We start from the raw sequence: 144,179 nt of genomic DNA on the forward strand, positions 1-144,179 counted from the left end.
GAAGTCCATCAAACCCTATACTGACTGGACTAGGAACTGCACATTTATAATAGGAGTGAGTAATTATGCACATGAGAGAGGGGGAAAAACACGCCCAGGATCACCTATCCTGGATTTTTACAATCTCTTTGTAAAATGCTTTTTACTGATTCTGCAACTTAGTTACCATTCTCAATCAGCCATTAGAAGGCTGAAGGCTACTGCATTTAATCAATAAATTATTCGCTGTAAGCATCTGAAGGCTTACTAAAAGTCTACAATTAAATATTTTCTACTCTACAGGAGGTTTCTAATTTGCTAGAATAGAATAATCCATAAGAAAACTTACTTTCAATGTATTATAAAGAGGGTCTCTAAACCTCAGAAATAGCACCCTTGGAGAAACACAGGTTGTCCTCTAATGTGTTCTAAAGAAACCATTTACTCCTCGATAAACAAATGAATACAAACAGCACAGCCTCACTTTATTCACAGAAATTTTTACCCATTAACCGAACTGAGACCTATATGGTGGTTTTACTCTCTTTAAGTACAGGCAGCCAGAAAAAAAAAGCAAGAACATGTATGTTTCATACCACATCCTGAGTGGACATGGTTTTAGTTCTCCATTTTACCCCCGTGAAGGGTCATAAAGCCTTAAAAGGATTTACCTGAGTGGCCTGACATAGTCAGCTTGTCTGTTTGCAACTGTTCCACAGGAATAACCAAGCTCATCTTCATAATTCCCATTTGGCATGGTTTTGCTTGTCATGCATGGAGGTGTAGTAAATTTTACACCAGTGTAGCTGAGAGCAGAACTGAGAAGCCAGCTGCCTTTGTACCTGTGCCAACTTAGAGGAAATCTGTTTTGTAAATAATCTTTAAGCACATATCTATCATTAGCAGCAGTTCAGTGGATAAAATGTATTAAATATAAGAATTTTTTCCTCAATCAGAATTCACACTTGCCTGTGGGATGTATTCATTTCTATCTGACTTCTGAAAAGGGCTAATTTTTTTCTCTTTAGTCATGCTGATGTAAACCTGAAATGAATCCTGAGGTCACTGGAGAGAAGGCAGAGTCCTCTTTGTTTATCAGAAATTAGCCTACAAATTATGCACAATATATGCTACTTTAGAAGCTCTGAGAATCTGCTGATGTCTGAGACTAATACTGTTGTTGCATACAAGAAAAAAAAATCTCTTAAATGCTGTTTCAATTCAAATTCAATTTTAGAACATCATTTTCTGACAAAAAACAAAAAAGAAAAAAGAAAAAAAGAAAAAAAAAGGACAAATTTCAGTGTCAAGCTTCTGGAGAGGAATATCAAACTGTTGGAAATGAGGAAGGGTAATGAAAGCCTCAAAATAGAAAACTATTCACTTGAAGGCTGTCAGAAAAATAGCCTGCTGTTTTCCTGCAGCTGTGGCACTGAGAGCTGACTTCAGTGACTGTCAGTTGGAGAGGCAAGTCACTCTTTTTCCTCTGCACTTGAGTTACACAATACGTATAAATGTTTGGTGCTGGGATACAGATCTGAACTCCAATTCTCCCATAGCACAGATGTAGAGGGGAGGTTCCAAATCAGGAGATGTTTGCAGACCTTTGAACTAGTGACAGACTGAGAGTGCCATGCTCTGCCTGTCCGTCTGGTTAGTAAGCTCCATGGCACGCATTCCATAGAGTGTTATACATACATAAACAGTTTGATGGATCCCTCGGGCCCTCATCTGTAGGCAGGACCAGTGATCTCCAGGTATGACTCCTAATTCACATTTAAGGGGGCCTGCAGCTTTTTCTGGATAGCAGCAGTAACATTATTCTTGTCTCTCTTATATTGGAAAATGAAGCTATTAAGACTGCTGCACCTGGGTCACTCTTCATTTGGGACTGTGGGATTAATCAGTTTGTTGCTGACAGCTCCATTCACATGAATGTTTGCTTTCAGACACGTACTTGAGAAAATAAGCATTTGGTCCATTGCTTAGTTGATTCTTTTCATTATGAGCAATGTGATGCTCATGCATATAATTTGTGTTATTTGGCTATTCTCTGTGGTGACTATTATCAAATGGTCTTTTTTTATCATCACATGGCAGAGAAGTCATTTGTCTGTCTTGTATTCAAACCTTCCCATATTTTCTTGATCTTTCCCTGTCCTTGAGACATGCCAGCTAGCTCTATGCAAAAACTAACAAGACAAAGAAGGCACAGTGCTTCTGAAAATATTCCCAGAGTGACAATGACAAATGCTTTGTACTGGCAGGCGCTCCTCATGAACGCTAAATGCTGACATACTCTGTATTTATGCTAGATACTGTTGATCTGTAGGGCCACCATTTGGCCTGTTACTAGCTCTTCTAACCTAAAAGAAGATGCTGTCATTAACATATTAAAAATAAAAGTATTGGTTTTTTTTTTTAAACTATATATGCAATAAAGGGCTGTTTTTAGCATCTATCATTTTACAAAGCAGTTCAAAACATACAGTTTTCTTTCAAGCATTCCTCAGACACACCAAAGTAGATTTCATTGCCACTCCATTACATATATTGGATCCTCAGTTGTAGGAAGACATCATTCTCCTGACATACTATAGCATTTCAGCATAGTATCCTGACCCTTTATGTTTACCACTCTTCACACATATCTGAACAGATGGTGGTGGGAATCTCATAACAGCTGATTGTTGAGAGCCAACAATGCAATCTGTAGTATACAGAAAGAACTGATGAATGCACAACCCAAATCACAGTGAAAGGTACTACTTGTCATGGCCAGGGACAAGAAATATTGCCCAAGGTTTGTATGGGAAGGAAGCATGGTGTTAGAACCCTGAGGGCACTGACAGATTTTAATAATCCTGACCAGCCTCACCTGATGTGCCCAACCAACTCCCTGCCCATGAGCTGAGAAGCCTGTTTCACCTAAGTTTGGGGCCTTTGGTACTAGTGTCATCTCCATTGCTCTTTGTAGGAAGGAGGCTGTACTGCTCTCTAATTTAACTATAGCTCTCTCTTTGCATGACTACAAAGTCTACCTGATTGCCTGGTTTTACTTTGGTCTTTTTTGTTGTGGATTTGTCAGTCTAACCTGTGCATTTATTTTTTAGTATAACCAGGGACCTATGCCTACTATGAACTCACCTGAGAATTTGGACTCTTAGTCAAAGCTGGCCCCAATTTCTAAATTTGTGCTTCTTCCATTGCTCAGGTAATGTGGCTGTTAATGCTCTCTGCCTCATAGGGAGCAGAAAACTCTTAGATATTTTAGAAAAACAAAACAAAAAAACCAACCTGCTCTGCCTAAGGCTTTGCTAGCCTGGGCCGGGGCTAGTATTTTTTATCTGTTAGGAAAAAGAGTGTTAGTAATGGGCTTAGGCATCCATGTTGGGGAGAGGGCCCTGCTTGATAGTTCACAGATGTTCTGAGCTGCCTGAGTTGGTATATCATCTCAATAATTAAGTAAGCTTATAGTGATCTAGATACTATTTGCTAGAATTCAATGCACCTATGTTCATTCTTAGTTTCTGCTGCTACTTATTTCACAATTAGAAATAAAAATATTGATTGGTCTGGCTTAGGATGTTACTATTCTTACATTGGAGCAATTGTATGTGTTCATTCTGGAGCCTCATCTGATACAGTAGTAGGCGCATGTATTCCTGTGGGAGAAGCCTTGTGCTGATTCACAATATATCAATCAGTGTTAATTTTAAGCTGTAAAGATTAAATGTTTGGTAAGGTAGGTCTTGCAGTACTATTTACTTGAACAGGTACAAGCTATACACGTCTTTCTTGCAATCTTAGCCAACTGATATGTTCACAGAAATATGCAGCTAAAATATCCAGTTTCAGAATTATTTGGTTCATATTTCGAGTAACAATGTCTTAATAATCTTATTTGAATATTGTTTATACTACAACCATCCCTATTCTCTGAATTTACATATTCATTCCCTCCTGATGGAGCAGTGTCTCAGTATGCCAAATGTTGCTGTACCTATGTTGCAGATCTTACGCTGAGGAGGCTGGCATGTATTGCTAGGTATGAAATGTTTCCCTCTATCATGACAATGAGTATGCTATGAGTAATATTTGTATGTTATCTTGGGCTTGTATCTTGTGTGTCTCTTAGGTATTCCATGGCATTCCCTATTTTCAGATTGCAGTAGAAATAAGCAGTAATGTGGGATGTAGGTATTTTCTATTTGGCACCCTTGGTTTTGGTTTTAATAGAAGGACAATGACTTGGAAGGGACAGGCATCCCTCTTCACATCTGGATGGGGCCCCTCATAAGCAGGTTTGAAGCATATGAATGAATGGGGTAAGAGAGAAGTCAGTAATGATAATTTTAGTGCTGAGGGCATTCTTTTTCTTTTTCCTTTTCCAGGGTAGACTTCATTAATTAGACTTTTTAAAAGTTGGCAATTCTCCTGACAACTAAATACAGCAAAGAAGTAATATAATGTGCTTAAAATTCACCTAGCTTAATGGACCAATTCTTTAGTTCTGCCTACCTGAAGGGTCAGAAATCTTCCCCAGCAAGGTGTATGGGAATTCCTCAGATACAGGGAAGCATTCAGATATGTAAAAACCAGTTTTAATGGCATACGGTCCCAATGTATCCAGCAACAGAAGGCTAAAAGCTGTCACCGAATAACTTCACTGCCTACTGCCTTGGCAAATCAAGGCCTAAAATCACATCTTGCAGAAAGAATATTTAGGAACAGGGAAACTCTTCTGCCAATGTGTAAAGGCAATTTCCTATATGTTGCACCCCCACCCTTTCCTCCCATCTCCATGTAAACAGCGCAGCAATGCGGCCACCCTGGTTGCCTAGGAAGCCAGTTGCTGCTCCTAATGGATCCGTTTAAAATTCCAATCCAGATTCTAGTCAGGTTTGTGAGACCCTGGGAATGGAGCTCTTGAACTGCTCCGTACTTTCTATTTTTTTTTCTTTTTTCTTTTTCTTTCCCCATCCCTCTCTTCAGCTCCCCTGGACCGAGAGAAGGCAGCTGTGACACTTTGCTAGACAGAGCAGCTGGACTCGGTTACCCTTAGAGCCAATTAAGTGCTGTCAGAATGGCTTGCCTTATTCCAGGGAGACAGAGGGAGCTATTTGGTATCAGAACTAACACTAGAGAGTAGTTGTGTATACATGCAGTGATTTTTAAAGGTTGTTTTTGCGGTTTTTGCTCTATCTATGCACCTGCTGCCTTTTTGTGAGGCATTTGTGTTTTCATCTGAGCCGTCTGAAATGCAAATAGAAGAACGATAGATTTTCACACAATCTGAGAGACCTGTGTTCTGGAGGACTTTTCTAAACCCTTTGTAGGCTTTCTTTTCAGAAGCTAATCTTGGTGAAAAGTTACTACATGGGGCTTTAAATAGGTGAAATAATAAGCAAGCCAAGTAGCATGGGTAGAGAGGCAAAGGTGTGTATTACCTCTACATCTGCTTCTATCTCACGGCTCTACACTGCTGGCTACTGTTTGGCAAAGCAGTGCAGTGTGATTTAAATACAAATTTCCTTCATGTCTAACCTTGGATGAAGGCTGTTCTTCATGAAGTTGTTGTGAAGTCTCATTGTATGTGCTATTCAAACTAAAGATAGGTGTTCAAAATAACTCCCAGGTAGAAATCAATTAAAAGTAAAACTCTTTATCATTGTAATCAATCCTTATTAAATGTTATTTTTATAAATCTTAGGTGGTGACAAATAAAGCAGAGTTTGATTCACTTGTTTTTTCACTCAAATGAGTTTAAGATCTTATTTAAAATTACTGTGAAATGCATTCTGAACAGGAGCTGTTTGATCTGAACTCATGTATAATGTATCATAAGATATGATGCAAAACAAACAAACAAATGCTAACACCCAAAGTCAGCTTTAGCATCCGTTTTTAGTGGCAGTGAACAAAATAGGATCCATGGTTTCTATGCTGTGTCTGGCACTTACATGCCCACACTGAAGCAGTTTGGCTACAAAGATGATAGCTGAACCTCTTCATAGTGAAAACAAGTGGATGGTTCTTGGTGAGCAATCACAATGTGTGATAAGAGTATTTTCTTAATGGACTTAGTCTATTTGTATTCATATTTGCCCAGGAGTGTGGTCCCATGCAGACTTCCTCTTTTAAAAACTTCAGCCCCAAATAGAACTTGTGGTTTTGCTACTCACAGTAATTGCTCCATAAAGAAATAACAATTCTTTTTCTTCAAAACATGACACCTTATTTCCACATTTAAGAAAATGCAATTGGGGTGTCACGTGCAATATTGCCACTCCACGATACGTATCCCCACAAACACTCAGAACTATCTTATTTAGGTGGCTGGCTGTATTGTTGTTGAAAGCCTGGATGTCTGGGCCTCTGTTATTGTAATATGCCCTGACAAACCTCTTGTGTCCACACAGGGGTCTTGCTGGGGTGAGATGCCTGTATTTTAATCCCATAACTGATACGCGTCCACCTGTGTGACATTGGGGCTTAGAAAAGAAAGGAAGTAATGGGTCAAATTAACTGTTCCATATGCATTTGCCCGGAGGTACTAATCTACTTTTGAAAATCCTGCAACTAAGTCAGCTGGACTAAGTCCAGTCAGTCATTAATGTATATGTTTATACTCCAGGACATTAGAGCCATGTGTCAACAACAGAATTTGGTTCACTCTAAAAAATAACAATAACAAATGCTTTCTTTATCATGCTATCTGGAAGAAAGGAAAATATTCACAAATACAGCTAAATAAGGAGTCTTCTGCTGTGTCTACTTAACACCACTGAGAAACAGGGTATAATCTGTAATTATTATTTGGGATTTAATCAACCAGTAATGAGTAGAAAAAAAAAAATAAGGAAATACATGATATATTCCTAGTATATACTTTCTGTATATTTTTCTATATACTTTCTATATATTTCTGACTGCTATATTAGTGCTGAAACTGATGAGACTGAGCGTGATGATGATACCAGAAAGATAAGCCCAAGAGGAAAGGATGAAAACATAATGTCTAACATGAGCATGACACAGTACAACTAGCATGTTGTAGAGAGAACTAGCTCTCTGCAGAGTAAAATTAAATGTTGTAAAATCTGTATTTGTAGATATAAGAATAAGTTAACAGGCAGCCCCCAAAGAACACAGAAGCTGCTCTAGTGCAATAGAACAGTGTATGGTAACTGTTGAGTCACAGCCTGAACCGCTGATTGAACACCTGGGAAAGGACCAGGTCAGCCCAGGGAGCACAGGTGAAGGCAATTCTGCTGTGTGACCAGAAGGGATGCAGCCTGGCTGCACCTCTCTCAGACCTCATTTAACTGCCACTGTGTAAGGATCTCTGATTGGAGATCCAGTCCTTGTGGAGTTTTCCTCGTGAACCTAGACCTTCGGAGACAGGTGAGCACCTTTTCCTTGTAACATCTTTCTATTGCACTAGTCCCTTTGTCATTACATCTCCTGTATTGCCATTCCATCACACTGATCTTTCTGTTTGTTACAAACAGTTACAGAAATGTCAGTGAGCTGCTTTAGCACCATACCCAGACCGATGATTCTGACATTACTGAAAGATTCCTAAAGATAATGATGAGACTCAGGCTGGGGAAATGTGATACTTAACACTAAATAGCATTCCAGGACGTTACAGGAATTTAATGTTAAAATATACACGAGTCATCCAGGCATTCCAAACTGTACAACCAAAGATAACTTTGTTCGGGCATTGGATAGATATGTCATGTGACACTTGGAATGGGGCAGAAACATGCACGAGCAAACAGAAAGAAATGACATCAGATTTCAGATATGTGGTGGCAAAAAGCAGGCATAAGTAACTGTTTTCAAGTGTTTTCCTTCCAGAACTGTCAGCAGTTTCTTAAAACACTTAAAGTCTTACTTAAAGGTAGAAGGAACGAGACACAAAGCATGTCAGTCTGTAACTAGCAAGCTGAAAATATGCTTGCTATTGAACAGGGTACTGTCAGATATGACCTTTTGCTAGATGGAGAGCAAGGACTCTGTAAAGTGTTCAGGAATGTAGCTGAGAAATGCAGCCACAGTCAGGATTCAGACTGCCAAAACTTTTGTGTTCGTTCCTTTTTGTAGGGCTTCGTTTTGCTTGTTGCTTTTTTTTTTTTTTTTTTTTTTTTTTTTTTTTTTTTTTTTTTTTTTTTTTTTTTTCTGTAAGTATGGAACTTCGAGCTTAGTGGAGCACAAAGTAGCACTAGGATTGAAACTTCTATTCAGATATAACTTCAGATAAAATACTCTCCTGCAGGTCAAATGTACAATAACTTAGAGGTGCTGGAAACCCTCCTTTATTAGCAAAGCTGACAGGAAGTTTGTCAAAAGAGCCAGAGCATACTTCTCTCTTCCCAATCTCTTGTGCTGATATGAGACTAAAACTTAAGCTTTAACACAATTAATGTGGTAGATATTACCAGCTGAATTTTGTTATACCAGACTTGTGAGTAAAACTCCAGAGGATGCAACATTATGGTAGAGGATGCAAGCTGGATTCCTAATACCATTTCATGAACTTTGAAAATGGTAGCATGCCAGTAATATTTAGCTTGGGAGAATGGGGGATATTTGTACTAGGGAGGAATCTCCTTCCAAGAAGAAATGTAAGCTTTGCTGTGAACTTTGTAAATAACACCCAGATAATATTAATGAATGAGTATTAACTTAATGGTGGATAGATTAATAATGCAAAGGACTGAATCAGGGAAGAAACGATAAATGGTTCGAAACTACAAACTGCAAAGCCCATAGTCCAGAGAGACTTCAAGTATTTTGCTTTGAAGCTATTGTTAGTAGAACAGACAGTGTCAGTCTGTGAAAGAGACAGTTTTTCCTCCATTTCATTCCTTTATTAGTTAGTTTACCTGGTTTCTGTATTAGAGCACTGGAGCACTGGATGTTTGCTAGCACCATCTCAGGTTTCTTGCTAATTGTCATCTAAAGGCACACACAGGCTTAAAACAAGTGGCACACAAAATGAAAGTTTAGGACGAGTACAATTACTTGAGTGATTTCTAATAGCAAGCAAACTCCTTGTTCATGATTTCAGTTGGATCAGTGTTATAAGTCTTCTTCTCATTAAACTTTGTTATTTAATTTGCAACGTTCTTTGCGTCATTCAAGGAAAGCTAAAACCCATATCTTGGATATGAGGTATATAAAAAGAATGCACGGTTATGGTGAAATTATTCGGAAATGAATACCAGTTATGTTGGCACTTTCTTCTTTAAATAGCATGAAGTTCAACATTGCACTTTAAAAATGTTACTTATTTATATACTGCTAAGAATCAAATACACTGCAGTCACTCCATATTAAAGCACTCAAATGTTCTCTATGGGGCACCGTTCCTAAGGAGAGCTAAGATGACGCTTGCAGAGGCTAGATTGCTGGCTGTGATGCAGCCATTAGCTTTTTCTTCATCTATTCTTTTGGATGCCCACTGAAAGTCAGCATTGCAGCAGAAGGTCCACCAGTGTAGGAATCCTTACTTATCTCCCCTTCTGAAGCCCTCCTTAAAATACAAAAGAGAGATTTTTCAACAGAATTAACAAGAAGCTGTTTCTTCAGGAGTTTCATCTTGGGAAGAGGCCAGTAGCACCTGTCATCAGTATAAATCTGGAGGGCTGGAAAATGTTTTCTTCTTTTTCCTGATGGTCTTAATTTTTGCATGTGTTGTTTAATTCTTTGTAAGTGATGCCTTCTTCACAATTATATTGGTATCTATGGAAAAGGAGCCCGTTTTCCTATGCCTGTTTCTAGTGCTCATATTTGGTGGTGACTGGGACAAACTAGAGCTCAAGCAGTAGAGATTACGGGAATACAGCCCATAGGCAAATACAACAGTTGGAATATACCTGATTCTGCTTTATTTTTAGGAGAATAAGAATCAGGATCTTCTAAGTAAACCATAAAATTAGTGCTACCTCGCTTGGATGATGGGGCTGTATTTAAGTCATTCTTTGAATTCAGACTCAGTTAACCTCTTAGTCAGATGGAGGACTGCTGCCATGTTCTGACCACAGGCAGTTGGGGATTGTCTCAACATCAGCTCGTGGGTGTTCTCTAGCTCAGTGTGTGCACAGCAGCAGTTTGGCCAACGCACCAACATATTTGTTAATTCACAGTTAATTTGCTGAACTGTAAGGGCACCTTAAAAAGATACTGCCAGAGAAGCAAATTCTGATGGTATGAAATAGTATGCATGCTATTTGGAGATTTATACAAGAGAAAGTAGGTCTGGATGACCAGAATACCAAGCCAAGTGATGTGGAGGCACTGCACATCGCTCCAGGTCTGCTCCAAAGATAGCAGCTGCAGTTGCTCTGTCCTCTGTGTATTCAGTTTCTCCTCTGATTTCAGCCTTGTAAAACTCAAGTGCCTGGTGTTCTGCAGAGAAATTTTCAAGATGTTAACAGCTTTGGAGTTCATCTAGTCATTTATGTGATGGGTATAAAAAATGGCCATCTCTACCAGAGCTCAATTCTTTTGTGTATCCAGACAACTCTATTTTAGACTGTAAATTGAAAGCATTCTGTGAAGGAAGTTAAATCCTTTTGTTGCAAGGAAAACAGATTAGCAATTCCCAAATTCCAAATCCTATGTGAACTGTACTTTGTTCTGATTGAGGTGGAAGCGTAATTGTACTGGCAAGCATTTGCTGCCATCATAAATCATTGTTTCCATATGGAGATGTTTTTTCAGTAAAGCATGTGTTCTGCTTTCAGTGTCGGGAAAGGCCGGAGTTCTTTGTGTGTTTGTTGGCATTTCGCAATCCTGCGATGCCCTGAAGTGGGCCAGTGAACAGCAGTCAGAAGTGTCACTGTTCTGCAGCTAGAGCCCCTCAATTTCTCTTCTATTCTTCCATAAAACATTTTATTTTTCTTTTTTCCCTCAGTTGGTTGGCATTAGTTTTCTAGAAAGAAAAAAGAAATCATGATGATAGATGAGCTCTAATCGGACGTGCTGCTGCTAGCTGGGAGGAACAGCAGCTTCTGTGTGTGCTGTGCAGCTGTTGGCTGGCAGAGGTTCCGCTGTGCTGCTCAGCAACTCTGGATGTAGTTTTTAGACAGCAGCAGTAGGGAAAGGCTCCAGGCTCGTGTCTGCTCAGCTGCAGGCAGCTTCCACATTGCTGTGCTGTCTGTCAGTCGAAACTATTCAGATTTGCACTGCTTTTCCCAGAAGGTGAAAGATGAAGAATTTTGGGGCACATACAGCTGAAATCCTATCAGCCTGGCCAGCTGTACAGCCTGCCCAGTCTCTCAGTTAGGTGCAGTGGCTCTGTGGTTGTGCAGTGTCAAAGCACACTTGGCTTCTTGCCTCCATGTGCAGGGCAGTGGCTGCTGGTCACTGTGACCCCGTGCGGCACCAGGCCGGTGTGTGACCTGTCCTTGATGCTGCCTCCCGAGCATGGCCAACACAGCAGTCAGGCTGCTGGCACTGCTGTGAGCTGCCAGGCGCTGGGTTTGCTTGTGTGTTTGGCATAGATGTGTCCAAGTGGGGCATTTTGGTGTTCCTTCAGTCTGTATTAATAGTTATAGAATCTGCTTTAGGAATAGATGAAAACTTGGGATTTGAAGCACAATCTTTATGTAGGATGAAACCAGCACCCCGGTGTTAGCTTCTGTGAAGAGAAGGAGCGATGAGCTGGGAACTGTCTTTGCAATGAATTGTGGCATACTTCTGGGGAGTTATGAAGCGGCTTCACTTGCATTAAGAGAACTGGGGTATGTACTGAAATTCATAGAATTCCCCTTAGAGAAGAGCTTGGGGCTGGCACTCCGTGTTTGGACTGAACGACCTTAAGGTCTTCTCCAACCTTGGTGATTCTGTGATACTTCTGAAAGGTGCTTGTGCGTGACACGACGGCTTCCGGCTCACACGGACCCTCACAGCAAGCGCTCGGCCCGGCTCCGTGCTGCAGCCGCAGGGCGCTCCCTGCCACCCGCTCGGATCGCGCGTGGGGAGGGAAGCTGGGGAACCGCACAGCGTGGGGAGGAGCGACGGAACGGCCTCCGGCGGTCGCCACATCCGCGTCCCGTACAGCGCGGTGACGGGGCGGGCGGGACGCGGCGGTCGGAACGGTGACCGGCGCTCGCTCCGCCTCGCGCCCAGCTGTGGGGCTCGCGGCCCGGCCACCCCGTCCGACTCAGAGCCGGCTCCGTTGCTCCGTCGCGCTGACGGTCCGCGGAACCGACGCGAGATGAGCCCGGCAGGCCTCGTGGCGCGGACAGCCCCGCCCCGTCGGGGGAGTCACGGCGAGGGCGGGGCGAGGCCGTCCCCCGGCGGGCGGCAGGGGGCGCCGGCGGGCGGGGTGGGGGCGGTGCTCCCCGAGTCGGGGCGCTGGGCGGGCTGCCAGCCGGAGCCGCGGCGTGGCGGCGGGAGCGGCTACGGTTCTTGCCCCGGGAGGAGGCGAGAGCGCGGCCGGGCAGGTACGGAGGTGCTGCGGGCGGGGTGTCCTGGGTGGCTCCGTCCCATCGCCGTTGCTGAGGTGCGGTCTGCGTCTCGCCGTCCCGACCGCGCTGGTGGGACGGCGCACGGAGCGCTGCCTGGGAGCGCTCGGGCTGCTCCCCGACGCGACCCGGCTGTGGTTGCGCCGCCGCTGGCCCTCGCCCCCTGCCCGGGATAATCGGCGGCCGCGGAGGGTGGGAGCGGGGGAGGGATGGGCGCCCGGGGGCGTTACCGGAGCCGCTGGCGGTGGCACGGCTGCCCCGCGCTCGGCCGGGCTGTCCCGGAGTGAGGGCCGGGAAGGGACCGCCCGTCCCGCCGGGCTGCCGAACGCGGGCGGTGAGCCCGGCACAGGCTGCGCTCCCCGACGCTGCCCCGGGGCGATCGGGCCGCGGCCGCTGAACTTTGCTTCCGAGCCGCGCTCCGCAGGCAGGCGCACGGGGCTCAGTGCGCGGCCGGAGCGGTATAGGCTTAAACCTGGGTGCTTAATGAGACGGAGGTGAATCCATCCGGTTTAATGACTTTACACTGTGCGTAGATGTATACATACAGGCATGCGAGCAAGCCCGTGAAATGCACTCATGAGTTCATCAGCATTCGTGCGATAACAGCCTTCATACTTAGCACTCTCCTCTAGGTAGGATACGTTGTTACAGAGCTGCTGTGCTTCTTCAATGCACTGATGTTTAATAGTGTGAGGCTGGTGTGGAGTAACTTGCATGGGTTTATCTTTTCTTTCCTTGCCTGTTGTCTTTAGCGTACTTGATAGCAGTCCTTTCCCTCTTATATACCTAAACCCCTTAGTGTATCTCTGCCCTGCAAGATTCTGGAGAGCAATCCTGAACATATTGACACAAATGGATGTAACATCCAAACTGTGTTCTGATGTGAAGATCTTCTTGGCCTTCAAGCAGAATGCTGCACTCAAATAAATAAAAATCAGTGAAAGTGGAGCTTAAAGTGGTAGAAAATAAGAGGTTAAACAATGTTTGTAAATCCCGTGACCTGAATTTCTGGTTCGATCACCGCGCATAAAGGCTGGGACAATAGAAATGGCAGGGTAGGAAGCGTGTGACCATAGGAGCCTTCTGTTTTGTCTGGCATTTGTCTGAGATGTGCATCTACTTCAGCCCTTTAATTTTCTCCTTTACAAATTTTATGGATTTACTTAGACGTGGGTGAAAAAGTGACAGAGTAAGTGGATCTATACTTGACTAACACCATAAGCTGTCATGTATAATAAGTTATTGTACCCGTATTACGATAATAATGGGATATTAAGCCAACATATTTTGGCAGTGAGTCCTTGTAATACGTATGCCCTGTTTTGACGTCTGTAGAAGGAGGATTATCTCAGGCAGACTTTGTAGTGGGAGGGTGTGAGTGGGATGAAAGCAAAAGCTGCTTAATTTTAATCTTCTCAAAAAGGTAACTAAAAGTAGTGCACATGGTTATAATACGCATACTTTTCTTACTAACGCCTTTTAATTGTAGTCTCTTGAATTTTTAACGTAAACTCAGCAGTACTGAAACATTAATTTTCATAAGATTTGGTACATGCTGAAGCAGTTCTCTATCCTACAAATAAGGAAGCCTAAAGGGGTAGCCGGCACTTGTGTAAAGATCTGACAAGAGCCAAAACAAGTCACTGTGTGTGCAGCAGTCACAATCTGCTCAGTCTTCTGGCACTCAGTTACACTGTTTCAGTGCTGTAATTGTGAACTTGCTTTTCAGAATCACATTCTTTTGTCTTCTGTGCTTTTTTAGTTCAAAAAATGGCACCTTGGAGAAAGCAACACACAACACTCAGTGTTTCAAGATGTACAGAATGACTGACTTCGGTGCAGTTTGCGTTCTCCAATGGTTTTATATTCCTACCTGCTCCTCCTTCATGACCTCCTTAGACAAAAGAAACTTTGAGCATCCTGTGAGATTTCTTATGTAGGTCTTTCCTCCTTTTTAAAATCTCATATGAGACCTTTGAAACTGGATTTTGTTTGAATCTTTCTGAGTAGTTTTCCTGCTGAAGCTGCAGGTTTTTGTTTGTTTGTTTTTACTTACTAAAAGGCTTTTCTGAATTTCTGAGAGGCTCACATCTTACCTGCCTGTTAGTGCTCAGAAGATGGATGGCAAATTCATGCAGTCCTAAGACTGGCTTTTAACTGGATTGATGTTCAGATCTAGTCACATATCTTCTTCCTATCTCCAAGGGTTTCATCCTAACAATACAAAAACATCTGGCAGTTGGTACGTAGAAAAACCCACTGTGAGATGCACATTGCTCATACACGTACATCAGGCAGACACAGGAATTAAATGTTAGTGACCACCTGCTAACATACACTTCATGATTTAGATATGGTTAGGTTCCTGGTTTAGGATGGGTGCTACAGAGGAGGTGGTGGTACCTTAGTTGTTCAAGAGTATGGGCAGCAACATGAAAACTGAACTGCACAGGCGTGCACTTGAGTGTTACCAGACTTGCCGGCAGACAACAGCCTCAACAGTGAGGAAGGATTTGTTTTAAACAAATGAGAATGTCAGCAGTTCGGATGTGGAACAGTGTGGGTTGGTCCTAAACTGCTCAGGCAGAAGGGGGGATTTGAACAGTGTTTGAATGTAGCCTTTAGTCTTGACTTGCTGTGAGAAAGAGTGGAGTCAGTAAGTAAGAGGTGTGTTGATTCATATTTAAGGCTGTATTTAAAAATATTCTAGCTTGGGTGGGAGACTGCATTTGGAAATAAAAGCTTAAATTGCGTAGGAAAATGAGGAGAAATGCTTAAGTGCCTGGGAGAAGACTGTAAGAGATTCAGAATAATTATATGGGAATTGTAATAAAATATTGTAATACAGATACGTGAGCTGTGCAATAAAATGCACTTTTTCTTTGAAATGCCTTTCAGAATGCCTTCTGAGATAAATGCAGACCAATATATGGTATAAATTGCACAGGTATAAATATAAATGAAAACAGTTGATCATAGGTTACACATTGGGTGATGATGGATGAAGGATGCAGGAACTTTCCAGAAAGATACCAGAAATATGATACAGACACTGCTTCATACTCAGTGAAAATCAAGCTGCTCTTTTTGTGAAATCAACATGGAGTTCCATTAAATAAACCTTTGGCTTTGTAAATCAGGACAAAAAGTTGGCAAATTTTAGACAGTAACACTTCCTGGTGGAAGGTGGGCGGGTGTTGTGTCTGTGCAGGAGCGTGTGGGCTTTGACCATGTAGCTTGCTTTATGGCCTTGGTTTTATTTCAGAATTCAAAAGGAACGCTCATGTTTTTCTAAGCAGAATTAGGTGGGCGCTGATGGCAGCTGGGTGAGACGTTTTCTCTTACTCAGAGAAGAAGTAGAGTGGGTAGGGGTATTGTTATCACCACTGGGTCTCTGGTTTTATTTTCTTGTTAAATGAGATGATGTCATTTTATTATGCCCAGTCAGGGCCTGAGTCATTAATGTAATGATTAATCCTAAGGAGCAAAAAAAAAAAAAAAAAGAGCATTGTTGCATTGTGTAGAGCTGTAATGAAATAGGAGTGTTTTTTAGGAAAGCTTCCATGGTGGATGATAAATGTGTGATTATCACTGAATGGTTCTGATGATTTAGAGCAAGATTGACAGGCTGCTTCATATTGTTTAAAAGGCTACAAGCTGGGCACTGAAAAGCTAGAGAGCTGACAGTTCCTGAACCATAACAGGGTTTTGGAAGCTGAAATAATTAGGCTTATTTGTCCGTGCTACTTGATAAAGACATTGATTAGAAGTACTGTTCAGATGTGGTGTTCAATAACTGTATGCCAGATGTTTCATCTGTAGTTTTATAGCACCTTTAAACTTACCATGTAACAAGTAATAAGTTTTCCCCCAGAAAATTGTCTCATGATTAGTGTCTTTCACTGTGGAGAAGAGAACAAAACACTGTAACTTTGTCTCCACATCCTCTATGATAACTTCCTCAATTCTTATGAATGGAAGAACTTATTCTGTGTTCTCTTTAGGTGATATTCTCAGATGATTAAAAAAGAGACCCTGTGAATATCCACGTATATTGTGCTGCTAAAGGTTGTTCTAAAAGGACAAGTTAATGCTGACACTATATTTTGCATTTTTCCATATATTTATTATGCTTTGTTCGCCTTCTTCACATCTCCAGCTGCTGCATTGGCTAACTGATTGCTCACGAGTTAGAAGCCTGAACACAAGGCTTGCATTTCTGTCTGTCAGGTTTTCTTGTTACCTTCATGGGGAGCTTCATACGGGCCAGTATGTTCTGGAAAAAAAGCCTTCCTGGAACTAAGCAACAAAAATGTATGTAGCGAGCCTTTCGGATGGGACATTGTGTTTAGTGCCAGCACCTTTGACCTAAACCTGTTTCCTTTCAAAGAAATAATGATCCTGCCTGCAACTTCCTAATAGTGTAGTCTCTAATTTGAAGATGTCTCCTTTCTGGAGGTTACTTTGTGCTGCTGCCATGAAGATCAGGGGAAAAATAGGTGTTGCTTTTGCAAAGTGGTGTAGCAGTGCTCCCAGTATGTTCCCTATATTATTGCTTGCTCATCTGTTCAGCAGCAGATAAACTGACAGTTGTATGAGGTGTTGTGGGGAGCAAAGGGGGAGCAGAAAATACTGACCATCCACTAATGCATTTGTCTAATCACGCTTCTGGAGTTAGATTGCAGGAAAGTTGTCAGAATTGCATAATTCAGCATGAACTGAAACATGAAACAGACCCAGGCTGTAAACAGCCCAGTGTAAGATCATCTGGAATTAAAAGAATAAGGATAGACTTGGGAGCTCAGATCCGCCTAACTTGAGTGGTAGAGCAGGTATGCAGTATGATTTTCTTCGTACTAACATCCTCAAATGCTGGGGAGGACAAATTGGACCTGGTATGGGAAAATCTGTTTCTTCCTCTTATGAGCTTCCCAGCCTAAACCTCTGACGTGGTCTGTTTGTTCAACTTGACCTCACTGACTGATTTCATTTACTGAACTGAACCCCCACAACATTTACTTTGAAACTTAAGGCTGAGAAAAGTGTTTTTCAGCAGCATACGGCTTGTGAAAATGAAGCAGAGGGATGTGAATTTGTGTCCAGAAACTTGTTCAAAGGCTAATATTGGAAGTGCCTGCAGAAGAGAGCCTTGCAGTGGGCAGGAGATTTGTTCAGACAGTTAAAGCTGTTAACTAGAAAATCTTAACAAAAAAAAAATGAAGTGTAACAACTCAAGCATGCTAACGGCGTTGCATTTGCATGCTTTTTGGAGCTGTGATGTTACCTGACCAGTCTTTGACTGTGATCTATGTGTGATTAAGATCTCTGCTTGTAGGATTACGAACATATGGTATGCAATTTTATAATTGTAAGTTTGAAATAAGTAAATTCTGGTGCTTTTTAAAGAGTTACTTAATTGAGTGTGTTCTGGAATGGTTTTTGCTGCCAATTAGGATCCAGTTCTGGCTCAGAGCCATCACAAATCATGAGGTTTCTTTCAAGTTTTATAATAATGTTGAAGTAGAATTGCTCAGTTTCCTTTTAGGAAGCACAAGCACTTCCTTTGTTTTTGTTTTTACTTTCTCTGCAGCTCAGCAAAGTGGGAGTGTGTATCCTGTCTTTGGATAAGGAAAGGATTAGGAATATGGTGATATTTATCAAGTGGATGAAGAAGACTTGGGCTTATGACAGATTTTCTTAGCTATTAAATTTTTGTTTCCACAGAGCCCTCACAGTGACAGTACTGACCAGGTAAGTTCTCATTGACTTTTATTTGCTTATTATTTCTTTTCAAAGTTCTGCAGAGTAACATGCAGATGTTAAGCTGTATAGAGCTGGCTGCATTAGCAACCAGTAAGAGCGAAGCTCTGAAAGAGAAGCTGGTCTGAATGGAAGGGTCTGCTGAAGTATAAATGGATCAAAACAACTTGAAGTGAAGAATACCTCCTCCTTGAAATACCTTCTCCTTTCATATGTTTGCTATTGAAATATGTAAGCCAAATGAAATCTAATACAAAACCAAACCAAGGAAGCTTTTAACAATTCCTGAAAGGAAAGAGAAAAAGTGGGAGAAGAGATATTAAGCTAGCACAGGAATTACTGTCATCTTTTCAACACTTATAACACACCCAAACCATACATTTGTGGTTTGTTATTTGTTTTTTGAAGGAGGAATAGTTTTTGTTCTTAAGTTGTTGAAATACTGCTTAAAGCTTTGTAATTTGACAAATTTGATGTGATTACATCGATAGCTCCTTAAACACAACAGTGCAGGTTCTCTGTTTGAAAGAAAGCAGTCTATGCTACATCATTTTCTGTTCAAAATGTGGTTTCAAATTTGCGTCTTAAGTTTGAAATCGTATCTGTTTTCATATCAGATGCTGTTTCCTGAGACATGTGGTAGATAAGTGTGTTTTTTCCTGTTGAATGAGGTGATCTCTCTGTCATCATTATAGTAATCTAAAGAAAAAATCACAGCACAAAACCAGCAATGTAACTGAAGTGTAAAAGGGGCTGTATTGAGGATGCTGTTAGGCTTTGGCACTTGATCTTGTAAACTGTGAAGCAGGAAAAACCTGGTAGAAACCTTCAGTGTCTTTTTGTCGCTTTGTTTTGATGTCTTGCTTGTTAGTGTAATGGTTTAGCAGCAAGCCCAGCAAGGTAAACTGGATGGGTCAGGTGTCACTGTAGCATCGGTCACCATTCCTTGTTTTGGATTCATTCTGTGAATGCAAACCTATGGATCCTATGCTGGATGCAAGCACCAGTAGCTTGGATCATATTTAGTGCTTGCAAACAGCACCAAAAGTAACTCTTATGGCTGTCAAAATATTTATTAGGTAATAATAATCTTGTAAGATCTGTTTCCAGCTTTGCATCTATAACTTGTTTTTTGTTTGTTTTTGAGGAATAACCAAGGAAAGAGGAATGCTGTGAGAAGTACATTACATATGCCTTTGCTATAGGGACACATTGTATATATGAACTATGGTGGGCACTGGTTTTTTGAATATACTTATGCTGACAGACTTAAGATAATCTACAGCCTACTAGGAAGTGTGAGACTTCTGGCACAAACTAGGACATGGGCTGGTTACATTAAATATTCCATAACTGTTTGTGTGCAATCCTGTTTGTCTCCTTTGTTTACTGTCAGAGCTAATTTGGACTCCTGTGAGTTCCTCCCAGCAGGGGCATGTCATCTGTTTGTCATGGATGATGGGAACAATTGATGTTATTTATAAAGAACATAGCAGAGCTGATAGGAGGAAAAGTTCCTGCCATTAATGTGTTGCTGTGGACTGGGCACGAAGGCAGCAAGCTGTCTCCTGTTGAATTGTTAAAGGGAAAAGTGTTCTGGGAAGAGGGGATGAGGAGGGACATAAGGCAAAAGACTAACTTAAAATTGATTACCCAGTCTGCTGCTTCCATCTTCCTGCCCTAACTGAAAGGAGCATAGAATTCATCCATTATGGTGAATAACTTGCTCAAATTCCCAGCTGTACAAATGGGTTTACCCTGAAACAGAAAATACTGAGTGAGGAGCTCATGAGAAACTGCTTTTCTGTGATTGCAGACAGATGAGCATTAAACTCATGTAGAACAGCCAAGTGGAGCACAGTAATTCCATCTTAAAATACTGCTTCCTTTGCCTATCGTTTCTTTTTTTGACTTAGGTTAGCTTGGGGCTTCCTGGGATGCTTTTTTATGATGATGGTGGATTGATTGCCTTTAAACTACTTAATCTTGCATCCTACCTTCTCACCTTCTTCACTCCTTATTGGTTTAAAAAAAAAAAAACACAAGAAAATCAAGAGTTACGGTTAGCAATTTTGCAGGTGCTGTTTAAAACTTTGTTGCTTTTTAGTGCATGCAAAATACAACATCAGTGGTGCAGGAATAGCATAATAATCAGTTTAAATTCCTGAAATTATAGTCAACTATAGGAATTTTGTGAGGGTTTCCTCCATGTGAAAATTACAAGCATGAAAAACTAAGTACGTTGTGCTGACCTCAGCACTGGTTGTGCTGACCTCAGCACTGGTTCTCCTGAGTTATCCTGTTTCCTCTCTTCTCTAATTCTTTCCTTCAATGTTTATAGCAGTGGTGGGTTTAATCATAACCACAATATGCTAGCCACTGTTTTTCATCCCTATTGGAGGGGTACAACAAACCCAAAATAAATAAAGAAACCCACTGCCACGTTCTTTAAAACATCAAAGAAAAGGTTTGGCTTGTGCTACAGCTTCTAGTTATAGTATGAACTTCTTCAGCTGCATGAAAATGCCTGGATGCTGGACTTCTGGCTGTTAGCAGATGGAAAATAGCCTGCCAGGTAGTCAGCTGCTGAGTGACTGGGGAGTAGCTGATGGAGCATCATTCGTTAGTGTTTTGAAAGTAAAGGCAGACGTGTGCATTATGATTGTATCAGGAGCTGTCACCTTCATTTCAGGCACATTCAAAACAGAACTTTTATTGAGAAATAAACGTGCAGAGGTAAAGGAAAAATAAAAGATGCATCAAAAAGCATTTGCAGTAAGAAATTATCAAGTTGCTTAATGTCTTCTGCATGAAAGAAGCGTCACTTTATAAGTAGGTCCCTGTGTTCTTTCATGATATATATATTTTTAAAACTACCTATGAATGTTTTTCCAAATGAATTTCATAATGTCTGTAGGCTTTCTGTTCTCCCTTGTAAGTGGTATAAGTTTGCAAGAAAATAGTGTCGTCTTTGGCATATAGTTAGTTTCAGGCTTAATGCTGTCTTTCTTTTTTGAAGCTTCAGTTTTATTTATTTATTTGTCATCTCATTGTGACTACTTTTGCTTGCTTGTATTTCAGCGGTCTGTGTCATTTTGATGGGCCACATCAGATAATACAGTGACTCTACAGTAGCAGGCTTTGACGAGTACTATTGATTATTTATGGAGACATGCTATTTTAATCAAGTAAATTCATTTAAGCTGTCGTGGTGATTCAGTGTAATAATGTGCTTATGCTTCATGCTGGGTAGTAGGTTTGCATTCCGCTTGGTTACAGATAATTAAGAGGATGTAATGGTTTCAGTAAATTGGTATAGAAGTTTGGTTGTGGTGGTTTAGTGTCATGTCAGACTTCATATGAGCTTTGAAAACATTGATCCAAATATATTTTCAAGGCCTGACTTAAAATGTTCCAAAGAAATAGCTCAGCTATTCAACCCAGCATCTCTGTGCTTTGCACTAAACAAGGAGGGTGCAAGGGCAGCAGGCTGCTCGTGGAGTGCTACGTAGGAACACTCAGGCAGTGCTGAACAAAAAGTAGGTTACTTATGGCAGCTGCTCTGCTGGGAGCTGCACGCTTAGTTCAGGCTCCTGGTGCTCTCCTGGGTGTGCTCACAGACATGCTGCGCTCCCAGCATTTAGAAATGGGAGTCATTAACTTTTTCAGTTGAAGTGGCCTAAAACAGATAACGCAGTGAGCCTAGCAGAGGTGTGGGTAATATCCTGACTCCCTGGCCTGGTCTGCAATTGCAAAACTGTTTTTATCCTTGTGTGAGTATGTAGTGTCCTACATTAGCACAGGTTTGGCATAGTCTTGTGAAAGTAGGTGAGAATTGGAGGGGGATCTAAATGCTGTGAGTTGCTCTGGTGATAAGTTTAGATGTGGAATAAATTTTAAAGAAAAGAAATTCTGTGATTAGGTACTTACACCATGTAGGGTGGCTCTGAAGTAGTCCTTTAATTATCTTTATTTAGATACAGAATGCTTTATTAACTGTAATCCTTCAGAATATCCAAACTGCTTTCACGTGTCATGCTTGTAATTAGCATTGTCTAAATAAGTTTTGGGCTCTGTAGGTTTTCTTAATCCAGTTCTGTGTTCTCTCTTGACTGAAAGTCCCATCATCAATGGTGAACGTGAATCAGTGTTTTTCTGGCACGCCTCAGAAGCAACTGCCAGAGTGCCTAGTGCTTAAAGTGATAAACACAGCCTGTTTACAGCAGTACAAAGGTGCACAGTCACCTTTGAAAGCAATTACTACTTACCTGTCTCTGAGGAAAAGAGCCAAGGCCTGTGCCTGGTGAGTAGCAATGCAGAATTGCCAGTTGGTGTGCTTTGAGTACTGAGAGCTTCCAGGTGGATGTGGTGAGACTGGGGCATGACCTGCACTCTGCCCTGTGTGCAGAGTAAATAGGTAAGGATCAATATTCTTTAAATGTCATGTTAGCAGCAGGTTTTCTGCAGCACTGCAGCCTCTGGTTGTGTGTGGTTATGTGGTAGCATATTCTGAAGATCCAGAATGTATTCTGTTCTGCTCTGTGGCTTGTTTTGTGTTCTGTCTGCACAGGAAAATAGTCTTTATGGGTGGGGGTAAGGTTGTTTCATTTTTACTCCTTCCTGAGGCTCTTATCTTAATTTTTTAGCTCCTTTCTTATGATATATGCTTCCAAATGCTCCTGTCAGTGAATGCTCACAATGCCTATTGCACTGTCTCCGCTTAGCATTTGCTAAGTGCTCCTTTTTTCTGGCAGTACCTCATATAGCAGTACTGCTGGATGGAGACTTCGGATTCAGTGTTACATACCCTCACCTGACTCTTGGCTCTGCGATACCAAGTAGCAGTTGATGAAAGGTTGTATTGACAGTTATTTAAGTCACTCAATAGCAACTTTTTCCATTCCTGATCAGTTGTAACACAGTGACTTTTAGCTTAGCAGTACAAATATATTTAAATGAAAAATATTTCTGCTTTGTTTATCATGTCTTAACGATTGCGTTTGAAATGAAATACTTGAAAATTTCTGGTCTTGCAACTAAGATTTAAAGCTAGTTACACTTCCGCTCTAAACTATTTTGGTAGCTTGAGGTGTTAACCACCTTTTCTTCTGTCTTGTCATCTTTTCTTTCTTGTGGCAGCTTTTATGTGTGCAGTGACTGTATTAGTAAGTGTAGACTGTGCAAAAAGCTTTTGTTCCTGAGAGTTTTTAATGTGCTTTACCTTCTCCTATCTGAGTCTAATTTTGCTTTTTCCTGTGGTTCCCCTTCTGTTCTTCCATCTGTTTGGTTTAACTGCTTCATTCTCTCCTAGTGTTCTGTATTCACTAATCCTTTCACCTTCCTCCCATCACAGCTCTGTATAGTTTGTTTGGCTTAAGTTCATTTTGGTTTCAGCATACCTTTCACTAAGATGTTCCAGGATGAGCTGTGATTTTGGGAAACTGGAACTGCTGAAATCATTCCTTCTCTCTCTTTTTCCTTTTAACTTTTTATTGCTGTTTGCATGTGTCATTTGTGGTGCTCCTGCTATTTTGGAAAAATATTGTAATAGATCTGGTTTCTTGCTTCTCAGAATCTCCTTTTATTTTTCCATTTGCCTCAGTTTCTAAGAGCTGTGATGGTAGCCCTCTGAGTAAAATGAGACAGAGTGACATCGGTCAAGCAAAATATAAGGGCATAATACATTTCCTTGCAGGTCTCAGTGATTTCATTTCTGAAGCATCACTCCTTATGCTCGTGGTCCCTTTGCTTAATCCTAAATGAATCACACTGGTCCAGTTCATAGATTACCACTCCTTCTTAAGACAATAGAGAAAACCAGAAATTTAGTGATTTCTAAGACATTTTTAAATGTTAATAAGAAAATTAATATGGAAAAAAGTATCAGAATTTCAAAATTGGATTCTAGTTGACTTATTAGTGATCAGAGCCTGACACGAAGGACTTGGTAGGATAATTAGTTTTTTGATAGGAATTCTGTGATGTTGTAACTAATCCATCTCTCTTTATGGAAAGGTAGATAAAAGAGAGATGTATTAATTATATGCTTTGTATATAAGTAATTTCATTTTCAAAGGCAGGAAAGAAGCAAGAGAAGTCTCTCTCCATGAGCAAATAAATGCCAGGGCAATAAGAAACACCGCTGTTATTTTCTGTCAGTGTATTTGGATGCACTGTCATAAACAGAACTTGATGCAAAGAATCAGAGAATCTCAGAAGATTCCCTGCAATGCACTGTCAGTGCTGGGAAAAGTCAGCTCTTAGACATGAAAGCAGCTTGCTTTTTTTTTTTTTTTTTTTTTTTTTTTTTTTTTTTTTTTTTCCTTAAGAAAAAGAGGAAGGGGAGAACCCCATCCTCCCATCCTCCCCCCCACTGTTCCTTATATGGATATCTGTCAAAAATCAGTTCAGCGATTTCTGTGCACTTTATTATTTGGGCATTTTCAGGAGCCTGTTGTTTTTTGTTTGTTTTTTGTTTTTTTTTTTTTTTGTCTTTTAACTTTTGCAACAAGCTGACACCGTCAAAAGGCTCTTTGAATTTTCTTAGGTGTAGCTGATAGCTGATACTTCCACCTCTGAAATGCATTTATCGATGTTTTGTTGTTTGCAGAAACCATTGACACGTGAAGATGAAACCATGAAGAGAAAGCAGAACGAATAATAATGCTTTTCCGAAACCGGTTTCTGTTCTTGCTGGCTTTGGCAGCCTTACTTGCCTTTTTGAGCCTCAGTCTACAATTCTGTAAGTGTTCTCCCTTGTGTTTTCTGAGTAAGGTGATCTGTAGATGTTCTAAGAATGCCTGTGCTGACGTGTTGCTTAAATGTTCTCTTTGTATTTAAATATTTGTAATTTTTTTTTCAATCATAGGGAAATAAGCGTAAGAATAAAAATAGTTCAGTGTGTTATATAGGAATCCATACAATCTAGAATCATTTTGAACAAGATTATTTCAGAAAAAGTCCTAGTTTTGCAATGTATTTAAGTAATTGAATATGACCTAGTCCTTCCATGAATTTAAATCAAATGCATATGAGTAAGAACTGCTGCAATTTGTATTTTACATTGCATCAGACTAGACAGGATGGAGAAAACTGCTGTGAGAGTGGTGAGTGTTGGAACTTACTTATACCTTCCCATTAGGGAAATGTAACTGCTGAATTGGCTCATTGTAAGTGGTTGATTTAAGAAAAATAAATAAAATTGTGCTTCAGATCAATTAATTATCAGTCAATCCATCCATTTTCTGATGACTAGTAGGAAGGTGGTTCCGAATGCATGCTTGTTTATGTTGGCAAATGAGCATTGTGCTTATCACTGAATTTATAAACGATACTGCTTGCAAGTTGTGTTAAATGCACAGAATACATACTAATGTAATTATTTGCTGACAGAAGGTAGGTGGGGAAGAAGACATACCTTTAGTATAGGGTAAGTGCTCTTTATTGTTCTTGCTGTCTTGAATCATGGGCTGCATCAAATTGAGCACAGCTAGTAGGTCAAAAGAGGTAATTCTCCCCCTTTACTCCACTCTCCGAGAATCCACCTGCAGTGCTGCATTTAGTTTGAGGGCCCTCAGTACAAGAAAGTCATGAGACTGAACAGAGGGTTGGAGTACCTCTCATGTGAAGACAGACTGAGGGAGCTGGGGTTGTTCAGCCTGGAGGAGAGAAGGTGGCAAGGAGACCTTGACATAACCTTGCAGTACAGGGAGATTATAGGCAGGAATGAGATGGACTTTTTACATGGGCAGATAGTGACAGGACAAGGGAGAATGGCTTTAAATGGAAAGAGGGGAAATTTAAACTGGATATTAGGAGGAGAGTTTTTATTTAAAGGATGGTGAGATGCTGGAGCAGGTTGCCCAGAGAAGTTGTGGTTGCCTATTGCTGGAGGTGTTCAAGGCCAGGCTGGATGAGACTTTAGCCAACTTGGTCTACTGCAGGGTGTTCTTGCCCTTGGCAAGGGCCTTGGAACCAGATGATCCTAAAAATCCACTCAAACTATCCAATGATTTGATTGTAATGCAAGACTTGTTTAAAGTTCTGTGATCCTTCTGCTGATATATATAGATACATAAATAGATATATCTCTCTATATAGATAGGATTTTGCATAGAGTGAGTAATTTCCTGGCTTGTGGCTAAAAAAAAAATAAAAAGATATAGAGGATTACTTTGGATTTTGTGTCTTCTGCGTATGTTGAACAGTTTCAAAAGAACAAACAGAAAAAACAGACCCAGAGCATTTGGTTTTATGGTACAATCTTTAAACTTGTTTGCATGTTGTAGATGAACCCATGGCTCCAAATTCCTTTTTCTGCTTCCTGTGAGTATGAAACCGAATTGTTCACAAAAATGAGTTTTATTTAGAAAAGGGAGAGGAGGAAGATATAGAGAAGGATGAGTCTTCATCAAAAGAGCAAGCTAATTTTCCACTTAATTAAGAAAGAACACTTGTGCAAGAGGAATTCCAGGAGATTAATAAGTTTGAGGGGTACTTTAAAAAGCACCTGACAAAAAGCTGCCATCGTGAAGGTTAGTGCCAATACCAATATGCATGTAGAAATGTTTACAAAATGAGAACTGCAATACAAGCCAGCAAGAACCAAGTAGCTTGGGATAAGCTACAAGTAGATATTCTAATATTTTAACTTCTACCAGCTTCAGCTTGTAGAGAGATTAATCTAAACTTGGAACAAATTCCATCTCCAAAGCTAAGGCAAAACTCTCTTCTATCACCATATGGAACTATTATGGATGCCACCTGGAGCTTGGAGAACTTAGAAGCCAAACTGGAGTCTTAAAGCCAGAATTACATCTTTGCTTGCACCCCAGAACAACCAGCAAAGTTGTTTTAGAGCCTCCAAGAGCTTGGTGAGCTGCTTTCAAATTAAACATAGCTGTAAATTTGTAGCCTGCTCCAAATCATTATTCCTAAGTAGTTTAACATTCAACTAAGGAAATGCTTCATTCCGAACTTGAGCTTTTAATGAAAAGGACATGCAAATAATTGCAGTACATTGTTAATGGAAGCATACATTCATTTCTGTTTTAGAGCAGAATCTTCATTCTGTCTTTATGGCTATTTCATCCCTGCTCATGGTACATGTTATGTAATGCTTTACTGTAGAAGGGTATTGAAAGGCAGAAAATTTTAGGTGTTGAGCTCCATGGGAGACAGAAAAGTGTTGGTTTTTTTTTTAATATAAAATTCCAATTCCTGTTTGTATTTTTGCTGATGAAGTTTCTTTTACTGCTGATTTAAAGGCTGTTGTATCACTACATGCTTAATAGATCTGTATTGACTTTATTTTTTTACTATTGCCAGGCCCATTCTGCAAAATGTGTTTCCTTGCACTGAATCTCTTACTCTGAGATGCTGCATAATTCAGAGTTGTGCATCCTTCACTGTTTGATATTTGCTGTTGCACAGTGTGGCAGTAATGAAGTCTTGTTTCGCACACAAAGTTTTCTTCTGAAATCAATGTTTGTTTTTCATCAGGCCATAGAACTTAGTTTCCAAGTTCTACCTTCTGAGCTGCCTGGTGCAAATTGTGGTTATGTTGCTTTATAATTTGAGACAGTTCATGGGATGAAAATGAGACTTAATACAAATGCCCCAGCCATTATGTCTTGAAGTGTTTGGTGTGGAAATGGATGCTCTATGATCTGTTAGCTAGTAGTGCACAACTTTGAGGAGGAGGGCTAGTAATCTTAAAACATACTATTACCTTTTTTTATGCAGTGAGTGTTGAAAATACCTCCTTCTCCTTGTGGTAGATTTGTATAGAAAACTGATGCATAATTGTATAAATGGTACATATCTCCATTTTCTAACCTTCTGCTGTGGGTTTGATGCTTTTCCCTTCTTGTCTGTATCTAGAACTGAAGCAATCTGAAGCCAGACCTGTGAACTGTAGGTGATTCTGAAGTGAAGCAAGCAGTAAAGGCCAATTCAGAGGGTTTTCAGTAGGTTTTGAATCACTATTACAAATGGACCACACTGGGATATCTGACAAGGTTACAGTCTACTTGAGCTGTAAGGGTTTTAGGCATTGCTTGCAGCAGTTGGCAGCCCAGTGTTTCAAGTCAGGTGAAAATCAATGTTGTTTTACTTCAGTAGACTATGTTGTGAAAGGTCTGGAACTGCTTTATAAGCAGTGATTTCTAGAGCTGTCGTGGAGTGAAGATGATGGATGTTGTATCTGTCAGCAGTCTTAATGCTTGTCTGCCCTTCCTTGTAAGGCAAAGTCTCAGGGCAATTGTTTGAGAACTAACAGTTGTCACATCTGAAGTTTAAATACAAGGAAGAGAAATAGTGGGGAAAACTGGACCTCAGAGTCTTCGGCATTGGTAGGCAGGGGCACAACCAAATTGACTGATCGCGTTGTTTCTTGTTCTGATGTTTGTTCTTGGACTCCTTCTTTTCTGAAGTGGTTTCAAAGTTCTGATCTGATTGATTCTACTTTCTAGTGTTTTCTTTTTTTCAGCCTTGTACTCTATACACGCAGAGCACACTCTCTATTAGGGCTTAACTTAGAATGTGGATTATTGAGAAAGTTCTCCTCCAAATCTGTTTTGAGAGAACTGATAGATCTGAGTGCTGAAAGTATTTCATCCCAGCTATAGTTGCAGTGACCTGACATCCACCAGTTGGCTGTTTTTACCTGAGCTTTGTGTCTGGAATGCTGTGATAGCAGAGATGCAAAAGGCAGCTCTTTGGGAGTAGTTGGTTCATGTTTATTGAACACATGCTGGATAGGCTTGCTGGATCAAATAAACTTCTGTCATATACTGTAATACTGAGCCCCTATTCACTTATTTTGAGTGCTGTGAGGTGTTCATATTTTATGAGGACTGGAGAGAGCACCATTTGCAATCGTATCAGAATGTTGTCTGTAGGAGATGGTGACTGTGTTAGTGCACAGACTCTCTTGAAAACCTGTTTGCTTTAATAACTCCATGCCCTCTGATGTGATTATTGCTGTTTGAATCCTTGCTGTGTGACCACATATATCTGTAAAAGCATAAGGTTAAGGCACGTGGAGCTCAGCATCTTTACTATCACTCCCTTCAGCTCTACTGTAAAACAAGCTGCAGTGTGGTGGATTCTCAGATTGTTCAGGGAGAGGGCTCCAGGGCAGTGTGTGTCTGTGCCAGATGCTCAGCAGAGACTTGAAGTTGTGAACAGAGATGTAGAAAACGATGGGTATGAGTACCCCTGATGAGTCTTTCCTCTTGCAAAGTGGGTTATGCTTCTTCACCTTGCGGAGCTGGGGCTGCATTTTGGCCTGGTCTCTTCTCAGAATCAGAGTGGGGATGTGAGCAGGACCAGCAGCCCCTCACCCAGAGAATGGTAATGAGACACTGGGAAGAGCTGGGTTGTGCAAAGGCTGTGACTAAGTGTATGATTTGGGTTTTTCCAACATGTAAGTTCTGAAGAAGAGATCGGGAGAATGTGCCTTACACACAAGGTGTTGACCAAGAAGCCTCTGACAGTTCCTAGATGGGATGCATATCCAGAAGTGAATTCATTACAATAAAAATATTGTAATGTAATAATGTAATCCTTCCCTTACCACTTCCTTACCAACAAACAGTAATTACTGGTGTTTCATATTTTAAGAATGCAGCTTGTCATACCCCTTTTTCTTACATTGATCTAAAAAGCTTAAACTTTGCAATCTTTTCTTGATGCTGACAACTTGTTTTTGTCTTGTGCTGCCTGCATGCTAAATTAAAAGGTGAGCAGTATCTTCTTTCCTGGGTCCTGCTTTCAAGATCATAAGCATGGTAGGTTTTCAACTACTAAGAAGTCTTTTTTCTCCGATGTACTAATTTGAACTATATTGAAGGGGGAAAAGCGACCCACAAAAAATACATTCAAGGCTGTGTACTTCTTGTGGTGAATGAAGAAAGCTAATTGTAAATGTACAGGTTTTTTAAATTATTTTTTGGTCAGAGATGGCTTTTATGTATTAGTAGGAGATTTTAATAAGATGTAGGGGATATTTGTGTGTGTGATTTTTAGAAGTGGTGGTGTGAGGCACTCTTCTGGAAGCAGAAAGCATGGTCACATGTTATAGAAATTCTCACTTGGAGGTAGAGGAGACACGATGAATACTTCAGAATGGTATTATGGGATAGTCTTACTTTCTCCCACAAAAATGGAGCAATCGTTTTAAAATATCTGCTTTAAAAATAGATGGGGTTAAGTTGCTTCAGACAGGATCTGACCAGTAGAAGTTACTTGGCAGGCTACAGAACTTCATAAATCTTCTTTAAATATGTGTTTTGGCTCCATCCATCATGGTAAGTTGAGTTATATTTAAACTGTTCAGTGCGAGCTTTCAAAACATACAGTTGGAGACTTTTTTGTAAATAAAGCCTAATGCCTCTCAAAAATGAACTACACGTCATTGGTTAGGCAAGTCCTAACTACAATAATGGGTTAAATCTAGAGGGAAAGGGGAAAGACTATAAAATCATCATCATTTCTCCCGAAACCCAACCCATCGAGTAATTCTTCTCGCACCTACAGGAAAGTTTCAAAGTATTCAAAATGTGGAATTACGTTTTTTAATGGTTATATTACTATAATTTGCAGGATTTTGGGTTTTTTTAATTAACACAGAGGGTAACCAACTTCTTAGGGACTGTCTCATAGTTACGTTCTTTAACTTAATCATTTGAATTTTGCATGAGTGGTAAAATAGCAAAGGAAAATGAACATTAGAATGGGATAAAAATGCTCTTAATTACTTTCAGTATTTAATGTTATTATTAGTCTTTACATCAATTAATGTATTGCTCTTATTTCGCTCTCTATATGGGACATGGGAGTGCTGCTGGTTGTGAAGCCATTTTTATCGAGGTACCTGTATCATTCCTGTCAAATTGGGCTCTTGCACTGATTGCACTAATTGCAATTCCACCAGCAAATGATTTGTTACCTCTACTTGTATGTTATTTAAACAAGCTTGACTTGGATCTCTTCCAAGAGCATTGATGATAACTTTATCTTTCTGCATGGAATGGAGCCCTTCTATCTAGAGATGCTTGGATTTATCACCAGATTTTGACTTTAAAATTAAATGGGGATAAAATATGACATGAGGAAGGTTATAAATTTGATTCACTGTGGCTGTGTGAAACAAATCTGTAGTTTTATTCCATGAAAGCATGAATTAGGCCTTCTTCATTTTTCCTGAAGCACTCTTCAGGCAGTGGCCCTTCCACAGTCTGTTGCTGTTTTTCAGGCACAAAATGTGGAATTATGTCTAGTCCAAGAGGCTCCCTGAGGTGTGCATTTATTCTTTAGTCAATCAGACTACTCTTTTTTTTTCCACATCAGTGCTGTGCCAATGTAACTACTGTAAGCTATATTGCCTTTCAACTCCTGTAACATATTCTAAAGCAACCAAATCCATAGCTCATTTCTGTGTACACTTTCACGCGGAGGTGTGCTAGACTCTTGGGAAAGCAGGGACAGGATAATTGCATGGAATTTTCTTGTGGTGATACACAATTTTTTTCTTCCAAACTCTTTTGATATTGTTGTTGCTCTGCAGTTCTGTGAGCTTGGTTAGTGTAGTCTGTTATGAATATGGTAGGGTGTTTGCAATCAGGTTGCATTGGACTCTAATGGCATTGTTGAACTTGCAGACAATTCGAGAGAGTGCACAGAATAAGTAGCTCAGATTTTCTATATACGGAGTGTATTTTTTGATCTTAAGCTACTTTTGTCTCTTTCTTCTATAAATCAGTCAGTCGTTGCCTTTGTAAGTGAATTGTGTCATTTTCCAGAAGAGGACAACTTCTATTTTAATTTGTATCAGTTTGATGAGGACCAGTTTCAGGTAAGATATGGAACAGCAAAGGATGTTGGACTTGCATCTTACATCATCATTGCTTAGCCATAAGCAAGTCGTACAGACATCTGCCTGCCATTGTTCTCAGTGGCAGAAGGCTCTAGCCTGCTTGTGTAACTTTTGAGCCATTTATAGCTGAACTCATCTGGACATTGCCAAGAATAATCTGATTTGACTTAGTGGTGCTTTGAGCAGGCCAGCTGACCTCCAGAGGTACATTAAAGCAAATTAATCAACCTATCTCCATAAACTAATAAAGTTTGTTTTCTTTTTTCCCATGAATTCTTCTTTTTTGTTGTTTGTAGTTCTAAGAGTGTCACCCTAATCAACTCAAGAAAAGCTCATCAGTCCCGTTCTCCCTTCTTACTTTATTATAGCTCTTGGATTCTGAGTTGGGGTGCCTTTCTGGTAACTGCAGATGTGCTTTGGGTCAGGATGACTGTCTGTCTGTCTGAAAGCCAAAGATAATCTTCTTATGCATTACTTGTATATTGACCTAAGCTGTGTTTTAACAGCTGTGACAAGTGTTTTTTTTTTGTTTTGTTTTGTTTTTAATTCTGAAAATCACCTTTTTTTTGTTAGCAAAATAGTAAGGAGGGATAGTTTTGTTTCCATTTGCAGCTGTTAGATTCTTTAAATTTGGTTTGGTGATTTTGGTTTTGTCCAAGTAGGTTAAGTCTGTTTTATGTAAACCCTTGTATCTCCTCAGAGTATAGTCCCATCTGCAGGTTTGGGAGCCAACCTCGGGCTTGGGATTTTCACAGTTACATATGTGAGTGTTGTAGGGGCCCCTGTGTGGATGCAGTCCCCACAGCTGCTGCCTGTTCCACACTGTCTGGGAGAGATGTTTTGTGCACATCTTTGGTCTCTGCTCACCTCTGGGCATACTGGGAAATACAGAAATTGCTATGCTTGATTCTGCCGCTCTCTGCTTCTCTCCCTGGTGAGCTTTTTTTGTTCTTGCTGGCTGGGCAGTGGAAAGCAATTCTCATCCCTGAAGGCATTTCCTTTTGCAGGTGCAGTTCATTCCCTTGCTGCATGCTGCCTTCCTTTGTACTTTTCTCCTCAGTGTTTAACAGGAATGATATGATCAAAACAAAACTTGAATGTCTTAAGCTAAGAAGGTAATGACAGCTTCGTCATGCCACTTTGTTTTAGTATACAAGCCCTTTGTTAATTTTTGCTGACCACTGTGATGTGAGATGGTTTTCTGAGAATTCACAATCAATTCAGAATGCATTAGCATTATCCCTTCTGCTTACTTTTATCAGAGCTTTTAGTACAGCAATGCCTATTAATTGCAGATGGATTCCTTGAGCAGTAATTGCTCGCTGCCCTTTGTTGGAGATTTTCCTTTTGCATCTTTATTAGAGGAATATTCCAACCCAAATGGTGTTTCCCTTGTTGTTTAGTGTGCAGACATGGAGCCTTAATGGAGAAAACTTAATGTCACTGGCAGTAGTGCAATCTGTTACATTCAGCCTTTCCACTTTTAGGAAAGCATGAGCAACTTTTTAAACTGCAGAATTGACAACCAGCCTATTTTACTGAGTAGTGCTTGGAACCTACCTTAATTCCCACTATGCTCCTGCAAACTGAATTAACAACTGTTTTTTAGTTATATTTTACCAGTATGCTAGTTTACATTGAATGTATCAGTTTCGGCTAAACATAATGTTTAGCCTTGTTTGTGTTTCTTCTTACTCATCTTAATTTCTATCTTGCAACTTGTCCTCTAGGTATTTTGGCTCTCTCATTTGCGCTTTTGCTAGGCTTTCATTTTTGAAATGATGCAGTGGCTTATTCGATCAAAAGCATCTCATCATTTGACTGTGAAGATTTTAGAAAGCCATGTAATCTCTGTCCTGAAGTTACTTCCCTTGCAACGTTTTAAAGCTTACTCACTGAGGGGAAAGCAGTGCTTACACATACTAAATGGCATTGTGGTTGGTTGTTAATGAGATGGAGTATTTAAAAGGCAGAGGCTTTTGTGGACTTCCTGCAGTGAAATATTAACTCCTGGAAAATGTAAGTGATCTCCCTTTATGATTTTTGAGAGCTGGTTGGATTAAAAGAGATGGAAGCCTTTGGTCTGTGGTGTTATTTGGACTTACCAAGTGTGCACGTTAATATTGGATGAAGACAAGAAATATGATTCGCTAGGTTCCTCTAAGTTCTGTAGGTTGCTTGGAAAGTAATGCCTCCTATTTATTTCCATGGAAACTACAACAACACTATTTGATAGAGCAGGCTCGTAATAGTCTTTGCTGGTGGAGGTGTCTTATGGTTGCTGTTGCCATGGCTGAAACACAACACTCACTGCCACTCTGTGCTCACCACATCCACAGTTTGGTCTCCAGAAACATTCAACAAGCATTTTTGAATGTCAATGGATGCATTTTTTTCTTCATGGAGGAAATTGATTCCACTCCTTTGTTTCATATGCACTTCCATGTCAGATGCCATTTTGTCAGACTGCTCCTGTGCTGCCTTATGTCACACAGCAACAAAATATAATGGGATATCGATAAGAAGGTTCAACCTCTACTGCAGCATCAGCCTCAACACCATGAGCCAACATAAGAAAGTAGGAGGTGTTATTTTCGGAGCAGCCCTCATAGTTTACAATAAGTGTCCTCGAGACATCTATAGTGCTGTTCCATTCCAGAGAAGCTGTTTGGAGTTCCTGACACTGTAACTATATGGTTTGGTACAAGCTTCACCAGCAGTACTGTGTTAAATATGCTTGTTGCTGGCAGGTCTGTGGCTGTTGTCTGGGCCTTTACAAGAACAAACAAGTGAGCTGGCTTGGATATGCAGTAGCATATGGTGTTGAGATCAGTTTCTTGATCAGATCAGTTTGTGGACAGAAAACAGTTGAGATTAGATGTGAAACAGAAAGGTGCTAATTTAATGCAGTGGTTAAAATATTGATTTGCATTTGTAAGGCTCTGTGCCTTTGAAGGTCTCTGATGTAGGGAAGTGCCAGATGTCCATGGATTGTGTTTGACATTAATGTATTAAACAGTTTGCATCCTCTGCAATGGCCAATGGCTGAACTCTATAGGCTTTCTGTTGTATCCTGACCCAGGTGTGAAGTGAAGGAGATAAATAATGCTGAGAACTGCCAGCCCTGTTGAGAGGTGACAAAGATGCTTTTACTTGTAAGCCTATGTACAGAACACTTCGCAGCTGCTGACTTGCTGTTATGAAACCAAGAAAGCAATGCATGCAGAGATGTAGAACGCAGGGCAAAGGCATGTCCTTTGATTTCTTAGTTCTTTTAAATCTGTTTGTTTATTTGTTTTCTGATTCAATATCTTTAATAAATATACCTTAATAAAAGTTATTTCAAGTTTCAGAAGCCATTCTGGGTATTTTGTCATTTAAGGAGGGCACTAAAGAGAAGAGGCAGCCCAAGTACATTTGAAGCTCTGGATGACAGTGCTGCTATTGCTTCAGGTCTTCCAAAGGGAGGAAATGACATTTTATCTGGGGTGATAGAAAGCAATACTGCACACTTCCTCTCCATATCCGTTACAGAAGTGAAAGCTTAGTAGCAAGAGTTAGTGAGTCCCTGAAGGAATAAACAGGGGAGTAAGTGTGTAAGAATAGCAGAGGGACCCTGTCACAGATCTAAAGCGTTACCACTGTTATTAATGCCAGGTAACAGAACAGAGCAACCACTGAACTGTCCTGAACTCTTCTGCATGGGGCTGTGTTTTTGTATTGTATTCAGCTGCTGTGATTGAAAAGAATGTTTAAGTCCTGGTTTTCAGTTTGTGTTCTTGAGGACAATACGTACTTCATTCCGCTATGCTGAGTACTTTGTGCGTTAGCTTCTCTGTTCAGTTTGCATGCAAAATCTGCTCAGTATCTTTCATTCAGTCATGATGTAGTCAGTACTGCACAGCTTCCCTCTGTAGTATTTTTGAGTTCCAGAAAATGTACAGGACAAAAAGAAATGAGTGTCTTTCACTTAAAACAAAGGTCACCGCCCACAGGCAAATTATGGCAACCGTGTTCAGTGTTTTATGTTCTGGAGCTACCTTTTCATGCTGACCTTTATTCTGAGACAATAATACGGAAATGGGAGCAGCTGACAACATTCTCTGAATCTGAATACAGCTGATAAAAGCTGCCCTGAAAATCTGTTCCAAGATAATTCAACTAGATTAGTTTGTGTACCAGATCCTGAATTCTGTAGGCAGAAGCAGGGCAGGGCTTTGAAATCCTATTGTGCTCATGAATCTTTTTAGATGAGTAACAATGGCTGGATCAGCTGTATTTATAAAATCACGCTTTCAGGCCATGAAACCTCCTTCGTCTTTGTTTACTTGAATCGGTAGTCTTCAGGACATTGATTTCATAGAGTCATCTCTCAGGCTGATGAGGCATGGCAACTGTGCAGATGTGTTGGTGGCAACAACTTCATTTGCAGCACTGTGTTTATGTAATACTTCCCTTGTGTGAATCCTAAATGAGCCTGTGGCAGGCTGGGGACACGCAGAACTCTTTAATTGTAAGCAGCAGTGGGGCTTTTTAAAAGCTTGCCACTAAGTAACCTGGAGCATGGGAAATATCTGGTCAGAGTAAAGGGCAGGAAATCTGTCTAACTTGTCTAGATGCCTGGTAGGAACCTCCTCCCAGCCTGGAGGACTGGACCAGCAATCAATGAGTTAACTAGTGAGAAGCTGTATGATCTGTGTATGTATACGTACACGCATGTGTTTAAAAAGGGATTGCAAATATAATTGATGGTGATACAAATCTTTTCCGTGTTAAAAACTTCAATGTTTCAGTGTAGTAGGAAAATAAAATATATGGAGGAATTTTTACTTTGGTAGGAGAAATGGAAAATGACTGTTGTCTCTTGAATTTGAAAAGGCTAGAGCTTGCAGTCAGCACTGCTGTTTTATTGCTGTCAGGCTGAAAATCCTGGATGCTATTTAAGCAATGCCATATGCCCTCCTGAATTGTCAATGGAAAAACAAATGGGAGGTGGGGGACCCAAAACTCTAAAGCTCTTTTCAGAACCACATCTGGATTGAATAAATGCAAGCATCCATTGTATAATTGAATGTCTGTTTGAATTTGCTCTCAAAAAGCATAATGGTAGGCCTACCATGTTGTGTTTCAAAGCAAGAATGAGTTTCTTAGCATATTTATTTTTCTTGTGTAGGTCAGATAGGGGCTCTATAGAAAAGAAACAAACCAAAAAAACAAACCAAAACACCAAAGAGACAGCAAAACGTGCCATCTAATGCAGCTGGAAATAAGAAGCTTCTCCTCAAGAATACTGGAGTGAGTTCTTTAAAGCTGTCAGAGCTGCTGTGCATGGTGGCTGTGTGTGGATTGTAGCTTTTGAACAGGAATACATGGACAAGGCAAGCTGACCTTTTGCACTGAGTCTAAAAGGGACAAGAACCTGAGTCAGTACCTGCCTCACTCTTGCTCCCTGGGCAGGAAGCTGATTTTGACAATGTTCCTAAGCTAGGAAAAAGCTTTAAGGAAACTTATAAATTTTGATCCAGGAACAGTTTGGGCTGTTGCTCAGCTGAGCAGGTCTGTGAAAAGCATCAAAGGAAAGCAGCCAATTTACTGCAGTTGTGAATTGTCCATAGGGAGATTTGGGTCTCAGTGGAAAACTTCAGGGATCTGACAACCAGACAGGCTGACAATTCATCTGAAGAATAAACTTGCAGTTACATTGCATACGTACTAATCAATATTGATTAGTGAAGTTGAAATGCACTTAAAAGTTGTAGCTTCAACAATATTATTAGTGTTACAAGGGAGAGAGAAGAGACTGCCTTGTAAAGCTCGTATGTATGTGCATATGTGTAGATGTCCATTTTGTTCAACTGAAGTTTACCTTGCCTTGCATCTGAGTTTGTGTAAGGTGGGAGATCATTGTGAAATCTGGCTGTTTTTTTTCCCCCTTAAAAATGCTTGCATTAAAACAAATCAACCAAACCACTTAACAGCTCACTCCTCCTTCAATCAGTTCTGACTTCTACCAGGCCTGCCAAGGTGCCCCTGCAGCCTTGTTAAATTTCCATTTCCTGTCAGTAAGCAAATGACATACGGGGTGCTTCTGAAAACTGATTTTTCTTCCACTTTAAGAAGAGAAAGCAGTGTTTTTACTTGGTTGCATAATGACAAGTGGTTCTGGCTTCTAGGGGGAAAATTGCTGTATAGTGCAGACAAGTTACTGCAGAACGAAACAAAAATAACCAAAGATTAAGGAACTATCTCAGTTCTTAAAATGAAGAAAAACAAGGAAAAACCCGAAGTACCTTTTTGTTAAATATCATCTTTGCAGTAGATACGTTCACCTCAGCTTTTGGCAGTTAATATTCTTGAAGTTATATAGAATGTCAGAGAAAATGCATCAGGGAAACCCAAATATATTTGTTGTATTTGTACTGTGGGCTGAAAAACAGTCAGTTCTATACCTCTTCATTGTGTATGTTGGGTTATTTGGTAATTTTTCTTCTGATTTCTTTGGCCGTCTTCAAACGTAGCTGAAACATCTTTACTTTTTAGTATTTACTGGCAGCAAATGTGTCTTTGGTTAATGCTTTCTCACAGTCTGATGATAACTTAATGTTGAAACCGAGTAATGGAGGTGCAGCAGTGTGGTAGCTCTGTCAGGCAGCGCAGAGCTGTGCAAGCTGCCATCTGGGTTTTTGCTGTTCTTGTGGTGTGGTACTTTGTGCTTTCCATGGGTCTCTACCCAAGGGGTGCTTTTGGGTAATTAAAACTTAAGATGCAACGCTTCAGTTGAAGTTGTGCGAAACACAGTCATCTCATCTACCTTAATTTGAATGTCCCTGCTCCTTTCTTAGACAAGTGCTGGTATACCAGTATGTGATGGCTGTAAAAGCTGTGTTGTGCAGCATGTGTTAGTGGCTGATCTTCTCTTCCAGGCACTGCTCAGTGCTTTGTTTGTGAATGATCACTTGAAGCAATGTTGAACTTTTCTCACTGGCTATGGAAAAACAAACAAACCATACCTTAACAAAATCTGTTTATCCTTCATATTGATTCAAATTTTCCATCAGTATTTTTTTCCAGTTAGAAGAGAATGACTCGCTTATACACACCTCTCTGCTCCCAGCCCCACTGTGTTTTGTTTTGAAGTCTGTACTCTCCAGGGAAGAGGGGCCATGGAGGGAGCTGGGATTTTCAGCTGTGGTGTTCTGGTATCAGCACATTGTAGAAGAAGGGCCATTGCAGAAGTTTGTGTTTCTGCAGTATGAAGTGCATGTATTCAAAGTTGCTGCACCAAATGTTTTTTTCAGCACTTTTGATTGGAAGCACTGACTTGAAAATAATGTTTGTTCAGTAATACCTAAATTCCTACTGTTTGGTTGCTACACTTTCAAATGTTTGTCCTGAATCTTTTTGGCAGTGTCTTCCTTTGAAGATGAAATGTAGGTTGTTGACAGTAAATAAAATGGTGCTGTAAGTCAGCAGACTCCATGAAAACTGCCAGAATTACTGTGATTTCTCTTATAGAAGGAAGAACAGCAGAATGTCAGAAGCTGACTGTATGTCAGGTAGGTGTATGTGAATGTGCACATCCCAGTCCAAAATTAACTCGGTGCCAATAGCACTGAATGCTTGTGAATTTTTGGGAACTTGCAGAGATGAATCTGTAATGTTTGTTCCCATTTGATTCTTCTGTGTATACCATGAGGTTACAAATTACTGTCTGTGTGTGTGATGAGGTTGATGAGTTTGTACTTTGGGTTATCTACTTTCAGATTTTCATAGTCTTTTTAAGCCTGTTAAAAGTGAAGTGCTTACCTCTGCTGCCCAGCTGCTGTTGCAATGAGAAAGATGTGCATATGATGCAGTGAGATCCATACTGTTGCTAGGTGGAATTACTGTGGAAAAAACACCCTCCAAGGAATCTTCAAGGGTTCTCTGCAGAAGAGCTTTTTGTTATTCCTGGGTTAGAATATTAGACTCCCCACCTCCCTGCTGTTCTTCTTTCTGCTGCCCACCTCCCCCATAGCTTCCTTCCCTTTTTTCCTTTCAGTAGCACGCAGAGCCGTTAGCAGCACTGTGGGAAGAAAGCCTTGAAGCTGAGAGCCTAAGCTGTAGTAGAAAGGGCAGTAATTGCATAGAGGGCTTTCTGCAGAGAAACATCTGTGCTTCTGGGGCCCTTTACTCCACTTGTTCCTGAACAGGCAGAAGACTGTAGACATGGAGAAAATAGAAGGATTATTGCTAAAGGAACCAGACACGTGAAGGAAGAAGTAGGTTCAGATGTGCGTGGTTAAGGGACAGGCAATGATGGGACTGTCACCTCTTCAGAGGTTCAGTGTAGTCATATATAGTATTTTATGCTTCTGAGCTGTGTGTTCACAAACTTAGGAAGCTTTTAAAAGATCTTTATGCCTGTTTTTCTTAATGATATCTGATAGTTTAAGTGCTTCGGAGGCAATAAGCCTTTTGTTTGTGTGTTCACTCAGTATTCAGGTATATGGTATATTTGTGTTTGTGCCTTGTTATATTGTGGATAACAACACTGACTGTTAGTGCAGTGTTCCATTAGAGGTGCAAATCTGTGTTTAACTGTACAGAAGAACAAAATGAGAAGGGTGGGTTGTATGGCATGGGTGTGTTCAGACTTAATTGATGTTCAAACATGTTTGTAGTCACAAGCTGTGGAAGAGACCTTAGGGGTGCACTCCTCAGGTATGAGAGCAGGACGGTGGGAGTCAGCCCTGGGGTGACAGAATATCAGAGCTCCTGCAGGGCTGCTCCCAGGCTGCTTCGTTTCTAAACTGACAGCGTGTGCCTTCAGTCTTGTGTTACAAACCCCTCGTTCAGACTGTGTGTGTTTTATCTGTTTTTCCAGCTTGGTTTTGTTGCTATACACATTTTCCTCTTTTCCCCATCTAATTTGTTCTGAAGAATTCCTGACCAATCTTTACAACGATCTTTTCATATCTTCTTTTTATTTGTTGGGAGGGGGTGGGTGGGTGCAGTGCCAACATTACATTCATAATCGGAACTCTAGAAGCTGGTGTTCACTCTACCTTACAGCCTTCTTAGTGCCCTTTTAGGAGCAAAAAGGGGATGGGGAAGAAACGTTCTAAGATGAATAAGTAACTTTTTGTGTTCACTGACACACATATTTACTTTTCCTTATCCCTTAGCATAAGGTTTACTTACTTTGGTTGTTTTTGCATTTCTGCTGTGTGGCTTCATTTTCATGTGACTGTTTGAAATAGCCTGCTTGCATAGACCTGAAAGAACCTTCTGTCTTACGACAGATGAGAACTTCAGGTTCCTGGTTAGTTGCTTACTTGAAGCTAACATGGCTACTTGTGCTGCTTCTCAGACAGGCTGGAGTTACAAAGGAAAACAGAAGTGGCGAATGATTTTATTGCCTATCTTTCTGTATTTTGGTAAATATTAGAGTGTTTTTTTCCTTCTCATAGATAAGCTACTTTTGGATGAACAGTGGTGATACCTTTTTGTTTCTTCATGGAAGAAACTAGGACTGCAGGAGGGAGAGAAGCTGGTAATGAATTTAATTTAGCGTTTCTTCTACATGAACTGCACTCTGTGTTTGGTTTTCTGCTGTACTAAATTCTGTCAAATTGAGGTCAGCTTGCTAGTCCTCGTTCATGTCAGACTGGCTTCCTGCTTGGAAGTGTGAGCAAAATAGCTGATTTGATAAACTCGTTTTTCCAGGACTGATTGCTATGTAGAAGTTATGATCATTACACTGAATTACCTTCAAGTGATTCTCTTTCTTACTTAGAGACAACTTTTCTAATTGAGCTTATTTTGGTGTATTTTCTAGCGTGCAGGAATTGCTCTGTGTGTGTGTGTGTGTGTGTGTGTGTGGAAATCAGACAGATGAGCTGCTTACTCTTTAAAGAAGTTGTGCTTACAGTTTCTGGGTTGTATTAGAGGAGACACCACTGGTTTGGTTCATAAAGACATTTCTTAGTTAAACGTTTATCTTCAGTTAAAATTGTTTACAGGTTCTGTAGGGTAAGTTGTTTGTTTTGAAATAAATTACTCAATGTATTCTTAATTAAACTGCTCATTTTTAATATATCAAGAGAGTGGAAAAAAAACAGTTTATATGAAAGCTCAATAGCTCCGCTGACTTTGTATTTGTTTCCTCTTATTTTTGACTTCGACAAAGAAAATTGTATTTGAATTTGGGGTTGTAAAAATTCCTGAAGGAGTGAGTGTACAACAGTGGTTGGCTGTTCTACCACAGGAGCAGTGTGTCTCTGCCTCTCACAGGACTGCATTTTGTCCTATCAAGTTTTATTTCTGTCTGATACCAGTCTATGTGTTTAGTTTATTGCATGTTTTGTACAGTTTTAATTTGGCACACCAGAGTTGCATTTAGGTTGCTTCTATCTTAGTGTTTCTGCAAGCCTTTTACTTTCTCTCTTAGATACAGCTTTTTCAAAGCGAATATTTCCAACTATTTTTTATGTAGGGTCATCAGGCTTCGTTAAAAATAAGATTATAAATATTGGGAAGTAAAATATATTTTCCTTTTTTTTTTTTAAAAAAAAAAAAAAAGAACAAAAAAACCCTATGTCTATAATATGTACATATGCTTTATAGCTTCAGTGTTGGTGAAGTTTCCGGATAGATGATTAAATATCTTTCAAAACAATTTCATTAATTGCTGGGGGTGTGGGAGAAGCACATAGATCAAAATCATGTGTTTAATCTGTTTTACATTACATTCCTGTTGTTGTGAAAACATGAGTTTGGTAAGGTACAGCAGTGTAGCATGATTATATTTGTGTTGTCAGACTTCTGCTTTGAGGAAGTGCATGTTGAACCAATAGAACAAGTCATATAAAATAGTTCTAAGCTATAAAAAGCCATATGAAAATAGCATAATACAATTCTGATCTTATAATGATTTACAGCTGGAAGAACAGAGCTTGGAACAAGATAATGTTCAATTCCATACGAGTGGTGTTTTTTCTTACTCTGAGCTGTGTCAGTCCGGTATTACTTGTAGATGTGTTGTTACATATGGACCAGAAACCCCTCTTGGGAGACAGAGGAGGGATTGTTGCAGCAGAGAAATACTGGGATACAGGGAGACTGTCTGATCTTCAGAGAGCTTTGAGTAGATGCTCCATGCGATGCGATTGCTACCAGAAGGCAAGCACAAACTGAGCTTCTGTTGCAACGGGAGGAGCAGTCTTTCTGGGTGGGCTCCTTGGATCACAATAGTAAAGCTGAGCAAATGAAAAGCATCTTTCCAACTGGAATTCATCTGTCTACAGTCTAGTTTTTCTGCCTTCTGAAATAATTATTTACATATGTATACAGATTTTTTGACATTACCAGTGGATTGGATAAACTGGTGTGCAGATCTTATGGTTTGTTTTTTTTTGTTTTTTTTTTTTTTGTTGTTGTTGTTGTTATTGTGGTTTAACACGGTTAAATAGAAGACCCAGGTATCTGTGTAGATGGATTTGTTGATTTCTTCTGATATGCGTTATTCCACATGTATTGAAAGTAAATACTGTATGCAATGGCTGTGCTTGTATAGGTGGTGTCTAGAACTTTTTGATCTTCTTGATTATGAAACCTATAAACAATTTGAGTCATTTAAGACAAATATCTTTAGAAATGAAGGTAATATGGTTGTGCCACAGTTAGATTCAAGTTTAGAAGCTTGAATTCCATCCCTCTCTTATGTACTTGGAAGAGGGCAAGCTGGTAGCAGTTTGGGCTGGAAACTCTTTCCCTTCTTTCTCCCTGGTGTAATCCAAGCTTATTCACTGAACTATGAGGGTAATACTTACCAGCTTTTATGAAGTAATTAATAATTGTTGTTAGCAGCAGCATTTAGGATTTAGGGCAGTTTTTATAAACTTCTTGTTAACTATGTCAGCTATTGTTATTCCTAATCTGTGATTCAGTTTCTGATCCACAAGTATTATTTTGGACCCATAACTGCTGCGGTGACTTCATAGAGTCCCTTTAGACTCAGTTAGTAGATTTTGTAATCAAAACATATTGTCATATTCTGGTAGGTGCAATTTTTGCTTGTAATTTAACTTGTAATATTTTGAGTAGCGTCTTTTCTGCAAGATTAAGTGCTTCCTGTTCTTAAATTTGTCCGGTAGTGTTAAAGTACTTAGACTAGGTAGGTGAGAAATGAGACGTTGCTATCTGTGAATCAAATATTTGATCTCATGATCGCTAGGCAGTTGATCTCGCTGGGAAGATACGCATCTGTGCCATAGTTAAGTAGCATCAATGCAAAGATGTGGTCTGTTTGGTTATTTGTGTTTGCCTCAGGTCAAAAGTTAGGTTCCTTATTCTGCTTTTGAATCTCCCAACAAAATTTTAGCACAAGAGTCCTGAGCTCTTGCTATTGGTGTATGGTTTTTCCCTGTCATCCAAAACACTCATGAGTTAAAGCTGAGTTACAATAATACCAGGAGTACTAAAGCCAGCTCTACGTTTTTGGGATAGAGAAAATTGTTAACACAAAGCTGAAAGTTCTTGCTCCTAATGTTTGACCAATATAACATAACTACTGTAATTTCCCATTTATACTCTTCAGGCCATCTACTATACTGCTGTTTATTTGCAGAGGGCAGCAGCTGCTGTAATGCTTTCTTAGGTTTGGGCTTTGTATTCCAAACACAAATTCGCTGCAAGTACCCTTTAAAACACAGTTGTCCACCTCTAACCAATACCACCAAGGCTCCGGGTTACTAATAGTTTATTTCATGAGTGGTTTGCAACATCTTCCATTAACATACAACAGTCCTGATGGGGAAGGAGCTAATTTTTTATTTTTATTTTTTATTTTTTTAGGGTAAATTAAAAAATGAATGTTGGAATTGCAGCTGAGCCCTGCAGTCTAAGTGGCAAAGTCAAAATTACAGTTTAATGTTCTCACCAAGACCAGTCCTGTGGGCAGCCATGCAAAATGTGAAACAGCTAAAAGAAAGGATTGAAGTCAGTGTGCATTGTGGATATTAGCTTTGACAACAACACTGGCAAGGCCATGAAAATGCTTGAATTCTGGTTTTGATGTGCAAGGAGAAATTACAATAAAATATTTAAAGTAGCAATTTGTAGGGTAAGAATGAAGAATGCTGTGCTGCATTAACAACTACGTGCTCTTAGAATTTGTATGTTTCACTGTTTTCTTTGCATATACATCTCTATATTGTAGAATAAATTCACCTCTAAAATTAGGTCTGAGAGTCAAGGAATTCTGATTTTCTTTCTTGTCTTTTCTTCTTCTCCCTTCCCGTTTTTCACTTCCCCACAAAGATAAATAGTTGCAAAAATACTAGCAGCTTTCCTTCTTGTTTTCACCTCTAAATCTGATCTTCTTGAAATACTAGAAAGAGCTGGGGTGGAAGTGGGGGGAAGAGCATTTGTTATTACAAACGTAGTCTTGTAAATTCACTGGTGCTTTCACATCAGAGCAACCCAAAAAGGCTTTGTCAGTAAAACTCTGGCCTGAAATTCAAATTTTATAGAGGTGTGCTTCTACATGTTTGAAGTGCACGAACTGCATTTCTTTCTAATTACCTTTTTTGTTATAATGATCTCAGTTGCATTTTACCAAATGTATTTTGTGTATATTGTCTTTAAATAAGTCAGATTATTTAAGACTGGCGAGGTAGCCAAGTAAGGGGGAAAAATTTGTAAGGGAAATGGTGAACAGTCTAGTTCCTTCAATCTCAGTCAGAGAATCTCCATTTCTTTGTTTACCAAATGGTTTGTAGTGTTACCATAACTGTGCCATCTTTTGCATGGTGTCCTTCAGCATAAGTTTTCAAGTGGAAGTGATGAGGGACAGCTGGGCCTGTAATGGATCTTTTCTTTCTGGTTCATGCTGTTAGTGCTTCTTGGGAGACTGACAGAAAAAGCCAGCTTCAGGAATGCAAAGAGCAAAGTTGTTCTTTATTGAGACAGATTTCTGTGGTGTTGGCCAACTGAAATTACTAAATTCTGGACTTGTCTTCTGGACTATGGAAAAATGTGAAAAATTCACAACAAAAATCAGCTTTCACTTTATTTATTTATTTATTTTTAAGGGCTTAGTTAAGCATGTAATTAAATTCTCCTAAAGGTTTACTGTGCACGTTTTGTGTCTTTCAGTGCATTTAATCCCAGTGAACCCCATCAAGGAAGATGGGTTGAATCCCAAGAGCCGAAAGAGAATAATGCCTGATTTGCTGACAGAACCTCCTGCAATAGATCCTGTTTACGAAGCTCATGTTTACTGCAATATTCCTACCATTGCTGAACGTAGCATGGAAGGTAAGTTTTGTGCTTGCAAATGGTGATTTAATGGCAGTGATGACTTAATGCATTGTTGGTTCTTCGTTGCTTGGAGCAAGGTACAGCATATGTCAGCCAGTTGCTGAATATTGTTAAACTGCTCAAAATGCACTGCTTTTCTCTCTTTTGCATTTTCTCTGATTTCTTGACTTTTGGAACTGGTTCTGTTATCGCTCAGTGTTCAACTGGAATTCTTTAATTAAAAGAGTGGGAGTCTTCAGAGATAACTAATATTTTATACTGTTTATTACAAGTGAACTAGAAAAAACATGTACCTTGTAGTGGCTGCAGCAGTGAGTTTGAATTAGACCCCTCATGTACGTATCCCATTAACAAATATAAAATTGCAAGCTAATGGATCAATAAACTCTCAATTAAGCTTGCTGCATGATGCTCATTGCAATAGGGGTCAGGAATAGGTGTTATGAAAGTGGAGTTACATTACTGTGTTGGCAGAGACCAGTGCTTGAACAGTATCGTGTATGGCTGTTGAATGTACTTTTCCCATCATGCTTTTTTTGTTAATATTCACTTTTTTACATTTTCTTTTTTCATTATAGGCTATGCACCCCATTATTTTAAGCTAGTGTCAGTTCAAGTGTTGATTCGACATGGAGATAGATATCCATTATATGCCATTCCCAAAACTAAAAGACCTGACATTGACTGTACGTTGCTGCCTAACAGGTAAATGTTTTTTTGCTTTTACCATTGCTTCATGCATGGTTTGCTTTATAATTATTTTGTTTCTCTCCAGGAAACAATTTATGCAGCTTGAAGTACAGTGTGGCTCCTGATGTTGTCTTATGATGCATTGAAGGAGATGGGAGAAAAAAAAAGCCTGTATGACTGTATGATCCTATGAAATGGGAGCTGTTAACTGTTACGTTTTCAGACCAGAATAAATTTGTTCTGTTTCTATTAAAAAGAAAGTAAGAAAGAAAAAGAAAAGCAAAAGCTATTTAATTATTTAGTTAACTTTCTTTAGGTAAACTTCTGGATTTGTTCAAAATGTAGGTGCAGTGTTTGAGAATCACTTCTCTTTCAGTTAGCCGTGTTTCCTGTGTGTGAGCCCAAATATGTCTCTGTCACTACTGCAGGAAAAGTGAAATGATATAATTTTTCAGAGATTCCCCTTAAATTAATGGTCTGTCTCAAACTTCTCGGGGTTGGGGGGGGGGGGGAGTGCTATACATTTAATTATTAAAATACAAGCTAAAGGAAGTACACTGTTTGCTACCTGGAAACTACATGTATAATGTAGTTACCACTTACTGTTGAAAACTGTCAGATGTTTGTGTCTGTCATTTAAATGTGTGCTGATTTCAGTGATCTGGGAGTTGCATCTGCTTTGTGTACATGTATGCATTACAAAGGGAAAGGGCTTAATAGACTTCCTGATCTACCAGTGTACGAAGTGGTGCTGATATCCCATAAATACCTTTTATATTTTTTTCCAGAATAGTGTTGCAGTCTCCTTCTGTAAAGAAATAACATTCTTGCTTTTCTGGCATAGAATTATTCAGGAGTGGCTGCACTCTGTCATACTGAAAATATAATGGCATGCTGAAAATGCATTTCTCAGTATCAGATAAACCAAACGTGTGTTTCTTGTTTTGATGGATTCATGAGCCATGTTCCTTAGAATTTTAGTAGCTTGCTGTGATCAGGAGTATTTATGGTATTTATCTTTATAAATATAAAAGAAATTGCCTTTGTGATCAATGTCCTGAAATTAGCAAGACTTGCAATGTTGTCTTCAATTGCAGCCTGTGCTGTAACGTTATTCTGGGACAAGTAATTGAAAAATATCTGTATCTTGGTCCAAACTACAGTTATGACACTGGATGACCCTATAAAACTTTGAAAGCATGAGCAGTTTTAGCCCATCAGTGCACATAGATGGAAGTATTAGCAAAATTAAGGCTTTTGAAGATCTGGGCTTGTTTTAAGAAATAAAAGAAAGTTAATAGACTTTGTTCTTAATCATATACGATATGCAAACTAACTAGTTGTCTTATGTTTGGTATGCAAAATAGACGGAAGACAAGATGGCAAACTTGAGATATCTCTGCCATAGAGTTGTGTGGCCAATTAATTTTTTCAACAAGATGAAGAAGGAATGTTTTGCTGTTAGCTGTGATAACATTTTTAATGACCACCCTCAATGAGGTGAGTCTATATTCAGAACAATATACCAAGTAAAGGAGTGTGATACAGATCCCTGCTGGAGTCCTTATGGACCTGATACTCTGAGCTTACTCGATGTATCACGTTAGAAAGTGAGAAATCTCTGTTGCAAAGATGTTAAGTGCAAGTGACAATATTGGATGAGTTGCTGTATTTCTCAGTATTACAGTGTCACGTGATACCTTGGTTTAGTATTTGTTAGAAAAACCTTTATAGCTTTTTCTACAGTTTCAGGCAAAGAACAGTGTGAAGGCTGTGAAATCAGGATATCTAAACATAAAAAGCAAGGAGGTAGTGCATCTTTTGACACTGACAACAGAGTGACCAAGTCATCTAGTTAAGAGGGCATAATGTCAGGATATGAGGCCAGTAGTGTAGATACCCCTGGCTGTTACCAATTTATGAAGCATTAGAACATCAGTTTACAAATGAAATATCCACCGTTCACCACCACATGAGTGAAGATCAACAATAATTGGTTTCTTGAGTACAAAGTTTATGGGTCTTCTGGCTGACTTTGAAAGGGCAGCAGATTAAAGGAGCTGGCTCTGTAGCATTGTGACCTGATGTGTTACAGCTGACATTTCTGAATAAAGCTAGAATTGTTAACGCTTCTATCATTGTTTTGGATGGGATATTTATTATTTTAACATCAGGAATCTATTTGGCGTATTTGGCTTTCAAGCTTATATTCCTTTATGATGTAAATTTGGTACTTGATTGCAAATGTGCCTATTTAGAGAGTATTAGAATGTCTATAATTGCTACCTTTGAACTGAAGGTTTCTTTATGCTGTGTAATTAAGTTGAGATGTCTGATTAAAAGTCTGGCTTGTTTAAGCTTTCTGGACATTAGTTTCAGATAGGTATGCTGCTCATACTCAGTCTGTTCTTTATTTGACTTGGCATTCAGCTGACAGAATTCATTAATTAAGCAGATTATGCTACAGCCCCTTGGACATCTAATAGATATGCAGAATAGCCTCGAAGTTGTGCTTTGGTTTTCTGAGTTATGGATTGTGACATCTAAGTGTGGAATAAATGTAAGCAAATGGATTAAATGCTTTGGAGATTTCTTCCATCCAAGGCTTAAAGTAATATTATTATTTTCATTGTTGTGGATGCAAATTTCCAAGGGGAACTGAATAATTCATATACTTTTGTCTCCAGTAAAATTAATTGAATGGTGTTAGTGAAAATCTGTTCATTACAGTGTTTGCTTCTTGGGAGAATAAATAAACCACCTACTTCTCTTCCCTTTGTGCCTTATACATCAAATATCAAAAGCAACATGGATGCAATGTGTAGTCTTTGAATTTTTATCTGTGGGGGAGAAGAAATGCTTTTCATAACAGCATTCTGAAATTCGTTTAAGCATTTTCTAAGCTAATAACACTTCTGGTTAATTGGCAGATGTTTCAAGGCACTCTTAGAGCTGTTGGTGTTAATCTTAAAAAACTTTGCAACAAGTATCCAAATTTAAGGTTCGATATGAAGAATTTTAGGTTTGGTTGCCAGAAAAATGAAAAAGTATGCTAGAGGCAAGTAGTACATTGGGAACTAAAGGAGGGGTGTGGATTTCCCTTGTACTGAGGTTACAGCATAAGTCAGACCACAGTTAGGTGAAGAAAGATCTGGGTCTCTTCTGGCTTCACTGAAGACTCAGAAGAGAAGTTGGCTGGGTCACTGGAGAGTTTAAGAATGTACAGACTGCAAGACTTCTATGACTAAATATACTCTCACCTAACTCTTATTTTGATGACTTGAACATCACAGAAAAATCTTGTTGGGAACAATAAATAATTTGCCTTCGTTGTGGTTAGGAAACAGTATCTGATGTGATAGGATTACAAAAAGATCTTCCTTTATCTGAAGCTTGGCATGTGCCTGGCATGGCTGCATTTGCTTAGCCAGTGATGCACTGAGGATTCTGCAGCTCCTTGCTAGGAGGTCCTCTTGGCTCCTGCAAATTCTGCATTTGCTAACAGAAGTTACATTGCATAGTTAAATGGGGTTTGGCAGGATGGGGGATCCATCTCAGTCATATTTGTGTCCAGTTCCACGGGTTCTTTGCTGAGGCATATAGATCTGCAGAACTCCAGAGTGCTCTGCTGTGAGAGGGCAGCACAGTGCATAACAGAGGTAAGAAGAATAAAAAGTTTACCTTTCCTCAGTTCTGCTAAGCATCCGTGCTTGCCAACAAGTAGTTTTCTGTTTGATTAACAATTGAGTTTTAACTTTTAAATAAACGAATGCTTATTAATTGGTCTCAAGAATTACTATTTTTTTTTTTTGTTTTCAATTTCTCTTGTAATAATAACTTTTGACCAACACACTTTGTCTCTCTGTAGCATCTCATGGTGGTGAAGCAATGTTATTTATTCTTCTCTTGGATTCTTATGAGTCTGGAAATAATTAAAAGTAAATAAACTGTAGCTGCAGATAGTCTTGTTTGTGTAGTGCCTTTCCACGTCTGTTTCTTACATACACTTCATTTTATTGAGATTAACCTTGTAATTTTCACAAATCTGTACTCTCAGATTTGTAGGTGATTTAATGGCATGTTCAGTTTCTTGAGTCAGGACAGACTGAATGCTGTGGTTTGTTGAACATCAGCTCTTAAAAACCATACCGAAAAAAAGGTACTTCATTTTGCTGTACACATGGTAGAAATAAGGCTCCAATTGGTTCAGTGCTCCAATAGCTTTGGTAGGAAAGAGTGTTAACAATCAAGTTAGTTAACAAGTGTTAACTAATCAAGGGAGGAAAAACTTTCACAAATAGACAATACAAATGAATGGCAATATTTTTCTTAGTGCCCCTGACCCAAATAGTCATGAGAAACATGGATTGATTGCTTCTTACTTGGTGAATTAACTGTCCAGTCTGGCAGGGATGATGGAATATTAGACATTTGTCTTCATGCTGTAACTTATATTTTAAAATATTAAGTAAAGGTACTGAGCTTAATAAATTACTAGAGAGCTAGTTTTCTACCAGAAGAGGCTTCCATGCACTCTGTGTGAGCTCCGCTTTATCTAGGAGTGGAAAGCCTCACCATCTCCCATTACAGTTCCTAAATAATGACACTGAAGTCTTCAATGGTGCCAGGCTGGCAAAAATGTCCTAGTAGAAAGTTTCTCTGCTGCTATATAATGAGGCTTAGCTGTGTAGTATGTGTGAACCTGATGTTGAGCTGCATGAGTTCACTTTTCATACCTCTGAGTATATATAACAGATATTTCTATTTTCATGTGTTTCTGAGACAATATTGTGTCATTATGGCAATCACCTAAAATCCCTTAGCAGACTTCGAGGTGTCAATGTGCACATGCTCACTGTGATACTCTATGGTTTAATGGTGTAGTGGTTTGCTGTAGCTACGGCAATGGGAGTGCAGTTGGACTATATGATCTTGTAGGTCCTTTCCAACCTTGTGATTCTATGATTCTATTTCTGACTTTGCTGTGCTAAGTCAGCTTCTCAGCAGAAAAAGAAATTATTTCTGCTTTGGTATCTAAACCCCAGAAGGAAAAAGAAATTTCTTATTGAGAGATGTCAGCTCTGCTGCTGGCAGAAATAAACGTAAACTGCAAATAGTTGTGCAATATGATTTTCTTTGTATGCACACTCGTAGCAGTGATGCTGGAATATGATGTCTGTTTAAAGCTTATTAATACCTTCATAGAATATTTAAATATTGAACAAGCAATTTAAATGTTGGTCCATGTTAATGCATGAAAACTGCACTATTAAATCTGGGATCTATTATTCCAGTGTTTATTTGAAAATAACAAGAAGGTACGTTGGGTGTAGTATACAAGCAAAAAGAAACATCATGTTTTTGTTACAGGTTAAAAAAAATGTATTTTGCAACAATAAAATAATTAGAAGGCAATTTAATAGTTTGGAAAAACAGAAAAGAATTGTTCAAAATTAGAAGAAAGCTATTGCTAGTGATGGTAAATAATACGCTGTTCCCTGTTGTAACCAATTTGAATTATTTATTATGTTAATACATTCCTAAATGCAATACTTCCCTGTCACGACGTCCAGCAAATTATACTAGATGTCTTTTTATTCCACTTCTATTTTCTGCTGACTTCAATGGAAATGCAATTTTAGGGATATTTTGGTCTTCTCAACTATACAAATGAGTAATTTTCTTTGCTTCCAGCTCCAGCAGTCCCAGCAGTCTTAGCTGTGTTGCCTAGATACTCCATCTCCTGCGGCATCTGTAAATTGGCCAATTCTACAGGAGGATTCATATTCTAAATAAGAGAAATCTTGGGGTGGGGAAGGGAATCGTTTGTTAGCTAGCAGCTGGAGAAGTGCTGTAAAGCAAATAACCATATAAAACCCACTAACCAACAACTTAACTTTTCGTCACAGAAAAATTTGTTTGCTTGGTTGTGTGGGGTTAATTGGGAGAACTGCTGGTATATTCACAACTGTGTTGCGTGTGTGAGAATTGCATTAGGTGCAGAGCTGTGTTGTAACTGGACACGTCTCTCCCCTTTGGGCAGAATGGCTTTTCTGTTGTCTGATCCCCTCCTCTTGAGATACATTTAACAAGTAGTGAGCTTGTATTTTATGTTCAAAATACATCTACCAGTCATGTGTTTCATTGTGTGCTTCTTCAAGGAGGTGCTTAACTTGTGCTTACTTGAAAATAAATAAATCTGAAGTAACTTTCATATACATACATAGATGAAAAGAGAAATGAATATGCCAAAAAATGCACCTAATCAAGTGAGCATTGACTGCTTCACTGGTACAGGTTTGGTTCCAATAGAATGCAGCAAAAGGAACAGAATGGTTGTGCACTTCCTTTTTTTTTTCAGCTTTGTGATACATGTGTTTGCAGGACTTGCTAATGAAGTAAATAAGATCTACAGGAAATTGTGGCTGACATTTTGTTCATGTTTAGAGCTTTTTGACGTGCAAAGTGTAGAAAATGAGTAGTTCAGCCTGCTGCATCTGTAATAAGGCTTAAAAAGCTATTTGCTAATGACTTGCTGTTAATTTTCTCAGTTTTTCCATTTAGCACTACGGGGCTGTGAAAACAGCAAAATGTGCGACAAGTTGTTTTGGAGCTCACATCTGGAGCTGGGCTCAGCTCTATACTGTGCCACCATGCAACAAAAAATCTCAAATGTTAATTGTTGAGATATTAAGATGATACCATAAAGAAGCAGTCGTGGGTTTAAAGTATAAGTTGAATGCAACTTTATAAAGTGATACAATAGTGTAATTTCTAAGACCTACTTTTATATTGGATAAAGGGCTGTTTCATATGAGATCTCCTGTACATACATGCTGTGAGCATAGCCCTGCAGTAAGTGCTTTCTCATTTAAGAGAGTTTATCTTTTGCCTCTCCTATGTAAGCGTGAAAATGTTTGTCCTGGTACATTTTGATTCCGGGTTCTTACTGATATGATAGCAGTTCTGTTGCTCCCTCTTGTGGTTTCTGTCTGTAATTAAGGAAGCTTGTTTAGATCGGAGGGTTTCGTATCAAAACAATGTATTATTCTAGCAAAGTTTGAACTCTTACAATAAATATTAAGCTCAGACTTCTGTAAGAGTTCTCTGAAGAAATGTTACTTTTTCAGTTTTGTTTTTAAATAGTTTTATTGTGAGGAGCATCCACAAAATAGACTGTGTAGGCTGAAAGTCCCATTACAGTGGCAGCCGTTTGAGGCAGAAATGGGTTGCTGAATGGTTTCTGATTTAGTTCTGCACAAAAATAAAGAGGTGACTTTTTATCTTTGATGTGTGCATAATAACACAGATATTTCATGGAGGTGAAAAATAAAATGATGTTTAAAAGGTAGCCTCGAAGTGCAGTTTACGTAGTGGTGCCTGGGGACTTAAGCCACGGGTTTTCAAATTATTTATCACATTAAGTGTTGATGTTTAAGAAGGGAAATAGTACTTACCTAAAGTTCTGTTGTGGAAGTTTGGTCAGTTTTTTGTTGCTTGCTTTAACACTTTAAATCTCTTTCAATTGCATAGTTTTGGGTCTTTTTTTAGTATATGTTATTTTCAGTACATCCATACAACAGTGAACTGAGTCTAAGCATTCACTGACTTGAATTCTGTTTCACTGAGTTAACCTCAACTTTTTTGCTTGTATCTTTTTTTCCATTTGTATTCTTTCCTTGCATCCTGGAGATATTTACAGTCAGTTGTTATTACTTACACAATGCAGTTTGCTTGACACCTCCATGGTGTCTGGCAGTGTTGGGTTCTTTCATCCTGAATAATAGCACAACACTCTTAGTGCCTTTGGCAGCATTGTTAAAGTGCAGTAGAACTGCAGAAGTTAGAGAGATTTTTTTCTTTTCTGAAAGGGTTTCATTTAAAAAATAAAAAATAAAAAATAAAAAATCACAACAGCACCATTGCATTAAAAAACAAGAAAAAAAACACAACAAAAACAAAACATGCAAACAACACGAAAACACACACCCTTGGAAACTACTTTATGAAAGCTATCATAGTTTTAACATTCCAAGACATCAGTCTCCTATTGCTCTTTGGTATTAAATAAGTAGAATTTCTTTTGCGTATCTGCAGGCATCTTGAGTAAGAACAGCTGTCAGTGGGAAGTAACGTCACCATGAGATTTTTGAGCTGATAGAATATTTGATTTTCTTGAGCTGTTTTTCTGTATACTTTGGGAAGTTTTCACATTTTGTTTGGCTTCTCTAGGAAACCTTCTCATCCTCAGCTGGAAGCTTTCATTAAGCACATGTCCAAAGGGTCTGCAGCCCAAATGGATGGTACCCTAAGCAGCCTGCCTCGTTACCCTAGTCATTCTCTTTGTGAAATGGGAGAGCTTACACAGACTGGTAAGTTTCCATAGCAGCTTTACATTTTCCTCTGCTCTGTTAACACAATCTGCTTGAAAACATATGCTCTGTTTTTCTTAATAATCACTTTTCTTTGGGGAAATCATAATATTGGTCATAGGTTGGTTTTGCTAGGATAGGAGTCAAGTATATACTCTCACAAAAAATGATATCCACAAAAAGTGGTATCAGTCCAAGAAACTGAGCATTTTTCTACAGACTGTTAGAGGTCAGTCACCCTCGGGCATCTCTTTCAACTTTAATAAGTTAAAACAGTTTTAATTGATGTTATTCCAAATCACAACATTGTTTTGTCACCCTTGTGAAAAATGACATTGTGGAAAATTATAATCCTTCAGAGGAAGGCTTGGTACCCTCTTACTGGTTATTTTGTGATGCAGAAAGTCCTCGGAACTGAAGAGCAATCAGTTAGTTGCCAGTTTTCACCTGTAAAAGAACTGCTGAGTCCACTTCAAGAAGATTCAGATGTAACAAATTTGTTTATATTATCAAAGTAGAACATCTTTGAAATATCTGATACTTTTACAGTTTTTCTAGTGAATTTGTAGCTTATATATACCAGAAGAGCAGGGGAGTTGGGAAGTAACTTAAAGTGCTCCAATCAGGAATATGAGTATATAGAAGAAAGAATTTGGAGAGTATTTAGAGTATTGTGGTGTGAGGACATTGGGGAGTATTAGAAAGATACTTGGAGAGTATACTTGGAAAGTATTAGATATTTGGAGAGGGGAGGTGGAGACAATGCAAGATTGAAGTGGTAATAAGAGGACTGTCATCTAACAGTAGGAAATGATGAGGAGAACTAAAGGTAAGGAGGAAGTTTTTCACTCACAGGGTGGTGATGCACTGAAGGCATTCAAGGCCAGGCTGGATGTGGCTCTGAGCAGCCTGGTCTGGTGGTTGGCTACCCTGCACATGGCAGGGGGTTTAAACTAGATGATCTTTGAAGTCCTTTTCAACCCAGGCCATTCTATGATTCTAGTATTCAAAAATAGGTGAGGCTCAATTTTGAAGTTCATATTTTTTAACAGAGCTTTTAAACAGTAAGACTGCTAGCTGTATTTCTTGCTTCTTTTGCCTCCAAACTAAGGAGATTATAATCATGTGTTGTACCTCCTTAAGAAATTAAAAAGCAAAAAATCTCTTTCAGGTGTTGTACAGCACTTGCGAAATGGACAACTATTGCGAGAAATTTATATAAACAAACATAAACTGCTTCTGAATGACTGGACAGCAAAACAGCTCTACTTGGAGACAACAGGAAAGAGCCGAACCCTGCAGAGTGCGCTGGCGCTGCTCTACACCTTTTTGCCTGATTTTGACTGGAAAAAAATTAACATGAGGCATCAGTGGAGCACCATTTTTTGTTCTGGAAGCTGTGACTGTCCCATGCGGAACCACTACCTAGAAGAGGAACAGCGCAGGCAGTACAGCTTACGGGTGAAGAACAGTGATTTGGAGAAAATCTATGTGGATATGGCGAAGATCGTTGGCATTCCTACCAGGCAGTTGAGAGCTTCTAACCCAATAGATTCTCTCTTGTGCTATTTTTGCCACAATGTCAGTTTCCCCTGTACCAAAACTGGCTGCATTGGTATGGAACACTTCAAAGTAATCAAAAGACATCAGTTGGAGGATGAGAGGGAAAGACAGGAAAAGAAACTATATTTCCTGTACGCACTGTTGGCTACTCACCCCCTCCTCAACCAGACTGTTAATCGGCTTCAGAGAATTGCAGAAGGCAAGAAAGAAGAAATATTTGTTCTTCACTCTGCACACGATGTCACGCTGTCACCTGTTCTTAGTGCCTTGGGCATTACAGAGGCCAGATTTCCACGATTTGCTGCCAGATTAGTTTTTGAGCTGTGGCAGGATGGGAAGAGACCCAAAGAACACTTTATCCGCATCCTGTATAATGGTGCTGATGTCACATTCCAGACCTCATTTTGCAAGGATTATTATAAGCGTTCCAGCAAGCCAATGTGCCCTCTAGAAAAATTTGTTAGCTTTGTTAAGAGGGATATGTTCTTAGTTTTTAACAGCACTAGTTATTATGATGCATGTCGTAGAAGACCACTGTAGGAAAGGGAAGTTGAAACTGTTAACTTCTTTAACTGTAGGTGAAAGTCTGTATTCTGGTTGAGGCGCATTTCAGTTCTGTTTTTTCTTGACAAATGATATTGCTTGGAACATTCTTCAGTTTCATTTTCATTCAAACTGTAGATGGTCTCCAGTAGAAGAACAGGTACTGAGGAAGTGTTTTGTCTGCGTTAACTGTCATGAATTGATAAACCACACAAGCTACTGTAATGTTAGACTTTGCTTGATAGAGTGAGAGAGCACAGATTTCATTTCCCTATATTCCAGAGCAATACTTGCACACTACGAGTTTAAAAACAAAGCATTCTTTTTTCACTGTCATCTTGTAATCATGTAAGCAGCTGTATCAGGGTATTTATAAAAAGCCAGACATCTGCTTGTAGGGTATTCTGGATGCTCCCTGCTCAGAAAGCATTTTAATATTTAGGAACAGGACTTTAAAGCAAAGTGCTTGACTATACCTGAGCATGTACAAACGAGTGTGTGCCTTTCTGACCTCACAGACCTACAGATGCTTACTTACATTGCCTGTGTCAGAGAAGGGTGTACTGGAAAATGTGTGCAAAACTGTTCTCTGACTGCACTTTTAGCACTTTGAACAATACAGACACAATCTAGGATTATGTAATGGTCTTGTTATATTAAAACAGATAACGAACACTAAATATTACCACTAAATCTGAATGGGAAATTAGGTTTATAAATCAGTTTTACAGTGAGGTGTTGGGCTTTTTCCCATTGTGAACATGCTCAAGCTGCCGTGCTATAAACAAATCAGTGTTTTTGGAATTTGATATAATGGCTGCTTGAGACAGCTTGACTAAACACTAGGAATTTTGTAGTTGATTTTAGTATTTTTATGGGCTCAGAAGCTCTTATTTTGTATGATCAGACTTGTGTAGCTACTGCACTGTGTAAATTTGTGACACAGTAGATCTTTCATACTTCAGTTTGTAAAGAGCTGTGAAAGGCTGACTTTCAGACATTTTTTTCCCTTGATCAGGGTATACAGACTTAAGAATAAACTGTCTTTTATGGGTAACTTGAGCAATGTGTGGGTATGAGAACTTGTATTCAAACTGTTTTCATCTCTTTAGGAATAGTAAATTGAGCGATAGTTTTGAATAGAAGCTGTAGAAATTCTGTACTTTTGGAGGGGTGGGTTTTTTACACGTCTAGAACTAACGTAGTCTGTGACTCGTGACTCAGTGGTGCTGGTTTATTGAAAAAACAACAACAAACACACACCAAAAAACCCTGCGTAATTGAGCATAGGTTCTCTAACTCTTGATATTCCACTCGCTGTTTTCAGTGCTGCATTCAAACAAAATTCTTTAAATAAAAATGTAGGGACTCTTTGTGAATTTGTGTGTTACATTTATTTTGACTTCCTTAGCTGTTAGCAGTAACAAGCCTAAGTGTGTTTTGTTAAGGCTTTAATAACCATTGTGTTGGCTCACTTCATGTACTCCTGTTCCAGATCTGAGAGGGAGCAGGTAATCATTCATCAGTATCAAATTAGTGTGTGTAACTGCTGGAGAAGTTTTCTTTCAGTCCAAGGGATCCACTCTGTTAGTCGTCATATGTGTCTGCGTGCTGGAGGGCAGTCAGGAAGGTGAAATGTGAAAGCTGACTTTTTATGAATTATGTGAACTAAGCCATTTGTCTAAAATAGGTGCCCAATAGTCCAAAGAGTTCTTTACTAGTTTGCAGAGTGATATCTGTTAGAGCTCTAATAATCTTCGGTGACCGTTTATAGGAGTCATGCAGAAGTGCAGAAAACATTACCGTGTACCAATGATTGGTGTGTCTGTTGCTTTTCTTTATTAATGTGTGTGGGAAGGAAGAGGAAAGCAAGCTAATTAGTCTTCTGTATATGCACAATTTATGATTATATGCTCTTATAAAGACTTGATACAGCTCTAATGCCACTGGAAGACCTAAGTGAAAGCTGCGAGGCTGAGATCATGTATGCAACTTCCTGAGTTAGTTATGGAAACAAAATGGTAAGTCAGATGCATTATCAAACTCAACTACAAGGTTTTAAGATTTGACTTAATTTATGATTAAATTGGCACCTGAGTGGGGATTTATATTTGAATTTGAGTCATAGATCTACATGGGCAATGGAGAAAAACTGAGGAATACAGTCTCTGATGGGGTGGATTGATGAATTAGACCTTCCAAATAGGAAACCTTGATCTGAGCAATTGTGGGGTTTTATCAAACAGCAGAAATAAATGCTGCTGCTTCAAGGAATGCTGTTTGAGATCCTGTTGTTGCCTTTAAATGGTTGCCTTTAGCACTGGGATGTTCTGTGCCTTGAATGTAGTATTTAGAAACTAGTGTTTAACCATGGTGAGTACTTGTAGCTGGGTTGAAATATGTCATGTTTTTCCTTCTACAATTCAGCTTACATATATCTCAGTGCAGTGCTGATGTGCAGTCTGGTAGGTATAACAGCTTTAGTTTCAAATGCTCTTTGAACATTGGGAGCGTCAAATGCTTTTGTTTGAGCTGTCTATTTCATGTTTGTATTTGGGAGTGCCCAAGAAGGCAGTTAAATGCAAAATATTTGTGTGTAAAACAGCACAGAAAGAGTCTCTTTGAAAGAAAGAAGAGCATTCTGGGAGCTAGGGAAAATGAAGGAGTAGGGTGCCCTCTGGTGGTGTTCTTCTGTTGCACAAAAATGATTTAGTGTGAATGAAAGGGGGGAAAAAAAGCATGCCTTTGCTTTGGAATTGCAGCATTGTGAAAAAGCAGCGTTAACAAGCGTGCTGCCAATGACTTCCGTCCTGCAGACTGAAAAAGAAACCACGTTTTCCACAGTGTAAGTAAATGATGGTTAATTTGTAGCAGGTGCTCAAAATCTCGTGAGGTGAAGTGGGGATAATGATAACTGTATATTTTGAAGGACTTCATGACGCTGAGCATAAGTATTCTCCAGGGCACTGCAGCTTTGCCGTCCTGTGTATCAAGTTCAGTCCTACTCTTTTTAGCAGAGCAAGTTTTGAAGCTGTATTGGTTTTAAATGTACAGATGGAAACAAAATGTACAGAAGGTATACAAGTGAATAAGTAAAGGAAAAACTCACCAATGGTGGTGCCTTGACTGAAGCAGCTGAGGCAGTCCTCCCTGGTGAGCGATCTCCAAGAGATACTGCTCCAGTGGGAGTCAGCCCTTAAATGAGGTCTCAGAGGGGATGGAGTCAAGCTCCACCCCTCCCGGGAGCACAGCTACATCACTCTCACCTGTGCTCCCACAGCTGACCCCATACTTGCCTCAGCTGATTAATCAGAGGTTCAGGCTGTGATTACCAATCTCCCATACAGAAGCTAATAAAGCTGATAGTATATGGAATTATAAAGCAGAACATTTCTCAGACAGTTTGCTGGCTCTGTCTTTGGGGGTTTGCTGGCCTTGTGGTTTGATTTCTTCTCCTTTTCCACATGAAAGGAGCCATGCTGTATGTGTATATACTATGTCAGCTTTTCAAGTAGCTGAGATATGACGGGCTTGGAATCGCACAGTCAATATCAGTTCAGCCATTGCCTTGGAAGCACAACTGATCTTGACAGTATTTGGACTCTTCCTGCAGAGAACTAATGCTTAAAACCATTTAAAAATAAGAAAAAAAAGGAAGAAAAACCTTGCAAAGAGCAGATTATATTCTTTATATTTTCTCTGATCTTCTTAATGAAGATCATTATAAACTTTAGAGAACGAAAACAAAACAAAATGAAGTAGTCTCTGTTTCTCTGATAAGCTTGAAGACATCACACAACTGCAATGCAGTCCGTTCTGCATATAAACCATTCATTCTGTGTGTGCTGGGCTCACACAGACGAACCTTCTTCCTCGGCAGCTCTGAGACCCGCCGGACCCACCCGTCGCCGCTCCGCCTTCCGTCCCGCGCGGCTGCACGAGGCGCGGCGCGCGGGGACCACAAGAGCCGAGCGCTCGTGCCTCCCTGTGGTGATTAACGGTCGTAACGGTCACAACGACGAACGGCCGCCGTTGGAGCGGTTGTTGCCCCCAAGGCGGCGGGACCAACACGTGGAGAAGGTAAATATGGAGGCAAAATGCAGCTCTTCATCCTGCTCCCCTCCTGCATTGCAACTTCGATACAGAGATTGACAAGAGTTTGGTAAGTAAACAGCAACAGAGCTAAGGTTAGCAAGGTTTTAATTTCTAGATATGAAAATGAGAGGAAAATGCACGTTGGGTGTGTTAAAAAGGTGCTGGTTTAAGTTGTGACAGGAGTGAAACTGAGAATTAGTTAAGTGTTGTGGTAAGGTGAGTAGATCCAGGCCGTGTTTCAGTCCTGTGTGCTTCAACAGTCTTGTCGTTGAACAGCACGTTCTTCAGTGAGGTTCTAAATTGGTCTATAGCAATGGCGAAAGAGCTAGGGAAGGATATTTAGACTGTAAGCCAGCCTCCCACTTTCAAAATCCAAAAGGAGAAGAAGGAGTAAAGAGATACTCGGAATGTTATCAAATCTGGCCGGTTGTTTGGTTGTTTTTTTCAATTTCTGCCTGTTGGAAAGGGAGCTTGGTGTGCTGATGGACCATTGGCTGAATATGAGCCAGCAGTGTGTCCAGGAGGCCAAGAAGGGCAATGGCATCCTGGCTTGTATTGGGAACAGTGTGGTGAGCAGGACTAGGGAAGTGATCCTGCCCCTGTCCTCAGCATTGGTATGTGAGGAGCTGTCAGACCCAGCTCTGCCGTCGTAGGAGAGATGCTCCTGTCCTCCCAAGAGCTTGGCTGCCGTTGATTGGACTCTTTCCAGTGTGCCCTGGTCTCTGTTGTACTGGGGAGCTCAGACCTGGACTGTGGGTCTCACCGGGGCTGAGCGGAGGGCAATGGGGTGATGACCTCGAGCTGCTTCTACCGCTTCTCCTGATGCAGTGCAGGGAAGTGATGTCCATAGGGCTGAGGCAGGACAGCTGTGCAGTGCCTCAGCCTTCTTCCCCACCAGTGCTTTCCCATTCCTGTGCTGACCCCAGGTGAGGTCAGGCTGCCTGCTTAGGAGAAGGTCCTGCTGCCGTGCCCTGCAGCCCCACTGCTGCTCTTGGACCTGTCTCAGCCATTCGGTGTCCTTTCCCCAAGTGGCTTGTTCTGTTGGGCTTGCAGCCTCAAGAGCAATGGAAACACTCAGAAATGTGACTGAACAACCTAGAGCAAAATAGACTCCTGAGCAGAAAACTGGCAGGGGTGTAGGATTTAGTTAATGCAAACAAACAAACAAAAAACAACAGAGAAGCAAAACAAAGCAAACAAGCAAAAAAGCTATTGTGAGAAGAAAGACACTGATCTCTTGTTTCTGTTCAAGCCTAGATATGATTATAGAGGGGGGGAAAAAAAACATAACAAAAATTGCAGGAGAAAGCAACATGGTGGAATGGGCTGGTGGTGTGGGGTCCGTGGGATCACAGCCTTCCGTGTCTTTGGGAACAGGAGGTGGAAATATCTGTCTGGCAGTGTCAGTTGATCTTGTTTGACCGCTAGGAGATAAATAGGCGATTTGAATCACTTTCATCCTTTCCACTCCATCCTTTTATTTTTCTTTGATTCTGTGAAGGTATGTTCCTAATCTGCATTGCATGAAATACTGCTGGCATTATTCATAGTATTTTCCTGACAAACTACTTGGGAATTCGGAAGTTGTATGCTTCTTCAAAGTCTTCATGTTATGTACAGCTGGCTATACGATGACTTCTCATCCATCAAAAAGAAGCCACAGGCTTTGGCAGTGCTGGGTTTTCTATCTTCCCACAGGAGTGTGCAAATGTAGATTTCTTTCCTGGGTTTCTGCCAGAAACCTCCTAAAGGAAAAAATCCATACTGTCTCAACCTGCTACCTTTCTTTACTTCCTTTTTTTTTTTTTTTTTTTTTTTTTTTTTTTTTTTTTTACTTCCTTTTTTTCTTTTTTTTTTTTTGTTTCCCCCATATTTTCTCTTTTTCTAAAGAAGTTACAATATTTTTTCTGTTATAACAGCAACAGCTCAGTTAACATCAATATGCTTGCCTGTGTATGGGGCCTTCTTTCATAGACATAGAATTTAGTAGGACTTGTTGCACATCTGCTCTACCATTTTCAGATGTTAGTATTTATATTCTAAATATCTTATTTAAACTGTTTGCAAATGTGGCTTTCCCAGAATCCAAGGGCTACCTGTGAGTTTGTACACAATTCTGTTTCTCCATATAAATACAACTTTTTGCAAGGTATTCTTACATAACGGAGTATAACAGTACATCTCTTAAAGTAGATTCTTGTTTGAATGTCATTGTTCTCTTTGCTCAAGCCCTCCTGAACTTGAATTCCAAAGATTTCTGGATGCATTTTTTTTTTCCTCAGCGTTACCTGTAGGAAGAGCAGTTTTGTGATGAAGATGCTTGCTGTTTCAACCTGTCTCAGCATTCATTAGCTCAGTTGCCATCAGAATCACTGGAAAGCATGTTGCTTATCTGCACAAAGCTAGATGAAGGTACAGCTCTTTGCCTTCTTAAGATGTTACAAACAGAGAATGACTTGCAAAGTTGAGTTTGGTGCCTTTTTTCAAACAAAAAGGGGAGAGGTCTGCAGGTCTGCCTTTGGTAGCTTTGGAACCTGGACTGGTTTCAGCAACATTTGGCAGGAAGGTAAATCTGTAAGTTTCTACAAGTTTTCTGAATATGTGTGACCAACGTATATGAAAGAGAACCTCCAATCACCTCATCTGCAGGGAATGTTAGACTGTGCTCTGAGGGATGATGGGATAAAAACACACAGATACCAGGCTTCTAAAATTCTACAGCTATTTGTTGCTTGATCTCCATCAGTAGATATTTTCCCCTAAGGGCAGTGCAGCACTTCACGATTCATGCCTGTAGTGTCAGTGGGCAGACCTTCTCTGAAGGGTGGCTGTAGGAGGAGCAGGTGGGTAAGTTCAAAGTGACTTTTTGACATGAGACTGTCCTGTGCTGGCACCAAGTGAAGAAGCAGCTTCCAGAAAGACTCATGGAATTACTAGCATGGTATTTGCATTAGAAAGTGCAGCATGCCATCTGCATGGTGGAAGCTAACAATGTAGGTGGAAGCAGCATGCCCCCTTCACTGCTGTGATCCAGGTTCTGAAAAGACTCACATGCACCTCTGTTCAAACCCTGAACACATTTCAAGGTGCAGTGTCTGCTGGGGAGCTCAAACTGGGAGTGGAATTCCTCTGTGATCTTGCTGATCAAAGACACTGTGAGATGAGCGAAGAAATGTCAGCTCAAGGTAAGGAGTGACTAAAGGGAAAGTTCTTTATTAATTCACGTTCTACAGATGTTTACAAGAAGTAGTGAGAGGAATTTTAACCCTCGTGTTCTGCGGAAATTCCAGGCTCTGTAATTACACTGGCTCTGAGCTCCTCTTGCTGTTTCAGTATAAAAGCTGTGCTTCTTTGGGCTATAAACTGCCATGTAGTTATGCTGCTCAGCCTCAAACAGGCGCCGGTGTTCATCTGAGAGCTACATGATTAAATAATGTATCCAGTTTTACACAGTGGTTTGTTACATTTCTCAAAGCCTCTTCAGGATTGTTCAGCATAAAATAATTCACAGAAATAACCACAACAAAATGAGGTCCTGTTTGAAAAGTGACTTTTTATCAGTCTGATTGATTTTTGGAGGGGGCTAAATTCTTGTGGTTACTTGTATGTTTTGGTTAAGCTTAGAACATAAATGCTGAATGCATACACAGCATCCTGGAACTTAAGTCAACTATTCTTTAAAAGATCAACAATAATTCAGCCACAACTTTAGTGAACTTGAAATCTCATTTCTACTTCTTTAGGAGCTTAGGAGCTCTTTCTGAGTTTAGTTTACTTTGGACTATATTCTTTTAAAATAAGTTGCCATTGTTGTGTGGATAATGATTTGCAAATTGAACACTACAGCAGTGTACAGGGTTTCTGCTATGTCTGACATGGTTTTTGGTTTTATACTGAATGGATAATGTTACAGTAACTTCTGTGTCTAACTGTAAAATTTTGCCATTCTTCTAGACTGATTGTGGTTTATTCTGTTGATTCTTCTCTATCAATTCCGCTCATGTGACAATCAGAGCAATAATTTGGGTACTCTACCCATCGTTACCCTTCAAAGTATCTATGTTTTCGGTCATGTGGCCCCCAAGTGAGCTTAATTCTACAGACATAACATCAGTGTGTTTGCTCTGTGAGAATGAGCCTGTCACCAAAACTAGACAGTCAGAATGCTTTCCATTGGCAGTCACAGAAGAAAGGTCTTACTGCCCTAGCGCCCTTCTGAGGCTGTCTGCTCTACAGTGCAGGACTGTCTTTGGGATGGTTGCATTTAGCTTGCTTTTTGCCTCTGCAGTTCCTGCGTCAGCAGTATTTGACTGTTAAGCTCCGTTTTTCCTGTTTGTAGGCCAAACCACATATTCTTAACTTAGCACTTGTATAAGGAAATGCTGAGAACTTTTCTTTAAAAACCCCAAACTATAATTGAATATAGAACTGTTTGAAGTGACTGGAAGGCAACTGCTGAATTTAATCAGATGTGATACATGCTATATATTCATATAACTTTCTCTCCTTCCTATTAACCCTCTGTAAGAAACACTGCATATGCAGTGGTGGTAGAGAGTAAATGGCTTAAGTAGAGCTATTGATGCTGCAAGATACTGCACAGTGCAGAATGGCAGGTTCAGCATGTGGCTATTTTCTATTCAAGTAACTTGAGGGAGGGAATGTTTTCTGGTTTGCCTCGGATAGTGAGAACCTTTGCACTTAATGCAAGTTAGAAGTTTTCTCTACAGACTTTGTACTGGCTTCAAGAGCTTTCAGGGAGCTGCAGTACCATGCTATTCATTCCTGCCTTGAGGTAAACAGTGACTGAACACTACGTAAGCCAAGAGGAATCATCTCTCTTTGATCAGAAGTAGTCTGAGCAGTGTGCTACAGCTCTGTGCCTCTGCTTTTTCTAAACTGGGCTGCAAATGGAAGTATTTAGAATTAAATCATTTGTATTTTATTAAAAACATGTCATAGCACAGAAAGACTGGTTAGAAGCTGTCCAAATGAGGGGACTGTATTGCCAATTTCAAATGAAATTCACATCAGTGACCACACTGAGCTGTGACTTTTCTTTCTTCTTCCCAGTTCTGTAGATTTCTTACATTTTTGAATGCTACAACCAGTGAGGCACTTACACTCTGGCACAGAGTCCTGCTTACTGGCACCACAAATCCTGGCTCTGTGTGCCTTCTCTTAAGAGGGGATTCACCCACAAGGCAGTAGCATGTTAATTATTATTTTCAGGTTGCTTCTTGCATCCATCCCCTTAAGAAATTTTGTAACTTTAACTTTTGTAAATTTTACACACAACATTGCAAGGAAATAAAAATGTATAAATAAGAATTACCATAATTCATAAAGACAAGTACCTGTGTAATCTTAAAGAAATGAGAAGAGTTCCAGCTGAACAAAGTGACCCTGTCTTTCAGTCTGAGCTATTTTGATTATTAGCTTTAGGAGCTAACAAGCTGAAAGGCGATGCTGTAAGGTTCAGTGACATAGTGTGAAACGCAGAATGAGCTCCCTCTCATGAAAAGTCTGAATTTGAGTAATTTCATTTCTTGATTGATCTCATCTTAGATCTTATTCTTTTAGACTGTGATTCAAATGTAACCTGAAGTTATTTTATTTTATTTTTTATGCTATTGAATCTTTTTTTGAAGACCATTGTTTCTAGCTTTGTCTTTGCTGGATGTTGGGAAGACTGGTGCATAGCAAGCTTGAGTTATGAGTTATTATAATGCTGAGTTATTTTCATTGTAACAAGATTTGTTGCAGCTGTCTGGCTCCAGATCCCAGGAATATCAGTAGTTTCCTGTTCTCAAACTGAAGGAGCAGGGAAAGTGTGTCTGTTTCTCCAGGAGAGGGTGTCCCACCACTGCTAGCCAGAAAGATCTTATGCGCTCAGGACTAGCACATACTCTAGGCTGCTTTTCCTAATGCTACCACTCAGCAGAAAACGGCTTTGAGAAATGCAAGGACAACAAATTGTAGTGAAAGAATGAGTCTGAAAATGTTGATGAAAGTGCTACAAGTATACCTCTTGCCTTTACCTTTTGAGACTATGCTTACAAGGCCTGTTAATGAAACCAGGCTCTAGCTTTAATGCACTGCACTTTGTAACAACATACACTATCTGATACATTTAATTAATTCATTTCTTAAGTATAATGTCTGATCTGTGAGCTGTATTTCTGTCCTTTTCTAATTTAACTTTCGTAAGTGAAGTGTGATCTTCATTGCAACTGCTATGTTGTATAGGCATGTGCTGTAAAATACTTTTATTTAATTTTATCTTCCTCTTCTACATGAAAAAGAGGTGCTTATTCTACTCTTCTTTTTAAGTAGTGGTTCATTATTTAAATGAATGGCAGCTTTAATGACAACTTGCATGATGTTGGCACAAGGCAGTCTAGCTGATGACTATTGAACAAATATGAGCACAATTTACTTGGGTCCTCAATTCTTTGTTATAGTTTGTTGTTATTCTATTCCCTAATCCTGCCAGCTGAAGAACGAGAAAAAGAAAAGCCAGAGAGAGAATCAATAGCAGGGAAATTAAATTCTAATGTAAAATGACAGCTTGACAGTGGACATATTTGGCATGAATTGCAAATGCAGCAAAGAGTGGAAACTGTAATCTGATTTCTTCTGATTCTTTTTCATCCTCATATAGAATGTTTTTATTGTTGTTTTTGGTATGAACACCGTTTGAGTCATGGAAGCCTTAGTGTAATCAATTTATGGCAGAAATGAATTTAATATTATTTTTTATGACAGTAAGTGTTAATTGTAGAGGAATCCACACTAGTTCTAAATCAAAGAAGTATTTTGTGCTGTATTGAGTCACTTTAAAAGAACAGATAATCTCAATAATTCTGTTCCTTTGTGCTGGGATGTCATGGAAGTAACTGCAGTTGTTATTATTAGATGTGAATCAAAACACTAGCCTTGAATTGGCCATGAGTTGTAGCTGCAATCAAATACAGACCCAAACCTTTGGATCTGAAAGGATAGCTGATGGCACCGTATATGTACTATTTCTGCATTAGTGTACTTGGCGATTGTTTCAGTTGCATCTCCAGGTTTGTATGTAGCATTTGAGTTTTTCTCCAGCTAATTCTAGTTCCATTTGTTAGAGCTGATCTTTGCTCTCCCTTTCTCCTGGAATAACCAAAGCACCTTAAGTCATATGTGAACTCGAATGTAGCCCCTTGTGGACTTTTTCTTAGCAGCAGAGGCTGATGCTGGTGGGATGGCAGCAGAGGTTGGACCTTCTCACCGATACTGTTACATTCTGTTGCTGTGTGATAGAGGGCAGCAGAGGGGTAGTCTGATAAAATGGTATCTGACACAGAAGTGCGTATAAAGCAAAGGTGTGGAACTGAATTCCTCCACTTGGAAAAAAAGGTGCCCACTGACATTCTGAATATTTCTGGAGACCACACAGTGGATGTGAGCACACTAAGGCAATGGGTGGTAATTTAAAGGCAGTGGGTGGAGCATTCTAGCAGTGGTGACAGTGTCAGTGGGTCATCTCTGCTGGTGCAGATTGTTACGAGTGTGACATGCAGGCTATTCTTCACTGCTGGCAAAAATTTCTAGCTAATGGTGGTGTCTGTGTTGCAAAATAGTGTTTTGTAGCTGAGAATTTAATCCGTCATACGGCATTGTGCTGTTTGTATCCGTTGTAGTTTCCATGGAGATTATAAATAGAGACATTACTTCTGGAGTTAACCACATAATAGAATGCCTGGCCAAGTGGTTTGCTTCGCTGTGGTATTGAACCCATCCGTATGGTTGTGAATGTGTGATGGAAAAGATGACATCAAGGAAACAAATGTTTGGCTTATGCTCACTGGAGTTTCCTAATGAGGTCTAGTACCAGTTTGCTGAGAACAACTTTTTTTGAAATGCTGTGTGTTATAACAGTGATTCAGATTTCTGTTCACAGCTAAAAGCAGATCCATCAATTATAATGCTACGTCTTAAGAAAATTGTACATTCCCTCTGCCTTGTTTGACTCTTTGGATGTGGATCACAGCTTCTGTATTTGGACTCATTTTAATTTCTTTGATTGGTGGAACTGAAAGATCATCAGCCGACTCATAAAGAGAATCGTAATGCTGTCTCTTCCAGGGGTTCATTAGTGCCTACCTACTCAGCAAGGCTCCCCAGCTGTGGCTGTATTCTTTGGAAACAGCAAGCAGGTTCCATGTAGGTGTGTAGTAACTGTCTGTCAGCAGCATGAATCAGTCTTTCGCGATTGGTCTGTTTAAAAAAAAAAGAGTAAAAGATCCTTATGCTGTTTTATGTCACCCACACTTTATAGCACTAACAGCACTTGCTGCACGTAAAGAATATACATAGGCTCTTCTACTTGCTTAAACAGCCTGAAATGAGATGGCGTTAGCATGCTTTCTTGCTTCCAAATTTATGCTGGTTATTCTGCCAAGCTGAAACATGAATGTCAAGCCATTCCACAAGTCTAGAAAGGATAATAAAAATATTTATGAGTGTTACAGTTTTAACTGTTACGTTTTTTAAGACCTCCACATCTTGGACTGATTTATGGTTGTTCATCTCCTTTTTGGAAAAAAATAAAGACATATTACATACAAAAGAAATAAAGGAATTCAAAAGCTATCCTTTGAAAGATCTATCTAAAAATAAGAGGTAAAGCTATAACATTTAATATCCCACTGTGCAAAGAAGGTTTTTCTTGTCTAGCTACAGAGTGTGCACAGTTTTGCTGAAATGTAGTTCTTATTCTGCCTCATGCAGTCACTGTGGTGGTGTCTGCTATTTTTAGTTTAGACGTGGGCTTTTTAAATGCCTTATTTATGTTTTCATTCTCGTCGTAAGAGGTGTAACAGTTCATTACATTCTGCATGTTTAATTTTGAACTCTGACATGCGACAGCATTGGTTTGAGCTGTGGCAGACGGAAATTCAGCATGACTGACCTACAGTCCCCAGGTCTGAAAGAGAAGTTGAGTCACAAAAAATAAAAGTTCCACAACAGAACAAATGGCAAAAAATGTTCTTACAGACCAGCTGGTGTTGTATTATACACACATTGTGACTGTGCTATAGCACGGTCTGTCTACTTTGTGCTTTTTAAAATAATTTTAGCTTATATTTTCAGTTGGCATGGCAAGGGTGTGATGTTACAGCAGAGGCAGCCAGTTGTGAAAGCTTGTTTCTAATGATGGCTGTATGGTTTAGACAAATAGTGCTGTTCTTCAGAGATGAAAGACGTGTGTAACTTTCACCCTTTTAGCAGCTTAACAGAATGATTCTGGAAGTCAGTTGGAGTGAAGATGCAAAGGGAGAAACTGTTCCACTCAGACAACGTTCTTTCTGTTCCGTTAAAAGTCTCTACCAGTGGTGTCAGCAAACACTGATGAAAGTTTTGTGTCTTTTCAGAAGTGTACTCTGTTAAATTACTCCCTCTTTGAATTGCCATCCTGATAGCCATGCAAACAGTGGCCTGTATGAAGAGAGATGTGAATTTTCATATTAATTTTTTTGGATGAAGGGTGTAGAGATCTGAGGATTTTGTCAAGCCAAGATGTTTTGTCACCTTTGAGAGAGCTCTGTCTTTCAGAGAGTAGCAACTGTACCCCAAAGAACAAAAAATAAGTTTGTTAGCTATTGCTGAAAATTAGAGTTGTCAAATGCAATGAACTGTCTGCGTACCACTTCACATTCAAATTTAGATCACAATCCAGCAATTTTAATGTGAGTAAAATAACGTGTATATTTTTAAAAGTTGCTCTGAGAATTGTAGGAGACAAAAATATTCTGATTATCCAGAGAAAATATAGATCTCAGATTTTTATTTATTTATTTTTTTAAATACCTTCTTTCCAGGGTAATATGAATTGCCTCAAACAAGTTCTTAGACAAACATCGCCTCAGATATCTATAGATTTATGTTGCTGTATGCCTGCTTAACTATTGCAGTGTGACAGCAGCATGATAGCTTATGAATTGTCTCCTGGAAGCACTTTGAAGCTCTTTTTGTCACTGCTTGATTTCACTCATTGGTCAGGGAAGATGATAGGAAGCAGACACTTAAAACACAAGCTTCCCATTAGATCTGTTGAAGTTTTATTTCTAGCATTGTTTTGTACTTGCTGAATGTCCCAGAAAGCACAGATTTCTTGGAAAGAGATGTAACCAATGCTCTGCAGTAATATGATGGGATTCTGGAGGAAATGACAGAGCAGTGTTATGCTTCTCTTTAGAAGCACAGACCAAACTCCATACCTAGAACATTGCCTTGTCCAGGGTGTGCATATAAGTGAGATATACATTAGAAAAAGACTGTTGAAATGCTTGGGTACCACACTAGTAAGTCCTATATAAAAGCTTCTAAGTATAGCTAGGAGAGAACACGAGTTCATATATGGAATTAGTGCTTTAAGGTATTTCCAAAAGCTAACTACATTTCACATTCTCATTAGTGAAAATTTCCAAAGAGTTCTCTCATCCCCATTATTTCATCTGTCATATGAAGCAATGGAAATCTGAGATTGGTTTTCAAACATAATTCTGGAAAACTGTCCCCTCCCTTTATCCTCTGCCATGAAATACAGCATGAAAGAGCACTTATGAGACACAAAGTACAGAATAGTTGCAAAAAATGAAATGCCACGGACTGTGGTGTGGGCTTGCAGGCGTCTGTTACTGTTGTAAAGGGAAATGAGAGGACCCCAGGTTTGCAGAAACATGCCAGGACCTTCTTTCGGAATCTCCACCCAAAGAAAAACAAAGGCTTTAGGCTTAACAACAAGCAAGAGAGATGTATTACAACATAAGCTAGGATACTTAACATATTAAATAAACAAAATCCATCCTAAGACAGACAGAATGTAAATAGTTCTTTTTTTCTAAACAAGTCCCCCACCATGTGGTGGTGCATTTAGATCCTTGTTTCTGTCCTCAGTCAAACACATTTCGGAGGTTTTGCAAAGTGCAAAAAACTCTCTAGCAGTTCCTCTTATTCCCTCATAATGATGTGGTGTTTTTTCCCCCCTCACATTTCTTTCAGTATGCAGGTGTTGGCACCCTATTTACTTTTAAGGTTCCTGTCTAGATAATGTGGCTCTTTCATTCAGAAACCCCCAAGGACAGCGCTGGCCAAGTGATGTGTTGTGCTGTGTGGTGAATTGGAGGTGATAGGGTGCTCATGGAGAAGCATTGACTCCTGGCAATGTGGTACGGAATGGCTCAGCTGGAGGAATGGCTGTAGGTAACACCACCTTTGATTTTTAGAAGCCTGTTTGTGTCTCTAGTTATTCCTATCACAGGATTTGCAAAATTTCTAAAACGTAATTTAGTATTTCACAGCAGAAATGAATGGTAACTGATGCCATCTGTAATATTTTTGGTACTTCTATACATTAATTAGCCAGCCTCCAGTTTGCTTCTTCAAATACACTCATTGAACAGATTTATCCATTGATACTTAGATTTTTTGTTTTTGCTTTGTTTTCCTTCCTGAATGGTTACGGTTAACTTAAAGCTTAGACTTTTCAGTTGTTCAGATGTTGAACTGCATTAGGCAAGTGCACGCTTCCAAAACATTCAGTCCAGAAAACTACTCCCCAGAAATGTAAATGATACCCTTAACCCCTCTCTTACCCCTCCTCAGGAACTGTATTGGTAGTTCTCCTCTGAAGGAGGCAACAAGATCAAAACCATATGAATGGTCTGGAGAAGGGTAAAGGCAGTCAGCCACCAAGAACTGAATGTAAAGCATCATTATGGGCTCATTCAAACTGCTGGTTATCATTGAAAGCTGAGCCTTGTACCAACTTGCCAAAGGTACTTTTAACCCATTAACACATCATCATAATTCTGCAGTAATCTGAAAGAGAGAAAATAAACCACAAAAAATAGTTTTCCTTGCCTGTAACATGATCTAGTAAATGACAATATGTTCTGAATACTGTTTGTGTAGCTCTCATTATGACTGTGGCCTTAGATAATTAGTTAATTAACAAGGCTATGGTAAAGGTAGTGTCACCACTTTTATCATAAATTGGTAGTACTTCAGAGGTCAAGAATGAATGGCAGAGTCAATGAGGTCTCTTTGAACTTGTTTGCCCCTCACTGCTTCCATGATCTTTAAATCTGTATTCCATTACCTCCAAGGCTTTTCCTCAACATGACTGCTTCTCAGTTAAGTCTCCTATTCCTAGGTTCAAATAACCTCTGTTGCCCTCTCTTCCTCTCTCATTGGCCTCCATTGGGTTCCACTTCAATGCATTTCAAGCTCTCCAAGATGTGGTAGCTATTTGTGGAAGCAAAATCATGCTATTTCTTCTTCTTCTGTTATAATGGCTGGCTCCTTGAGCAAATCCTGTCAGGTCTTTGAAACTGTCTGCGGTTTTGGTTTTGCTTGCTCAGTTTTCCTTTTATTGAGGCATTTTTTTCCTATTTGTTATATGAAGAAATATTACCCCTAGATCTATCTTTTCCCATGACCAAATGGTATTTTCAGTGTTTTTTTTGTTTGTTTGTTTTTGTTTTTTTAAGAAGAGAAATCTAGTAGTCTGAAGGAATTATATATTTTCTAACATCAGAAATTGAAACTGAATTTGTTCTCAGTCACACATTGTCCTTTGGTCATTCTTCTTGGACTGACACTGCGTTGTGCTTTTCACATCTCAGTCTTTCAGAATATTATTACTGTTCTTTTCTTGCACTCCTTCTGCATCTCCTGTTGTCCTTCCTCCAACTGCTTGTGAGCATGACACACAGAAACCTTTGCATGTCTTCAGTGATAATTTTTTTCCTGGTTAATTTTATTGCTATAACTGGATTACAGTGACTATGTCTATGCTGAAGACTGTTAGATTGACCCATTTCATTCATTTATTCCTTTGGTCCAAATCAAAACTTCGCTTTTAGATTTTGTGGATGCCTTGTCCATCAAATCAGTTTCAAGAGCTCTTGTCTGAGTTTTATATGTAGGAAGAATCAGCCTCATCTTTTTGTGTGCAAGAACTTTTTTATGGTGAGGGTGACAAAGCACTGGAACAGGCTGCCCAGGGGGGTTGTGGAGTCTCCTTCTCTGGAGATGTTCAAGACCCACCTGGATGCCTACCTGTGCTACCGGGTGTAGGGAACCTGCTTTGGTAGGGGGGTTGGACACAATGATCTCTAGAGTTCCCTTCCAACCCCCATGATTCTGTGAATCTGTGATTGCTAGCAGTGCAAGGCCTCTGTGCGTAACTGAAGCTGTCCATGAACACACTTTAATGGTGACCAGAAAATTATTATTATTATTTTTTTATTTTTGGCTATTCTTATTGCCCATACACCCCTTTGTTGTTTTCCCCCCCCCCTCATTATTATTACGGGTTCTCACTTTTTTTTCTGTTGCAAGTGCGATTTCTGCCTGTTAGTTCCATTAGTTAAGGTGTTTGTGTGCAAACCTTGAGAGAGGTCCCTGTGGAGTGGAGTGTATTTATATTCAATTTTGTAGAAATTTTTAATGTGTTTTTCCCATGCCTTTTCTACTCACTCAGATGTATCCCATGCTATTACAGACTCTGGAATTAAATAACATGAGCTCAGGGAGCGTTTCTTTATGACACTTCTGGTAAGACAAAACAACAACCCTTCAGTTTTCCAGGACCTTTCATTCTGGATTTTGACTTATCCAGTTTCCTTTTTAGCCCTTTAATGCTGATGTTATTGGTAGAAAATACAGAATTTTTTTTCATCTTACTTGCTCTAATTTTACATTTGTATATTGCTTTACATTGCTTTAATTTGCTGTGATAGAATGAAATCAGAATTAGGAGCACTGAATGTATAAAACATACTTGGGTTTGCAGGTATGATTAGCTGTGAAATGTTCTGTAGTACTTCTGGGTGCATGATGATATACTGTGACACAGTGCTGGATAATTTGGGAGAACCAGAGTTGCAAAGCCCACAGACTGAAACAGACAGCAGAGTTCTGCAAAAAATGTGAGGGGTGACCAAAACAGCAAGTGAGAAGACAGAGAGAGAGAATGTGAGAACAGATAGGAGAATGTGGAGATGGCCTTAATGAATGATGTGAACTGAATTAATGAGTGTGTAAATGGATTGCTGAAAGATTGGGAAAGCAAGCAGCAGGAGCAGTTTACTTTAGGATACTTGTAAATAGTTCCAGGATGCTATAAAGAGAGGAAGAGAGAGAAGGGAGAGAAAAGCAATCAAAAAACAAAGGTATTCCCAACTAGGCTGGCAAACATTACAGTGAGGTGACCCTTTCCAGGAGAAAGTTATGGAACAACTAAAGAAAGGAGAAAAGGCAGGAATAGTTTATATAAAAAGGCTTGAATGGAGCTTCTAAGTGAAACCAATGTGGCAGGACAGGCAAATCTACTAGAGCTTTAAATCGTTTTCTAGAGAAACTGTCCTTTCTTCTGGAACTGACCAGGGTGGCTTTTCAGGACATATATTTTCTGTCTTGTGCATGTTAACTTATATGAATGTGTGTGCATACTCCTTAGAACTGATACTTTGGGGCCTGAGTTATATCTATTTTATTTAGATGGTAAATCTCCAGGACTCTTTGGAGTGCTTATGCATTAATGTCACCTGAAATACATTTGGAGGTTTAATCAACAGCTTATGGGTTTTAAACTCTTAAGTTCTGCCACTAGAACTTGTTACCTTAGGTTAAACAATGTAAGCTCCTCAGATCATGATATGCAGCATCCTTAGAGCAGGGAGATGGAGGTAAGCTCTTCTGTACAACCATACAACCTGGATTCCATACGGGGCACTAGGACTGCTGTAATGAACACTGAGAATCAGGCTAGTTTTTTTTTATTTTTTTTCTTGTTAGTTACCTACATCCTTCTCTCTAGAAAGTTTTAACTCATGAGAAATGCTTTTAAATAACTGTTTTTGTCTTATCTTTTTTTTTTTTTGGTATGTTTTGAGTATGTCTGGGCTAGTTTGGCAGGGGAGTATCCTGATATCTTGGGCTGTATCAAATGAGAGTTTGCCAGCAGGTGGAGATGAAAAGGAGAAATTTTTTGCTCAGAAGGTAATGGGGCTGTGGAACAGGGTGACTGGAGAGGTCGTGGATGCTCCATCTCTGGAGCCAGGTTGGATGGGATCCTAGGCAGCCCATCTTGCAATTAGCAACCCTGCCCACAACAGGGGGCTTGGAAGTAGATCCATTCCAACCTAAGTCATTCTATTATTTTGACTAGGGTAGCAGCATGGCTGCCATTTCGTGTGTGCTCTCAGCTGGAATTTACTAACAGTAACTAATTTTAAAATTAAGAATTATTTTTGACTGGTCTTTTTTTTTTCTGCATTTTTTACCCAGTTCATTTTTTCTTGTTCCTTTTGCTTGGATGAGAAATGGGGTGGTGAAGGACAGGAAGAAGCAGCTGTCAAGCAGGACTACTTTTTGTGAGGGTAGTGCTGCCTGGAGCAGAGAAGAGGGCTAGGCTCTTTGTCTTAAACTACCATCATGCAGCCTCTCCTGTGTGACAATAATGACCAGAAAGAACAAGGGCTGTGTGCTGGTGAGTGGCTGCTTTCTGGCTTCATTATCTGTATGATGGGTACAAGATATAACCCATTTTTACTATTTGATCCTCAAAAGGAGAATATTACTCTATCATTAGATCAGGGTGGGAGAAATTAGTTGTATCACAATGTATCCACAATACATTAAGATTTGTAATCAATGTGTGCTTATTTCTCTTTATAATTTATGAAAATTATATTTTGCCAGAGTAAATGATCTTTTTCTAGATCTGAAGCCATACTACCTGATTGTTGAATCTCATCAACATCATTAAAAAAATGAACGTATGACAGTGATTGTTCTTAAAGGCCTATTTCCTGCATATATTTTCCCAGTAGGTAGTGGACCTGTCAAGGTTGTTATGTTTCTAAAGCAGGCTTTAGGGATGAATATAAAAGAGGCAATAAACTCAAGCTCTACTATGAGAATTCTCTTCTGAAAGAATGGTTTCTGAAATACATTACTAAAAATTCTCCTTATCCTTTTTATGTGAAGTTATTATCTGCATGGTCTGGTAAGGGCTTTCTGAAACAGGTCTGCTTCCTCTTTGTGCACCAGTACTCACATCCACATATGCACTCCTAGGGGAAGGAGGCTGTGCTATTGAATGCCAGTTGAGTTAAAGATTCACTGAATCTTTCTGAGCTTGTTTTTCTGTGAGATTATATGATATTTCAGTCTATTTTAGTTTTCCTGTTTTGATTGTGTTTAAAAGGATCTCTGTCAAAAAAAAAAAAAAAAAAAAAAAAAAAAGGCACATAAAATCACTTTTTCATTATAGTTTTCTTACTGTCTGGATGTTGAGTAGGTTTTGATCATTTTGTCTAGGAGCTGAAACTGGCGATCAACAAATGTATGGTCTCTGCTCTGATTAAGAATGGTGAACAAGCTGTGTTCCAGAGAGATGCATGACTTGAATCATGGAAGTATAGTACAGTTTAGAAATTAGCTATTTTAGTGAAGGAAATTTGTTTTGATACTGATCTTATTACTAGGTTTACTTTGAAGGAGTATGTATAGTCTTTTTATTTCAATTAATCGTCTTCTTTCCAATTTAAAAAAAAAAAAAAAAAGAAAAAGAAAAAAAAATTAGGAGACCTTCTCTGACTTCTGAAAAATGACTGTAAAACAATTGAAGTAGATTAGGAAAAATCTATACTGAGAGGTTGTCCTTGCTGATCTGATGGGAGTAAAAAAGACTTCAGAGGTTCTCTGTCTAATAATCTGTACATCTTCATTACACATGCAAACCTCTGTTGTCATGAAGGTTGAAGATACTGACAAGGTTATTAAGGGTCTGAGGTCCTCACACAGTTTTTATCCAATCTGGTGACTGAGAACGATTCTTAAGGAGTGCACGGAAAAAATTGCAAGTCAGTATGTCACTGGACTTTAGATTTAAGTGATTAAGGGAAAAAACAGCATGAACTCAAACACTCCAAAGGTTTTATCTCTCTCCCTCTAGTATTATATATATATATATATGCAACATATATATATATAAATATTATTATTATTATTTTCTCAAAAGGAGAAAGCCAGTGCCATCTGTCAGGTTAGCATTTAATGTAAAAATCCACCAGAGATGGGTGGATATCTTTTTGTTCCTATTAATTCTTTTCTATATGTTTTCCTCTTACTCTTTTACTGGGGCTGGCCTTTTGTGCTTAGCACTATTAGTTACTGAGAACTGTAGAATGTCCTGACGAGGCTATTACCCTCCTATTCAGCTCACTTAAAACTAGTTAAGCTGCTATTCCATCCACAATTGCAAGTTTTAATGGCTGATGGTGTGTCTAGTGAAATGTCCCAGAAAAGACCACAGAGTAACTATCTGAGAAACTCTTTTTGTGTCCTAAGCGCAAGAAATATTCTGATGCTATTATTTCAGGACAAAACTGAAGATCTGAGAAAATTTATAGGTCAGAAAATAACCGAAGGAAACCAGTGACTCAAGGCTGATCTCGTATTTTAACTTTTACATTGTGTCTGTACTGTGTCTCACAGGACAAAACAAATGTTAGAAACCTCAATCAGAAGAGTCGCTGAAAAGGAACTCAGTGCAAATTAGGACACTTCTTAGAGATGGAAATACATAATATACAGCTGGGAACAGCAAGCTCAGTAGACATCTCTGTTTTCAGAGGCTGAGGTAGGCTCATCATTACCATCTCCAGTCTTTGTCTCTAGGACTTTATGTTCAGGACCGTACTGTCCTGTTCCTGTACACTACAGATCTGTATCCTCTATCCTTACCCTCTTCCTTCTCCACAGCTGTAAAAATTCAGCCTTTGGGGTGGATACAATAATTCTACATTTGCTGTAAATCCTTAAGTCTGCTCTAGAGGTCAGATAATCAGAATACAGCATCGTGTTGACAGAGATAGACTGCTGTTGGGAGCAAAAATGAAATCTTCACATTGCATTACAGGCTCTTAGAACTCTTAGAACCAGCAAGTTTATCCCTGAAGTGGAGCAGGGTTCTGCTGTGCTGTTATTCCACCAAGCACTGTGCTTGAGCTTCAGGTTAGCACAGTTCCAGCCAGACAGCGGTTAAATAAACTTAATTATAATGAAAACAGCTTAATTGTCTGTTAGGATGCATTTCTCTTTAGAACTTTCTGCAGTACTATGGTCATATTTGTTATGTATCATTTTGCCAATAAAGCTTCCTTTAAGCTGACATTAAAGGCTAGCTGTACTGCTCCCCACCAATGTAGATGTAAAACCAACTCATTTACTAGGCCTGTGTTTCATCTACACACCTGCAAAGCAGGGCAGTAGTCAGTAGCTAAAAAAAATTATGATGGATAGCAGCAATTATAAACCAATAATATACGGGAAACAGAAAAGATTGCAAAGAATTTCCTGCCATATGCATTTAGGAGGCATCTGGACTACATCTGGGAAAGCATACACTTGGGGAGCTGCAGCTTGCTGGAGGTGCATGTCTGTGCTATCAAGAATAATGATAAAATGGCACAATTCATGTTTACTTCTTTGTGCATTAAGGGGATACTCAATATGAAACATTTCTCCAAACAGATGGAGTACAATACAACATTAATTGACTGAGAAGTAGGGGAGATCACCTTGTGAGCTGTTTTCTCATTTTATTGCTTAATCATATTCAAGATGATTGATAACTTTTCTTTAAGAGTACAGTGCTGGGATTGCAATTAGCATAAGTGGTGACATGTAAATATGACCGACCTTAACATTTACATTTTGGCTTATTGGCCATAGGGACAAGCTGATGTTTAGGAATGCGTTTTACTAATGAGTCATTAAAAAGAGGAGGAATGGAAGCCATCTGAAAGGTGTGCCTGCTGATACACCAGAGCAGAGTAATTTCTAAAATAGATTTGGTTGTCTGCTGGGAAAACTGCGGAAGGAAGGAAAGAATGATTTCTTACAGAGTATTTGCTAATGTGTGGAAAGTTGTGTGTGTTTCCCCTCCATACCTCAGTGTAATATAAGCTGTTCCTTACTGTTACTGATCTGGTTTTCTTAGGGGCTACTGAAAGGTTTTGGTCAACCTGTCTCTTTAGCTTTTATGCCCTTCACATAAAGACTGAAATAGCTATTTATTTATTTATTTGTGCATGTTATTTAAAAAAAAAAAAAAGCCAAGGTTACTAATCCTACTGAAAGGACTGCAAACTATCTACTTTCCATTAATGGATGATGTTTTATCCTGCCTCATTTGTTCTGTCTATCAAAGAGGAATCTTGAAATTCACTTGAAGCTAAAGAGGCAGTTAGATTTTCAGAAGTTTCAGTGAATCTGACTGAGGGTCATAGTAAGGTGCTTCTTTTACAGACTTTGAAGTTCTGACTTCCAGCTAAGAAATGTAACTTAAGCTACAATTTGGGGGGACCATCATGATTTGGTTTTTATTTTTTTTACAGGCCCTAGGCTGTTTGTTCCACCAAAATCTTATCTGGGCTAGATGTTACCATGAAATACATTATTGTTTGATCTTCCAAGGCTTGCTATTACTGTCATATTGTCTTTGTATGTGTACTTGTGTATTTACTGCATGACTGATAGATGTGAAAAAGAAAATGATTGTTTGAAAGAAGATTTATTTTGTTGGAAATGAGCAATCCTGTGTGTTTGATGAATGTGTTACACTATTAATTATTCCAGAACTTCAACCAGAGAAGCTCCTCCAACATTAGATAGACCCTGTGGGAGTGTAAAATGCACATATGACACTGAGGACAAAATTCTGTGCTCTGCAGTTAATCAGTAACTGTCAAGAAACAACAGTGACAGGTCAACTACTGGATTCTTCAATAACTGAGATGTTACATTAACACTAATTAAATCCAATCCTTTTTACTCTGAACGTGTCTATCCCTTGGAGGGATTTAGAATCATTAGGGAACCAAGAATCATTTTGAAGCTGAAATTGGAAGATGTGTACTATAATAGCAATTTTTTTTTTTTAATTAGGTCTCACTCGCAGAAAATGAGGTTAACACTTGAAATCTTGTTTTCATGGTTTAGTACCAGTTTTTTCTTGCCAAGACAACTGTTTCTTAGTCAAGCTGTTAGGCTGGATACAACTTTTTGGTTGCAACCTACCTGTTGCAGTATTTATAGTTGATGGGGACTGGTGGATCTGCTCTATACTTTCTGGGAAAATGTAGTATGTTTAAAAGTTCTTTTTCTTTGATCTTCTGTCCTACCCATTTGGTGGAGTATTTTCAGGATTCTGTGTCATGTTCCTCATGAGTGCCTGTATATTCATGAAAGTAGGCCAGGGGAGCAGGGCTATATTCACCTCTGCTGCCTTCGCAAATGAGTAGCTGTGCAAGTTTTTCTTACTCCTACGCTTCTGTTGGGGGAAATAACTTGCAAGCCTAATTTAGTTCTGCAGGCATTAGAGATACGTGGAGGTTTATGTGATGAGCATGGGCAAGTTGTTTGAGATCTGCTTCCTACTGACTTGATGCTGTCTGTTTCTGGAGACTAAACTTGAGGTTGGTGACTGCAGCTAGTGCAAGTCTCTCTGTCCCCAGTGGCTTTTCTGTTTCTGGAGGGCTGCAGGAAGAAAAGTGCCCTCTGTCAGGGACATTTTTAGGGGTGTACCTCTTCCTATGAAGAAGGTGGGATAAACTTTTGCTGGGCAAGATCCAGAGGCACTAAATATGTAACCATTAGAAGAAAGGAACACAAAAACAAGTCAGTGTCTTTTCTTGACCTACAAGAATGAATCTTCAAGTGGTGCAGCATTGAACCAATACTGGATACTTAAGCAAACAACAAATGTCAGAGGGGATTGAAGTATGAAAGGTGGTAGGAAGGCCTAACTGTAGACTTAAATAAGACTGTAGCTAACAAAGACAAAAGGAAAGAAATCTGAAAGCCAAAACCTGCATAACTTTCATGAGTGTTTGCTACTTGATCTGCTCATAACTGTATTACTTCAGGAGACATCGTGGCTGAGAATACTTTTCCCAGTTTTTGTTTTGTTTTGTTTTTAGCTTGACTTATATGTGTCTTGTAAATATCTCCTTTTAATATAACATTTTCCAGTAATGATTTCCTAGTTGCACTGATGTTGTTTTTTCTTTTTCCTAAGTCAATAATAGGAGGTTCTGAAGGCATTTTATTACCTGGTCTTCCATAAAAGATTACTGTCAAACCAGGCACAGAAATTTTTCAGATTTCAGCCCTATCAACATGGCTGCTATATCTTTTTTTTTTTTTTTTTTTTCTTTTCCTTCCAAGTAAAAAGTTAAGTTGCAAAGTTAAAATAGATATTCTGTTACAGTTAAATTTTGCTGATGTTTAAAGCATCAAAACTTATCAAAGAAATTGTATTTTTCAACTTTTGGTTAGCTTTGCCTTTACTAATTGTGATGGTGCTACAAATAGAAATTGTGTGGTGATAAATGAGTTTTAGTGTGTATCTGTGAATTACCAAATATACTTTTCATAGCAAGTGGAAGATTGTTTAGCATTACAACAGACATGGTTTGTTTCTTGGTGGTTTCCTAGTTATAGATCCAGTGCTGTGTTATGGGTTGTCTGAGTACAGAGTCCTTTCAGGTGGAGGCAAGCCTTTAGAAAGTGCTTTTGAACTACAAGGGCTGCTCCAGAAATAAAGCCTCCTATTTTATTATGTTGTCTCATGACATCAGAGGTGGATGTTGGTAGTATGGCAGTAGAGGTTGAACCTTCCCACCAATATTCCATTACATTTTGCTATGTGACAGATGGCAGCTGAGGGGCAGTCTGACTAAATGATGTCTGATACAGAAGTTCGTATAAAGCAGAGGTCTCCTTAAATTCCACCATGCAGAAAAAAAAATAAAAAATTGCACCCGTTAACATTCTTGTTAAGAGAAAAAGGAGCTGTTTCTGCTGTTATTTACCATGTGCTGCAAGAAAGCCCTGTCCTAACCTGAAGAGTGTAATCATTCCTATAAGCAAACCTAGCAATGCATATGATGCGTTGTTATGCTATATTTTGTAAAATCTGCTGCTTTTAAATCTTCTGTGGTATTGATTTGTTTCCTGCAGCATACCTTTTTGAGATGTTGGACAAAAGTAAAGCTGTCCATGAAGACCTCTCAAATCACGTACATTCGCAATACTGTATTGTACTGTTGGCATTCCAGTCCTGCCTGTTCTATCTGCTAATACAAGAAGGAGCTCTTTAGAGAACTGCGTTGGGTTTGCTGTCTCTGCAGGGAGATGCCAGCCACACCTTCCAGCAGCACAGCCAGCAGAGCAGACTGTAGCTGTTATGCATTTTTAAAAGAATGTGTAAACAGAACCAGTGGGTAGCTATGCAGTGTTTTTTGTGGTGTGTCATGAAATCATTAAGAGCTCTACTGCTTTGTCCTGGCCCTGCAGAAGCCTCAGAGCCTGGGCCAAGAAGCTGTCCAAAGCTATGGTTAATGTGGTAACGTTAGGGTTTAAAACAAAACAAAGCTAAAGATACAGTCAGTGGAGAATATGCAGTGTGGATACTGACTTGCAACTGATGAGATTAAGAAGGGACTAATGCCCGTGTCTTTTTTTCTTTTCTTTTCTTTTTTTCTTTTTTTTTTTTTTTTTTTAAATTAAAAAAAAAGCTTTTTAGCAAACAGCATATCATTCTGATACACGTTGCTGCATGAGGACATGAGGAATGCTGTGAATTTTATAACTTTAAAACTACTCCTTTCTTCAAAAGCACCACTAAAATTATTTATGTTGGCTTCTGAAATAATACACTAAAGCAGAACTTGCACTACTTTGTTTTCTTTTGAGGCTGTTTCGCTAAAACCAAAATATTTAGTGAAAGAGTTGCCAGCTTTTACACTGTTTGGTTTATCCTAAATGTTATCAATTTCTCTGTATGAAGAAGCCTCTCCATGCAGTGCTTTCTCTGTTCATTGTTATTGCAGATTCTGATTGAATTGCTACTTGAGTTTCTTTGAACTTGTGACTATCACTTCAGGAGGCATTGTTCTGGAGCACTAGTTGCAAGCTAAAATATTTTTCAAGATGCATTTGAATATGAACATGGTTCAGGAAGTCATCTATAAAATTGCTTTCTGGGCCAGCTGAGACTGTGTAGATTGCATTGTAGAAGAAGTCTCTGTCATGTGGTTCAACCATTATGTACACTAAAGTCTGCTTCCCACAGTTTGAGTGCTGCTGTGCTTTTCTTGGTTTTGTTGTAAAGCCAAAGCAATTTTCCTCTGTCATTAAGCTTTTCTTTTGACCAAAGAAGGGGTGGGGGGTGGGGGGTGGGAAGGGGGAAGGAAAGGAAAGAAGTGTGGACATCTACAATCACAAGAACCTAATGCAGTTTAACAAGGTTAAGTGTAAGGGGTCGAGGCAATCCCAGATATGAACACAGACTGGGAGAACAACTCATTGAAAGCAGCCCTGTGGTGAAGAGATTGGTGGTCCTGATGGGTGAAAAACTGGACATGAGCTGTCAGTGTGCTCTTGCAGTCCAGAAGCCCAGCAGTATGCTGGGCTGCATCTAAAGAGAGGTGGCCAGCAGAGAGAGGGAGGGAATTGTCCTCCTTTACTCTGCCCTTGTAAGGCCTCATCTGGAGTACCGAGTCCAAGCCTGGGGCCTCCAGTACAGTAGGGTGTGTGTCAGTTGGAGCAGGTCCAGAGAAGGTCCACAAAGATGATCAAAGTACTGGAGCATCTCTCCTATGGAGGAAGGCTGGTGGAGTTGGGCTTGTTTAGCCTGGAGAAGAGAAGGCTGCAGGGGGAGAACTGTCTTTATACATGGACTAATAATGGCAGGACAAGGTGGGTTGGCTTCAAGCTGAAAGAGAGTAGATTTAGATTAGATGTTAAGAAGAAATATTTTTACTCTGAAGGTGATGAGGTGCTGTAACAGCTTGCACAGAGAGGTTGTGGATGCCCCATCTCTGGAGGCATTCAGGGCCAGGTTGGATGGGGGCCCTGTGGCAGCCTGGTCTAGCAATTGGCAACCTTTCCTGCAATGGTGGAGTTGGAACTTTATGATTTTCAAGGTCCCTTCCAATAAGCCATTCTATTTTTTTAGGATTCTGTTATTTTCAAGAGGTGTTTTCCTGTTGCTTATAATGATGATGATGAATTCAGTAAAAACAGTGTTTCCTTTGGGTTTCATAAGCTTTAAGGAATTAATGGCACTCTTGCAGGCTGTTTCTCCCAAGAACATTAACTCTCTTCTCATTTCAGCTTTTTTTTTTTTTTTTTTTTTTTTTTTTTTTTTTTTAATGTAGTTTTAGGAAATCAGTGTTATTTTGTTTCCTACCTTTTTATTCAATCTTAAACTGGTCAGTAAGTTCATAGCTTACTTTTGGAGAGATAGGTAAATGTGTGTGTGTTCTCAGAAACCTTGTTTCTTTAGGAAATTGGGCTAAGAATAATTTGTGCTTTGAATGAACCAGAACTGTTTGATGCAGGAAAATTTGCAGTGTGATCTGAGTTTCATTTCATTATGAATGAATGTGTCCAGTGAATATAATAGAATCATATCTTTTGAGTTGGAAGGGATCCTTAAAGGCCACCTAGTCCAACTCCCCTGCAACAAACAGAGACATCTATATCTAGACCAGGTGTTTCAGAGCCTGGTCCAGCCTGACCTTGAAGGTCTTTGAGGATGGGCCATCCCCCACCTCTGTGGTCAACCTCTGCCACTGCCTCACCACCCTTATTGTTAAAAAAAGCTTCTTCCTTACATCCAGTATATATCTACGCCCAAGTTTAGTTTGAAACCATTTCCCCTTGTCCTGTCACAACAGGCCCTGCTAAAAAGTCTGTTCTCTTCCTTCTTACAGTCCATTTTTAGGGAAGGGCCATTCTTGGGTCTCCCCAGAGCCTTTGAACAGCCCCAGCTCTCTCAGCCTGTCCTGACAGGAGAAGTTTTCTATCCCTTGGGTCATTTTTTTGGCCTTCCTCTGGATGCAGTCCAGCAGGTCCATGTCTTTCCTGTACTGAGGGACTCCACATCTGGAGTCAGTACTTCAGTTCCTCACAGCAGCACAGAATTGAGGGGTTGGATCACTTCCCTTGACCTTCTGTTCTCTCTTCTTTTGATACAGCCCAGGTTATGGTTGGTTTTCTGGCCTCTGAGGGCACAGAAATAGAGAGAGATTAAAAATAATAAATAATATATACATATAATGTCTGTATATATAAAAATAAATATGTTATCTGAGAATGGAAAAAGAAGAGAGATCCGAACATTACTGGCTTTTGCTACCAGTTCCACAAAGGCAGTAATTTTTGCTTATGTTTGTATTTTATATTACTATATGCAGCACAATTATGTGGAAAGTGATCTGCAATTAAACTTATTTTTCTGAATTGTTTACAAGTGAGGTGTAAATGCATTGCTCTTTCCTGTATGGTAGATGAATAATTGCTTCTGGGTTTGTTTTATGTTTTTGTTGGGTACTGAACTGTGGCAAGCAGACTCAGTTGAAGGATATTTTTATATTTGTATCTTAGAAACATTATTTTAAATAGTTTCATATATTATCTGTGCTCAACTTTACTATTAGACTTGGGGGAATATTTATGAATATATATGAATCTAAAAACCAATTTATGCCATTTACAGCAATTTTTCTTTTAAAATGTCTTTCATGACAGAAGACACCTTTACATGAACAAATTTTATCAGTGAACACAAACTTTTTGCAGATACCAAAGGCATTTTGCTAAAGTGGCAATAAAGTTCCAACATAACTAAGTCTTTTGGTTTAAAATACTGTGTTTCCCTCACCATTCAAAGAATCATTTGCAATGAAAGACTGAAGTGATCAGGTTTCATGTTTTGTGTGAATTCAGACATTGTGTGGCTTGTTTCTGCAATGCTCATGAAAACAGCAAAAGGAAATTCCTACTTTTGGCCAGGTCTGTGCATTTTCTATGCAAACTGATTCAGCTATAGCAGGTAGAGAGCTTTTTCCTGTGATTTTCTCATTTACTTTAGTGGTATTTTGTTAGATCCTGTGTTTTGTTTTGGCGGTTTGTTTGTTTAAAGAACGTTTGTGCAGTTTTAACAAAATCTTCATCTGTTTCACTGTATTAGAATTTGCTTTAAGCTGTATCTTGACCATGACACTATCTGTGAGTGATGATCTTATTCATAGAGTTTTAATTCTAATCTAATCCTAACACACACCCGAGCACTTCTTTGGGTAATAACTGCTGCCTGCTTTCTTGCTCACAATTTTTTTTTTAAATTATTTTTATTATTATTATTTTATTATTTATTTTTTATTATTTTTTTATTTTTTTATTTTTTTATTTTATATATATATATTTATTTAATTTTTTTACTTATGTATTAATTTCCAATTAACTACTCTTTAATGAAAAAAGCGCTGGACTAAAGCCAGTTTAAAACCATTGCAGGTCTTTTCACTGACTGACTGCAGTGGGCTTTGGATCAGACTGTAAGTGTATGAAGAAATATTTAATAGTAGGTTGTATTTATTGTACAGACATCTTACACATTAGAATCTAACAACAACCACAACAAAAGCCTGCTATACTATATGAGACGAAAGTCTGCAGTACCAATCAAAGGGAAGCTCAGTTGCTTTCAGGAGATACTTCTGCTTTTTTGATATATTCTTGTGAGCAGAAAGAGCTTTTATTGTTAACATCAATGTAGCATGGTAAATATCACAATGTTATATCAGTAGTTTAATTATCTTGGCACAACAGAACCTTTATCCACAAGTACCCATCACAGGAATGTACCTATTGAATGGAGACACTTGTGCCCGCATCCAACCATTTGCTATAATAATGTTAGTGGATAATACTTAAATTACTACCTGTCACATGATGAAACCTGTTAAATGTCTTGTTAATCAGACAGTAAATTACAATAATAGGTTTAGCTGTTTAGGGAAAAAACACATTAATCTACAACATGATGGAACCATTTATTTATAGCTTTTATAAGAGAACAGACACGTAAGAGCCAAAGCTTTTAGAGGAATCAGATGGGTTGCTGACTGCTTGGTAAGAAGCATGTTGTTCTACCCTTCATTCACTAGATGGCAGGACAAGATCACTCTGCTCGTGTAGGTGGAAAGGGGTTACAGTAATTTGCAGGCAGTGAAACAAAAAATAAGGTTACAGTGAATTTGTTTAACTTGGGATAAAAAGAATAAGAAACTGATGAAGAGACAGAAAATTTGTTTGCCCTTGATTAAACAACAACAGCAAGACTAATTTAGTTACTTAAACGTCTATTCCCACAAGTACAATACAATAATGGCTAAATTGCAGATGCCAGAGTGTGGAAAAGTGGAGTCTTTATTTCTGAGAGATGATGGAGCATATTATAAAACAAATAACTTGACAGTGATTTCTCCTTGTCTGTTTTCAGTAAAGACCCTTATGTTTGAATAGGAACTTTCTTCGTCATCTCAGCTTTTCTTTCAGATAACACTGTATTCACAACTTTAAAGCTCTGTTGTAAGGAAATGGATAATGAAGAAAGGGGATAGAAGTGGCCCTCAGGGCCATATTTTCATCTCAGCAACAGTAGTGTTAATCCTAAATAAGTGCAAACGAAATCTACTCCATTATTTAATACAGCTCATTTCCTTGTCAATAGAGAATCATTTCTTGTAGTGAATTTTCTAGTTATTTTTGTAATGTAGATTTAAATGTCAGAGAACAACTACACTTCTGGTGCTTTCTGTAGAAGACTAGATTCCAGACAAAGAAAATGTCTGTGACATTTATTACTTAAATATGGGATCAAGCAGTAGCAAAACTTGCCTTCTGCAAAGCACATTTTCCCCCTCAGCCTCTGTACATACCACTGCATCTGTATCTCACTGTTTACTATGTTATCAGATCTGTTAATAGGAACACAACTGATGAAAAGAAGGCATTGAGAATCTCAACCTTTCCCTTATTCTCTGTGGTCATATTCCCTGCTGCACCCCAATGGAGATTCTCCTTGGCCTTTCTCTTACAGCTAATAGGTTGATGAAGACATTTTTTTTGTAGTCCTTTACCGCATTAACCAGGTTGAGCTCATGCTGGGCTTTAGCTTTTCTGATTTTCTCCTTGCATGTGCTAGCAACTACTTACTCTTCCCAAGTTGCCTGTCCTTTCTTCCAGAGCAGGTAAACTCTCTTTTGCTCTTAGAGCCTCAACAAATGTTTGCTGTTCAGCCATGCTGTTCTTCTTCCCTGTGGGCTCATTTTACAATACAGAGGGACAGAGGGTATTTTATAGTTTTTTAACTGTGTACTTGAGAGAGGGAAGACACCAGTGGTACAAACAGTGAGATGTGAAGTTATACCTGTTAAGCTGCTTTTATGTTCTGGGAAGTTCACAGACCAGTAACTACATTTGGTGACTTTGGTGTTCCAGAAAAATCAATATTTACAGTGGAATTTGTAAACCTACATAGGCGACTTGAATTCTTGATTCCCACAGAAATGATAGATAAGTCAAGGATCATCATTCTTTCCCAATGATTAAGAAAAGAAATAAATTGCCTTTAATGTTAAGTTTCATGTTGAGTTTCACTTAAGTTTTGAATTTTTTTGAATTTACCAGATGTTTATAAGACCCATCTTACCAGAGAAAAATATCCCTTGCTTCACAATCATGACTTATTTGTGGCAGCACTTTTTGGGAATATGTTCATTTGTGAACAACTGCTTTCAAGAATGAAGTACAGCAAAACTAAGATTACGTGAAAAACCTCTGACAAACACCTTGAGAACTCACTAAGAATTGTAGGAACTTCTATTAAATTGTAATTATGCATCAGTTTCACAAAAACAAGGCCAAATATCCCACTCATTTTATATTTTTATTGTTTTCTTTTTCTATGTTTTAAAAAGGATATTTAAAAAATAAAATAACTTTTGTTACATATATGCATTAGATATATAATATATTTCATATGTTGCCCAAGACAATCCCTATTCACTCAGTGTGGACCAGCAAAGCCAATACTTGGGACACACATGATTTAGATCATAGGTAGGAAAGTGTTTCAGAGACAGATCCTACAGTCTGAATAAGGCAACATGATTTTAAAATAACAATGAAATTATCACATAACAAATGAAGTAAATATTGTTAATATAAAATGGCAAATAATTTTTGCCAAACTGACTTGCACCTGTTCTTCTAGATGTATGTAGTAGAAGTAGTTTATTTCTTTGATAGCAATTCTGAATAAAACTTGTGAAATGTTGGCAGGCAATTATCATTAATAGTAAAAGATTTAAAATTATCTTTCTTTGATAACCTGATAAATTATTTTCATTTGAGGAATTAGACATGAAATAGTGAATCTAGCTAATAACCATTATTTTTTACTGCTACATGCCTACATGGATTTCAGCATGCTTCAAAAAAACAATTGTGAACTGAGAATCTGCTGCACATTTAGGTAGGTTTTCACTGTCCTAACTGCCCAGAAATACAAATACTCACACACAGTAAGTGTGGAAGTTGGCAATTGATGAACTCAGTAATATAGATCTTATAATGTTTTTCTTTTATCTTGTGTGTCTCTTGTTTTGAGTTTCTTGTGCTTCCTGTGTTCAAGATACATGTAGGTGTGGTACAGAGGGGCATGGTTTAATGGGCGATATTGTTGGCAACTGAACAGTTTGACAAGATGATCTTAGAGGTCTTTTCCAACCGTTATGATTCTAGCTGTTGCCATATCTGGCGGTGTATGAGTGACGGCACTAATCTGATTCCAACTCTGCCCTATCTGGTAGCATCAAGATCTGTGGGAATGTAATTACCTTTGAAAATTCCACATCTTTTCTGTATTTGGTTTAAATTAGCTAGCAGGAATAAGCAGGCGACACAATTACACAAACTGTTTCTTTAAGAAGTCAGGCTCCAGAAAGATAAAACATTGACTCAAACCAGTTTCAGGACATGACAAACAGCAACAAAACAACTTTGGCATCTTTAAAGTTAGATGATATAAGTTCTCAATCTTCACTTGCTCAATGTATCCAACGTTTTTCCTAACAGAACTTCCTTGTACATTTCCCCAGAAAACAAAATGTTCTTTCTCCTAGGATGTATTTGGTGACAGTCCAGCAGTACAGCATATTTGGCTCCAGTTCCCTTCTGTTATGACAGTCACTTTACCTCAGTGTGTTCTCTTGTGAAGTGGTGATAACAGCTGTGACATCCACTGTAAATATTTTTTATATGAATGGTCCTTAGAAAGTCAAATATTACTGTATTGTTCCTAGAGAAGGGTATGGATCTTCATCCTACAGTAATTAATTGTTTCTGAATGGCTAAGAGACATTTCGTATTACTGCAGGCACTGAGAAAATCTTGAAGTTCTTTCTGAATTTCCGATACATGATTCTGTGATTTGATGGAGAACAAAATGTATCTGAAAAATGATAGAACATCTGTTAATACAAACATTTGTCAAGCTGGGGCTGATAGGCTCAGATTCTCTTGTTTTGTTTAGATAATCAACTGCCTTAGTTTTTCTGTCTTAAAAATCCAGAAAACCACAGTCTGTCACTGATGTCCAAGAGCTATGCCATTTGATGTCATAAAAAATGATAAGAGCTGTTTAAATAGGTTTCTTCAGCATCTTATTCATTGCATTTGCTTGAATTTCCGTGATAGATTTCTGTTTCTCTAGCTGGGCTTCGCAGTGTAAGATTTCCTTAGATACACTGGCCTCTAGGTAGGGAAGGAAGTAGGACATCAATAGTATCCATCTTTCCAGTCATTCAGTAACTTCTGATTCCTTTTTTGTTCACTGTCCAGAAGGTCATTCACTTGGAAAGAGAGGAGAGAGTGCTTCACAGCTATATTTAAGTGTAAGAAATAAATTTGAATGTGCAAATAGCATTCTTCACAGTTGCAGGATAATGTAACATCATAAATTGATCTATCAAGATTGTCAGGAAGCTTCTGTGGTTGTCAGAGCAATGATGTCAAAAGATAAGAATTTTTTAGCTTTTTTTTTTTTTTTTTTTTTTTTTTTTTTTTTTTTTTTTTTTCTTTTCCTAAATAGTTTCCCTCAGACTGCCAAGAGAACACCTCATGAAACAAAGCCTTGCCTTTGCTGTGTAGCTTTTGTTCTCAGGGATGGTTTAAGTAATAAATAGGATGAAATAATTACATAGAAAAATAACAACTTTATTTCCATCATAACACTAAGGGTTGACTGTGATTCTCCAAAATGTCTTAAGTATATGAGAAAATAATTACAGGTGGGCTACAGCTGAAATATTCTGCGCAGTATCTCAGTGTCTGTGGGTAGTGGAGGTTGTACCTGAAGTACCTGTAGTACCTTAAAAAGCAGGGAATGTAAGGGTTTGATGCTCATACTGCTTCCTCTGGAAGTGGTTGATTGGTAATGAATCACCTCTCATCTGTTTAGCATTCAGCGGCACAACTGCTGGATAAAAAGAAAACAAACACTTGGAATTGCAATGAGAGCCAAAAAGGGATGGTTTTTCTGTTAATGTAAATCAAGGTGCATTTACAAGAAGTTCACTGGAGCTTAGAATGATTTATGTCTGCTGAGGACCTGATCTTAAGAAAGCAGCTGGAACAATAGTTAGTTCTTAAGGAGACCAGAAGCTCATTTTGGAATGTTTACAAAACCCAGCATTGGGTTTCTGTCTGCCAGAGGCCTACTCATGTTTGTGTATGATTTATCAGTAAATAGATCGTTTGGTTATCATTTTCTACAAATGTGATGGATGTGGGACTATAAGACTCTATGTCATTTGCTGTGGGCCTTACTGTTAAGTTTCCAAACCCAACTCCAGGTATTTCTTCTTAATTCTCCCTGCAGGAGGTGGTTTTGGCTAAAGAAATAAGGGTAGGAAAATGGTGCTTAATATAGTCACTAATTACAGCTACTTTGTGCTTTATTGTTTCTCCCACAGGTTTTATATAACATGAGGTTGACTCACTCGCTCCAGCCTTCTATACTACATCCTTCCTGGAGGCCACAGAGTATTTTGGGAATGGAAACCTGTCATGGTGAGTGTGAAGTTAAAGACTGATATTAGAGCAGCTCTGATACCTCTGGAATACAGATGCAGATAAGACTGTGATAAGGCTGTTTCTTTACCTTTCAGTTCCCTGCTGACAAGGCAGATTTCTCTATAATGCAGTTGATAGCTGGCAAAGTAGGTTTTCAGTAGTGGGTACCATTTTGCCCTATCCCCCTTATACATGTAAAGTTGGGAGGAATAATGACTCTTGCTTTGTGGTTGGAGCTTGTGCCTGCTATCATGAATAACAATAAGTGAACTAATCCCTGTGTCCTGTGGAGGCCCTCTCAGTAAGACCTACTGATCTTAGGCAAAATTTTGTATGATCCAAAGAATTTGTAATTTGTCAGAAGCAAGACAAATTTCAACTGTTTCTTTTTAATGGTGTTCAGGAGTATTCCTTCATTTGTTTTAAACTGACTTTGCAGTTCCCTGACAGCTATATTTTCCTCAATATGCTAAAGACTAACTTAAAACATTTGCGGGTATTTTACACCGTGGAGTGTTACTGTTGGTGTGAGATAGACCAGTGGCATAAATCTGGTTTACAGCATAAAAGGTTGCAGCAAAGGACAATAAGTAAAACAAGCCTCATTACTGATACAGAAATTGTCACTTTCCACAAAATTTCTGGTGGAAAAAGTTTTTTTAGCAAAACACGGAGTGCTTATTATACTAGAGTTAGTCGATGAATTCTTATGAATGTTTTCATGCTGGACAGTGGGGTATGATGTAGGTATGCTTCTGAAAGAATGGTCTTTTCATTTCTTGAGCTCCAGATAGTTTGTGTGTGGCTAGCAGAAGAAACAATTCAACTTGTTTTTTATGCATCATCTATGAAAAAGCCAAGAATGATTCACACTCTCAGTTCTCAAATATGCCATGTAGACCAGCTGCTAAAATGTAGAGAGGGCAATAGCCCACAGGATAATGGATTACAAGGTAGGTAAAGCCTGATACTGAAGACAGCTAATTTTATGTTGTCCTACTTTTCCTACATTTTAAAAAGAAGACTTATGTTTGTTGCCCCTTCCCACAAAGTCGGTCCTTCCATTCTTTAAAATCTGTAGCTAGTACAGCTAAGCATTAGAGACTTTTAGAGTTAGCAGCATTGTTGGAGGTAAACACAAAGATGTCAGCAATTCAGCAGCAGACTTGTAAGTGATATGATTCCTAGAACAAACACTAAGACCACTGGAAAGCAGAGCAATAAGCTAAATAGAAATCACTTAATTAGAGGAAAGATAAATTAAATGAATTAAAGCAGTAACTAATATTCCTGTTTTACACTGTTCAGTTTACATGAAAAGCAAGTAGCTTTAATTTAGTATAATTAAATTAAATTAGAATTATATTTTTCTTCCATTTTATTTCTTGTCTGGGTATGCATGTTTGTGGAGAGGTGAAGTGACTAGCATAATTGGAGAATGGATGTGGCATACTTGGTCGTGACGGTACATATGTATGCAAACCTGAAGTATGACTGAGGTAGCCAATTGAATATCACGTATATATAAGCAATATATGTGACAGTACAGAATGTGCAAATCCAGAAAATGGGTTATTCTGTCCATAACAAGAGAGACTGCTTGCGTGAAGTGGCTGAAAATATCAGATAACTTGTTCACTGAAAATATTTTTTTCTAGAGTTCTTTCCTTGAGTATGTAACTCCCAGTAATGAATATTTATGAAAGCTCAATGCACATTTAGAAATGAGCATACTCCTTGAACCTGGGGGCTGTACCTTTCAGCAGAACGCAGTTGAAGGCAGAAGGCATGTCAGTTCTGGCCAGTTAACTGCCCAATTCTTTCCATAGGAAGATAATATTCCCTTCACTCTTTTATTTAATAAGCTGCACATTTCACACTACTAAAATACTGTCACTCATTCAACAGTGGGAAAGAGGAGAGGAAAAAATTTGACTGCAAATTGTGTTATTATATTGACAAAAAAGCAGCACCTCATATTCCATACCCTTGCCTTTTTTTTTTCTCCCCCTTGTGGCTACATGCAACGTCTGCTACTCCTTTCTCCTTAAAGCCCTGCAGGGGAAATGATGGATATGGAATTCACATTAGATACATAGAGGGTCGTGAAATGAGAGAATGATTGAGGTGTGATGAATGGGTCATCAGGGTGACAGCAGGGAGACTGGATTGGTGGTCTTTTGAGCACACATAAGTGCATACTGTAATCAGTAAGGTTTAGTACCTCAGGTTGTTTAAGTATTATTTTCTTACAGAGCAGACAACTGTTTCAGCTGTGGTATACCATGCAGAGGTCTGAGTGCTGAAGCCAGGAATTAGCAAATCAGTGCCTGGTCAGCAGGGTGCTTCTGGTTTGGTCAGTAGACACTAAGTTAGTAAAGTAATTACACATTCATTGCTTATATAGTATGCAGAAGAGGAATCTCAGTCTGGCACCTATGTGCATCTGCATTATGATTAATTTGTTAAGCACACAACTTTTTTTTTTTTTTTTTTTTTTTTTTTTTTTTTTTAAGAATGTTAAGATTCAATCTGCAATGTTACTTACAAAATTGCAATATTTTGTTGTCTCTGTGGAAAATCACTTGGAATATTTCACAACTTGAGTAATTCTGAACTGACTCAGTATTCTCTTCTCACTGGTGACAAGTGACAGGATGAGGGGAAATGGCCTCAAGTTGTGCCAGGGTAAGTTTAGGTTGGATTCTTTACACACTTCTTTACAGAAAGGGTAGTCAAGTACTGGAATAGTTTCCCAGGGAGGTGGTTGAATCACCATCCCTAGATGTGTTTAAGATGTGGTGCTCGGAGATATGATTTAGAAGAGGGTTGTTAGAGTTATGGTACTATGGTTAGGCTGTGGTTGGACTTGAGGATCTTCGAGGTCTTTTTCAACCTTTGTAATTCTATGATTCATTGTTTATGGATTTTGTAGAGCTTGTCAAACATAAAGAAGTATCTAATACCTTAATGGTAAAACAGCTGGAGATTGCTAGGCAGCAGGGTAGTTTCAAACATACAGTGTCACATCACTTCAGTGATTTTCTTATCTGAAATCTCTTTTGAGAGTTCACCAAACCAATTTTGACATTCCACATAGAAACCTAAATCTGGCACAGCCATCATGTGCTGACCTGTTTCCAAAGAATGTTTCTTTGTTTGTTTTAAATTAGTATTGCATGCAATTAGCAAATATGTTACTGGGTATCCTCCTTGTTTTTCCACTAAAATGGGAAAATAAGTGACTACCTTTTATATACATACATATATATATATATATATATGTATATTTATGTCTAGGGTGTTTTTTCTTGTTTGTTTTGCTTTGTTTGGCAGAGGGTGCTAATGAAACCTGGCTCCATACTTTTTATGTGAGAGAATATAAACTAGACACTGAATTTAGCAAATGTTATGCTTCACTTGAAGAAACATTTAATGATTCTTGAGAAGGATGTGAAATGAAGCATAGTCAGATGTTTAGCTCAAAGAACTGAGTCAGGACTCTTCTATTTTGTAGTGGCTGTGACTTTCTGTGACCTTGGGCCACTCGCTTGGGTAGATGAAATTAGGTACTCAGAGACACTTCTTCAAGTTTGTGCAAATTATTTGACTCCTGTAGCCACACAGCCCCACAAAAGTTAGTTCTCATGACAGATATGCAGGAGGGTGTGTATTTTGTGAGGCATACTGAATGATTAACTATTATGACTTGGAGCTATCCATGTCTATGTTATACTTTCAGCAGCAAGCAGTGAAATAAGCAAACGCAATTGGAGACAAAAGGTAGAAAGCATTAATACTGAGATACAATATGTTCAGCGTCCTGGAGTCTCTATACTTAGCATGCATTGTTTATGTTCTGTATTTTCTGGGTAAAACTCAAAACCACTGGACCAAATTTAGAGGACAGAATTTCTTATATCATCTTTGGAAGGCTTCACACAGATGGCACCCATAATAGCTGTATTTCTGATATGCATCGCTACCCTAGTTTGCTTTTTATTTTGAAATACTTCAGTCTTTCTATTTTTTTAATTGGGGGGGAGAGGGAGGGACTGAATATGCGGGCTGGGATGCATCTTGTGCAGATGAAACAGTATCAAGTTCCTGGATCCTGGTCTTGTTATTTCACAATTAAATTAAATACTGTAGACCTTTCTGTATGGGAGAAATCAGTGTAGCAACAATAAATGGACTTCTCTGAGTTTAATGAGCTCCATGTTTTACAGCAGTAGATCCAAGACTTAATGTTACTCCTGTAATTTCAGAGAAGTATGAGAAATAGGCCAAAGGTAGGTGCTGAAGAATACAGATTCTGTTGTAGAATGACTATAGGCTTACATGGGAAAACTGCAAATTGCAGGACTGCTAGCTTCACAATCTAATTTGAAGATATTAATATTGTTATGACACCTAATTACCAAGATATGCCGTGTGCTTGCTGGGGATGTAATATGGAAGAAAGTGAGAGAAAAGGGACTGCTGAGAATTGCTGTTTTAGAGGAGGTACTGCATTTTTATCCATCTTGTAGGGCATTCAGAAATGAAGTCAAAGCCTATCAAAGATCAACAAGTATTGACAGTAACTCACAACACCATCACCACTAAACTTTCAGTCCTGACTCATACGCTTTTGTCACTGATGATCTTCCTGAATCATAAGAAATGCATAAAATTATGTGCATGAAAGGCCAGCAACTAGAAACATGTAGAGAGCACCACAATTATCAGAATATAAAATTCCGGTTATTGTAATGGAGGATTTTAGGCACAAGGAATTCCTGAAGTGACAAGCCTGTGTTGCAGATCCCATTTATAGGAGCATATATTCTAAATGACTGACCCAGCCAACATATCCAGGATTTTACTGTTTCAGAACTGTGCTCTAAGATCTCCTAGGAAGATGCATGATTAAACTTTGTTCTGGGATGAAATATGAAGCACTGTCATCACCTCTTTAAAAGGTTTCACAAATCTTGGGACTTTAGCATTATGCTAAACTTAGAATGTCTGGATGTCAGTGAAGGCAGTTCATATTTTCTATAGACAGTGACAAACAGTAGATTCTCAATCACTCACTCAGGTCAGAGTTCATCTTTCATCCTCATTCCTCTGGTCAGAGGCTGGATGATATCCTGAACAACTGGCTCTCTGTGGTTTATGACGCCAAGTGACAGTGGGATAGTTTATAATATGATCTACAGCCTTTAATTTTTGGGAGAGACATGGAGTTGACAATATTTGATAAGGCATTCATGGTGAAGGAAAAAATGCTGCAGAGAAGCTGAGCTGGAGAGATGTTAACACAGGATACCAACACGTTTGTTTTTTTTTCTGGAGTGCTGCAACTTTTTTTAAATTCTGACCTGGATGTCTGTGGTTAAAAGAATAAAAAATAGCCATATTACTGCCACTGTGTAGGTCTATGTCAAAAGGAAACAGCTTTTCTGAACTTTTAGGAAAAAGCACTGTTTTAATTTGAGTACAAAGAACAGTATCTTAGGAATTAATTTTTCTAGTCTGAAAAAGCATAAATGTTTATGTGTATATATATATATATATATGTATGGAGACGCAGTATTTGCATAGTATATTACAACAGTGAACTAAATATAATAGCTCCATAAAGTGAAAACTATTGTAAAGTTGTTAACTGTCTACTTATTTACACTAAGGTCATGTTCTTTTTCCAGTAGTATTGATGTCAAAACTAGTGCCAAACAACTTGTTTTCTGTCTCCTTTATAGTGTCCTTGTCTTTCTTATTATTCAGTTTGTCCTCTTTATTAGCAAGAGGCTATGCTGACTGCTCAGGAGATGAACTAAAGATCCATAGGCCAGCAAAATCTTGTGGTAATTGTAACAGCCATAGCAGTCCCTGAAACACTTTTGCTGCACTTGACACAATCTGGGCTTCATCTGCACCAAAACTGAGTCTTTCACAATTTGTTTGATAAACTTAGAGGGCAACTGTATAAGCAGAAGGACTTTAACTATCAAAGAAAGAATTCTCAAACTTCTTGCTGTTCAAGGCTAATCTTCTGCTTTGCAGGGGAATATCTAAAAATATTATTTAAACTTCAAATACTATCAGTAAAAATATCTCTGTAAGTTGACAAATGAATGCAAGGATAGGAAGCTGGGTTTTTTGATTTTTTTTTTTCTTTCTGCTTGAGAGGAGTTAGATTTTTATTAATAAATATGTTACTTCTTAATTATAAATACTCCACAAGCGGCTCAGATGCTTTTCCCCACTGCTAAGAATTACCCAATGGCTCTCACCCCTCATAGAAAGCTCTGGCTACAAAGCAGAGAGACATGGAATGACATCTGGTAGCACTTATGATTTACCAGTTGTCCACATTAACAGTGCTTCAGGCAGGCAGGATCATTAAAGATAGCAAATGATGCCATTCAGTGTAAGTACTGCTGAAGAATATTTCTGAGAGAAGAAAGTATATTTCGCAAAGATTTTCTGTGTCAGAATAGCAAGACTTAATAGAATGCTATTGCCAAATGTGATCCTGAATGTGGTTTCTTTCTTTTAAGTGAGGGCTGGCTTGAGTTGGATGAAATTATGCAGAAGAGTAGGTAAGCAGAATTGAAAAACTGTGATTGAAGCTATTTAGTGCGAGTAAGATTCAGAATGAGCTACACCATTTCATCTGGAGTGGAACTCCTGCTGAATGCTGTGGAACAAAAATGCAGAATATAATCACCGAAATAAATAAGTGTAATGAAACAAGCTTTTAAATTCTATACTTGTATATTTGAGTGCTTGCTCTAGATATGTAAGTATATACCTTTGAACTCAGATCAGAACTCAAAGATCATTCAATGTAGTAAGTAGTGTGGAACAAGGAGAATCATCACCTAAATTTTCTCATAGCTGTGAATAAAGAATGTCTCTGTAAACCTCAGTGCTGCAGAACATAACTTAGCTGTGTACAAAGAGCTACCTTGCCTTGCTCAGTGTGCAAGTGTGGAGAAAGAGACTGTACTTTGAAAAATATAACATTGACAGTAGTGATGTTGTGATTCTTGCAAATCCTCCTTTTCTGAACATCTAAAAGAGGCTGCTGTAACTTAAGGCTGAAAGAGTCTCTCTGTCTTCTGTGTCAATCAACAGCCAATACTAAAGCATATGTCTGCACAGTTATCTCCAAACAGATGCAAGCTTACTCAGCCAAGAAGCCATATAACTACATCAGCCTGGGCCTGATCTCAGTCTAAAAAAGGAGACTGCTGAGAGGTTGCTTTATTAATGAGAGATTTAGTAGAATAACACTTCATAACTTCCAGCAGGCTCAGAGATGGGTGATACAAGACTATAGCCAAGATCTTCAGATCCTGAATTGTTGCTATGGAAAAACCTCAGAAGAATATTCAAGAAGGATATTCAAGTTTGGAAGGACCAATTTTGCATGCTTATATTTCTGGAAAAGTATGAGAAGCAGAACAAGACCAATTGGGATTCAGAGCAAAAATGAAAAACAAAGACACCGTACTCTGAGAATATGTATGATAAACAGTGTGATGTGCAGGTCAGCATGACAGCAAAAACTTAGCACCTTAGCAAACATTTTTATCCAGTGTTTGAACTCATTCTCCTATGGGGGACATATTTTAAAAGACAAAAATTATTCCCATTTTGTACCTGGGTAAGCTGTTGGGGAGAGCTATTTTTGATATTTTTCGAAGTCCAATAGAAGGTCTTGTGTGGGAGCTGTAGATCCTCAGCATCGAGGAGAAACAGCTGTTTTCGAGGGTGGATGGTGATAGGACAAGGGGAGTGGATTTAAACTGAGACTGGAGAGGTTTAGGTTGGATATTAGGAGGGTTTTTCACTCAGAGGGTGGTGATGCACTGGAACAGGTTGCCCGAGGAGGTTGTGGATGCCCCGTTCCTGGAGGCATTCAAGGCCAGGCTGGATGTGGCTCTTGGCAACCTGGTCTGGTGGATGCTGACCACACATAGCAGGGGGTTCAAACTGGATGATCTTTGAGGTCCTTTTCAGCCCAGGCCATTCTATGATTCTGTGATTCTGTGATTGCTTCAGATGGTGTTCAAATCAAAGACTTTGCTTGAGCATGAGAGCAGACTGTTGCTTGATAAATATCCAGTGGAATAATTTGCTTAATGTTTTGCTATTCCAATTTGACCAACTTTTTCAGAAAACTTCATTCATTTCTTAGTAATGGCGAAGCATTGCTATTATTGAACTAACAAAGGCCACGTTTGCCAAGAGACTTAAAAAGCCAGTGAAATGGAAGATACTTACATTAATGAAAATCACCTGGTAGCAATTAAAACAATACTTTCTAAGCAGAATAGCTGAACATACTATTGATTTAATGATCCTTGGCAGTTACTGTTTAGCTTGATTTACAGGAAGCTTCACATGACATTTCATTAGTATCACAGTGAATTAACTTTATAGTGGTGTAATACTTAATCCGATTTAGGCTTGGTATTATTAATGATACTGCTAAGGAAATAGTTTTTAAGGCAATTAAACAGCAGTATGTAATGTTACTGAGCATCACTGCTGATATCTGATGGCATCACAAAATAACACATTTTAAAGGGGAATTAAAAATGGAAAGATAGCACTTCCTGGTTATTTAATCCTTTTCTTTTGGAATTCTACCAAGTTACATAAAAATCCACTCTAGAAGATCTACTTTTGAGAGGCTGTAAGTAAATACATTCATCCTTCCAATTGTTAGCAGCTTGAGCCTCGTGCAGAGCATGTGTCAACTCCAGCAAATGTTTCTTTGTTTAAAAAGAAAAGGAAAAAAAAAAAAAAAAAAAGGTAGATTAGGAAAAATAGAAGTTTCGTGAACTGACATTGTTAAATATTAGAAGATGTAGGCACAAATGCACTCTGGTATAGACTGCTGCTATCTCACAATGTCTGTGTAATCATTGCATATCTATGCACAAGCCCACAAATGATTCAGTGCAAGGAGAAATAAAACTTCATTAGCAGAGTGTGGAGTGTTTAAGGCTCTTGGTCTCTGTTTGGCTTCTATTGTTTGTTGCCTGTGTTAAGATAAGCTAGACTGATGCTGAATGCATTTTGTTGCCTGACACTTTTTCAGCAATTATGGTAAATGAAAGTAGCTAGGTTGTGTAATAGTTAGGACCAAGAGATTGTTTAACCTTACATATACTAAGAAATGAAGACCACGTATTTTATTTGTTTTTTACTCTCTACTGTTTTCTGCTTTCTCAGTCTTTTTTTTTTTTTTTTTTTTTTTTTTTTCCAGTAGTCCACAGTTTGACTGTATTTGACTGCTCATTGACAGTCAAAGCATGGTCAACAGCTTCACTACATAAAAAGGGTCCATAATGTTTATTTTCCCTCTTCCACTCCTCAATTTTGTCATGTTCAGTAACTCTGTAAGTCTCATTTAAACTTGGAAGTAGTCACCTCAGATTTCAGAAGAACATCTTTAGAATAAAAAATTGACTCATTTGCTTGCACCCATTCATTTAGCTCGGCAGAAGGTACAATGTGGTCAGGCTCTGGAATGGGCTTCCCTGAGAGGTGGTGGAGTTACTGACCCTGGAGGTGTCCAAGGAACATTCAGATGTTGTGTTGAGGGGCATGTTTTAGTGTGAACTATTGGTAGTCGGTGGACAGTTGGACTGGATGTTCTTGTAGGTCTTTTCCAGCCCTGGTGATTCTATGATTCTGTGTGTTGAGATCCAGTACAAAACTCACTGGAACCAATTGAAAATCTTGCTGCCAATATGACTTTTGTGGGATTAGGAACAGAAAAGGGATTTTAATTTTTTTGTTTGCTTGTTTTTTCTTTTGAAATAATTCTAGTGTTGATAAATCTGAGGTAAAACAGGACATGAAACTACAGGGTTCCTGTAATCAGAATACCTACTCACATCAATCGCAATTTTGCCTGATGTATGGCAGTGCCCACAATTACATATAACAGCAAGGAGCAATGAATCGGTCCAACTGAAGTGACAAGTGCATTTTAAGTGATCATAAAAATTCAATTTCCAGGCATCATTGTGTTAATGCTGCATGACCAATAACCTACATCACAATAGACAGAAGTATTATTAAACTGTAATTTACAAGGTGGGCTGCATTATGTCAGGGGCCAGCTTGCATTTCTGTATTGTTCTGGTTGTGGTATTTCAGTTTTACTCACTTTCTCACTACTTTATTTATGTTAAAAAAATAAAAAACAAAAAAACCAACACCCAAACAGCCCTAAAATGTGATAGGTAAGTATGTGAGACACTTTAAAGTCACGGTTTGGAGCCAGAGGTTGTGGGTTCTCTTTAAATCTTTCATGATCTTGATAGATGTAGGTTTGATTCAAGTTCTATTCTCTGTTACTGTTTGTCATCAGACATACCACAGATGTGTTTAAGTAAGCAAGGTGTAAGTTCCAAGGTTAGTCTTATGTTTATCCTATTGATTGCTTCTCTCCTTGTTATTTATAGTAATGACTAAATACCTTTTGTCCTATATTGTAGTATCAAAACTCAGTAGCAAAAAGCAAATGAAGTGCCTCTGACTGGAGGATTCTTGCTGCACAAATCACTATACGAGAGTTAGAGGACATTCAGATAAATGTCTTCCTGTTTTTGTTGTGTTAATTAGGTATCCACTGTACTTTGGAGTGACCCAGTATGTAAGCTCATATGCTCTTATTACAGCTTTTATGATGTAGCTTGACTGAAGAGGGAAAATGTGTTTAAGAAAAAACTTACTGAACTTTCTACTGGAGACTAATGAATGACAATTCTTTCCACTTCAAAGGACCTCTAAAATCTGATACAGGCTTCTGTTAACTCTGTTATGCATACTACTGTGCAGGCAAGAATGAAAAGCGGTTATCTGAAGATTGCTGTGATCTGTGCTCACTTGCACAAAAGTGATCGGTGACGTAATAGTAATATCCTCAGGGATTCATTATTAATGTCTGGATCTTAAGCTAAGTAATTTGGGTGGAGTTTCTGCTCATTAAATAATATTAAGGAGAGTGGAATTGTGTATAGACAACTAGGGCAGGGCTTTTAGGAGTGCCAAATTCAAGACTGACCCTAAAGATGTTCTCTTCTGTCTACAACATGCAGAGTTTGTTGTGAAGGGGCTATATTAAAGAGAGAACAGAAAATATGTAACCTAAGAAAACCTCGTCACCAACGCAGCTTATGAACAAGTGAGTTATGCTAAGCTACCTCCTATAATGTATTAGAATAGTAGGTAGTCTTCTGCTGCATAAAAACAGAGAATTTGGTCTTCTGATGCACTTTTGCATGAATAAGCAGAAGTCTATACAGCTACAGCATTAATGCATATGTTGCTTAGAAAATAATGCCTCCTACTTATTTCTATGGAAACTGCAACAGATACAAAGTACACAATAGTCGTGACAGAGCAAATTCTCAGTTACAGACCACTTTTCAATGTCGTCAACATATATATATATATATATATATATATATATATATAATTATGGAAATACAAACAAAAATGAGGAATTCCCACTGGAAGCGTATTAATTTTGAAGTAAGATTTTAGTATCTAATGATGATATTTCTGTATTTAAGCCCAAGTCTGTGACAAAAATACAGAGTGTTAAGTACTTGGGAATGTTTTAGCAGATGTGCTCCTGGGTGCAAACTGTAGTTGTGGATGGGAGCTGTGAAAAACTGTCAAGGGAGGGCTAGTGTCACCAGAATGGTTATGGATACTCAATCTTCCCATGAGAATGCCATTGGGCCCCTTCCATTGCAGATCTGCTGGCTGCTTGAGTGCTGCAGGTGCTATATAGCCTTACTCTCTTCTGGATTTAGGGAGGTTGCTGTTACTGGGTGCACTGGGCTTATTTAGGCTATTGAGTGTTTAAGTATTTATTACAACAGTATACAAGTATGGGTGGTGTGCTGTAAGGCTGTGAAATCTTTTGTTCTTCTCATACCCTTTCTTGCCAGCACAAGGCATGTCACAGTCTTTGCTGTCAGCTGCTATTCATACAGCCCTCAAGTGGGTGGGTCAGAAGGCAGGGTCTGGAGGAATATTATCCTTCCCACTGTAAGTGAAAATTAGGTTCGTGAACACCTGAGGAACCTGAACATCAGTCTGAAAGCCTATGGGTCCCAGTTAGATGTATCCCAGGGTCTTGTGGCTGATGTAGTCACCAAGCCACTCTCAATAATATTTGAAAAGTCTTGGCAGTCAAGTGAAGTCCACAGTGACTGGAAAAAAAGATATAATTTCTTAAGAAGGGTATGGAAGGTAATCCATGGAATGTTAGCAATTCTTCTTAGATTACTGTATATAGTGTGTAAGAGATAATCTGTAATAATTAGTAATAACACTATTTTTTCTCTTTACTATTGATTTTAAAGCACTTCTGTAAAAGATAAAGAATTATTACACTAGATAAAACTTGATATAGATACTTGTTAGATAGGTAAATACAGATATTTTGCAAGCTTGTGCTGATCTCTGTGAGTTACTCTTCTACCTCCCAGTATCTGTAGCCCATGTGAGTGCTTTGAAGTGTCACAGTCATTTCTGGTGGCCAGTCTGTTACTTTTTTTTTTCTTCAGAGGACATATAACAAGGATTAGAGAGAGTTTATTTTCTGGTTCTTTGGCTATCCCCTTTATTATAACATCTGTGGATAGAGTAGGCTGGATGGTAGATTTGTGACTACCGAAAATTGCTTTTGCTTGCTGCAAATCCTATAAAAGTTATTCTTTGAGTTTCCAGTGCAACTTAACTAGTCATTAACTCCAGACAAAAGTGTCCACACACAGATGAAAAAGTGTCCACACACAGATATGTGACTCTTTACTATAATGATTTTTAAAAGTAATGCAGGAAACAAACATTCAGCAAATTAATTCTTTTTAAATCAGCATCTGTTTATAAATATCTTTAACCATATCATGTCAGCTCTTTTAGTCATTAAAGAGGAGAGTAGCTTTGGTTTGACTGGCAGCAGTAGGCCTCAAGATAACATTAATAACATCTGGAGCTGAGTATAGTCAGTATTTCCACTGTGATGAGGTATTTTTGGCAGCATTTTGTTAATCACAAACTGATGCTTGCTAAGTTTAAATATGGTACTTGGAGAGCTTTCATGTTTGTAACCTTGCCATTTGATAAATTGCATTAATTTAGTCAACCTAAGCACTTTCATTTGAGGAATTCTGATAATCCCAGGGAGAAACATGGATGCCTGGTTCCTAAATAACACTTTTTTTTTTTTTTTTTTTTTTTTTTTTAATTTATTTATTTATTTATTTATTTAATGACTGTATATGTATGTGTTCCACCTGTTGCAATCAAACTCTTTGAGCAATTCAGTAGCTCAAGTGTCTTCAGGTATGCTTTTCTCTGATGTTGCCAGTAGGAAGTGTATGCCCAGACAACAAAGCTGTGAAAAAAGAATGGTCTTATGAGTCTGTCACTCATGCTCTCTAAACATAATACATGTACTGTAATCCAGCTGAAGGGGAAGTGGGGGGAAGTGATAGAATGTAGACAACTGGAAATTCACATAGAGGAAAAATAAACTGCTGCAGGTTTTCCTAAAGCAAAAAAAAAAAAAAAAAAAAAAAAAAAAAAAAAAAAAAAAAAAAAAAAAAAGGTCATATTAAGATGGGGAAACATCAGATTTCCTTGATTTGCGTGGCATAAGTGAAGCATTTAGAAAGGGTTAAAGCTATTGTTTTTGGCTGGCTGGAATTTCAGGCAAGCTTTGTTGTACTGTTTAATCCTAACTTCCAAGAAGCAGATGGGAAAATTGTATGTTCCCTGAAACTTACTTTTCACATTTTACCTGAGTGATTATGGCTGTCTGTTTTAGAGAATTTTCTAATAGTCAGAGTAAAATCCCTAAAAAAGGAAGAGATCTTGTTCAAAGCTAACTATTTAAATAAAATGGGGGAAAAAAAATAAACAACAACAAACAAACCCAGAAAACCCTTTTGAGCAAAAATGAAAGCAATGAAATCTTGCTTCTTTTAACATTACTCTGTACTTATTTACCAAGTGCTTGCACGTTACTGTCCTTTGGACTCAGTGAAACTGGCTTTGGGTCTTTTCCTTTATTCCTGAAATATACTTGACTTCTGGCAGAAATGCTTATGAGGGATGAAGATGCTATTAGAAATGTCTACACAAAGGTTCATTGCCATTATGAGTTTAGTCTTCTTTGTCATGGTTTTGGTGATCTTTTACTTTTTAAAAGCTAAGCCATAATGGACCTAGATTATACTTTTTGCATACAGAAAGAGAATCTTTGATAGTTTATTCATTGTTCCAGCTCGGGAATCTTGCCTTCAACATACTTAATACATATAACAATGTCTTTTGGCTGTGTGCACTTATAGCCCATCTGTTTGAATGGCATGGTGCCTGCTTCTTTAGGTACACGGTCTAAGTGATGATGGATTTAATTTGTCATGGTATATGAACAGCATAAATACCATGTTCAGGAGGTGCTATCTGTTAGTTGGACCGTCTCTCAGATCATTGAAGACACTTTAAAAATTATTATACCCATTGATACCTCATTCAGATACTTGTAATATGATGAGGAGACAGGACTCAAAGCCATTTATTTAGGTCAGTGGTAATATAGTTTATTTTTGTTGATGTCAGTGAAATAAAGTTCTTAGAGGATTTGAAAATGGTGGACACTCAATGTGACAATAATATCCACATGTGATAATAAACTCATGGGATAGAACTGCCTTGAAGAAATCCAGCAGTCTTCTTTATCACAAAACGTGTGATGTACTTGCCTGTAACAGCCATAACTTAATAATCAAACTTATTTTGTCAGCACTAGGGAGAATGTTATAACTGTATTTTGTAAAGTATACAGAATATACTTGATCTTTGAATCAGAAGGCTAGACTGAGGAACAGTAGTCAACTGCAAGGATTTACACAGCCCAAAATCCTAATTAGCTCTTTTTAGATGAAGAAGCCTCTACTTCAGCAGATATGTCCTTTCCTGATTTTTTCATGGAAGAAATGATATTTCAGCTAAAGTGTTGCTGAAAGCATAAGTAATGCCCCATGCAGTTGGTGGCAATATTTAGGGGATGTTAGAAACAGGCTTAGGAACTGACTGTACTGGAACTCGTGGTATGTGTATCCATGCTTTGGTTGTTTCAGATGTCTTATGTGACTTCAGATATTTTGCTGATGGGCTTTAGGAACATGAAATATAGGCTTTCTAATTTATTTGTTGTGCACTGGGTTGTCCTCTGTAATTAAGGGACAATAACTCTTCCCTTATGGTACTAAGATACTCTGCCCTGCATATAAGATCCCTAAGTATATCAGATTGTGCTCAATGTCCTAGATAAAATACAGTTCCCTGTAGCCAAGTAATAGGCACAACTGCTCTGAATAGGGGATTCAAATTCCTGTGACAACTGTGTATATTCCATCTCTGACATCTGATAAGTGACAAAGAGTACGTATGTTTTGTTTTCTCAATTTTTTTGCCTCTTTGCCAAGGGAGGAGTACAGTCTGTCTGGTGATGTACTCTGGGTTTGCATATAGCCCTTTGGGGGAAAGAGGAGGAAAGACTGTGCCTTGACAGTGACCACTGAAGCACATGCTTTGCTGGTTTCTCAGTCCTGAGCATGTGAAACATCTCACAACTGATGGACTTCTTTTTTAAGTGATGAAGTTTTCAATTGTAAGAACCTTATTTGATCTGTGCATTCTCATATTACACAGAAAACTGCGAACTCATTGAGCTTTTTTTTTTTTTTTTTTTTTTTTGTTGTTGTTGGTTAGTTGTTTTTTTTGTTTTTTTTTTTTGTTATATTTTTGAAAAGTTTAAAAACCTTCAGAAAGAATATCTATCTAAAGGTGAAGGAATAATGTCTGAGATACAAAATCCTTAGGAAATAAACTGACTGAGTATAAATGAATGATTTATCAACACGATGATGTTTCTACATCTTCTCATTGTTCCTAAATAAGTCTTAGAAAATTGATTACATTCTGATGTATGAGGGCTGCTCTGGAAGTAATGCCTCCTGTTTTATTATGGTAGCACACAGCATCAAAGTTGGTGGTAGGGCAATAGAGGAAGAACATTCCTGCCAGCATTCCTTTATGTTTTGTTGCTGTGTGACAGATGGCAGCAGAGGGGCAGTCTGACAAGATGGTGACTGACATGGAAGTGTGTATGAAGCAGAGGTGTGTCACTGAATTCCTCTATGCAGAAGAAATTGTTGGCATTCATTGTGTCTCCCTGAACATATTTGGAGACTAGGCTGTGAATGTGAGCCCTGTGAGGCAGAGGGTTCAGCAGTGGTGCAATGGTGATGGTGGGTCACCTCTGCTGTGGCAGATTTTGATGAGTGCAGCATGCAATCTCTTGTTCATTGCTGGAGAACATGCGTAGTCAATGGTGGTGTCTATATATAAATAAAAGCACGAATCAAACCTCTGGTTTTGATTAAGGGAGCTGAAAATTTTATCTTTTTACTATGAAAAATTGAGTTTTATAGAAATAATTTTGGATTTTAGTTATGCTGTTGATTAACCTCTTCTTTACCATTGGAATTTTTATTTGTGACTACTTGCAATAAAAAGGGTTTTAGCAGTCTACATGTGCTGGTACATCTGGAGACCTTTCTTGGTATTGGAAATGTCTTGATCCAAGGTACAGTGAATTTTGTAGGACTCAACTGATAATGCCGATCATGTGAGGGCTCTCCAAGACCTCTGCTTCTGTCTCTGGCAGAATCAGGCAATTAGCTTGTCATTCCTATCTGTAGTAATGCAATAATTTTGCACAGTTGAAATTGTGCTGAAATATACTGAGAGATGATCAAGGAAGTTTGATGATTCTTATAAAGATATAGTTCCCCAATGCTTGTAACATTTTCTGTTCACTGTTATGTTTCTCAAATAGCAGTGATGAATATTTGGTCAGTGCTGAAGCAAAGCTCTACTCTCCCAAGCCTCACACTTCTCAAACACTGGTAACTGGCATCTCTGCCATATGCAATTAGTACCAGCCCTTCAAGTCTGTGATTGCAAGATTCAGTTAAAAAGTAAAATAAAAGAAAAATCTTTTTAGCTGATGTTGCCAAGAGGGAAATGTAGTTTGAAATGCAATCCAAGTGGCTTAAGTACACCTAAGGAAATAACAGGAACTCCATGCTATTTCAGTTTTGTAAAATTCATGGTTCTTAAGCCATGTTTAGAATTCCTAAGAACTTGGCTCATTATCTGTTACTGTGTCAAGCTGGCAATCCTGTGCTGCTTTAAGTAACTCAGATCTCATGTACTCACAGAATGCAGTTGCATGTCACTGAGAGCTGATTTCTTGTTCTGTTTTCTTCTGAGTTTTGATCTGGAGCTGGATTAATCTCATACTTCCTAGTGAAATTAGCACTCCATGTTTTGGGATGAAAACCTTAATCTGGTGTGGATAACTTATTAGTAAGATACATGATATTAAATACAAAAGAAATTAAAGGTGAAATTGTCTTCTGTGTATACTTACATGAGTGCTGTGATAAAAATACTTGCAGTTCCACGACATATGATATCCTGTGTCACCAGTTGGTTTATAATGAATTTGGCAGGTAGAATAATATTTGTATTTACAGGAGATAAACGGGCTGTTTCACATCATCTCATTTCTAGACCTGCATTTGATTCAGGATCCTTTGGCTAAGGCTTTCAGGCTCAACTTTTTTTTTACTCACAGATGTTTGTTTTCCCATGCAGCAGAGATATACCCTGCCAGTAAGCAACAATTGATGAGACCAGCATGGGGAAACTCCAGTTCCTTTCTCTGTATGTACAAAGGGGTGCTGCTTCTGCTTCTTCTGGATGGATTCCCTAGACTAAGCAGCTTTGAGTGTTTGTTAGTCTCTTAGCACGCTGAGCTGTGGAGCATGTCAGACTGCCAAGCAGTAGGAAATGAGTTAGGTCAGTTAACATCTCTGAACTGGGGCTTGAAGGTTAAAAAAGACTTTAGAGCACTTTAGAACACTTTCCTGGGTGCTGAAATTGTATGGTGTTTTGCTGCTGAAGCAGGCTGAAGGAGAGCCAAAAAAAAAAAAAAAAAAAAAAAAAAAAAAAAAAAAAAAGAATTAAAAAAAATCCCTCTGGCTCTAGATTGTATATGAATTGAGTTCAAAAGAGAGATCACTTGTTCTTGTGGACTGACAGGTATTTTCAATATTTTACAGCACAATTTCATTACTCATAGTTACCCAGATTTATTTTGTCCTGCTGCAGGCGCTTATTGGGCACAGGGGTAGATTTAATTTTAATAGAGGTTTGGACCTGGTTGTAGTTATAATACTATTAGTCTGGAGTGGAGAAGGGAAATCAAACTTGGATTGTTGATTTGCTTCTTGGCTGAAATCTTATCAAGAGGGAAATAAATCTGCAGTAATAAAGTTGTTCTTGACATTCCCTTACGCAGAGGACACAAGGATGATGATTAAACGGAGGTTACACATTAAAACTTCATAACCAGAGAAGGGGAGAAAGGACAGAGTAGGTTGCCTACCTCTCTCATTGTATGCTGGGCTTTATTGCAGGTAGAATATATTGTGCCAATTTAAATTATTTATGGTTTTTTGATTATTTGCTTACATGGGGGATTATGAAGACATCCACGGTTAGCCATTACACTCTGATTGGGATTTCTTTTCAGTCTGGTTAAAAAAGACAGGTGGGTCAGATAAATATGTGTGTTGGAATGGAGTGGTTTTTCCACTTCTTCTTATGCTGAAGATAAGGTTTTCTGAGGAACATTTTAATTTGCATTCAGAATTTTTTTTCCTTCTCTCAAATAAATTTCTCTATGATGATAAATACAAACCTATACTGGTTTAAGTTGAAAAGCATTGGAGATGAATGTGCAATTTCTGGGTAGCTCTCATTATTATGCTGGAGTGATACACATGTGAGATACAACTGGCATGAAAGGGAAGTGGCTGGAACTCCTATTTTGATAGTGACCCTGAAGGGAAAACAAGGTTACAGTCTTTCACACTCAAGAGTGAATTTGTGTACAGAGGAATGCAGCTTTTGAACTTTTCGTCTGCACAGAGGGATTCTGTATACTTTGTTCTACAAGGCTAAATTTCTGTGCTTTTTTTGTTTCCACGTTTTGTGCCTCTTTCTCCATTAAACATGCGTTGATTAGGGCTAGATCTTGCTGTATGGCTCTTACAGGACTGTAACTGAAATGATGGGATCTTAGGCATTCATATTGCCCAACAAGTTGCCAGTTGAACTCTGTGCTACTTTAGTTATTCTCTAACCTGTCTTTAAAGATTATCTATGATGGAGACTCCATGATGTTCATATGTGCTACTCTTACATTTAGAAATATTTGCCTTATGTCTAATCCTTTTACCTACTGTTTTATATACAAGACGTGGAAAGTAGTGTATTTCCTTTTGTTTGCTCTTCTTTTTGTATATTTTGAGGTTATTATCACAAAGTCATTTCAGTATCCCCTCTGGAACTTTGGTCTTTCAATAATCCCTTGGAAGTCATGTTTTCTAGAAGTTAAAAGACTGTCCACTACACTGGTGGGTCATATGGGAGGATGTATGGGAAACTGTGGATCACATTCTGAACCTCTGATTAACCACCTGAAGCAAGCAATGAGTCCGCTGCAGGAGCACAGGTGAAGATAATTCAGCTGTGCTATGGGAAGGGGTGGAACTTGACTCCACGTCTCCCAGATCTCATTTAAGTGTTGACTACCACCAAGGCATGATTTCTTTCTTTGGAGATCACTCCTTTGTGGAGTTTGCTGCAAACCTTCAACATCGGTGAGCATTTTTCATTTATCATAGATTATCTTTCTGTCATGGAAGTCTTTCATACAAAGCATCTGTTTAACCTTTTTTTACCTATCAACTGTATAATTGTATAACAGTACAGTTATATAGCTTTATAGAGGACGAGGCTGCTGTGTGAAATTCTGTGGAAAATTATCCAAATTCCAAGATGTGCTAATGAAATATTTCATAATTTCATTTATATAAACTAGAGCAGTGCCCTTTAAATTAATAAGCGTTTGCATTCCTAGAGTGTGGTGGTTAATGTAGATATTACTTCAACTGAGAACAAGCATTTTAGTATAAAATAAAATAAATGGGAAGATGTAGCCATAACTGTGGCATCAAACAGCATTATATGTGGCAAAGGCTTGGTGTTCAACTAATCAGGGCTCCTTGATCATTGAGCTGTAGAATATCAAAATTCTGCTGATGCTGGAACTATTAGTCTTCGATTTTGCCATCATCCAAAACTTGTCTTTCTCATTACAACCCTTGTAATGCCATAGGTGATGCTGGATTTTAGATGTTAACTGCCCCTTTAGGATGCAAATGTAACTACTTGAAAAGTTCAGAGCCATTTAGTCACTTCTACTCTTTTTGTATTATCAGTTTGATTCATGTGTGTTTTTTTTCCATTGTTATCTTATTAGTTATTATAATGATGCAGTGTATCTATAAGTTTTTTGTTTTTTTTGTTGTTGTTGTTTTTTTTTTTTTTTAAATTCTTGCTTCAGAAGAGTACAGCAAGATTGAGGTTTTTCAGCAGATTGTTAAAATAAGTCATATTCTCTTTATTCTCATCTACTTTGTCTTCTCACTGCTTCCTTTTGCATTTTGTTGTTTTTCTCCTATTTCTTCTGTTAATCACTCATAATGGATACTATGCAGCCTTTTGAGAGTAACCTGGTTTTGAGAGGGATTTGACAGAGCCTTTTCATCACAAGACCTGCCAGAAACATACCAAGGCCTTTTTTTCACCGTTTGAGACAGATGGAAGGACCAACAGGAATAAAACTTGATGTCTCTTTAGGGAAGTGGATGAGCTGTTCCTGCATGAGGCTCCTTCTTTCTTCCTTTCCTTTTTTTTTTTTTTTTTTTTTTTTTTTTTCCCTCATCCCACATTCCATATGTAGCTGGTAGGTAGAGCAGGACTTCAGTACATTGTCAGCCAAGAAGCAGCTGTCTCTGTAATTCATTTTGTAACTACTTTGATGCTCTTACAGAAGGACTGTGGAGTCTGAAAAAGGCATGGAGACATTTTCTTCTGATAAAAGAAAGAGGAAGTGCTCACTGTTGTGCCTTCAAGTGTTGGGCTGACAGGCTGGTCTGTTAGCAGATGCTCTTGAGTTGAGCAACTAATTCTAATTTCTTCATTTCTCTGTCTGAAGGGCATTTGTATTAATGTACATCCCTATCGCTGGTATATCTGGCAGGAATCTGAAAACTAGCTTCTTAGGCAGGACTCCAGTGTTTGAGTTTTCTTTTACTCCCTCTTTATCATGTGGTCTGCACCTATTCAGTGTAACAAAAGTACATTTATTGCTTTTGATGATGGAGTAGTCTGGTTTCATTTTAGGAAGAGCTTTATTATTCTAAGTGAAAGCTCTTGGTGAAATTGTGGCTGTGAAATGTGTGCCTGTCCGGAATGTTCTGGCACTGCATGTGGTGCAGGTTTCTCCCATGTAGAAATGATGCATGTCTGACCCAGCCATCCCACACACTGAAACCTGAAGCTGTGTTTCATTGTCACTACTGCCACTTGCATAAAAATGGTGGATTTGTCTTACTCCTCACAGGACAGCAAAGAGAATTTAGAGTAAGAAAACCAGCCCAAACTACTTGAATCTGACTCCCAGAGGGATATATTTTTCTATATTAATTCCTATTAAACTATCAACAGGCAGTAGACAAAAGACTTACAAACACACAAGAGATTGATGTAGAGCTATGTAGCTGTTCCTGTTACAATTGATTTAGTATAATTGAATCATTTTCTTTTAGAAATCTCTTCTTCTGTGGAAGACTGTAATATTCTGCAATACCTATTGTTCCTTTAGCTAATAGAACTACATGATAAATGTATATCTGCACTGGCAGATGCAGACCATTTGAACCTGAAATATTAATTTTAAATGTACCTATGGCTATTTTTAATAGTAACTTAAAATGATCCTAAAAAGCACATGTGGAGATAATGAGATCCATAAATATTGGTTGGCATTATTGATTCACATGTATTGCTTCTGTAGATTACTTCCATTTTCCACATTTCTTTTCATGTCCACACTAATTAGAAGAGTGAATTTAAAAAGTATTTATTTATACTGAGCCTTGCACAAATACAATGAAATAAAATTCTCCAGTGGGAGTGGAATTAAACCAGGGTTTCCACTGTGGGAAAAATTCAATAATTAGGTGGTTTTTTTTTTGTTTTTTTTTTGGTTTTTTTTTTTAAAGATTAAGGGGAAGTGTTTAACTTGTATAAGTAGTGAGGGAATAATTGTCCCTTATCTAAAAAAAACCCAGGGCAGCTTTCCTTATGTCTGCAGTCTCAGCATAAGAATCTTTCTCTGGGGAATGGAGGGGCAGGTATGTACTGTAAGAATGAAAAATCATTTTCAATGGAAACAAAGGAAAACAATTCAGTCTTTTCCAAGACAATGTCTCTGTGAGCATCTTTGAGTGAGCTGCAGCTCCTAAAGCAGCTACTGTCTATGGCTAGGATGGAGGAATTACGTTTACTGGGATTTAGTATGATATTCTGCATTTTTCCTTATGTAATTTATCCAAGCAAAACTGAGTTTTTGTGAAATCAAGAAAAGAAAGATGGAACTGATCTACTCTGTGAACCTAAAATGTTCAATTATACCCATTCATATTTGAGATGCTTCTTTTCATGCTGGTGTTTTTTGGTTACGGATGAACTTATCTCAAAATGATCTTGAGGTAATTAAAATAAGCCACATCAAAAGATTGCTTAGAGAACTTAGGTTTTAAAGTTGCTTTTGGCAGCTGTCCTCTATTAACAAAGAGCAACCTTGTTATAAATAGTATTTTCTTACAACATAGTTGCTAATAACTCGTCATTTACTACTGGGTAAGTACTAGTGAAGAGAAAGTAGGCTGTGCCAGGTTCTAAATGATGGACTTTATTGGATTTAAGAGCTGTCTAAAGTGCCACTATACTTGCTGTCACTCCTGCCATTTATCAATATGTACCGTGAACTTTATGCACTTGGAAGTGACTTACAAAGATGGAATTAATATGTTGAATAGTGGGATGTATTATTTGAATTAGACTGCAGCTTTTGAAGGTTTAAGTTTTATGTAAGGAGTATAATTTTCATATGGAGCTAGTTTTCTTTGTGTTTGTCATCTGCTTTGTGATTGTGAGGCTGAAATACTTGCAGTGCATATTTTCCATTCATAAAGTTTCTTTCCAACAAGGTAAAAGGAAAACATGGTGACAAATCTAACATGGAAGAGATGACATGTCAGCATTTTATTTTACTGGACATTGACAATACAGTATATCACTAAAAGCAGTTTCAGAGCCTAGGAAACAGCGCTATTGATCTTTTGAAGTCCTGTTGCCAGAAATTGTATTAAAAACTTAACACTATGATGTGTAGCCTCATGGTAGCAGCATAGCCCAGAATGAACTTTTCCGGAGATGAGGAAGCTAAGTGTTCCAGTGACATGATAAATTTACTAAGGGAAGTATGTTGCCTGTTTGTTGCCCTTAAGTAAACTGAATTGTTCAGTACCAAGAGGAAGACTGATACTTCCACGATTTTTCTGTTTCAAAGGAATTATCCAGAAGTAGAAGAGTGCTACTGGATGCCTCTTCTACCGCAGTCTCCCTCTGTTTTAAGCTAAACACAAATTATAGTTTTCCATTTATCATCCATTTTTAAAGAACAAAGCTAAAGAAGGTGAATAGAAACATATACTAAGTTTTCAACTGAACGATGGGTGGATTTTCTGTATCAGAAAAAAAAGGTTTATTATACTTTTTCAGCATTAAAAATTTGCTGTTACGTGCCTAGAGATGCAAAATTAATCTGTACCAGTGAAATGAATTGTTATAGGTTGATACTCATTAATTGAAATCATAATTTGAACCTCTGGTAAGGTGGACTAAGCTCCTATTTGAGGATGGCTTCTTGTTTAGAGTTTAAAAAGAAATACTGCACATGCAGTACTGTTTAAATGTGGGTTTAAGATTTAATAGTGCATAAGTTTGTTAACATACGATGGACTGATTATATTCTAAAATCTTGTACTGCAGTACAAATACGTCTATAAGTACATACAGGTTTGGAGGAGTATAAATGAATTTATAATTCAAGTTCTGGTTTAAAAAGTGAATGGGTAACTTAGTTTCCTGAAAAAAAATGGTCAGTTCATTTCTGAATGGACTTCAGGCCCAGATATGATTACCTGGAGGAAAAGCACAGAGTCTTTGGAAGTTCCATGTTTCACACTTTTGATCATAACTTACTTGAATATATTTGAACTGTCCCTCAAGCCCTCTGTTTGTATTATTAGTCACTAAAGCCTCTCAGTAGCGTATCGGAAAACCTTGTTTTAGTTACCTTTAAAAACATCACCTACAGTCTGTTTTAGAGATTCTAAGTGTTGCAAATGCAAGATTTATTTCCAAGGAACCTTTTTACAATCAAAGATGCATGAAACCAAGTAGGAGGTACTTTTGTATCTATCTATATATTTCATAGTAATTATTTATTTTAAATATTTTTTGAAGTGTAATAAATAGATCAGTACTTCGTTCCCAAACAGCTTCAGTGAAAGGTAACTGCTGCAGTTTTTCATGTCTTTTGATAACAATTAGAGATGGGTTTTACCCTCATGATCAATACGTAAAAGTTGGGCTCATTAGCTGTTGTTTCTGTTAGCTTTATTGTTCCATCTGTTTTTCAGAAGTGGGTGGGAATGTTCTTACATGGGGCATGAATATTATTCTGTTCTTAATGCTTTGTTTTATTTAGAACTTGAAAGTGGAGCAGGTACATGGAAGAAAAAAAAAAAAAAGACTATGGCTATACTTATCTGTTGGAGTTTCTCAATTAAAGACTTACACAAATACGAAAAAAATTATTGACTTTTTTCCCTGTAATTTTTCTTTCTGTTCTACTATTTCTCCTGTATTGAGAATGTGTAATTGTTCTCACACAGATTTATGCGCTTCATAAAGCCATTCTGATTTATAAGGCAGACTACTTAAGAATTGTGACTCTTCTTTCCCATGTGCTTGCATATCCCTTTCTAAGCTACCACATGATTAGAAAACATTTGAATTAAGGAGAGAAAAAAAATAAAAAAATAAAACACACACACAAAAAAACCACACACACACACAAAAACCCCAAACACATGGCTTTGTTCCTAATAATCACCGTGATTTGTACTTATAAGTCACTGACTAAAGCTAGAATTACTGCTCTATAGATTTCAATACTTAGGCTTTCTGGCTTTCATGTCATTCTATGTTGGTTAGGAAAAAAAGCATTTATACAAAATAAAATTTAAAAACAAAATAAAAAAATCTTCATGTTCCCAGTTCAGATCTACTTTTAATCTCTGGAGAAGTGGGACCGTGTTGACACTAGATCTTTGTCAGTGATGATCTGTATTATGTAGATGACCGAGTTCTGTGTATTAACCAAGTATTCAGCATGCTTTATTAGTTATTGTCCAGAAAACAGTATAAAATGATCATGATAAAATTGATTTTCCAACCCTTCAACAATATATTAATGAAGAAACCAACCTGAAAACTCCTGAAAAGGGAGTGGAAAGATGCCTTTCAGTATGAGTTATATTCATGAAGTTCAGGAAGCTGGTATTCCAGCTTCTCATGCAGAAAGAGACACATTCATATTTCTGTGGACACGATTCCATCCATCTCCTTCTCTGTCTCTTTAAGTGTCATACAAGCTCCAGATTTCTTTTTTTTATTTTTTATTTTATTTTTTTTTTTTGTTACAAAACTGAGGTATTGTTTCTGCTATGAGAACAGTATTGTTTCTTCTCTGTTGAAATGCAATGGTAGATTGTGCTGTAAGTAGCCTGAATCCTTAGATATGGAGGCTTCAGCCATATGGAACACAGACACGGCCTTTCATTTATGTGGGGAAGTAAGAAAGACTTTAGCATGGGAAGAAAGAACAGCCATGGGATAGATGCAGCCATAACTGTACTCTGTATTCGTGCTGTGTTCTATATCCTCCTGTCTGTCCTACAAACTGGAAACATGTGGTAATTATGTCTACAGATTTTGTTCTTGGTGTATCCTCTAGTTCTGTTTTATTTGTAATTTTAGATGGACTCAAAGCTTTAGTCCCAGATTTATTGCAACATGGTGTGCTGTTGATTTCTCACAAAGAAGTTACCAGAAACATAGCTCTGAGAAGCTTTTGCTCTGAAAGAAATGACGTGATTACAGCTCAGAAGCTAAGGAAGCTGCCAAAAACCATAAGGTAACAATTTAAATGAAAACACGCCGTTCTCTTTCTGAAGCATGGTTGTATTTTGAGCAGGCACTGATGAGCAAGCTTAAGGGAGAGGGGGAAAAGACAGCTACTAACTCAGAGCATTTTTATCCAAATTGAGTCAACAGTTTTCATTTGTTAAATCTATTTATAACCTGGGGAGTGAAGAGTGTTTTTTCAGTTCTTCTCAAGAGGTGGAAAACCAGTGGTAAGAGTTCAGTACATTGTTTGAAGAAGGAATGGAATTGAAAGCATTCTTAAAAGATGGAACATATATACAGCCAAATGGAGGGGAGAGATGTAATTCTGTCTACAGGTATCAGAGTAATGAAGAAAGTTGCCTGTGAGTGTGCAATACCACCTATTATATGAACACTTACCTTTCCTGGACTGCAAATGGGTCAAAGAAATAGCCAGTTTCACTCTGCCCTGTAGGCTATATGTGCCATAGCTTTATTAAAAAATGTCAGTTTAGGACTTCCATTAGGAAGGGTAAGAGGAGATACTAGTAAGTATAGATACTATTCCTTCAGCTGTAAGTGCTTGTGTGTGGAAAGAGTGTGTGCCAATGGAAGCATATGTGGTAACTCTCCCTTCTAAGGAGATGCGATGGTTTTTCATGTGCTTAGTGGAGAAGGAAGATGCAGGAAGCTTATCCTGGTGTACTGGGCTTGTTCACAGTGCAGCAGAAGGTTAAACTGTGACCACCTCATCAGCTAAGGTTATTCTGTGAGTTGAAAACTCACTGAGGGAAGTACAGAAGTTCATATTGAGCCTCCTCACTTCTATATCACTCTAGTATGGATCACATTTTAAAATGATCTGGTTTTTTATGTTTATCTTCTTTGAATAACTTTTGTTTACATGTGCACGCTTTCCTGTCTCAAAACATTTCCCTCAATACGAAGCACATGTTTTATGCGGTGATTTCCTTATGCTTACAGTGATTGTGGAGTTTTATTTATTCTTTCTGCTAAAGGTGACAGCTTCTCATGAGAGACCATAAAGGACAGCCTGTCTAATTTGTCTAATGAGATTTTGTGGCAAAGTGGAGAGAGCAAAGTTTGAAACTACAATTTGATTACACCGTCCCTGTACCTCTCTCTTTGCTGATTGTTAGAATTTGCTCTTTCCTACATCTCTTGGTCCAACTTTTGCATAGCTCCTTCCTAATGAGCTTTTGTCAGGGTGATGTGTTCACTTAATAGCAGGGCTTTTTTCTCCGTGGTATGAGGGGTTGAACTTCATGTTTGAGAAAAAGCATGTGGACAATGTGGGTGAAGAATCTCTTTAATCAGCCTCAACACATTCAGCAAGGTACTTCTGGTTCAGACAGAACCCTTCTGACTGCTGTGTTAGGCAACGCTGTGTTTAGTTATGATCTTCGTTAAGGAGCTACTTCCTTCAGGATGGGAGCACTCTTCAGAGGAAGCTTAAGATGTTACAGTTGCGGGTAGTTATTGTCTTTTTGGAGGTAACATTAAAGTGGTGATAGTAACATTACAAAGAATTAAAAAGAATTGCTTGCAATGATTAAAAGGACATTTATTTGACAGCTTCCCCCAGAATTTTATGTGTGATAAAACATTTTACTTATAATTTCTGGTCCAACATGCTTGCTGTGACAATTGACTGACTGTAATTAGTAAGGCAGCATGAGGATTATATAGACCACACAAATAAGGCAGTTACATTGTTAGCTGCTAAAGTGAGTCTTTGAAAAGTGACATGAATACAAAAATTCAGAGAGAAGTACTTTGTTTCCTGGCTCTGTTTGCTATGCTTTCTTGTTCCTTCTCTTGTCCTCTCTCCCACTTCCAAGACAAAAACATAGATGTAAAGCTTGTCTGAAACGTGGATGAACACTTCACTTAAAGATAATTAAAAAAAAAAAAAAAAAAAAAAAAAAAAAAAAAAAGACACGTGCTGCTTAATTCATTGCAGCAAGATGTTATGCTTTGTGCTGTTTGGTATGATCCCTGAGGACAACACAAGGAACACACCTTGTGTGTTCTTCCCTTTCAAACTGCGAATGTTTTACTGTCCTAAGTGAATTTGTAAATCTCTGGAATGCTTTGAGTGTGGATCTGTTATGACTTGAGTAATTTTATTTTTTTAAAATTGTTTTTAGTATGTTTGCCTTCTGAGTGAAGTACTGAGATCCAGATATTTACAGCAGAAGTAATTTTGTATTTCCATTTCAGCTTAATTCTCTTTGGAATCTATTTTGTAAGGAGGAACTGATTCATACTTTCCTGCTTGTTAGTTGAGGGTACTTGAGGTAGGCTACTTTGAGGGTAGTTGAGACAGCCAGAGTTGTACCACTGCAAGTCAAATGCTTACAGGTTTTGCCAGGAACTGGGTAGCCTTCCTTATGCTCAGTGCCTTGATCATTCTCAGACTGTCAAAATTTTCAGTGCATAATGGAAACAGTGAAATTTGGATCAAAATGGAATGGCGTTGCTATCTCCGGATATGTTTGTGTTTCTTACGTCATCTTAAAGTTTTGTCCCTTGTTATGTCACAAAATGGCATCCTTGCTTTGCAAGGGAAGGATTAATTGCTGTTTAGATAAACACCACGATGGTGTGTATTTTTCATTCCTTTTAGTAACTATTGAACTGTGAAGAGAAGGCACTTATGCTGGAGTTGTGTCAACCTCTTGCTTATACAGCAGACAGCTATATAATGAAGTTTTGGTGTAAATTTATACTGATAATTAGTCTGAGAGTGAATCTTCCCTCTAAAGAACATGCAGTGCATGAGTCTTAAAAGTGTTTTGATAAATGCATCTTCAAGTGCCCCTTGTGTAAGACATGTCTTCATCCCAGGGGAGTGATGGTGTTTGAGGAAATGTTCTGCTGGAGTATGACTTGAACTGAAACTGCTGAGATCCTGCCACCACAGTCTGCCCCCATCACCTGGGCACCTGCTCTTTAGATATTTATAAATACTTATGAGATCCCCTTTCAGCCTTCTCCAGAAAGTAGAGTTCCAGCTCTTTCAGCCTTTCCTCATATGGGAGATACTCCAGGCCCCTAATCAATCAAATGTTATTACATAACAAAAATAAACAAAATATAATACAAAAATCAATTTTTAGTAACTAAGATACACGTTATCTTTTAAAATTTTTCTGCAAGAATTTAATTTTTACATCACATTAATTATCATAGTAATGTATTTTCATTAAAGTAAATATTTTACATGATCTTTTCTCTCCAAAGTGTTGATTTTAATATTTAAATTAACAGTCACATGGAGAATTTATTTTCAACTAGCAGCATAGCTGCTTTCATTTAAAATTCAGAGCCAGCTTAGCTGGTGACTGTCAAAAGGCTGAAGATTCTTATCCTTACACCTTTTTATGTTTAAACTGTAGTTTAATTTTTTTTTTTTTTTTTTTTTTCCTCCAGCAACTGTAATGAATTCAGTTTGTCTAGATTAAGTAGCACAGTACCCAGCAGTAGTCAATATACTTTTATCTAAGGACATGTAAAAACACAGGTCATATTTTATTTGAATAATAAGGTGTAATTATGAAATTAAAATGTATGTGCTCAGCCTTTGGTTTCTGAGGAATTATTTGCATTTCTGGGATCTTTAATTCCTTTTTTGCAGAATTGTATTTTTCAAAACTATTTTACTTTTCTTTTTTTTTTTTTTCTAAGAAAAATTGGGAAATCCTGTCTATGAGGCTCAATAGTACGTAACTTACAGCTTTTTACAGCTTTTTCTCTCTGGCCTTTACACAGTTTTGCAATGATCTCAGTTCTGTGCTGGTAGAGCACAAGAAATGCTAAATGGTCACTATTGTTCCTGTCCTCTGTCAATGTAGCTTTTTCCCAATTCCCCTATTAAACTCCTACTGAAAGATTCAGTAACTTGTCAAATGGCTGTTGTATAGGTAGGAACTGAGCCAAATTCTGCATGCTAGTGCAGTGTATGAAGTTCCCAGCAATTTCTCTTCTGATCCTGTTTGTCATTCATTGTACTGTGTGTCTGATCCATCTAAGTTGTATCACATTGTCCATATGCTCTGGAATACAAAGTAAAGCTGTCAATAATGCTCATTAATACCATTATTTTGTTCCCAGAAGTACTTGCATACAATGTTCAAGCATTCTTGTACAACTGAAAATTCCATGAACATCAGTGAAATTAGTGTGTCCCTGAAAACTCATAATGCTTTTCTGTATGTGAAAACATTTTCATTACCTAAATGTAGTACTGAAATTGACAAATGTAAACTACAGAGTTCAGTCACAAAGCAATCATATTTAAATGGGAAATACAGATTAATCTACTGAGCATTTAAATATGGTGTGCTATATAGTTTCATTAGGCAGCAGGAGATCTGGATTTAGAAGTCCTTCTGCTTGAAGCAACACAGCTGGGGACAGCTGTATTGACACCTCAGTTGTATTGCAGTTGAAACGTAGCTGCCTCGTGTGACTTCTGTGTACTCAGGCAAAACCGAGTAGATAATTCAATTTGGAATTACTGTAAGAATTTGTTTAGAGGGGGGGGAAAAACATATTCTAAGTTGCTTTTAGGTAACCCATCAGAATATCTTCCATAAGCCAAATTTTGAGCCCATCTTTCTTAAAATGTATACCAGTGTTCCTTTCTAATAACCACTACTTCTGTAGTGCTTTTTTGTGTGCTTTTTGTTTGTTAGAGTGACACAAAATATAATAAAGACTAGAATGATGCCATACTTTTCACTTGTTCAGCTTGTCAATGTGAATTTTAAAGCTTTTTTTGCAGTTGAAACATTGCTATCTGTTGGTATTAATTTTATACCATTACTACACATCTCAGAGATGGGGAGGTTGTTGTTTTGTAGGAGTCTTTATTTCAAATGGTTGCATTTACAGATTAACTTTTCATCAGTTTACGTTTCATGTTGGTGTCCTTTGTTCTGCCAAAGATAGAGATGATGTGCAATACAGGCACAGATTTGATTGTAGTCTTTAATGAGAAATGTAGGATAATCTTTTAGTGGGCTTGGTTAGTCTGTATGACTTAAGGTACTCAATTCCAAACAGAAGTTTTGCCTCTTTCTGTGAATATTAATTTTGGCACTGTGAAAGTAAAATAGGCCCCCTTGTGGGGATTAAATTATTTTTGTGTGAGAAATAGTGCACACAACCTTTGTAGAAAAGAGTGGAGGAAAAAACGCTTAGTTGCTAAATGAATATTCCGTAGTTTCTGTTCACTATGCAAAATAGGATAATTACAGCTCCACCTGTTTTCTGATTAAACTGGTATAATTCATTTGATTTAAAATGTTATTAAACATTTCTATTATTTTGTCTACATTTTTAATTTAATCTGTAGGTGAAACACCATTTTGAAACAAAAGCTCCAAGGTGTGTGTTTTGAAATTATCCACACTGGGATTGTCACCTTTTATTATTTTAAAGGTATTTCTGAGTTAGAATTGGTATTGATTGGCTCATTGCTTAGATCTTTTTCTACAAACTTACTGTAAAAAGGAATGAAAACAGGAATGCAAGCATGCTCATTTTCCCCCTGAAGTATTGGCTGTGTACAAAGCGTGTAATCTTACATGATACCTTCTTACCTAGATTTTTGAATTTTAAGCTCCTGAGCACTGCTGAAATAGAGCTCAGGACTAAGCAGTATGAGAACCCTTTCCCTGATTTTATTTATATGTTTAAACTTAATAGTGTCACTTCAGCAATCTTTTTATTTCACTCCTCAACCTCTGCCACTCAGGTGGTACAATTGAAGTTTTCACTCTGATTTTGTTCCGTTGTATGGGCAGTGAGGGTGGGACAGAAGCAATGTAATCAGTAGAATCTGTCTGAGAGGTAAATCTCCTTCAAGGACTGGTGTCTGTGCTGTCACTGCTTCTTGGTGAGATTACAGAGGAATGATGTTTTAGATGATCAATCAACCTTGACAGATGTGTGGTGGAGTTGGTTACAGTATCTATTTCAGAACATGAGTATTTTTAAGTCTATACACAGAGACAAACCAGAGATGCTCTCTAAGAAACTTGATTTTAACTTGATACACTTTCATGCACGTATCAGTATTCTATGACTGCAGTAGAAATCAATAACTGAAGGAAAAGGTAAATTTGCATGAAAAAATATTTTTCAAAATGTTTATTGTACAAACTGGTCTTCACTTGCATCCCCAAATTATATTCCTCAGCTTTAATTGGATATGAGCACACACTGCATTCCATCAGAACATTTCTTTCTACTATCTCCCTTTGTATTTACTTTTCAGATTGAATTTTCTATATGAGAGAGAGAGAAGGCTCTTTTACCCTATGTTTATTCAGAATACTAAATCTGTAGCATTCTCTGTCTCTTCCCCTTTTAGAAACACTCAGTTTCCTGACAAACAATACTGGTAACAATAATCCTAAAATTTAAGAGGGCTACTCCAGAAGTAACACCCCCTGTTTTTAGTATCTAGGCCCATAGTGTCAGAGGTGAATACTGGCAGTGTGGCAGTGAAGACTGAACCTTCCCACCAACATTCCATTGCATTTTGTTGCTGTGTGACAGATGGCAGTAAAGGGGCAGTCTGACAGAATGGTGTCTGACATGGAAGCATGTATGAAGCAGAGAGGTGGAACTGAATTCCTCTGTGTGGAATAAATGGTACTCACTGACATTCACTGATAGCTGATGAATGTTTTTGGAGGCCAAACAGTGAATGTAGCACAGTGAGGCTGAGGGTGTTGTGTTTCAGCAGTGGCAACAGTGACATGAAAGATAAGCCATGTTCTGGATGACCATACACAGCTGTCACAGCACAAAATGAAGAGTGTCTTAAACAATTTGGGTGAGTTGGCTAATGGTGGTGACTGTGTTTAAAAAAAAAAAAAAAAAAAAAAAAATTGTATCTAAAAATTTGCTTTATCAAAGCGTTATCATGCTTTTTGTATCTTTTATAGTTTCCATGGAAATATATAGGAGGCATTATTTTCAGAATGACTTACTAGACAGCTGATAGATTTCATATATGGGATAACTGTCATCTTTGAAGATAAAGACATAGAAACGAGGACTGAAGTCCATGAAAAATAATCCAGTGTTTTTTTGTCTTTAGCAAAATTCCTCCTTATGTGCCTTTATTTAGTTACATTATCGCTATAAATAAAAGGCATTACATGATGCATGTAGCATATTCATTGATGTTAATGGGGAGAAACTTTATCACACAGTTCATGCTATGGTACTAAATTAACATCTATCCTCTAGCTACAGAATTTGTTGATGCGCTGTTATACACTCAAATATTTGTTGCTACTTCAATTACAAACACTGAAATGGGAATGAAGGAGTGTGCAGATTTTTCATTCCCTGCTTTTCTAAGCAAAATTCTTTTCTAGCTACAGTAACAATTTCATACCAGCAGGAAATGCAGTTAAAAAGTAGGATGCCTGCAGAAAGTATAATTTCCCATTTATGCTGACATTGTGCTTTTCAGTGGACACTGCTGTAAGAAAGTAAGATTCACTCAACTGTGTCTAACAGCTAGCTTGAGTGCTGCCAAAATGCTCTAGACCTATTCTGGTAGGGTGAGGGAGAAATAGACAACAGCAGCAAAACCTATCCAGCCCTCTCCTTAACAGCTTCAAGAAAGTTTGTTTCCTTCTGTCTTTTTCATAGATGACTTTATGTACTTTACTGTATTGTACCTCATCATCTTGTAGCAAATTTGCTGCCCTGGCAGAGTTTCAGTTTAGACCTGGATTGTTTCCTCCATATTTTATAGAAGGGAAATATGACCCATTGCAATGCTTTTGGAGAGGGCAGAGGTGGAATTTCTGTCAAGCCTCCTCCAGAGAGGATACAAGCCTGTGCCTGTATGAAAGTCTAATGCTGACCAGCTAGGATCCTCTTTCACTCTGAAGAGAGATCCTGCTATGTCTGCCATTCTCCCAGCCCCATACAGCTGTATGCCTCACAGTTCTGTGTTGCTCCAGATTTACTGTTTCAGAGACTGTTTCATTGGAAAACTGAAGCATAGGAAAGTTTCAGGATATTCTCTACATGCAAATAATGGCCTTCTCTGGCAAGCATCGACCTATTAAAAGGAGAATTAAGTGCTTTTTGAGATGAGTCCTATTGGTGAGGGAAAGGTAACTGCTTCCAGCACTCACCACTGTATTTTTCTTGATGCACAGCCATAATTACTTGAACTTCAGTCTTCACTGCTTCTTGTGCTGCTCTGTACTATGGAAAGCGTGAATTCCAATATTACTAGCAGAACACTGCTAGGTTTATTTATGCAGTTTATTGGTATAGTCATATGGTTATAGAGTAGGTAATAGCTGAACATCCAATACCTTTGTTTTTACTTGAGTCAAATTTATTATTTGGAAATAGAACATTTATGCTGTCAAAGACAATATTTACATACATATCTTTAGTCTAGAAGTTAATGTTTCTGTATGTCATTCTGTATTTCCCGGTGGTGATATAACACAGATTTAGTATGGTTTGTACAGGGAAAATAATGTAACTATTATGATCTGTTTTCAAATTGTTACATGTTTATTTTCTACAGTTTTCTGTATAGCATAGTCTTTTCTTCTGAAATTATCATATAATAAATAAAAACTAGCAAGATTTCAAATTTTGACCCCTATGACTAAATTACCACATATATTGTTTTGATTTCGAGCTCTCCGTGGTGTGGAGTGAGTGAAATGGGTGGGAAAAGCTGGTACAAAATGAGCTTAGCAGTTTAATAATTTTTAGAAGGTGTCTTCAGATTCTGATGTGCCATTTTATTCTGTTGTTTCACTGTAACACAAGAAAAAGTGTACTGTATGTTGCATGCTATATTTTGCAGTATGTGTTTTGTCACAGTAGTTTGATGCTGAAGGGGAACTAAAAAAAAAGTAAAACAGAGGATATCTGCATTATATCTTATCATTAAAAAAAATCCACATTTGTTTAAAACTTGACAATGAATTTCTCTAAAATGTGATCACAGTAGTTTCACACTACAGAGTTGCAGCATAGTCTTATAGTTTTTCCTAGCTACAAGTTTATAGAAAGATTGCACACATCCTCATGCAGTAGTATATCTTACCTTAGGAATGTATTGTTTTTCACTCCTGTGGATTTGTTGCACAAAATCTGTGAACTAAAATACCTGTACTGAATATACATTTCACAAATTATTCACTGTCCTTATGCTTACTAAGTACAACCCAAGGAGAAAATATAAGTAAATTATTCAGTCCCTGTGCAGAAGATAAGACTGGAAGGATTTTTGAAAGAAGGATGTCAAATACTCTTTTTAACCATTTACTATCCAACAAATTGTAAGAGGATTTGAACAAAAGACTCACCTGCTAAAGGTCATGTAAGAATGATTTTGGACAGAAGCATCTTGTTTAATACAAAGTGTATCTATCTAAACTAATCATGTGGATAACACATTTAGGATTCTCACTGACAGGAGGTCACGCGCCATCTGTATTTCATTGAATAATGTTGTATCAAAGTCAGCATGCACAGGGCCTACCAGAAGTTATCAGAATTATCATTTCAATTAAGCAGATGGCTGAGGAATCAAATGAAGAGCCTTTGAGAGATGGCTACAGAATCAATAATGTGTTTCTGAGCTTTATTGATTTATCTTTGTCCAGGCTGTAGAATTGATTTATGTCTCCAGCTTTATTTTGATAAGTCAATGATAGCTCAACTATTCCTAAATTAATGTCGTCTTTTTATGGCACTTACATTATTTTTTTATCCTGGTGAAGAGAGACTTTTACATCAATCCAAACTTATTTTGCTAAGTAATTCTGTGGCTAGAAGAGAATCATAAATCAAGCAGAAGGATGGTCTATGTAGTTTCACATGGGATGGATGACTTAGAATTGTGGAAAGGGCATTTATTTATTTAACCAGTCAGATGGAATTGCATCTTTCCTCTTTGTGCTAACAAACCAGTTGACATCTGTGAGCAGACAGGATACTTGCTGTGAGGAGTGCAGTAGTGTGAGGATTGTAATGTCTTTCCATAAATAACAGTTGAAAACGAGGAGAAAAATGCATTTGTATGTGAGAAAAGGGCAGTCCAACTCCACAAATAAACTCCTGCCATATGGTGCATTCCAATTGTACATGGAACAACATAACATGTGGAAATCATAGTTTAGTGTGTTGTGGTTAATGGAGCCTGGTGTGGTACTAACTTGCTTGTTACTAACCTAGATCCTAGTTATGTCAGCAGTTGTTTTTTGCTGCTGTTCAAATGTCCATATTAATGAAAAATATCTTATTTTCCAGGTCAATTAAATACTCGTAATAGCTCTAAAACAATGCAAATTATATTCACAGTTTCTTGCTTTTCAAGTATGTATTCCTTAAAGCTCCTTGGAATGGTTATGGTTTTCCTTTTTTAAAAAATTAATAACAAATAACAGCTCTTCTGCTACCATGATCTCATCCTCCGTTGTCCGGTAGCAAACCCACATAGATTGCTCAGTAAAACTTGAGTAAATGGAACCTCTGGCCAGATCTGATAGTAGATGAACCTGGAAGCTGCTGAGACAAGAAGGGATTATGGATGAGGGGCTGATTTTATTTATGTATTTATTTTTAATTTTTTAAATTGGTCTAACAACTCTTGTAGTAACTCTTAGAGAGTGTGGACAAACTATACTTCCCTTCTAAGTTAAACTTTAGAAGACTCTTTAAAACTCACTGAGAGGAGGTTATGACAGTGAGGGTGGGGGGGGGCATGGGAGGGAGAGAAATCAGCCTCTTCTCCCAGCTAACAATGATAGGATGAGAGGGAATGGTCTCAAGTTGCACCAGGGAAGGTTCAGGTTGGATATTAGGAAGAATTTCTCAGAAAGAGTGGTGAGGAATTGGAACAGGATGACTGGGGAGGTGATAAGAGTGTGAGATAATGGCATTCCAACTGTCATTCCAATATTATCACTTCAATCATATTTCAAGCACAATGTAACTACTGAAATATGGTTCAGCGTGTCAAGCTATTGTCTGGTATTAGCATCTGCAGAGTTGCCTTTGTTTTACTGGAGCAGCTGCCATTCAAACCGGTGATGGAGTAGGTGGCAGACATTCCTTAGTTACAGTTGCATTGTGCTACACAAAAGAGACCTACTGGGATAACTCCCCCAACTTTTTTTTTTTCTTTTTAAGCTCTGGATGATTTTAGTGTGAGAAATCTTTTATTTGAAATATTGGGCAGGCTGATAAGCGGGGTCTTGGAGATGAAACTTAATACACTGATATCTACTGAAGGAAAAGATCTATGTAACAAAGCATAGATGTACAATATGTTCTTCTCACCATTTCTTCTGGTGGATGAACATAAGCCATCAAAACTGGAAGTCTTCTTTGGTACTTTCTGGAAATATTTTATTCATATATGACACCTGAATTATGTATGAATGAAATTGAAACTATTTACTGACAGAGAGAATAAATATATGTTTATAATCTGTGTGGAGGCTGTCAGAGAGAAAAACTATAGAGTTTGCCTGAACAGAGCTGAATGAGCAGTGATTGGCAGTTAGCATGTTGTAGTTAAAGAAATATGAGTTGCTAGTTTCAAGTGAATCCTTAAATTGTTGCAATTTTACTTAGGATATTTATAAGTATCGTAAATGGAGTAAACGGAAACACCAGAGGAAAAAAGGAGGAGCAAACAATGAGTTGACTGTCCTTATGGGTGTCATTGGTTCAGCAAGGATGTCGCCTCTGTATCAAGACTAAGGTTAATAAACCAGAAATCTGTCTGGTCTACTGTACACAGCTACTGATAGCAGTCTGTATGAGGAAGACTGAACTAGAGTGATTAACTCCTTACAGTCAGTAAGAACACAAGAAAGTTAGAATTGACATGGATGTTTTGCGTAGTAGGGAAAGTGGTCTGCTAAAACTTGAAGACAATTTCAGAGAATCACTGAAAAGACTTTTCCATCTGTTTTAGAATGAAGTTTGATAGGAGTCCAGCACATTAAGGCGCATCTCTTTGATGCATTCATGTCTCTCTCGAGTCTTCCTATTTTATTTGGCAGGTCAGTTTGTTCTATAATAACTCTAGGAAAAAGCACCCTATTTCTGATGGCTCTTCAGCTTGTTGTTTATCTTGATTGACAATCTGTGCAAATCTAGTTAAGTCTGCACTGTACAGTTAGCCTTTAATGTATCGTCTTCTACATCTTTCCTGTAAGGACAATAGGAAATGAAAGCTTTTCATTTTCTTTACTGAATGAAATGTTTATGTCAATTTTAACTTTTGACTGACCTTACTGCCTGTGGAATGCTATGCTAATAATCTAGCTTGTGCCTAGCTGACTACAATGGACTATTAGACAACGTCTCTTTCCTTAATATTCAAAATTGGAAAGAATTTGGTTCATATGGAGTTAATTAGAGGTAGACAGGAAGAAAATGCATTGTGCCTAAACCTTTCTATTAAGGTTAATATGAGATAAGATTGAATGTCGGGATTTTCATTTCTAGCCCTCTCCAACCTGTTTTCTCAAAGGGGACGGTACACATTCATTAGTTTTGTAAAGTTTTATGGAAAGAAATTAATATGTGCAGAAATTCTTGCATCAAGACTTGGCCACTTTAAACAAGATGTTGCTTAACCACTTGAATTCATGGAGACTAAAATCATATTATCAAATCTAAGGATCTGGGTGTTATCTGCACTGCTTATGACGTGAGAAGTAATAGGAGTGATAGTAAACATTCTGTTCTATAAGAGAGTGTATCTGTGAAGTATATAAATTTCTACTATACGTGTATATACTGAAACCAATGCATAATTTTTACAAATCATTCAGTTCTATTTGGGGGCATTTTCATGTTTGTTATTAGTCCAGAATGGAATAGATTAGTTTGTTAATTTTCCTTCTCTAGTTGAAGTTTTGCCTTTTGGTTTCTATTATTTTAGATGTTCTGAGCATTTATCTGCTTTTGGGAAGTATCATTGTGATGCAAACATTTTTGTAAGAGTTTTTGGACAGGTAAGTGCCAGTTTAGGCTGTTGCCATTTTTAAAATATTGGCATTCTAAAGAGGAATATTAGAAGGGTCTGTTACATCAGCTGTGATTGCTATTGTTGTTTCAGCTTGGAGAATGCACAAAGACATGAAATTACAGAGAAATTGTAAACAATATTAATATTCACTGTAAGGAGTTATTCCTTCCATAAGTGGAAGAACATAACTTTAATTAAAAAGGTCATATATTCTGATAGTCTTGAAATTCTCATACACTCTTGCACATGTGAGTTATAAAGATGTATCATTATGACTGCTGTAGATACACCATGAACATTTTTAATGTGAGTATTTCTTTACTTGTAAGTTGTCACCAAGCTGGAGCAGAGGACTGCTACTTTAGTCCAGTGCTCACGATTGTTTGGCAGGCCAAGTGATCTGTATGCAAAAGTACAGAATGTGTACTGTGCGTGCTGTATAACTTAATTAGGCTGAAAGGAAGGCATCAACAGCTGAGCTGCAATTCTGTTAAATCACCAGTAATCTAAAAAAGAATAAAATGCTGCTGTCTATATTTAACAAATATAAATGGGAAATCAAAGAAATTCAGGAAGTCTTAATAAAAAAAAAAAAAAAAAAAAAAAAAAAAACAACAACAACAACAAAAACAACAACAACAACAAAAAAAAAAACACCACCACAACACATTCAAAGGTGTGTTATTGTAGCTCAGTTTCATCGGGGAATGTTAAACAAAAAAGAAAAACAGAATGGAACCATTGGCTGTGAGATGTAATATGGACTAATGCAGAAAATGCATATAAAAAGGTACCATTTGTACAAATGCAATATTTAATCAATTTTAAATTCATGTGTAATAGACATGAACATTTCTATGGGAAAGTCATTGTATGAACTGTTAAAAATATTAGAATTCTGTTCTGGTATAAAAACAGGGCATGAAGAGCATAAAATATGATGGTTGTATTTATAGGACATTGCACTACATCTTATTTTGAATAACATGCTCAGTGATGCATCTTTTTGCTGGGACCTTGAAATAAAGGATGGAAGAAAAGAACGAAAGTGAACAGACATGAGAATATATAGCTACTGGGTTCTCAGTTATTTGTTACTGTGCAGAGCAGGAACATGCTGAGCCTCTGCTGTGGTCCATTATTACCTATGCATGGAGTCTTTGCACAGCTATATTAACCTTCCTGAGGTACAGTTCTTGAAATGGTCTTGTGAGTCGTAGAACTGGACAGAGCATAGCAGAGTGCAGGTCCTCCAAAAAATGAAGGTAAAGCAAAGATGGAGAAGGAGGGAAAGCGTGATAAGAGTAATATGAATAGGGAATTCATAATGGCATTTCTTCTCATCATTGTTTTTAGCAGAGTAGTGGATAAATGAATACTTGTGATAAAAAGGTATGAAAGAATCAGCAGTACTTGCTTACACTTTGAAGCATGCTTTCGGAAAGATTCCAGGAAAGATATATATCAGTTTATCACTTGGTATATCATATATTTTTTTTCTGTAATATAGTTGATGTTAGGAGGAACGGTTGTGCTGCTTTCTTGTGTTAGTGAGCTGAGCTCTTTCAGAAGGATTTGCGTTAAACACTTGGGCCTATAATGATTGAAAACATCTTCTGATATAGCCATTACCACAACTCTGTGCATTACAATTGAACTACTCTGCTTTTTCTAAACTGTTCCTGTTTGTGGACACATAACCCAGTGATACTAACCATGTTCTTCAGAATAGTGTAGAAAATCTAGAAAAAACAATGCCGGAGTATCATTTCTTGAAAGGATCCTTATCAGAGCAAGGCAGGAGAGTCTCTGTAAGCTGAGAGCTTTCTATTGGTCCCACCACTTGCTTATGCTATTAATGGAAGGGGTTTGGAAGCTGAATAAGGAATGAATCTGAGTACTGTCTTTTGTGACTGTTAAAATTGCTGTCAGTACCTTGCCACTACATGGCAAATATAATGTCTCTGGTTAAAAAAAAAAACAAAAACAAAAAACAAACAAAAAAAAAACAACTGTATTTTCTGGCCTTTTTGTTTGGCCTGAATCTTGTAAATTTAGACTGAGTCATTCCCATGCACAAATCTGATATGCAAGGAGTATGATTCTGTTTTTTGAATTCTCTACCTTTGCAGAATGCAATCTTGGAGTTATTTGTTGTGTTAGTTTGTGTGGCATCCCTTCTTCATCTCTGCTTTATGGTTTTATACCATTACTCAGATAGATTTGAAGGCATCATTTTATTTATTTATTTATTTAGCAGTGCATCCCATATTTTGAATGGATTAATACCAGCTGCTGATTCATTGCTGTAAGTGCATTTTTTGGTGACTTGCAGGCAAGTAGCTGTTTAGGGATTATACTTATTATCCCCTTAATTTTGTTAGAATAGAAGCAGTGACATTGCCAATGACCCAGATGTATGAATAAGAGATATAGATTAAGCTGTTGAGGCCCTTACCTTTAAATCCCATGATATTACATTAGCACACATTCAGAAACTACAGAATTGGATTTAAATCCAGCTCTTGAACCCCTTTTGTAATCTCATTTTGTACTTGGAGTGGTGAAAATAGCAGTAATGCAGCCGCTGCAAGAGTGACTGTGTGTGCATTTTTGTCATTAGAAAGGCATTTAATAAAGTAAGTGCTTTGAGTATAGAAGCACTTGTCCTTACTTTGTTGCAGCCTTGATAACAGTGAAAAGAAATTCCAAGTACTGTAACCAGCTGTGGACCAGAGATTGATGGAAAAGGGACATGGTTCTCAGACTTGCAATGTAACACATTCTTACCATATTAAGACATCGTTAAACATTGATGATGTTTACATCATTCATTGTTACTTTCAATTTTTGTTGCACATATGATTGTCAGATGGTATCACAGATGAAAGTGAAGAATGAGAGCAGTGATCATCATCAATCTTAATTTTGATCCTTGATGCTTCCATAAAAGAAAGGAAGAATAAAAACAAAAACCAAAAATGGTAGGGAGAAAAATAGTAACTGCACGCATTTAAAAAGGAATCTTGAAGCAGGTTTGTATATCATGTATTGAAGTTTCTCAGCAAGGATCACTAATAAGTGCAAATATAATGGCTTTCATTTATGTCCATTTTGCCATGATGCTGCCTTGCTATGCAACTTGCATGATGAATGGGTGTTGGTATAGGAGTATGCACTACAGGTATGCTACTAGAACACAGGCAAGTGCTAAATCAGATGGTGCTTCAATGTGACTTGCAGTCACAGTGCTGATTTACCTCCTGATGGTAGAACCAGAAAATGGGATTTCCAATACAGATATCCTTTCAATGCTTCTTTACAATCTGCTAAGAACAGGTGGTGATTCTCTTCAAACATGCATGTAAGTGAAATGATGAATTTCTATTCCAGGTTGTTTTGTGCAAAGAAAAGTTAATCTTTGTATTTTTTAATGAGTACAGATACCTTCCAGAGAACTGCAACTAAACTGGAGAAACAGATCATTTGTAGTAATTGACTCTGTCAGAAAATTAGTTTTTGAGAATCTGTAAGGGGAGTGTCTAGGTATTACCATTGGTTTTCTTCTCTATTTATTCTCCCAAAGAATAAGTTATGAAAGTACTTCTGAGTTGGTTAGTTTGGAATAAAATGCTAAGAACGGGTTGATGATTTGGGTCATTATTAATCTGAATAAAGTGGCAGCAGCTTCCAGGCTGTTGTTTTACTTGTAGAGAATATAAGGAGGTTTGAAGATGAGCTGTGTAGTTATGTGTTACAAGGCCTGTAAGTATAGAAAGGATTATCTATGAACTGTGAACAGTTAAGGCCAACTGCCCAAAGCCAAGTTTATCTAAGTTTGAATTTTTTTAAAACAGATTGCCTTTTTAGCAGATTATGGCTATTATGAGTCACTTTAAATAGCTACTAAAGAGACCTCCCTCTCTGGGGGACACTGCAAAGAACAACAGAAAAGCAAAAATGTCCTGTTCTGACTTGTTGTTGATTTATGAGCACTTTGCTCTGTTTGAAATAAAGAGCTAATCTGCTGTTTGATAAATTGTAAAGACTTTATATATATGCTGGAGCAAAATGAATCATAGAAGCACAGACCAGTCCATGTTGAAAGGGACCTCTAAAGATTGTTAGGTCTAAAGTTTCTTGGGAAGAAGGAGCCTAGATGAGATTGTATACCAGCCTATTTAATCACATCTAGACAAACTCAGAGGGAGTAGGGAGTTTATTCAGGTAACCAGTTTTTCTCACTGTAAAAAGTGAAATGTATTCTGCTACAACTTGTACCTGTTACCCATTCTTTTCTCTGGGTACGTCCTTGGCAAGAGAGGGCTTCTGTCATCTTTATAGCTATCCTTCAGCATATCATTTGGAGATAGCAGCAATTAGGGAACAGTGTTTGCAGGAATGCTAGAATCCTATCCTATTAAAAAGAAATTCTTCCTCCCCTTTACACTACCAATTGCTGTGGTCTAGAAGGCTTCTCCTAGCCTGCTGCTCCACTTTTGTGGAATGACATAAAGGGGTTATAGTTTTAGCACGTATTATAACTCAGGCCTTCTTGTTTGGAAAAAATTACCCTCAGAGATTTTGCTGCCATGAAGGCAGGATCTGCAAACTCTTGCCAGAACATGTAATGAGAGACTTGTGCCAGCTCCTTAAAACCAGACAATCTAGTGGTACAACTATATCCAGAATGAGGCCTCTGTGGATGACTTTATTTAGGTATTTAGAGTTAAATTCTTAACTGAAATAAGTCCACAAAGCTCCAGGTTCACACTAGTCTTGTTTTATTTTTTATTTATTATTAGGATATTTTTCTTTAAGCAGAGGAAACAGATGAAACTAACAATTACATTTAGACCACTGATGCAGATGGAAATTCTCTGTAGTGTAGCTTAGTTATAAATGTTTAATTCTGTGTGGGAGGGACTTGTTTTTAATAAAAATGTTACTCACTTTACACTTTTCCCTTAATTTTTTTCAGTATTACAGATGTTTTTATTATTGTGTGCTTTTCAACTGGTAATTAAATCTTTAACAGGCTACCAAGATGTATGGCTTGCTTTCAGTTCTTTCTGTCTGGATATTTGTTCTTCACTACTCATTCAGTTTTCCTTCATCAAACCATTTTCATTTGTTTAATTCCTTGGCAGAGAATTTAATTTGGTGTTTACATCAATTTTATTAAGTAAAATACCACATGATGACTAAAAATAATTTAACTATTAATTATCTGGGATGTAAAGAAATATAAAAACACCATTGTTGACGGAAAGTTGTAGTTCACTTCAGATGTGTTTTTCTACAGCTATTGCTAATTCTTCTTTGCTGCATTTGTGCATTTTATATCTTCTGAATACACTTCCCAGGCAGTGTGCTCAGGGTGAAGATGTCAGTCTCCTGTCTCAATAGTGATATTTTAATTGTGCAAGCAGTTTTCTGTTACAATGAAATTCACACTTGAAAATGCACTGAACACACAAAAGCCTACTGTGCCTTTCTCTAGACAGCATGTTGGAATATATTTTTTAATCCAGAACCTTCCTCTGTGGTATAAATGATTCCTATTGTGGAAAAAGCTTTTTTCAAATTAATAAGGAATGTTCTGAAAATAATGCCTTCTATTTTATTCTTTTGGCTGATGATAGCAGAGGTGGATGTTAGTGGGATGGCCATAGACATTGAATGTTCCTGCTAGTGTTCTATTCCATTTTGTTGCTGTGTGACAAATGGCAGCAGAGGAGTAGTCTAACAAAGTGGTGTCCGATACTGTCTCTGAATTCCTAGGTTGTAAGGAAATGGTTCTTCCATTTGTGTGTATGCTCTTTAAATTGAGTTAATATATAAATGAAAGTCTGATTTTTCCTGTTGTTGACTTAGGACACCACTAAAGCCGAGGCTGCATAAAATTTTGTCAGGTATCATAAGGCTTGTGGTTTAAAGACTGAGGAAAAACATCCCATTGAACAAAGGAGGTCCTGGGGATGCACTGCATTTAACATATGGATTCAGATTTTTAGACAGAGTAAATACCTTGAAAACTGTGGCCTTTTGCTATGGTTGTGTGTTTTGTCTTTGGTGTCCTTGTTACAGATGGTTTATTTCCATTACATCATGAACGGGATAACATTAGAGGGGAAAAATACTTAATTACAATTGTTTCAATTACATAATTGTTATCTGATAAGTAGGCCAGGATGTTGTGGAAAGGGAGAAATGAGGAATCCAGGCATCCAGGCTGAGCTCTCATCCTTGTTCTCTAATTCTCTACAGACAGAATTTTCTGGGAGTCACCAGCAGTACAAACAGTTCTCTACAGCAAAGCATTTTTCTTTTTTTTTTTTTTTTTTTTTCTTTTTTCTTTTTTTTTTTTTTAGATTTGCAGGAAGAGGACAGATTTACAGATTTGCAGGAAACATTAAGGCCTGAAAACTGGGTTTGGTCCAAATTGCCCTGGCAGAGCTTTATACTAGCTCTTAATATCTCTTCACACTGAATTGCACAGCACTGGTGGAGCAGGTGGTGATGTTGTATTGGGATACGGAAAAGCTGCCATATCTTGTGTTGTAACAGATAGTGACTTTCCTCCGTAAAACAGTTTACATGGAAGAAAGTGAAATTAGCAGCCTGGCTAATTGCTCAGAGGGTAGAACAACGGGGGGCACCAGTCAAGGGGCAGCAATGCTGAACGTGCAGACACTGATGTATGATTAACAGAGCTCTTGTTACTGCAGAGCATGGAAATTAGTTATGGATGGAAGGAGAGAGAAAGAGAGGAGAAATAATGAGACTGCCTAGAAAAGAGTTGCTTGGAATGTAAACTAAGGAAAGTCTATGGAATCCTGTCTTGTCCCTCCAACCAATCACAACTGTTTATTCTTTATCAAGTTAAATTGATACTTTCTGTCTCAATTGAACTTTTCTAGACTTGAGCATTTAAGTGCATCTTTTGTTTATTTGTTTGTTGTTTTGTAGTTGATTTGTAAATGTGGCTGGCAGCAGTGTTTTGTGAATGCTTGAGACCAGCTGATGACACTGGGGTGCTACTGGGTGCGGATTCCAAGTGGGAAGTGATTGGCATGAAGGATAATACTGTGTTAATAAAAGCAATGAATAAGTTTGATGATGGGAATAACATTTTCCCCCCTTATTATATTATAAGCATTGGTGAGATCACCTCTCAGTCCTCTCCAGGCTGAACAGTCCTAGGTCTTTCATCCTTTTCTCATAAGGGAGATTCTCCAGGCTCCTCATCTTTACGGCCCTCCACTGGACTCTTTCAAGTGGTACCCTGTTTTGAGCTAGGGAATCCAGTCTGGACCTCACCAGGGAATAGAGGGGGAGGACAACCTCCCTTGACCAGCAGTCCATATTATTTTTAATGCTCCCCAGGATACCAAAGTCCTTCTTGGGATCAAGGGCTCACTGCTGGCTTGTAATCAACCTGTTGTCTACCAGGATACCCAGATCCATCTCCACAGAGCCCCTTTCCAGCAGGTTAATCCCTAACATGTACTAATGCATGCAGTTATTCCTCCGTAGGTGTAGGACTTTACAGTTCCCTTTGTTGAACCTCATGAGGCTCCTCTTCTCCCAACTCTCCAGCCTGTCCAGTTCTTGCTGAATGGCAGCACAGCCCTCTGATGTGACAGCCACTCTTCCCAGGTTTGTGTCATCAGCAAACCTGCTGACTTTTGTTCAGGTCATTAATGAAGTTGCTTAAGAAGACAGGACCCAGGAGCAACCTCTGGGGAACAACAGTACTCACAGGCTTCCCACTAGACTCTGTGCCACTAAGCTCAGTATGGAGATGTTATGAGAGTCAGTTTCAAAAGCCTAGCTGAAGTCAATAGATATCATCTACTTCTCTTCCTTGATCTACCCAGTCAGTCATGACATCATAGAAAGCTACTAACTAGACTTATCAAACCTGGTCTCCTCTTGGTGTGAACCTCTGATTACTCCTGATAACTTCTTTTTCCATTTGTTTGGAAATGACATTCAAAATAAGTTGTTCCATCACCTTTGCAGGGATGGAGGTGAGGCCAACTAACCTGTAGTTTCCTGGGTCCTCCTCCTCATTCTTTTTGAAGACTGGTGTGATGCTGGCTTACCTCCAGTCTTCAGACAACTCTCCTGTAATCCATGACCTTTCACAGATAACAGGGAATGGTGATTCTGGAAGCTCTCTTAGCACATGTGGGTGCATCCTGTCAGAGATTATCTATTTGTGTGTATCAGGTTTGTGAAGATGATCTCTAATCAGATCCTCCTGAGGAAAGGAGAATCTGCTCCTTACTCCAGAGTTTGGGGTTCCCGAAGGCTGGTCTTAGTAGTAAAGACTGAAGCAAAGAATGTGTTCTGCAACTCGGGCTTCTCGGTGTCCTCATTCAGCAGCAGGTCCACATTATCCCTTGTCTTCCTTTTGCTTTAGGTAAACTTAAAGAAGTCCTTTTTGTTGTGTTCTTGACCTCCCTCACCAGCTTTAATTCCAAGTGGACCATAACCTTCCTCACTGCATCCCTGCTTCCTCCCAAGTGGCCAGACCCTTCTTCCACATTTCAGAAACTTCCTTCTTCCGTTTGAGGTTTTCCTTGATCTCTTCATTTATTTATACAGGTCTTCTGCCATCTTTGCCTTACTTCGTACTTTTAAGGATGCATAAAACTTGATCTTGAAGGGTGTGGTACTTGAGTGCAACAAACTGTCTTACGTCTCCTTACCTTCCAGTGGGATTCCTCCAATTAGGTCCTTGAAGAGGTGAAGGTTGATTCTCCTGGAATCTAGGGTTGCAATCCTACTTATTGCTTTCTATCTTCTGTGCAAGATCCTGAACTCCATTATCTCATGGTTATCAGAGCATATTTTCTCTACTAATTCCCCATCCTATTTCTTTCTCTTTTACTCCTGTTATGAATATACCAAGGCTAAAATCTTTATTATTCAATTTTATTCATCTTCATCCAAAATCTGGTTGGAAAGACTCAAGATGAGAATGCCATGAATATAAAACCTGCACAATGCTCTTCATAGCAACGTATTTTGAGCTACTACTTGTATGACTATAAATCTGGAAATGGATACAATTCCCAACAAATGAGATGCCTTACGGGAGCATAAATAAGAATTTCTGTCAAATAAACACAGAATTCATTCACCTAATTAGTAATTATAATAGTTGTGGTCATGAAGGATGAATGAAACAGTAAATGAATAGCGATCTGCTGCTAGGCATGAAGTCAAATTCATCATACTATGATAAAATTTAATGAGTGGAGGTGTTGGATGTTACTGTTTCATACTTATATAGACATGTTAAATTTTAGGCTGCTCACATGTCTTTGCAACCTTTGCAATAAGCAAAATATATCAATACTGAAAGTGAATTTTTGAATCTCCATTAAGGAAAACTATCATAAATCCTTGGTGAAGAAAGCAGATCAATTTACAAGTGCCAGCAATCCTGGATGTTCTTCTTCACTGTTCCTGCAACAAGAAAGACATGAAATCGAGTCAGAGATCAAAGTTAGAAATATATGTTTTAAAGCTAATTGGAAACCAATTCTAATCAATTAATAGAAAGATCCCTGCAAATAAGAACTTAAAAGCAGACAATAAAATAAAGCATGCACATAACCTGAAAGGGGAGTAATGAATAAATTTGGTAATGCAGATACATTATTTTTCATTTTTTATCTTGTACTTGGCAAAACCTTTGGAGCAGAAGTATGTACAGTTGGCTGAAACAGTCCAAAGGAAATGGGAAGATGCCGAGAAGCCATAAAGGGGACGGTAGTATTATTTTATCCAACCAGTCTTTTTGTGATGAGCATCATCCAGTTGCTATATGTCAGGGTCTGCATGGTGTGCTGTGTTGTTTCTTGGAAACTAGACTATTTTTGCTTTGTCCTGTGCTTTGTTTCCAGCTCTTCAGCTGTTCACGGCATACTGTTTCTTTAGTTGGAGCTATCAAGTTACCTCTGCACAGCATTATATTTTGCTACTCATGTCCTCTCTGATCTGTTTCAGAAATTATCTTGCTTTAGAAATGGGTGCATGTTGGTACATACTGAGGAAGTTGAGCTATACCAAAGTGTTTCAGCAAAGATTCATTCTGTAGCATCATAGTTTTACATTTAACATGAAGTCATGTCTTTGTAAGGCAGCAGAATTTAAAACAAACAAACAAAAAGAAACAAGCAGAAATATCCAACAAAAATTCCAAAATACAAATGATAACAGTAGGTTATCTCCTTGTTTGTGATTAAGTGATCAGAAGTTTTACCCATAAGGAATATTTGGATCCTTTACTTTATGACAACGTGACAGAATTGTTTATGGATGTGCCAGCGCTCTTTCAGCTGTAGTCAACTTTTCTGTGCATTTTTAAAAGAATTGCCTATCCAGATGTTGGTACAGTGGCTATTTTAAGTATTTGTGAAGTTATAGGTGTATTTCAGTAGCCTCTTACTGACAGGATGAAGCTGTTCAAGCAGTCAGGATGCCAAATTGCAGGACGGTCATAGTAACGTTGTTACAGTGAAGTGAAATTGGCTGGAAATTTAGGTGTGGGTGGTTGATTATTTTTTTTATTTTATATGTTGTTGTTTTTAATATGACGAGTAACAGTATTGCTGTGGTAAGTGGTCTCAGATTGCTTTAAGGACTGATTTCAAGGAGAAACACGAAGGAAATGAGGTTTTACAAACAAATTGCTGGGAATGTCCTGAAAATGCAGTTATGCTTCACGTGCCTTTATTATACTAATTCAATAAAATCAGTAGAGTAGCTTTCCGGCCATAAAACTCACTTCTTCAGGTCAAAACCATGGTAAATAGTGGGGATCTCCTGATTAAAAAAAGGCAAGTGCTCTCCTGGAGTAGTTTCAGGCAGTAATGGTTCTTCAGGCATATGCTTGCAATACCGTATAACTCCACTTCAGTTATTCATTATAGTTCTTTGGGGTGACTGGGTCAGGAATTTCAATCCTTTGGTTTGGATCAGGTTCAGGTCAGTGAAATCTTTAAGTGACCTGACCCAGCCATGAACCAAAGGTA

General features: G+C 38.3%; 1 protein-coding gene across 4 annotated transcripts; it reads left to right on the top strand.

Moving 5' to 3' along the window:
* The first annotated feature begins 7,332 nt into the window (after positions 1-7,332).
* On the top strand, positions 7,333-58,952 carry PXYLP1 (2-phosphoxylose phosphatase 1). 4 transcript variants are annotated; one of them, XM_072344400.1, is made up of 7 exons: positions 12,343-12,443; positions 18,055-18,215; positions 24,835-24,966; positions 46,243-46,404; positions 46,986-47,112; positions 55,330-55,469; positions 56,641-58,952. In XM_072344400.1, the coding sequence occupies exons 3-7, from the start codon at positions 24,888-24,890 to the stop codon at positions 57,570-57,572; spliced, it is 1,440 nt and encodes a 479-aa protein (XP_072200501.1). In that variant the 5' UTR covers positions 12,343-12,443; positions 18,055-18,215; positions 24,835-24,887; the 3' UTR covers positions 57,573-58,952. The 4 variants fall into 4 exon arrangements, with proteins under 4 accessions (XP_072200504.1, XP_072200502.1, XP_072200501.1 ...); XM_072344402.1 differs by having other exon boundaries at positions 12,344-12,443; positions 18,189-18,215; XM_072344403.1 differs by lacking the exons at positions 12,343-12,443; positions 18,055-18,215 and adding an exon at positions 7,333-7,386.
* Positions 58,953-144,179: the final 85,227 nt, after the last annotated feature.

The sequence above is a fragment of the Excalfactoria chinensis genome, chromosome 9 (assembly GCF_039878825.1).
Source record: "Excalfactoria chinensis isolate bCotChi1 chromosome 9, bCotChi1.hap2, whole genome shotgun sequence".
Lineage (NCBI taxonomy): Eukaryota > Metazoa > Chordata > Aves > Galliformes > Phasianidae > Excalfactoria > Excalfactoria chinensis.

What these genes read in the sequence shown, in the direction of transcription:
- PXYLP1 (XM_072344403.1), top strand. Translation starts at nt 24,888, where the DNA reads ATGCTTTTCCGAAACCGGTTTCTGTTCTTGCTGGCTTTGGCAGCCTTA. An exon ending in GAGCCTCAGTCTACAATTCT is followed by an intron (nt 24,967 to 46,242) that starts GTAAGTGTTCTC and finishes TGTGTCTTTCAG; the next exon opens with TGCATTTAATCCCAGTGAAC. An exon ending in GGGAGAGCTTACACAGACTG is followed by an intron (nt 55,470 to 56,640) that starts GTAAGTTTCCAT and finishes AATCTCTTTCAG; the next exon opens with GTGTTGTACAGCACTTGCGA.